Here is a 144,179-nt window from a genome sequence, read left to right on the forward strand (position 1 = left end):
CTCTGCATAGTAACTAACAGTTCTTGATAAAACTTTACGTAGTTTTCGTGTTAGATTTCTTAGTGTTTTCTTGATCGTTTAGAACAGAAAGCGCCCTAAAACCGTCTTTTGTTTGTTTCGCGGCCGTTAGCCACTAGTCACTTGAATCAGCAGTTGTCTTGTGACAGCCAGAGCGAGAGCACCAGCAGCAGCGAGTACTGTTTGTATAAAGCGTTTATTTTGCATTTTGTTTACGACCTTCCACTAAGGAAGGGATTCTATTTGTGTTTATCTGCTCTGCATAGTAACTAACAGTTCTTGATAAAACTTTACGTAGTTTTGGTGTTAGATTTCTTAGTGTTTTCTTGATCGTTTAGAACAGAAAGCGCCCTAAAACCGTCTTTTGTTTGTTTCGCGGCCGTTAGCCACTAGTCACTTGAATCAGCAGTTGTCTTGTGACAGCCAGAGCGAGAGCACCAGCAGCAGCGAGTACTGTTTGTATAAAGCGTTTTTGTACTTATTTGCTGCGCTTAGCTTTTAAATAGTTTTTCTGGGAAAACCTAGCGTAGTTTTCGCGTCTCGTATTTCAGTGAGTGTTTCTTGATTATCAGAGTAGCTCATCAGAAGATTATCTTGGGAATTTGTCACCGTATAGAGTAGGGTAAACATAGTCATGTGTAGGGACTGTGGTTGTTGTGAGCGGACGCAAGGAGAATTGGCCACTCTTCGGGGGCAGGTGGAGGCTTTGTCTCATCGAGCTCGAGGCGCAGGCGTCGGCTCGTAGTGGCGTTGGGGCAACTGTGGTGAGACCTATGCCTACTTCGGTGGCCTTGGAATCACATGGAACCCCTGATGTCGCTGCGTCTTCCGGCAGTGAGCATCTTAAGGCCGGTTCCCACTAGGGCTGCCGCGCGTCAAAACGGCGCGTCAGCGGCGTGGTTGCCATGGAAATGGCGTCAGCGGCAAGGCGCGGCGGGCTCTGCGTCGCGGTTTGACCATGTCGAACCGCTTCCGCTGCCGCGTGCCGCGCTCCAGGTGCGCGCCGCCAATCACAGAACGCGCTGAGCGTGACGTCAGGTACGGACTCCCGGGCCACACGAACTTTCGCCGAACCGCTGGCGCGGACGCGGCGGCAGCTATGAAATACTTATCATCCGATTCCAAGGAAACTATTCGGTAGAAAATTTTGATTCTTGGGCATGTTACAGCCTGATATCTTCTCTCGATAAAGGACCGAATTTCTTTTCGTTATTCGTCGTGGTTATTTGCTGTATCGCATTTACGTAAACCTTTACACGAAATTTTAATGAGTGTGCAGAGGTAAAAACGCATTGCGTGGACTTTGCGTACAGTTGATTTTAGGTAATACATTATTGCGTATGAAATTTAGTCAACATATCGAAATTGTTTTTAAAGCTGAGAGCAGATCGATAGCTATCACCGTTCTCGAGATATTGTCTGATATGTCGGCGGACGGGCTATGCCGTGACCGCGCGCGGGTTGCTCGGCGACGCGACCGGTACTTCGTCCTGCTCGTCGTAAATCATGTGGTTGTATCAACCGCAAATTTCGTAAACGGTTCAAGAAATCGAAATGTGTTTTTGCATACGATAACTTGTGAAAAGTCATGTATTTCGTAGCATGATAAATATCCTAAATCTGTTTATCTACCAAGATATGAAAGTAACTACAGTTTTTCAGAAGGGATAGATGAATTTTTTTAAACGGCATTAATAGCATGTCGAATGAGAAGTTAAACCGAAACTAATTTGCTGGTATGTCATAAGATGTAATTTACTAAATATGTAGAGCTATTGATTATTTCTTTTCTTTTTTCTTTATCCAGTGTACTTTACTGATTCAAGACGCGTTTCGCCTTTTACTTTAAGGCATCTTCGGTGGAATCTAGAATGATTCAGTTTTGTTTTGATATGTGATACTTGGAGATTATAAAACAGTTCACATCTTTTTTTACGTGAATGACTGATTACTTTCAGTGAATCGAATTTTTGGCGGACATATACGTTTCCCCTCACCTGGTCACATGCTGGAGGTTGAACTAAAACTTAGATTATGGAACATAAGCACATTATCATGTTCGCTCTTTTTTCTTCTGTCACTAGCAGTAGACGTTTTACTGAAAACTCTGATTTGACGTCGTAACTACAGTGTGTTCACCTCATGTCCCTTCCTGTCTGGTTTGTTTATGTACATGTTGCCAAACTGCAGAATTATATGCTGAAAACTAATGTTTGTTTATTTTCGTTCTCCTTATATCTGTATGTGTGTGTGGCTAGCCGGTGATAGTTATAGAAAGTTGAAAGTGAATCCAGTAGTTGTCAGACAGTGGTTGAAAGATTTGGTGTTCAGCTGATTTCAGTTTTGGTTTAAATGTTTTGTGGAGGAGTGCATGGAAGAGTAAATTCACTGCTTACATTAACAGATAAAATAGTAGAATAGTATTTCAACAGATGATTATTATCAGAATAGTATCAACCAACCCCTTTGTCCTCACTCTTTGATGCCCCATAATACGTCCTGTCAACTAACCCCTATTGTTGTCAAAGTTGTGCCATAATTTCCTCTTCCTCCTCTATTTAATTCCGTACCTCTTCTTTAGTCACACGATCCTCGTATCTAATGTTCAGCATTCTTATGAATCACCACGTTTTGAAAGCGTCTATTGTCTTTTTGACAGAACTGTTCATCATCCACGTTTCACTTACGTACAAGGCTGCACTCCACACAAATACCTTTGTAAAATAGTATCCAACCATTAGAATTTATATTCGGCATGAACAAATTTTCTTTTTCCGAACGCTTTTCTTGCTATTGACAGTCCTCAGTCAGGTTTGCGTCTGCATCAGGAAATGCCTTACAATTTAAAATCTGGTTTCGAAAACTGTTCGAAATATATATTATTCTTTCGTGATTCTTAAGCAAGGTGCTGGCGATGATTACATTATGCTCTGTGGGAAATTCTATCAGGTGGCTTCCACTTTCATCCCTTCCCCCTAGCCTTTGTGTTCTTACTGTTTCGTGTACCTGCTACCGTATCACATTTTAAATTTTTGTCTCGCTTAACTATCTGAATAATTTCTTTTGTCGTACATTGTTTCAATGTGTTAGGAGATAGTGAACAATCGTGAACGGTAGTCATGAAATCTGTTCATGGTGAAATGAGAAAACATGAATAATGAAATATGTGAAAGAGTACATTGTACAGAAAATGAAAAATTGGTATGTCTTCACCCAACTCCGTCTTTCCTTCATGTAGGTGTAAGATATAGTTAATCAAACGCACCGCGCGTTTCGGTGGGTCCCACCCCGTACCTCAGTGGCTGTCCGTCATTGGCTACCGCTAACGTCTGCCGCTTCCAGATGGGAACGCCAATTCCGCGAGCCGCCGCGTCAACGCGGAAAACGCTTGCCGCTGCCGTTGCCGCACGCCGCGCTGCCGCGCTCTAGTGGGAACCGGCCTTTACCGGTCAGCCATCACTCCAGGGTGAATGGCGGACAGTGGTGGGCTCGCGCGTGCCTGGCCGAAAGGCGAAGGTGGGATCTGGCCGCGTGGCGGCTGCCTTACCCCTTTCAAACAGGTACAGGGTGCTTCCTAGTGGTGATGACATCGTTTCCGAGCCACCACAGGATGCCTCGCCTGTTGGGCCAGTGGCCGATTCTCCGGCAAGGTCCCGACAGTCACAGAGGGCGGGCCTATTAGTTATAGGGAGCTCCAACGTTAGGCGGGTTATGGAGCCCCTCAGGAAAATAGCGGGTAGGTCGGGGAAGAATGCCAGTGTGCACTCGGTGTGCTTGCCGGGGGGTCTCGTCCGTAATGTGGAGGAGGCCCTTCCGGCAGCTATTGAACGCACTGGGTGTGACCAGCTGCAGATAGTAGCACATGTCGGAACGAATGACGCCTGCCGCTTGGGTTCTGAGGCCATCCTTGGTTCCTTCCGGCGTGCGGAGTGCAAGCTGAGCTTAATATCTGCAGCATAGTGCCCAGAGTCGATCGCGGTCCTCTGGTTTGGAGCCGTGTGGAGGGTCTAAACCAGAGGCTCAGACGACTCTGCGACTATAATGGTTGCAAATTCATCGACCTCCGTTATTGGGTGGAGAACTGTAGGGCCCCCCTAGACAGGTCAGGCGTGCACTACACACCGGAAGCAGCCACTAGGGTAGCAGAGTACGTGTGGCGTGGACACGGGGGTTTTTTAGGTTAGAGGGACCCCCCCTTGGGCGAAACGATAAAATACCTGACGGCTTACCAGAGAGGACATTATCATCGTTGATAAAGAACGTCCGTCCTCAGAGACCAAAAACAGGAAAAGTTAACGTAATATTGGTAAACTGCAGGAGTATCCAGGGCAAGGTTCCTGAATTAGTATCTCTTATTGAAGGAAATAGTGTGCATATAGTATTAGGAACGGAAAGTTGGTTAAAACCGGAAGTGAACAGTAACGAAATCCTAGACACAGAATGGAATATATACCGCAAGGATAGGATAAACGCCAATGGTGGAGGAGTATTTATAGCAGTAAAGAATTCAATAATATCCAGTGAAGTTATTAGCGAATGCGAATGTGAAATAATCTGGGTTAAGTTAAGTATCAAAGGTGGGTCAGATATGATAGTCGGATGCTTCTATAGACCACCTGCATCAGCAACCGTAGTAGTTGAGCGCCTCAGAGAGAACCTGCAGAACGTCGTGAAGAAGTTTCGTGATCATACTATTGTAATAGGGGGAGACTTCAATCTACCAGGTATAGAATGGGATAGTCACACAATCAGAACTGGAGCCAGGGACAGAGACTCTTGTGACATTATCCTGACTGCCTTGTCCGAGAATTACTTCGAGCAGATAGTTAGAGAACCAACTCGTGAAGCTAACGTTTTAGACCTCATAGCAACAAATAGACCGGAACTTTTCGACTCCGTGAATGTAGAAGAGGGTATCAGTGATCATAAGTCAGTGGTTGCATCAATGACTACAAGTGTAATAAGAAATGCCAAGAAAGGAAGGAAAATATATTTGCTTAACAAGAGTGATAGGGCACAAATCGCAGAATATCTGAGTGACCACCATCAAACGTTCATTTCTGAGGAAGAGGATGTGGAACAAAAATGGAAAAAATTCAGAAACATCGTCCAGTACGCCTTAGATAAGTTCGTACCGACTAAGGTCCAAAGCGAGGGGAAAGATCCACCGTGGTATAACAATCATGTACGAAAGGTACTACGGAAACAAAGAAAGCTTCATCATAGGTTTAAGAGTAGTCGGATCATAGCTGATAAGGAAAAGCTGAACGAAGCGAAAAAGAGCGTAAAGAGAGCAATGAGAGAAGCATTCAACGAATTCGAACATAAAACATTGGCAAACAATCTAAACAAGAACCCTAAAAAGTTTTGGTCATATGTAAAATCGGTAAGCGGATCTAAATCCCCTATTCAGTCACTCGTTGACCACGATGGCGCCGAAACAGAGGACGACCGAAGAAAGGCAGAAATACTGAATTCAGTGTTCCGAAACTGTTTCACAGCGGAAAATCGTAACACGGTCCCTGACTTCAGCCGTCGCACGGACGCCAAAATGGAAAATATTGAAATAAACGATATCGGAATTGAAAAACAACTGCTATCACTTAGTAGCGGAAAAGCATCCGGACCAGACGAGATACCCTTAAGATTCTACAGTGATTATGCTAAAGAACTTGCCCCCTTTCTATCAGCAATTTATCGTAGATCGCTGGAAGAACGTAAAGTACCTAGCGACTGGAAGAAAGCGCAGGTCGTTCCCATTTTCAAGAAGGGTCATAAATCAGATGCGAATAATTATAGGCCTATTTCGCTTACGTCAATCTGTTGTAGAATAATGGAACATGTTTTGTGTTCTCGTATTATGACGTTCTTAGATAATACAAATCTCCTTCATTATAACCAACATGGATTCCGCAAACAGAGATCATGTGAAACTCAGCTCGCCCTATTTGCCCAAGAAATTCACAGTGCCGTAGACACTGGCGAGCAGATTGATGCCGTATTCCTGGACTTCAGGAAGGCATTTGATACGGTTCCGCACTTACGTTTAGTGAAAAAAATACGAGCTTACGGAATATCGGACCAGGTTTGTGATTGGATTCAGGATTTCCTAGAAGAAAGAACACAACATGTCATTCTTAACGGATCAAAATCTGCAGATGTAGAGGTAATTTCGGGAGTACCGCAGGGAAGCGTGATAGGACCTTTATTGAAACTTCCTGGCAGATTAAAACTGTGTGTCCGACCGAGACTCGAACTCGGGACCTTTGCCTTTCGCGGGCAAGTGCTCTACCAACTGAGCTACCGAAGCACGACTCACGCCCGGTACTCACAGCTTTACTTCTGCCAGTACCTCGTCTCCTACCTTCCAAACTTTACAGAAGCTCTCCTGCGAAACTTGCAGAACTAGCACTCCTGAAAGAAAGGATATTGCGGAGACATGGCTTAGCCACAGCCTGGGGGATGTTTCCAGAATGAGATTTTCACTCTGCAGCGGAGTGTGCGCTGATATGAAACTTCCTGGCAGATTAAAACTGTGTGCCCGACCGAGACTCGAACTCGGGACCTTTGCCTTTCGCGGGCAAGTGCTCTACCAACTGAGCTACCGAAGCACGACTCACGCCCGGTACTCACAGCTTTACTTCTGCCAGTACCTCGTCTCCTACCTTCCAAACTTTACAGAAGCTCTCCTGCGAAACTTGCAGAACTAGCACTCCTGAAAGAAAGGATATTGCGGAGACATGGCTTAGCCACAGCCTGGGGGATGTTTCCAGAATGAGATTTTCACTCTGCAGCGGAGTGTGCGCTGATATGAAACTTCCTGGCAGATTAAAACTGTGTGCCCGACCGAGACTCGAACTCGGGACCTTTGCCTTTCGCGGGCAAGTGCTCTACCAACTGAGCTACCGAAGCACGACTCACGCCCGGTACTCACAGCTTTACTTCTGCCAGTACCTCGTCTCCTACCTTCCAAACTTTACAGAAGCTTGAAAGGTGGCTACACTGTGCCACTGCGCCAGAGATTGCGCCAAAGAGTACTATTAAGCCGCCTCCACAGTGCCTGTGAAGAACTCGTAGAAGTCAGTGTGTGGGCAGAGCTCGTAGTAGACAGTGGTTGTCGAGAGTTCATAGCAGACAGTGCCTGTTGAGAGCTCGTGGAGCTCAGTGTTTGTCGAGAGCTCGTAGCAGTGTGTGTGTGTGGGCAGAGCTCGTGGTTGTCGTGAAGTTGGAGTAAGATGTTGTAGTAAAGAGTGTTGTTCCATGTCTTATGCAGTTATTTGATGGGAGAGATAGCAGATGTTATTGTAATGAGTGCATTTCGTCAATATATATGAAGGTAAAACTTACAATGTTCTTTTATTAGTTGTGTATCTGAAATAATGTGTCACTACAGGTTCAGTCAACAAAGCATCTGGCTTGTGTTCTTGGATTAGAGTGTAATTGTGATTTTCTTGCGTAATTATAGTTTTTCTAAATTTCTTTTGTCACGTTAGTATAGTTGGTATTTAAAAATTCTTGTCTTGTTGGAAAAGAACCGTGCCAGATGTGGACGTTGAGTCACACTCCCACATACAGAACAGTTACTCTTGTGCTCATTGGTTTTGTAGGTTTTATAGTTGCTGGGGACTTAATTAATTAATTGTGTTAAGAAAATTTTCATTTCATTCTTTGTTGTTGTTCTAAGCAGTCAGATTGCGTAATAATAATAGTCAGGGCCAACCGATTACGAGACACAGCGTAATCGGACATACTAAAAATTCAAAAGTATTTTCAAATTTATTTAAATAAGCCCCCATGCACGTGGCGACCGCTGCTTCGGATCGTCCCTTGAAATTCTTCTGATTGTAAAAATAGTAGACTGTAGTATTGTTGTAGTAATTTGTAGTTAGTAATTGTAGTCTATTTTGCATGTGTAGATTTGGTAATTGTCATTCTTCTAGTGGTATTTTTTCTCAGAATTAAATTTGTTCTCTTGTCGACGGGTTTGACAATTTAGTGCAATTATTTCAATTGTTCGATTGATCGTGTTTGAGGGAGTCATTGCATGTGAATGGTATTGTTGAGATAAAGAGTCACCGTGTGTAATTTTCGTACAGTGACGAATTTTTTGTATGTTTTGTAAATGATTACGCGATCAATGATAAAGGCAAAAATGATGAATAGTGAGAATGACGAAATTGTTAACATGGCGAACTCGCCAACAGAGGAAAACAGTGCGATGAATAATGAAGTGGAAAACAATGTAATAAGTCGGGAAAATAGTCCGGAACCATTTCAAAATTTTTCTCAATCAGAAAATTCACAGAATACGAGATTAACGATAGAAGATTCTGAAATAGTATCGAACATAGATAGCTTTACAGCTATGACGAAGGAAACTGGTTTTGCGGGAAATGTTAGGGGCGAAAGGAGTTTCGAATCAGTTACTATGGGGCAGTTGATGAGTGCTATATTAAAAATGGAAACACGGTTTGGATCTGAATTAAAAACACAGATGGGAACAATGGAATCACGGTTAGACTCAGTGGGATCACAGTTACGATCTGAATTAAAAACAGATAGGGGAACAATGGAAACACGGTTAGACTCATTGGGATCACAGTTAGGATCTGAATTAAAAACAGAGATAGGGACAATTAAAACTGAGATGGGAACAATGGAAACACGGTTAGACTCACGAATAGGGACATGTTTCAAAAACATGAAAGATGAATTAAAGAAAGAAATCAGAGAAGAAGTACAACCAATTTTGAATGCTCACAATAGTAGATTAATTGCAGTAGAAATCAAAGGGAACAGGATAGAGAACAGGAAGAAAGAGATCGCGTGATAGTACAGAAATTTTCAGAGTTTAATTTACAACGTGCAAAAGATAAGGAAGAAATATTTGAGAGAATCGAAGAATCCGTACCAAATGACAGATTAAATAATCTAACACAACAATATGAACAGTTAACTACCAAATGTGTCAATACTGAAACCCGAGTCGCGACACTTACGGAAGACGTAAATAAACAGAAAGAACAAATAGGTGACTTATCGGAAAGAGTTGAGGAGATTTCAGATAAATTGACAAATCTTAGTTTAAATGGGGGCAAAGATTCGGATGATACAGCACCATTGCCATTTGCAGAAACCGAAGAGTATCAGAACATAAATAAACATGTTGAAAATCAAGGAAAATTTAATGAACGCGTGAAAAGGGAATTTGAGGCATTACGAAAGCAAATCAAACAGATCGAAGGCGAAATTGTAGGAAAAGACAGCAAAAGAAATTTGGAATCACAGATATCAGAGGGGTTTGAAGAAAATAATTTGTTTCATTTACGGGATGCGACAAGAGAGCGCCAGGCGCGCGAACTTGACAATAATCGACATTGGGACAGGAACAGTCGCGGTAGGTCTTTGTCGCCACAGGGCGAAAACTTTGACTATAAACACTTTTTGACTGTTCGGAAATTTAAGATCTTCCGCAATTCTAAGAATGAGATACATCCATGTTCATGGTTAGATCAATTTACGTACGCACTTCCGCCAGATGTGCCACAAAGTCACAAACTAGAAATTATGTGCGGCTATAAAGTCTGCATGGGGGCTTAATTAAATATTATTTGAAAATATTTTTTTTGTATTTAGTAACTGTATGTCCGATTACGCAAGTCTCGTAAACGGTTGGCCCTGACTAGTACTATTACGCTATCTGACTGCAACAAACAATGTAAGAAAATTTTCGTAAACACAGTTAATTAATTAAGTCCCCAGCAACTATAAAACCTACAACACCAATAAGCACAAGAGTAACTGTTCTGTATGTGGGAGTGTGACTCAACGTCCACATCTGGCACGGTTCTTTTCCAACAAGATAAGAATTTTTAAATACCAACTATGCTGACGTGACAAAAGAAAATTAGAAAAACTATAATTACGCAAGAAAACCAGAATTCACTCTAATACAAGAACACAAGCCAGATGCTTTGTTGACTGAACCTGTAGTGACGCATTATTTCAGACACACAATTAATAAAAGAACATTGTAGATTTTACCTTCATATATTGGCGAAATGCACTCATTACAATAACATCTGCTATCTCTCCCATCAAATAACTGCATAAAACATGGAACAACACTCTTTACTACCACATCTCACTCCGACTTCACGACAAGCAGTGCCCACTAGCACATCTCGGTACGAACTCTTAACACACACTGTCCTCTCCGATCTCCTAACAAGCACTGACTGCCACGAACTTTCAACAACCACTGACCTCTACAATCTCATAACAAGCACTGACTGCCATGAGCTCTTAACACGCACTGTGGAGGCGGCTTAATAGTACTCTTTGGCGCAATCTCTGGCGCAGTGGCACAGTGTAGCCACCTTTCAAGTCCTCAGGGGATTCACTACGCTAAGTGAATATGTGCCGTAGCGAGCATAGGGCCCCGAGCTGTAGTGGTGCTATTTCTCTTTTAGTTTTCTGCACCGCTGCCTTCTCTTTTACTATTCTTTGCATCTGTCAAACCAACTCTTCGACTATCAATCTATCTAGTGAGTAAGTAAACAATAACCGGATGTGACTGTTTTACCTAAATCAGTTCATCAGTTGCACCCAGTAAAGTTGCAGAGGTACACACAGCAACAATTCACATTAGTTCAGTAGAAGCAATTCATCAGTGGCACCCAGCAATGTTGAGTAGGTGCAAACAACAAGAAGTAACATCATTTCAGTAGAAGCAGTCAATCAGTTGCACCCAGCAATGTTGAGCAGGTGCAGACACCAACAAGTGACTTCATTTAAGTAGAAGCAGTCCATTAGTTGCACCCAGCAATGTTGAGTGCAGGTGCAGACACCAACAAGTGACACCATTTCAGTAGGAGTAGTCCATCAGTTGCACCCAGCAATGTTGAGCAGGTGCAGACAGCAACAAGTGACATTATTTCAGTAGAAGCAGTCCATCAGAGGCACCCAGCAATGTTGAGTAGGTGCAGACAGCAAAAAGTCACCTCTCTCAGCAGAAGCAGTTCGATAAAATTCACTAGCACTGATCACACTGTTCATCAGAGTTTATGAGCAGAAATTAAACATGTCCTAGTGGCACCAATCATGTAGAAAAGGTACAAGTAACAGTCCATAATTTTTTTTTACAATCACTGATCACACAGTTCATCAGCAGAAATTAAACACGACCAAATGTCACACATCATGTTGAAAAGTGCAGGTAACAGTTCAGAATATTTATCTTCACTAATCAGACAGTTCAGGCATGAACAATAGTTTGAATGCACATACAAATGCTTTTACAGTAACATACAAATCATAACAAACACACAATGATATCAAATAATTGACCTATTAACTATTACAATACACAAATACCAGTAAACCTATAATATTTATGGGTGTCAGTGCAAGCCACTACCAACAAATAAAATAATATTTAGGAGATAGGTGGTTAGGATTAGTAAAGGAAAACACACAAAACACACTCACTCATCTTTCATCCACATTAAGTACTACTGTGTAATTGAATAGTGTTAACTGTGTAAATGCAATTCTGTCAAAATCTGATGTGCATCATGTGTATCAAGTAGTAATGGCAGCAATGTATCAGAGTCAATAATAGTTAAGTCAACGTCATAGTCATCATGTCAAGACGAATGTTTGCCAAGCCAGATCAAAATGTACTGTTGTTGAACAACTGTCAGTGAGCCAAGATATGCAATTACTTCCTCTCTCCAAAAAAAAAAGTATATACTGCTTAGTGATTTAACAAAGTGTGTGTATAGACTATCTTCCTTCTATTAGTGTTCTAGTCTGGTATCTTCATCCTCCTTGTTCCATAAGACCAACAAAAAAAAATATGCTCCTCACTTACTTTACCTCTTATACACCAAAACTCCAATAATCATCAGCTTCACACAATCTCAATAATACCTCAATAATACCTCTTCAATACGTCTTATCATCAATATCATTTACCTTACCTCTTGTCCACAAAAACTCCAATAATCATCTACTTCACATACTCTCAATACCTCAATAATACGTCGCTACATATAAACCTCAGCACCAATATCATTTCACTTCCATAACAACTCAACTTCATATAATCTCTATACCTCAATAATACGTCGATAAATATAAACCTCAGCACCAATATCATTTCACTTCCAACACAACTCTTTCCTCTAGTCAGTCTCCTCGAACAAGAACAGATAAAATCCTAATGCAACTTCAATTCAGCATCCCATACAATCCGAAGACACAGTGTCCACACACAACCTCTGTGTAATCCATCTGACCCAAATTTTCTACTCATTATAAATTATAAACAAAGAAATGCATACATGACCTCTAACAGACTTAGTTCGAATAACTCTCAGTAATTAAGTACGATTACGGAGTGTGAATAATCATAATGTTTCACAGTGTGTACACCACTTCAAGAATTATGGCAGACAGAAGCAAACATGTGGAGTATTTCTTGTGTCAAGTGTCACTTCCTATTTCAATTGCTCACGAAAAATGCAGTGTAATACTGTCAATGGTCTAAACCTAGTTTCGGTCTGTCATGTCGTTAGCCTCCTTCCTATTAGCATAAATTTATACAGCTTCCATAAAACCTCAGCTCATGTGACTTCTATGACTTTCTTGTACTAATGTCGTTCGTCGAATTATAGCAGTTAATTTTCTTATCTTAAAAATATAAGGCACTGGGCGTAAGCAAAACATGCAATAGCGAGTAAATATACCAGTAGAGAACAGAATGTCAACAAGTGGATGCAGCACAATTCTTACAACGAGGCTCTGCCAAGCGAACAATCTATAATTAATACAGTAGTGTGACCTAAACTCTATGTTCGTACACTGTACATCAGCATTGCTATATTCTAAATTGAAGAGTAGTTATGACAACAAAACAGAAATGTATAAATATACAATACATACGCATAGCAGCAAACAGGTTATTAGCATCATATCAGCATAAGCAAATAAATGTTCATATGTCATCTTAACAAGCAAACATGGAGGCGCAAGCAGATAAATCACAAAGTATAACTTACATACCTAAACACATCAGCACAATAAATCAAGTGACAATTATAATTTAAATAAATAAGCACAGCAGGCACATAATTAAAAAATATGACATCAGTGAAAAAGCATAGCAGCCAAGCGATGCATAATATACACAAGTTACAACCCAGTTCATTAATAATCATTGTCAAAATCAGTTAACGTACGCAAGCACGTCGCTTCACAAGTAAATTCATAGAACATGTAATTAGCACAAAGTATGAATCACGTAATCGCGAGCAGGAAATTACGTCTAAAGTACGTACCTAAGTGGAAATATGTTACCTGAAAAATGAACTCAATTAATAGTTACCCTTTTTTAGTTTATTAGTTTCTTCTTCGAAATTACATTCTTTCTGAAATTTTCTCGATAGCAAGTCCTCTTAACGTCGGAGACACACAGAATTTACCTGAAGTTCTTAAATATTCTATAGAACCGTATCCTGAAAAATACTGAATGTTAATAACATAATTCATCAAGTCACTATAGCTTTATACTGAATTTAGTCGGAGAAATTAAACTGTGTATTTGTTTACGGCTGTCAGTGCATTCGCACTGAGCGCTCGATCAGCTGTAGGCGCGTGACATAGGAAGCAATTGTTCGCGGTCAACGACTGCCTTGTGCGGCGCGCAGACCTGACTGTTGCTTTGAGTATGTGCCGCCGCCAAAACACCGCGGTATCCTTGTACTCTCCGCATGTTTACATCTAGCTGTTAATTTCTCAAAAGTATGTCATTCCACAAAAATTTTTTAAAAGTATATCATTCCACAAAAATTTTGTAAACTACGAACCTCACGTTTTGTGGTAGGTACAGCATAATTACGAATAGCGTCTAATATTTTTTTGATCAGGAAGAATACCTTCTGTAGAAATAATATGACCGAGAAATTTCACCTGTGAACGACCAAATTCAGATTTTTCTAAGTTCACTGTAATGCCAACTCTTGCAAAAATACGTAACAATGAATCCAAAATTTTGTTGTGCTCACTCCAAGAACGTTTAGCAATAAGAATATCGTCAACATATGAAGTAATATTGTCACGAAGGTAAACAGGTAAAATTTCATTTAAGCTACGAATGAATGCTGCTGAAGATACAGTAAGTCCACATGGTAATTTCCGAAGTCACTTTTAGGTAAAACAGTCACATCCGGTTATTGTTTACTTACTCACTAGATAGATTGATAGTCGAAGAGTTGGTTTGACAGATGCAAAGAATAGTAAAAGAGTAGGCAGCGGTGCAGAAAACTAAAAGAGAAATAGCACCACTACAGCTCGGGGCCCTATGCTCGCTACGGCACATATTCACTTAGCGTAGTGAATCCCCTGAGGACTTGAAAGGTGGCTACACTGTGCCACTGCGCCAGAGATTGCGCCAAAGAGTACTATTAAGCCGCCTCCACAGTGCGTGTTAAGAGCTCATGGCAGTCAGTGCTTGTTATGAGATTGTAGAGGTCAGTGGTTGTTGAAAGTTCGTGGCAGTCAGTGCTTGTTAGGAGATCGGAGAGGACAGTGTGTGTTAAGAGTTCGTACCGAGATGTGCTAGTGGGCACTGCTTGTCGTGAAGTCGGAGTGAGATGTGGTAGTAAAGAGTGTTGTTCCATGTTTTATGCAGTTATTTGATGGGAGAGATAGCAGATGTTATTGTAATGAGTGCATTTCGCCAATATATGAAGGTAAAATCTACAATGTTCTTTTATTAATTGTGTGTCTGAAATAATGCGTCACTACAGGTTCAGTCAACAAAGCATCTGGCTTGTGTTCTTGTATTAGAGTGAATTCTGGTTTTCTTGCGTAATTATAGTTTTTCTAATTTTCTTTTGTCACGTCAGCATAGTTGGTATTTAAAAATTCTTATCTTGTTGGAAAAGAACCGTGCCAGATGTGGACGTTGAGTCACACTCCCACATACAGAACAGTTACTCTTGTGCTTATTGGTGTTGTAGGTTTTATAGTTGCTGGGGACTTAATTAATTAACTGTGTTTACGAAAATTTTCTTACATTGTTTGTTGCAGTCAGATAGCGTAATAGTACTAGTCAGGGCCAACCGTTTACGAGACTTGCGTAATCGGACATACAGTTACTAAATACAAAAAAAATATTTTCAAATAATATTTAATTAAGCCCCCATGCACGTGGCGACCCTGCCAGGATCGTCCCTTGGATTCTTCTGATTGTGAAAATTGTAGACTGTAGTATTGTTGTAGTAATTTGTAGTTCAGTAATTGTAGTCTGTATTGAATGTGTAGATTTGGTAATTGGCATTCTTCTAATGGTATTTTTCAAAATTTAAATTTTATTGCCTTGTATACGCGTTTGACAATCTTGTGCAATTATTTCAATTGTTCGATTGATCGTGTTTGAGGGAGACATTGCGTGTGAATAGTATTGTTGGAGATAAGGGGTCATTGTGTGTGATTTTCGTACAGTGACGAATCTTTCGTATATTTTGTAAATGATTACGCGATCAATGAAAAAGGCAAAAATGATGAATAGTGAGAATAACGAAATTGTTGACATGGGGAACTCGCCAACAGAGGAAAACAGTATGATGGATAATGAGGTGGAAAACAATGTGATAAGTCGGGAAAATAGTCCGGAACCATTTCAAAATTTTTCTCAATCAGAAAATTTACAGAATCTGAGATTAACGACAGAAGACTCTGAAATAGTATCGAACACAGGTAGCCTTACAGCTGTGACGAAGGAAGTTAGTTTTGCGGGAGATGTTAGGGGCGAAAGGAATTTCGAACAAGTTAATATGGAGCAGTTGATGAGTGTAATATTAAATTTTCAATCTGAATTAAAAACACAGATAGGAACAATGGAAACACAGATGGGAACTTTGCGATCTGAAATTAAAACTGATATGGGAACAATGGAAACTCGGTTAGGATCTGAATTTAAAACAGAGATTGGAACAATTAAAACAGAGATGGGAACTTTGGAAACACGGTTAGATTCAAGAATAGGGACATGTTTCAAAAATATGAAAGATGAATTAAAGAAAGAAATCAGGGAAGAAGTACAACCGATTCTGAATTCTCACAATAATAGATTAATTGCAGTAGAAATCAGACAAAGGGAACAGGATAGAGAACAGGAAGAAAGAGATCGCGTGATAGTACAGAATTTTTCAGAGTTAAATTTACAACGTGCAAAGGATAAGAAAGAAATATTTGAAAGAATCGAGGAATCCGTACCAAATGACAGAATAAATAATCTAACACAACAATATGAACAGCTAGCTACCAAATGTGACAATACTGAAACCCGAGTCGCGACACTTACGGAAGACGTAAATAAACAGAAAGAACAATTTGGTGACTTATCGGAAAGAGTGGAGGAAATTTCAGATAAACTGACAAATCTTAGTTTACATGGGGACAGAGATTCGGATGATACAGCTCCATTACCATTTTCAGAAACCGAAGAATACCAGAACATAAATAAGCATGTTGAAAATCAGGGAAAATTTAATGAACGCGTGAAAAGGGAATTTGAGGCATTACGAAAGCAAGTCAAGCTGATCGAAGGGGAAATTGTAGGAAAAGATAGCAGAAGAAATTTAGAATCACAGGTAGCAGAGGGGTTTGAAGAAAATAATTTGTTTCATTTACGGGATGCAACAAGAGAGCGCCAGGCGCGCGAACTTTACAATAATCGACATTCGGACCGGGACAGACGCGGTAGGTCTTTGTCGCCACGAGGCGAAAACTTTGATTATAAACACTTTTTGACTGTCCGGAAATTTAAGATCTTCCGCAATTCTAAGAATGACATACATCCATGTGCATGGCTAGATCAATTTATGTACGCACTTCCACCAAATTGGCCACTAAGTCACAAACTAGAATTCATGTGTGGATATTTAGAAAACGAACCGGCGACGCGGATGCGCGCACTCATTAGAGATTGCAATAATTTAAATGATTTTTATCATGCATTTCTATCGGCATATTGGTCCGAAAACACACAAGACAGAGTCAAACATAGTCTGATTATGCAGCGTAATTTTAAACAGTCTGAGTTCCGCACGCCGGCAGAGTACTTTGAAGACATGATTCGAAAGAATCAGTTTCTGTCCAACCCTTATAGCCCGACTGAATTAATTCGCATTTGTTTAACTAAGTTGCCACAATCCATAAGACAAATTGCTTTGGCCGGAAGATGTAAAGATGACATTGAGACTTTTAAGACTTTGTTGCAAGAACTGGAGTATGACAACGACGACGGGACCTCTTGTAACTTTTTCAGTAACAGTAATTACAATAGACTTTCAGAGAAAAGTGATAGTGGTCGGAACGGGCGTTATATGGGTAATTTTGAGAATGACAGACGTAACAGACACGACAATAGATACCAGCCCTATGACAATAACAGACGTTCTAACAGAAATTACACAGACAACTATAACAACGGTAATTCGTATCGGAATGATCAATCATACGGAAACAGTAATCGGTATCATCAGGACAGAAATCATTCATACAGTAATAGAAATTCTTACTACAGAAATAACCAGGGTAGTAGGTACAATAATAATTTCAGAAGTGACAGTCGAAATTATACAAGAAGTAGTTATGCAGACAGACAGGAAAATAGAAATTTTAATAACAGACACAACCCAGAATTTGCATCTAGCAGACAGGAGGGACCTAATTGGCATCCTCCACGTGACAGAACGTCTGAGAGACAAGTACAAATCGTTGAAATTGATCCGCGAAATGACGCGAATAATCAAAGACGTGACGCAAACAATCGACAATGACTTGTAGCTTCGGCTTCTGGCAGCAATATAGACGGCTCAGAAAGTAATGACACTACGACTTTACACTACGTACGCCTGGAAGACATGAGAGACATTTTATTAGACGAAAAGGAAAATAATGTAGACGCATTTTTACACCCTGTTATTGAAGTATGTGTGGGTAAGAATAAGTTCACGGCAGTATTAGATTCTGGGAGCCCATTGAATGTCATTAGTGAATCAGTTTTTCGTATATGTGTAAGAACTATCGCTTGTCCTGTGTTACCTATTTCTAAAACTACAATTCGAGGTGCGATTTCTGGAAAAAGTGTGGAGGTCAAACAACAGACCAATTTAAATTTCATTTGTCAAGGATACGAATTTTCTGCTAATTTTATCATTGTTCCATTACTCAGTACACAAATTATATTAGGTATGGAGTTTCTTAACGCACATAAGGCAATTTTGAACTTTAAAGAAGGAAGTGTAAATTTGACTGTTGCTGGAATGCCGAAATGTCTAAAATTCTTCGAGTGTTTAACAAGATCTGAGTCAGATACAAAATGTTTAAGGTTTCTTACTTCTGATGTTTTCGTTGAGCATTATGACGACAGTGTGTTTATTCATGATAATGACAATAGATACAGAGACGTGATGGATGATATAATTAATAGCGAAGAATTAATTAATGAAAAGGTTAAGAAAGCTGAAGTGCCAGATGACGTTGCAAGAGAAGAGCTGCACCACATTATGACTTCACATGCTACAGTGTTTAGTCATCACACAGGAACTATACAAGGCGTACAATATTTATTTAAAGTAAAAGAACACACACCATTTCGCGGAAAAACGTACGCTATTCCTTTGGCTTACAGAGACAAGGTTAAGAATGAACTTCAGTACATGTTAGATCAGGGCATTATTGAGCCTGCAGTCAGTCCTTATACTAGCCCATTACACGTTGTTCTTAAAAAGGATGGGTCAATTCGTTTGGTTCTGGATTCCAGACAGATAAATAATATCATCATTCCTGAAACTGACCGCCCACAAAATTTAGATGAACTTCTTCAACATTTCCATGGAATTAAAGTCTTATCCACAATTGATATGCGCGCAAGTTTTTGGCAAATAGAACTCCACCCTGATTGTAGAAAATATACTGCCTTTTTAGCCTTTGGTAACTGTTACCAATTTCGGAAATTACCGTTTGGACTTACAGTATCTTCAGCAGCATTCATTCGTAGCTTAAATGAAATTTTACCTGTTTGTCTTCGTGACAATATTACTTCTTATGTTGACGACATTCTTATCGCTAAACGTTCTTGGAGTGAACACAACAAAATTTTGGACTCATTATTAAGTATCTTTGCAAAAGTTGGCATTACAGTAAACTTGGAAAAATCTGAATTTGGTCGTTCTCAGGTGAAATTTCTCGGTCACATTATATCTACAGAAGGTATTCTTCCTGATCCAGAAAAATTAGACGCTATTCGTAATTATGCTGTTCCTGCCACAAAACGTGAGGTTCGTAGTTTCCAAAATTTTTGTGGAATGATATATTTTTAAAAAATTTTTTTGTAGAATGACATACTTTTGAGAAACCAACAGCTAGATGTAAACATGCGGAGAGTACAAGGATACCGCGCTGTGTTTTGGCGGCGGCACATACTCAAAGCAACAGTGAAGTCTGCGCGCCGCACAAGGCAGTCGTTGACCGCGAACAATTGCTTCCTACGTCACGCGCCTACAGCTGATCGAGCGCTCAGTGCGAATGCACTGACAGCCGTAAACAAATACACAGTCTAATTTCTCCGACTAAATTCAGTATAAAGCTATAAGGACTTGTTGAATTGTGTTATTAACATTCAGTATTTTGCAGGATACGGTGTATAAAATATTTAAGAACTTCAGGTAAATTCTGTGCGTGTCCGACGTTAAGACGACCTGCTATCGAGAAATTTTCAGGAAGAATGTAATTTCGAAGAAAAAACTGATAAACTAAAAAAGAAAAAAAAGGTAACTGTTAATTGAGTTCATTTTTCAGGTAACATATTTCCACTTAGGTACGTACTTTAGACGTAATTTGCTGCTCGCTATTACGTGATTCATACTTTGTGCTAATTTCATGTTCTATGAATTTACGTGTGAAGCGACGTGCTTGCGTACGTTAACTGAATTTGACAATGATTATTAATGAACTGGGTTGTGACTTGTATATATTATACATCGCTTGGCTACACTGCTTTTTCACTGATGTCATATTTTTTTTTTAATTATGTGCCTGCTGTGCTTATTTATTTGAATTATAATTGTAACCTGATTTATTGTGCTGATGTGTTTAGGTATGTAAGTTATACTTTGTGATTTATCTGCTTGCGCTTTCATGTTTACTTATTAAGATGACATATGAACATTTATTTGCTTAGGATGATATGATGCTAATGACTTGTTTATTACGTAAGATATATGTTTGCTGCTTTTTGTATGGATTGCATATTTACACGTATGATTCTTGAAGTGGTGTACACACTGTGAAATATTATGATCATTCACACTCCGTAATCGTACTTAATTACTGAGAGTTATTCGAACTAAGTCTGTTAGAGGTCAGGTATGCATTTCTTTTATTTAATGATGGACAAGGAACCAAAATGTATCTTATAATTTATAACGAGTAGAAAATTTGGGTTAGATGGATTACACAGAGGTTGTGTGTGGACACTGTGTCTTCGGATTGTATGGGATGCTGAATTGAAGTTGCATTAGGATTTTATCTGTACTTGTTCGAGGAGACTGACTAGAGGAAAGAGTTGTTATGGAAGTGAAATGATATTGGTGCTGAGGTTTATATTTATCGACGTATTATTGAGGTATAGAGATTATATGAAGTTGAGTTGTTATGAAGTGAAATGATATTGGTGCTGAGGTTTATATGTATTGACGTATTATTGAGGTATAGAGAGTATATGAAGTTGATGATTATTGGAGTTTTTGTGGACAAGAGGTAAGGTAAATGATATTGATGATAAGAGTTACATGTATCGACGTATTGAAGAAGTATTAGTGACGTATTGAGATTATGTGAAGCTGATGATTATTGGAGTTTTGGTGTATAAGAGGTAAAGTAAGTGAGGAGCATATTTTTTTTGTTGGTCTTATGGAACAAGGAGGATGAAGAGAGCAGACTAGAACACTAAAATAGAAGGAAGATAGTCTATACACACACTTTGTTAAATCACTAAGCAGTATATACTTTTTTTTGGAGAGAGGAAGTAATTGCATATCTTGGCTCACTGACAGTTGTTCAGCAACAGTACATTTTGATCTGGCTTGGCAAACATTGGTCTTGACATGATGACTATGACGTTGACCTAACTATTAGTGACTGTTATACATTGCTGCCACTACTACTTGATACACATGATGAGCATCAAATTTTGACAGAATTGCATTTACACAGTTAACACTATTCAGTTACACAGTAGTACTTAATGTGGATGAGAGATGAGTGAGTGTGTTCTGTGTGTTTTCCTTTCCTAATCCTACCCACCTATCTCCTAAATATTATTTTATTTGTTTGTAGTGGCTTGCACTGACACTTATAAATATTATAGGTTTTCTGATATTTGAGTATTTGTAATAGTTAATATGAAAATTATCTGACATCATTTGTGTGTTTGTTATGATTTATATGTTACTGTAAAAGCATTTGTATGTGCATTCAAACTATTGTTCATGCCTGAACTGTCTGATTAGTGAAGATAAATATTCTGAACTGTTACCTGCACTTTTCAACATGATGTGTGACATTTGGTCGTGTTTAATTTCTGCTGAAGAACTGTGTGATCAGTGATTCTAAAAAATTATGGACTGTTACTTGTACCTTTTCTACATGATTGGTGCCAATAGGACATGTTTAATTTCTGCTCATAAACTCTGATGAACAGTATGATCAGTGCTAGTGAGTTTTATGGAACTGCTTCCGCTGAGAGATGTGACTTTTTGCTGTTTGCACCTACTCGATATTGCTGGGTGCAACTGATGAACTGTTTTTACTGAAATAATGTCACTTGTTGCTGTTTGCACCTACTCAACATTGCTGGGCGCAACTGATGGGCTGTTTTTACTGAAATGATGTCACTTGTTGGTGTCTGCACCTGCTCAACATTGCTGGGTGCAACTGATGAACTGTTTTTACTGAAATGAAGTCACTTGTTGCTGTCTGCACCTACTCAACATTGCTGGGTGCCTCTGATGGACTGCTTCTACTGAAATGATGTCACTTGTTGGTGTCTGCACCTACTCAACATTGCTGGGTGCCTCTGATGGACTGCTTCTACTGAACTAATGTGACTTGTTGCTGTGTGTACCTCTTGAATTTTACTGAGTGCCACTGTTAGAACTGTTTCTACTGAAATGATGTCACTGGTTGCTGTCTGCACCTACTCAACATTGCTGGGTGCCACTGATGAACTGCTTCTACTGAATTAATGTGACTTGTTGCTGGGTGCACCTGCTCTCAACATTGCTGGGTGCAACTGGTGAACTGCTTCTACTGAAATGATGTCACTTGTTGGTGTCTGCACCTGCTCAACATTGCTGGGTGCAACTGATTGACTGCTTCTACTGAAATGATGTCACTTGTTGGTGTCTGCACCTGCTCAACATTGCTAGGTGCAACTGATGGACTGCTTCTACTGAAATAAAGTCACTTGTTGGTGTCTGCACCTGCTCAACATTGCTGGGTGCAACTGATGGACTGCTTCTACTGAAATGATGTCACTTGTTGGTGTCTGCACCTGCTCAACATTGCTGGGTGCAACTGGTGAACTGTTTCTACTGAAATGAAGTCACTTGTTGCTGTCTGCACCTACTCAACATTGCTGGGTGCCACTGATGAACTGCTTCTACTGAATTAATGTGACTTGTTGCTGGGTGTACCTGCTAAACTTTACTGGGTGCAACTGATGGACTGCTCCTACTGAAAAGATGTCACCTGTTAGTATTTTTTTTTTTTTTGTATAAACTAATCATTGAAAGCATTATATGTGAACATTTGTATAAACTGATTTTTTGTATATTGTGTAAACTATTATGTAAAGCCACATGCATGAAAAGAAGTTGTATTGCTTACTGTATTTCATATATTAGGCTAGTGAAAGGTCAGTGCAAAGCCAAAATTTTTAACTAATTATGTGATATTTAGGTATTAATATTATCTTTTATTTTTGTCTCTATTTTTGTCGACGAATTTGGTGGTATTTTCACCACCAATGCTGGCAAAAATACCATCAAATTCTGGCCTGTGGAGGAGGGGCATATGAAAGGTGGCTACACTGTGCCACTGCGCCAGAGATTGCGCCAAAGAGTACTATTAAGCCGCCTCCACAGTGCCTGTGAAGAACTCGTAGAAGTCAGTGTGTGGGCAGAGCTCGTAGTAGACAGTGGTTGTCGAGAGTTCATAGCAGACAGTGCCTGTTGAGAGCTCGTGGAGCTCAGTGTTTGTCGAGAGCTCGTAGCAGTGTGTGTGTGTGGGCAGAGCTCGTGGTTGTCGTGAAGTTGGAGTAAGATGTTGTAGTAAAGAGTGTTGTTCCATGTCTTATGCAGTTATTTGATGGGAGAGATAGCAGATGTTATTGTAATGAGTGCATTTCGTCAATATATATGAAGGTAAAACTTACAATGTTCTTTTATTAGTTGTGTATCTGAAATAATGTGTCACTACAGGTTCAGTCAACAAAGCATCTGGCTTGTGTTCTTGGATTAGAGTGTAATTGTGATTTTCTTGCGTAATTATAGTTTTTCTAAATTTCTTTTGTCACGTTAGTATAGTTGGTATTTAAAAATTCTTGTCTTGTTGGAAAAGAACCGTGCCAGATGTGGACGTTGAGTCACACTCCCACATACAGAACAGTTACTCTTGTGCTCATTGGTTTTGTAGGTTTTATAGTTGCTGGGGACTTAATTAATTAACTGTGTTTACGGAAATTTTCTTACATTGTTTGTTGCAGTCAGATAGCGTAATAATACTAGTCAGGGCCAACCGATTACGAAACACAGCGTAATCGGACCTACAGCTACTAAAAATATTTTCAATCAATAATATTTAATTAAGCCTCCATGCAAGCTCTCCTGCGAAACTTGCAGAACTAGCACTCCTGAAAGAAAGGATATTGCGGAGACATGGCTTAGCCACAGCCTGGGGGATGTTTCCAGAATGAGATTTTCACTCTGCAGCGGAGTGCGCGCTGATATGAAACTTCCTGGCAGATTAAAACTGTGTGCCCGACCGAGACTCGAACTCGGGACCTTTGCCTTTCGCGGGCAGAAGTAAAGCTGTGAGTACCGGGCGTGAGTCGTGCTTCGGTAGCTCAGTTGGTAGAGCACTTGCCCGCGAAAGGCAAAGGTCCCGAGTTCGAGTCTCGGTCGGGCACACAGTTTTAATCTCCCAGGAAGTTTCATATCAGCGCACACTCCGCTGCAGAGTGAAAATCTCATTCTGGAAACATCCCCCAGGCTGCGGCTAAGCCATGTCTCCGCAATATCCTTTCTTTCAGGAGTGCTAGTTCTGCAAGATTCGCAGGAGAGCTTCTGTAAAGTTTGGAAGGTAGGAGACGAGGTACTGGCAGAAGTAAAGCTGTGAGTACCGGGCGTGAGTCGTGCTTCGGTAGCTCAGTTGGAAGAGCACTTGCCCGCGAAAGGCAAAGGTCCCGAGTTCGAGTCTCGGTCGGGCACACAGTTTTAATCTGCCAGGAAGTTTCATATCAGCGCACACTCCGCTGCAGAGTGAAAATCTCATTCTGGAAACATCCCCCAGGCTGTGGCTAAGCCATGTCTCCGCAATATCCTTTCTTTCAGGAGTGCTAGTTCTGCAAGTTTCGCAGGAGAGCTTCTGTGAAGTTTGGAAGGTAGGAGACGAGGTACTGGCAGAAGTAAAGCTGTGAGTACCGGGCGTGAGTCGTGCTTCGGTAGCTCAGTTGGTAGAGCACTTGCCCGCGAAAGGCAAACGTCCCGAGTTCGATTCTCGGTCGGACACACAGTTTTAATCTGCCAGGAAGTTTCATACCAGCGCGCACTCCGCTGCAGAGTGAAAATCTCATTCAGGACCTTTATTGTTTACAATATACATAAATGACTTAGTTGACAACATCGGTAGCTCCGTGAGGCTATTTGCAGATGACACGGTTGTCTGCAAGAAAGTAGCAACATCAGAAGACTCGTACGTACTCCAGGAGGACCTGCAGAGGATTAATGCATGGTGCGACAGCTGGCAGCTTTCCCTAAACGTAGATAAATGTAATATAATGCGCATACATAGGGGCAGAAATCCATTCCAGTACGATTATGCCATAGGTGGTAAATCATTGGAAGCGGTAACGACCGTAAAATACTTAGGAGTTACTATCCGGAGCGATCTGAAGTGGAATGATCACATAAAACAAATAGTGGGAAAAGCAGGCGCCAGGTTGAGATTCATAGGAAGAATTCTAAGAAAATGTGACTCATCGACGAAAGAAGTAGCTTACAAAACGCTTGTTCGTCCGATTCTTGAGTATTGCTCATCAGTATGGGACCCTTACCAGGTTGGATTAATAGAAGAGATAGACATGATCCAGCGAAAAGCAGCGCGATTCGTCATGGGGACATTTAGTCAGCGCGAGAGCGTTACGGAGATGCTGAACAAGCTCCAGTGGCGGACACTTCAAGAAAGGCGTTACGCAATACGGAGAGGTTTATTATCGAAATTACGTTAGAGCACATTCCGGGAAGAGATGGGCAACATATTACTACCGCCCACATACATCTCGCGTAATGATCACAACGAAAAGATCCGAGAAATTAGAGCAAATACGGAGACTTAGAAGCAGTCGTTCTTCCCACGCACAATTCGTGAATGGAACAGGGAAGGGGGGATCAGATAGTGGTACAATAAGTACCCTCCGCCACACACCGTAAGGTGGCTCGCGGAGTATAGATGTAGATGTGGAAGAGAAATTACTGGACGATGACAGATTTTTTGCTCGCGCTCTATTTAGCGACGAAGCGTCATTCACCAACAGTGGTAACGTAAACCGGCATAATATGCACTATTGGGCAACGGAAAATCCACGATGGCTGCGACAAGTGGAACATCAGCGACCTTGGCAGGTTAATGTACGGCGCGGCATTATGGGAGGAAGGATAATTGACCACCATTTTATCGGTGGCAATCTAAATGGTGCTATGTATGCTGATTTTCTACGTAATGTTCTACCGATGTTACTGCAAGTTGTTTCACTGCATGACAGAATGGCGATGTACTTCTAACATGATGGATGTCCGGCACATAGCTCGCGAGAGGCTGAAGCGGTATTGAATAGCATATTTCATGACAGGTGGATTGGTCGTCGAATCACCACCCGCACGTTCACCGGATCTGACGTCCCCGGATTTCTTTCTGTGGGAAAGTTGAAGGATATTTGCTATCGTGATCCACCAACGACGCCTGACGACATGTGTCAACGCATTGTCAATGCATGTGCGAACATTACGGAAGGTGAACTACTCGCTGTTGAGAGGAATGTCGTTACACGTATTGCCAAATGCATTGATGTTGACGGACATCATTTTGAGCATTTATTGCATTAATGTGGTATTTACACTTAATCACGCTGTAACAGCAAGCATTCTCAGAAATGATAAGTTCGCAAAGGTACATGTATCACATTGGAACAACCGAAATAAAATGTTCAAACGTACCTTCGTTCTGTATTTTAATTTAAAAAACCTACCTGTTACCAACTGTTCATCTAAAATTGTGAGCCACATACAGTTCAAAACTCTTTTACCTTGCTGTTGTTGCTGTATCACTAACTTCGCGATTGCCGAATTAGGTTAACATTATCGCCTATTTCCAATTTGGTAAGGGCCTTTAATGTTACAGCACCTGTTAGGCCCGAGCGAGGTAGCGCTGTGGCTAGCACACTGGACTCGCGGGAGGACGACGGTTCAATCCGGTGTCCGGCCATACTGATTTAGATTTTCCGTGATTTCCCTAAATCGCTCAAGGCAAATTCCGGGATGGTTCCTTCGAAAGGGCACGTCCGACTTCCTTCCCCGTCCTTTCCTAATCCGATGAGACCGATGACCTCGCTGACTGGTCTCCTCGCTCAAAACAACCCAATCCAACCTGTTAGGATTTTCACGGAGCTACTCTCCCTGTCGGCAGAGGTAGACGGTGTTGTTTGGCTGTGGCACACAAAAGTAACAGGAGACGCTCTCGACACACCAGTGGAAGCCAGTTCGTTGTAGGTGCAAGTCCTGAGCATCGCCCGTAAGTGAAATGTCGCCATTATGCACAGATGTGCATGCTGGTTACATCCACCGCCGGCGGGGAAGAACTGAAATACGAACTAACCGCTACTTTAGCCTTTAGTAACACACCATACTGTACCAGTTCTATATTAATTAAACCAGTCATCAGAAAATTATAGTCTCTTTACGAGCCGGGAGTCATGTGGTTGGGCAAGCCTAAGGAGGTCCCTAATTGCCGGGGAAAATTCATCTGATATGATTTGTCGGCAGTTAATGAACTCGACTTGTGAACTACTGGGTCGATCAGCCTGTGACTGACATCAATCAACCCCTAATCTAAGGACGAAGCTAAATCTATTGATTAAAGTACTGATTAAATTTTACTAGGGCACTTCCCCTTTGTCACAGTGCTGGACTGGTTGCTGGGCTGTGGCTGGGTAGCACAACATATCAGTGATACAACATGACCTTAAAGTTTTTGATAGGCCTTTACCTTCACTGTCAGAAAGACTACTATGTCCTTCGCAAATAAGCTGGATTTTTCACCTTTGCAATGATACCCACATGCTCCTGATTGTAGTCACCTAGCAAAATTTCAAGATCTACTCTTCTTGATAGGTGTAATGGTATCGCTCGAATGAAGTGAGCATCAACTTTCGTTAGAATAGTGACTGTGAGTGGAGGTGAGAAAATAAGGACCTTGTTGCTAAACTGAACCGCGTCTCTTGTTTCCGACTGGAATTACTTGTCCGCACTGTTAAGACGAGAGGTATAGAAAAGCGTGGTGAACTTCAAAATCACGAAGGAGGCGGAACGGTCGAGGACATTCCGCGCTTCCCTGATAGCGTGCCGTTCATTTGGAGCTAACACTGGAAGATAAAACGGATACACAGTTAACTATATAAAAAATTAGTAACCACATCAAAAAATTGTACATGGATCGTTAAGACAATGTGGCTGCAGTCGTTCGTCTAGCTTACGATCACTGTTCAAACTTCTGGTAACTGACACGGTCTTTCTTTCTCTAGAAAATTCTTTTCCGTTAGCACAGGGGAGCGAGAATACTCGAAATGCCTCTCTTGTGGTTATGTGAATAATGGTTCTCTTGTGTTAAGGTTTTCAGCTCTTCCAAGTAAGTTCCGTATTCGATGATGAGACCCACTGACTGTTTACGATTTGCTTTCCACAATTACGTCTGCTTGCTAAAGAGTAACGGCCGTGATCGGATACAGCAAGTGGAGTTTTCAGAGCTGTCTTACAAGCAGCTTCCACCAAATGTTTATCTTCGACATTGCACATTCCGTATGCTGTACGTCCCAGTGATTTTTGGACAGCTGCCTTAGAGTTACCTCGTGTGTTTTCCTGTACATTTCCTCGTATTTGGAGAAGATGTCGGCTCTTAGACCGGGATATTTTCCTGCTATGTTCCTACTACACCTCCGTATGGGTGAAGATGTAAGTACAAGTGGTGTTATTCCCTTTACATGCTCTGTGCATTCCTATGTGTTCATCGTTTGGGTTGCGACCGTGGCTTTGGATACGGGTTTTCTCTGGAATGTGTCAAACAAGTCACAAAGATTGTAGACTTTGGATACGGGTTTTCTCTGGAATGTGGCAAACAAGTCACAAATATTGTAGACTACTGGTTTCGGTTCAGCATATGCGATCTTTTTCACTATGGCTTCAGCTCATGAATTTCAGTTCCTTAACAAAGATGAGGTACTCACTGTCCTACACAGGTTGACCAGAGTAGTTTAAGTGCGTAAGAGATATGGATTTAGTGATGCATGTGCCGATAAACCACGTCTATGATAGTAATGTGCTGAAACTTCTGATGTTTGAAACTACTCGTACGATTTTGAACGGAAGACAGATAATCTAAACTTTCAACCAAGTAATACAGTCGAGTTAAATGTTAACGTAAATGTCGCAATTTTTCCTAAGATTTTGTGTATGATGCTTCTTAGTGTTGTTTATTGCTGTGGTTCCCTTGTCTGGCCATTCACTTTGCTAATATTATGTCGGAAAATTTGTTGAAAGTTGCGCTACTGCAGTTCAAATCAGAAGAGCACGGTTGTGCCGTATTTTCACACTTAACAGCGTATCTGCTACTCCCACAAATACTTTTCCAGAGCGAGAGGAAGAAGCTTTACGTGGCTGCCCTGCTTTCTTGTGATTACCATAATTTGGTGATTTCAAAAATAGGCCCTGTGACACTAATTGTTTTTAATTTTATACGAGGGCTCATCTGGCAGACTTCCTTCGGGAGCCCTCTTAATCGTTGGCAGTAAATACCTTCCCACAGCGCACCCAAGACGCTACAAGCCCTTGTGCTCCATCGAGTTTGCGCGAGCTGTAATGGAAACAAAATTAGACTGGAGTCCGCATATACGAGCAAGAGTAACTGTAGAGCTGTAGATGAGACAGAAGTTGCCATTATCAGTTGTTTCGCAGCTGTCATTCATGCCAGCGGCGTGAATCTTGCTCTGAGCTTGACGTTTCTTAACTAGGTTTCAGTCACCCATCGCGATCCAGGCCTCACGCACTCAGCGTAAAAGTGACGAATCAAACGGCGGTCGTTGAGTACAACAGTCTATAGGTGAGGTTACTGAGGTTATAAGAAACTGCAGTGAATGGAGCGCAACACAAGTGATCAGCGTTACGCCCCCTTAAAAATGTTAGAAACTCATTGAATAAAATATGAGTCACAGTCTTAAAGAGCACGCTGGTGGGTCTGGAGCGCTGTAGGTAGTATAGAATTAATACCAGGTGGTCACGTGGCTCTCCATCGGTGACGTAAGCCATGTGACGTACGTGTACGGACAAGCAAATGATTACAATTACAGAAAAATTGGATGACTTATTCACGAGAATCAGCTTCATAAATTGAGGAAGTCAGTAACACGTTGGTCCACCTCTGGCCATTGACTGGCTCGGCTTGGCATTGACAGATAGAGTTGTTGGATGTCCTCCTGAGGCATACCGTGCCAATTCTGCCAATTTGGTGAGTTAGATCGTCAAAATTTCTAGATGGTTGGGGAACCCTGCCCTGACTTCTCCAAACGTTCCCAATTGGAGAGAGATCCGGCGACATTGATGGCCAAAGTGTGGATTAGTAAGCACGAAGACAAGCAACAGAAACTCTCACTTTGCGGGCTGTAATTATCTTGCTGAAATGTAAGACCAAGATGGCGTGCCATGAAGGGCAACCTAGCGGAGCGACATACATGGATGAGAACCAAAGGGGTAGTGCTATGGAAGGGAATGGCACCACAGACCATCACTCCCTGCTGTCGGGCCGCATGACAGGCTACACTCAGATTAGATCCGACCACTGTCTGGGGCATCTCCAGACACGTCTTCGACCCGGGATCTCATTGCCTGGAAGTACAGTTGTCTTCAGCGATTACTCTCACTTAAAGCTGAGACCCAATGACCAGCGAAAACGTGTCTGGAGACGCCACAGACATCAGTGGGACACCAACCTGACTTCGCCCGCCATATGGTTGTTATCGGTTGCACTCTTACAGCACAGCGATACGTTGACGATATTCTACGCTGCCCTTGATGGCAAGCCGTCCTGGGCTTACTTTTCAGCAAGACAATGTCCGCCCTCACACAGCGAGAGTTTCTCGTGTTTGCCTTCGTGCTCTCCAAACCATACTTTGACCAGCAAGGTCGCCGGATATCTCCCCAATTGAGAACGTTTGGAGAATTATGGGCAGGGTCCTCTAACCATCTTCAAGTTTTGATGATCTAACGTTCCATAACTGTCACGATGTCCCTCAGGAGGACATCCAATAACTCTGTCAACTGCTTGCATAAGGGAAAGAGGTGGACAGACGTCTTTTCGACTTCTTTTTCTGAAATTGTAATCATTTTCTTGTCTTTACATGTACATTAGGTGTACCGATTTCCGACCCATTCGGATGATTCCTTCGTGGTGCGTCGTTTTTAATTTTTTTTTTTTTTTTTTTGCTATTATTATTTTTTTTAAGAATGTAGATGCTGTTGTGGCAAGCGGGACGCCACACTAGAGCGCTGCCGTTTACTTGATCGGAGCTACACTGGGGAGAGCGGCTAGCTTCTGGCACGCAGTATGTAAGAGGCACTCAAAGTAGACGGAGGTGCATAACTTTAACGTGTCTCAAGAGGCAAGATACGTGAAGTGTAAATGAAGCCATTGTGTTACTGGAGAGTTTTGCAACAGGTAACATTATTTTATCATCATTTTGTTGGAACATCATTCTACAGTGCGTCGGTATCGTGCAGGTGAACCTTGTGACTAAGGTTTGGGTTCTGTTGATTGTTCAGCCTTTTGCTTAGAGACAATACGGTGGCAGCTTAAGTATATTTTTGCGAAAGGAAATTATGAAGTGTGGGTTGCTATTACAGGATGACCAAAATAGACCCATATCTTATAAACAACATATTGTTCCATGACTAAGGAATTTATTGCTAGCGCACTCGAGCAGATGTAATTTCGATGGATTGCTCACGCGCTGCCTGCGATATGTAAGCTATAAGAGCATCTCGGACCAGAGAGTAGAGTTGGGTGTAGTAAGAGCAGTGTCAGTAGGAGTAAGTAGTAGCTAGCAGTCTGGTGTATGGAATTGGTGGGACCGATCGTGGGGAGCGATGGCGGTGCCTGAGCGATGTAGTATTAAGGTAAAAGCACCGCGCTCATAGTTTGTTACAACTAAATTTGTACTATTGTTATATCAAGTCCCATGTAAATGTTTCAAAAAAATTTCTTATAGGAGCAGATATATATGCGTTATCCGGCGACTTCATTGAGGTAAGAATTTTCAATTTATTCAGTATCATGTTTAAGGGCGATGACGTAGCACTGCTGACGACCGAATTTACTGGTTTACATTCACAATCAGTTAATTATTGAAAGGCTACACGAGTCACATTTTTTATTGGGAGGTTAGTCACGTTATTTTTGCGAGGTTACGGAATAATAAACTGTTGGGAGGTTACACTGAATGTGAATGTTATACTTATTTTTTCTGTTGTGAGGTTACAATATAGACAGAGTACTAAATTATTATTATTATTATGAAAAACAAAGTACTGAACATTCAATAAGTCAATAGTTCACAAGAGGCGCGGAAAATGTTCACCATAAAGTTCCACAACTTATCAAGTCTCAACATGTTGCTGGAAACTTTTGGCATATCATTTGGTGTGGATTCCGCAATCGCATAGCGAAGGTTTGTTTGCAACTTTTCAGTTGCGGGTTATTAGTGTAGACTTTACCGTTTAAATTGGCCAAAAAATAAAAGTCGCAGAAAGACAGATAAGGTGATCTTGGAGGCCATAAACCTGCAGAAACTGTACGTTCTTCACCGAAAGTTTCAGTGACGTATTTTATTCGAAAACTGTAAACTATGCGTAATGGTGCCATCTTGCTGGAAATACTCTCGTTCTTCCTCCGTTAGCTGCGCTATGAATGGTTGCAACAGTTACGTTACACACACTGCAGAGTTCACTGTGTTAAACAAAATGCGCTCACGTGGAACTGCACACCAAACGCCTACTTTCACATCGTGCAGAGGCACCTCAAAGCGTACCCTGGGACTGTCTGTCGATTAATAGCGTGTGTTTTGAGAGTTCACGTGCCCGTTAAGGTGAAACCACGTTTCGTTTTGAGTTGAAGTAAAGGTTTGGATCCAGACAACCATCAGCGACATAGGTGACTATTCGTAGTAGTGTTGTCGTTGTGCGTAATCCGTAGGTTTTAATGTTAATGCGGTGTATGCTCGTATATGTAACAGCTTCAACATGTTCTAGCAGGACGTTCGCTGTATGTTTTGTTGAAACGATAAACGTCTACTTGATGTTCGTGGGCTTCTTGCCTTAGTCTCGTGAACACGTTCACTATGTTTGGCGGTAGCGACTGAACCTGTTGCTTTAACTTTAGTGATCAAATTTCTGCAAACACTTTTTGCAGGAGCAGCTGCCACTGGATATTTCATCGTGGATCTTTCACTTAAGGCTTTAAACGATTTACATTCAAAAAAAGTTTCAACCATAAACGTTCTTGATCAGCAAATCGCCGTGCGACATCATGTGACGTCAAGTGATCCTGCTCGAGAGCCGCCCGAGCATTAAGAAATAACAAGACTCAGATAGCTTCAAATATCACGTTCAGTATAACACGAGGCCTCTTTTATCTCAGACACTCCATATTTTCGGAACTAGTTGATCCTCACTTGTGTCAGGTTAATAACGCTGGTAGAAGGCCGCTTGCCGTGGCTATTAGTGTCAAATGTCTGCAGTTGAATTAGGCCTGAGCTGCTTGGCTTCTAGACGTTACTGTTACATCTGGTCTTTAATACAGAGCCGTTTCAGGTGTAAGAACTCGTACTGTCTTGTATTTCTGTGGACTGATGTACACGGACGTAGTATATCCACGGACACGCTATGTGAGGGACCAGCGGCCGGGGCACAAACAGACGTGAGTAAACGGGAAGCTATGTTTTATTTCTAATTATGTACAAATGTAAATTGTGCGAGCATACATCAGCTAGTTGCCGTTAATTCCTCTACAAATTGTGAAACAAACTTACTATGTGTTCACTAAATATTTTTAATGTTGCCGTTCTTCGTAATCTTAAAGATTTTATCTTTGGTTTTATTATGCTTATTTGTACCTTGTGAATCAGTGTGGAAGGGAGCAGTTAATAACTTGTTTACCTATGGCGCACGCAATTCAAATTTCAGAAGGGAAGACTAGTTTAAAAACTGATATAAAGAGTTCAGTTTTAGATATTAAACTGTGAAATTTATCGTCATTATTGGTATATTGGAATTTTGTTTTAAATACTTTTCTTAAGAAAGTAATTACATTTTGAAGTGTTTTATAATTGCTCTTTACAAACAAGGAGAATAAAGAAAAAAACTAGAAACTGCTCTCTTCCGGATAACTGTAATTAGAACTGTTTTGTATGGTCGTCTGTGACCAGTGTTCTGTGCAGTTTGTTCTAAATAAATTTGAAAAACGTTAGTGTTGTCCATATTCTGTCAATAGCTCCACCCTTCTTCCATACCAGTCGCAGCCACGTAACATAGCGTAAGAACAGGGGTCTCAGAAGATTCTTACCGACAAGACCGAGGACCTGTGTCACGGTTTGTCAATGACAGACGGTCAAAACCCCGACAGGAAATGCTACAGTCAGTGAATGTAGGACCAACTCAAGCAGTTTCCGAGTGGATGTTGGGACGGGAACAACGTACAATAAACTTTTGGAGTCGGGTACTTTGCAAAAGGCAATTTTCAAAAGCGGCAAGTAAATCCACACTTCTTCAGTGAATCAAACAACACGGAAACTGGACAGAAGTTGGCTGGAGGTGTATATTGTGTTCTGATAAGTCACGATTTTAAAAAAATGCAAGCCGTCGAGTACAACGATGGTCCAATGAGGCGTTTATCCGCAATGTGTGGAAGGTGTAGTTCAGGTGGTACTGCAATGTTTTAGGGTGTTTTTCGTACCAAGATCTACACCCACTCTTTCAAATTTCCATGAACATTTAGCAGTATTCAACAATATCGGTGCCAAAGTGTTGGGTTTCCTTCTGCGTCTTTGTAATGAGTACGGTGTGGACACTCGCATCTTCCAAGATTACAGCAGCCGTTTTCACAGGGCTGCGAGCATACGTTCTTTGTCTGACAAACCACCGGGCACCCTTTCGCATAGCGAGTAGCCCAGTGAATCACCTAAGCTTAAACTCACATAAAATGTCTGAGGTTCTGTGAAAGAGTGGGGAAACGTAGCAATCAACATCCCTGCAGTTTGGTAGCTCTGCAGGAAGTAATCAACAGTAAGTGACTTCAGCTTTTGTCGCATATCTGAGGCAACTTTCGAATTGTCTGCCTCGCAGAACTGAGACCATTATGAAGGCTAGAAGCGCAGTTGCGCGGTATTAGTGTGATGTTAGTGCTGAGACAGTGAAATACCCCCTGTGTATGTCAGAAAGAACTGTATCGAGTGACCTTACTGATAATCAGCTCGCCGTCCATAGACACGTGAATTTAATCACAGGTGTCGTGCAACGAGTAAATTAAGGAAATTAAATTATTGAACAGGGGTGGACCTCGCATACATGAAACATGTGTGCAGTAACTCACAAAATTATAAGATAGGGAGTTTCTTCAAAATACTGCATGAAATAATGGTCAATACAAAACTCTATTTATTAAAATTTGCTGTTGTTAACCACAAGTACAGAGGGCATGAAGTCATTACATTTATGACTATTAAAACAAGTTTACAACATAATTAAATGTGCAAATGTTGAGTTCGAGATAGCTAATGACTGTGCTTTCATCAGAAATGTAAAAACCCTAACATGAATCTGATAACTTAGCATAGATGCAATCACTTGTTGTGCTAACACTGCAGTAGTTCACCATACTTAGCGTTACCGGTACCTGCAAGTGTTGGCTATAGTGGCTCAGAATTCAGTCATCAGGCCCTGCACCAAGGACCGCTCTCTCTCTCATAGCCCAGAACTGAAATCCCTTTCTCTGCTGAAGCCTCCCTTGGAAAATCTCGGATGGTACTAAGTTGCTCAGAGTGCACCCAGCAGTAAGTAGGATGCTTACTTGTGCATGATTTTGTTTTCAGATGATTTTGTTTTAAAACTGCAACAAGCTCCCTTCCCTACTCAGCTAAAACATAATTAACGAATCCTTGAGACTTTTTAGTGCCGGGTTCCGAAACAACCAGCTCCTGGCTCCCACCTATCTCGCGTTTTAGCAAACCATGTCTTCCACCTGGTCATAAAGCAGTTTTAATTCTCTTACTCCATATTTTATTTATATTATCCAACGGCAGCAGTTCTCACTACTTCTTAACGGTGTCAACAATAAGGCAGTTAACTTGGCACCAGTCTGACGGGTGCGTGTCCCGTGTTCTTAGAAAAACTCCGAATGGCCTTCCTACTCACTCTACTCCAGAGATTTTTATCTTTCCAGAATGAGATTTTCACTCTTCAGCGGATTGTGCGTTGTTGTGAAACTTCCTGGGAGATTAAAACTGTGTGCCGGACCGAGACTCGAACTCGAGACCTTTGCCTTTCGCTGGCAAGTGTTCTACCGACTTTTTTAAAAATTTTGTTGGGTATTGTTCGTTTTCTTTGGTCTGGGCGGACGTCACATGACATCCGTTCAATTTGGTCGTTGATTCCTTTTTTTTATTGCAGAGGACAATCGGCCCTCTGAGCGACCGACTGAGCTACTGCTCAGTCTGATAATGAAAAATGCTAAAAGTAATAACCAAATTCAAAATAATTCCAATCCCAAAGAAAGCAGGTGTTGACATATGTGAAAATTACCGAATTATCAGTTTAATAAGTCACTGCTGCAAAATACTAACGCGAATTCTTTACAGACGAATGGAAAAACTGGTAGAAGTCGACCTCGGGGAAGATCAGTTTGGTTTCCGTAGAAATGTTGGAACACGTGAGGCAATACTGACCTTACGACATATCTTAGAAGAACGATTAAGGAATGGCAGACCTTCGGTTCTAGCATTTGTAGACTTAGAGAAAGCTTTTGACAATGTTGACTGGAATACTCTCTTTCAAATTCTAAAGGTGGCAGGAGTAAAATACAGGGAGCGAAAGGCTATTTACAATTTGTACAGAACCCAGATGGCAGTTATAAGAGTCGAGGGGCATGAAAGAGAAGCAGTGGTTGGGAAGGGAGTGAGACAGGGTTGTAGCCTCTCCCCGATGTTATTCAGTCTGTATATTACGCAAGCTGTAAAGGAAACAAAAGAAAAATTCGGAGTAGGTATTAAAATCCATGGAGAAGAAATAAAAACTTTGAGGTTCGCCGATGACATTGTAATTCTATCAGAGACAGCAAAGGACTTTGCCGGCCGGAGTGGCCAAGCGGTTAAAGGCGCTACAGTCTGGAACCGTGCGACTGCTGCGGTCGCAGGTTCGAATCCTGCCTCGGGCATGGATGTGTGTGATGTCCTTAGGTTAGTTAGGTTTAAGTAGTTCTAAGTTCTAGGGGACTGATGACCTTAGAAGTTAAGTCCCATAGTGCTCAGAGCCATTTGAACCATTTGAAGCAAAGGACTTGGAAGAGCAGTTGAACGGAATGGACAGTGTCTTGGAAGGAGGATATAAGATGAACATGGAATGTAGCCGAATTAAGTCGGGTGATGCTGAGGGAATTAGATTAGGAAATGAGACACGTAAAGTAGTAAAGGAGTTCTGCTATTTGGGAAGTAAAATAGCTGATGGTGGTCGAAGTAGAGAGGGTATAAAATGTAGACTGGCAATGGCGAGGAGAGCGTTTCTGAAGAAGAGAAATTTGTTAACATCGGGTATAGATTTACGTGTCAGGAAGTCGTTTCTGAAAGTACTTGTATGGAGTGTAGCCATGTATGGAAGTGAAACATGGACGATAAATAGTTTGGAAAAGAAGAGAATAGAAGCTTTCGAAGTGTGGTGCTACAGAAGAATGCTGAATATTAAATGGCTAGATCACAAAACTAATGCGGAGGTATTGAATAGAATTGGAGAGAAGAGGAGTTTGTGGCACAACTTGACAAGAAGAAGGGAACGGTTGGTAGGACATGTTCTGAGGCATCAAGGAATCACAAAATTAGCATTGGAGGGCAGCGTGGAGGGTAAAAATCGTAGAGGGAGACCAAGAGATGAATACACTAAGCAGATTCAGAAGGATGTAGGTTGCAGTAAGTACTGGGAGCTGAAGAAGCTTGCACAGGATAGAGTAGCATGGAGAGGTGCATCAAACCAGTCTCAGGACTGAAGACCACAACAACAACAACGATAGTAATAATCGATTGTGACTCAATGGCCGAGTGCAAGTCTTTCAATTGGACGCCACTTCCGCCACTTGCATGTAACTAACCTATCCCTGTTCTCTAACTGGGGAACGAACACCTAAAGCTTACCGAGGAATCGAAACCATGTGTCGTACCTGGTGACTCTTCACGTCATTGAGAGATGAAAATTAGGTTAAAGTCAGACTGAAAATTTGCATCCTCTGAACGGATTTCGATCCAGCGACCCCCCCCCCCCCCCCCCCCCCCCCGTTTCTCAGGCGCCCGTTTTACCATTAGACCACTATGCCCGACATTAAAGACACTAATGTCTGTTTATAATCGCTATCTATATCACATATTCTTTCTGTAATACCCTTTCAGTTGTCATACGTAAGTGTCTTAATGATTTAGAGCATAGCGCCAAACTCGATGCTATTAAAACATGAAATAATCAATAAGCTATCGTCTATGTACTCAAAGGACAATGCCGACACAGAAAAGCACATGCTGGGAGTATACTAGATTACATTAACTTTTTAATGCTTTGCCTAACCGTGAACGCTGGACAAGTTGAGAATCCTGAAACTGAGGTAAAAACTACCTGCTCTTAATGCTTACTCTTAAGTTTCATAAAGGTTAATAAAAAGTCATCAAAGATCAAGAATAAGTGAGTTATGAGTTTGGAAGGTACCAATGGAAGGAAGATTGCACGAAGAATTAAACACCGAGGTATCTTTATCTGTGCAACTCGTAGATAGAAGATTAAATTATAAAATACAAAGTGAAATTAAATCAGCAACCCTGGCGCCTACCCGAAACATACAAGAAGCTAGCTGCTCAGATTATGCATCGCATTGCGAAAACTTACATCTCCTTAAGATCAGGGAAGTGTCCCAAACAGCCGCAGCTGGTGGTCAGTTCCAACGGCCCATCCCCACATATACAAAATATTTATTTCCTCCCGCACAACTCCAACCTTCCAAAAATTCAATTATTAGAGGAGACGAGAAATGTAACACGATTTACGAAAATTTGGGGAAAGGACAGCACACTTCCCACTTTCTGCGTGCAAGAAGCACCTTTTATCGTCTCGAGCTTGGCACTTGGCTGAAGCAGTGTTACCTTTGTCGTAATAGGCCAGTGTCCTGCAACTTGCGTGCCGCAGCACACTGGTGTGCCGCCAAAAGGTGAAATATGTGACGCGAACCTTTACATATCTTTGTAAGAAATTAAGGGATTTTCGAATTGTTTTGTTTTTAGGAATAATTTATTTCCTTCGAGAAGAAGGTGCTTGTTTATTCTTCAGTTATTTAATACGACCTCATCACTGTTATATTTTCGTAAAAATTAAACCTAATTTATTTACTCACCATTGTCGTAATGCTTTTCTGAAGTTAATTGTATTGTCGCCTGTACCACTACCCCGTCCCTGAGAGTGAGGGTACTTTGTACTTTTGTGTTCAGCTGGCTGTACGTGCTTTTCCCCAAAATTCCGAGATTAGCAAAAATGTCGCTCTCTTATTATTTTTATTGCTTGTTTTGTTATTTGTTCCAGTTTGTAGCAGCTTTTTAAACTTTCTTGCTGTTTTCGTTCGACAGAAAAAGACCCACACATTGTCAGACAACACTTCAGTATTTCAGTTCGACAATATTGATGTTTTTCCATTTTGGACTTTCGATTATTTGGGATTGGCAACATTTTTGGGGTCTGCTTGGTTATATTATGGAAAATTCGAAGATTTTTCACTACCATATCTTCCAAATTACACTCTGTATTCGGTACTTCTATAACACTTTTGCAATGATGTAGAGAGGCATATATAGAAAATATGTACACCACATATCTCTCTCGTGATTGTGATTTCCTTAGTGCGTGGAGGAAAAGAAAGAACTTGTTTTTCATTGTAAGAGCTTAGTAAGCCTTATTTCAGAGTATTCCTGGCGCTAGCACTAATCGTACATATCAACAATCATCAGTAAGAGTTCTGGAGATAAATGACAGGATTCCTTCCTGTATTGCACCAGCTATGAAGCAAGAGCAACTTAGGCTGTGAACTTGCGTTTGGTGGAATTAGAATCTGGAGCAGGTGAAGTCATTATTAATTCAGTAAAAGCTTTGTTGTGGTGTCATAAAAGTAATCCAGAAAATATGATTGGAGTCGGCGTTGACAATGCATCCGTAAACGCACGAAGAAACAATGGTGAATATGAGAGGTTGAACCGAAACATCTGATTATGACACGCTGTGTTTGTATTCATTGCAGGTAGCCATCTCTCATGCAACAGAGGAGACATTGCCAAGAAATATCGACTTTTTGGTTCCAGAAACCTACAACTGGTTTTCGCATTCTTCTAAGCGCCAAGCATTGCACAGGGACATTTGTAAAACATTAAGTGAATGGAGGAACCCTTGAAGATTCCAGTTGCATGTGAGTCGCGATAGACTTCTGAAATGAGAACGTTGACCCTAGAAAAGTACTTCATAATTTGACAAATCTCTTCCAAACAGTAATAGGAGAATTATAATACCTACAGCGAAAGTAGATATCCTGACAAGTGCTACTAATCGCATGTAGATCCTAAACCGTACAATGGGTATCAATTTCCAAATTAAACTCAGTCTGAACTGAAAAATCTCCTTCGTAAAAGGTGCATAGATTTAACAATAAAAATCACTAAAGAACTAAGAAATAGCCTTTCTAATAACATTCACATCCCGAAAAAAAATTAACATACTCTCTGTAAACGAGGTTCTCAAGTCTCTTAAAGAACCGATTACTGAATTAACTGAAATATTTGGTCATTCTAAGCCCTTCGTAACTGAACCCATCATTAGTCAGTGACTGAATATCAGTTTCATAAAATGGCGCAACACTAGTAATACAGTGGATTTTTGGGCAGAAGTAGATGCTTAGAAAGATTCCATAACCATGAATCTCTTTCAAGAGTTATGGTGTTTCGTAATTAAATTGTTAAGTCTCCCCCATTTAAATGCAGGAGTGGAGAGGGTTTTCAGTCATATGAGTATTGTAAAATCAAAATTGCCTAATAGGATGAATACCGATATTCTGAAATCGATTCATAGATTAAGAAGTGGGCTAACGCGCCTAGCAAAGTGTTGTCATTCATATGAACAACCTGACTCCGTATTCACGTCGATAGATATAGTGTCATGTTATACCAGACAGTCTGCTCCTGACGATGGAGCAGCTGGACCTAGTCAGTCATCTTCAAGAATGGAGGAATATGGAAGTGAGGATGAGGATTTAATGTAAATGTAAGTTTTAAAAATACTTTACATTAGGTAACGTCTAATTATCATCATCAATCTTATTTAAATATAATAACAAATTTTAAGCGAAATTTGATATTTTGTTTATTTCTATACTTGTTTTAAATTTAGGGTATTTTCTTCAAAAACGGCGACTTTTTAAACGACTTTTTGGAACTTTCAGTATCACCGAATTAACAACACTGGCTCTGCAGTAATATGAACATTGTTATTACTATACCAGTATTTCTATTACAGGGTTATTAAACTTTTTTTATTATGTGGATAAGTGGAGTATGGAGAGGTCTGGCTTTGAGGGCAAGCAGTGAAACCATCGAGCCCGAAAAAAAAGAAAAAGAAAATAGTTCAAGGGTAATACGGAGATAATCATTTACTTGCGGGTTTTTGGTATGATGACAATACATGCCCAATCCCTATGTGTAGTGTGTGTCATGAAAAACTCTGATGTGGTACTATGATTCCCAGTAAATTGAATCAACATTTGTCAACAAAACATTCGTCTCTGTTCAGTAAAGATGTGACTTATTTTCGTTGGTTATTGGAAGAAAATATAAAAACGCAATGAAGCTCATGACTACGGCTGTACGTGTATTGTAAAAAGTACTGGAAGGTAGCCAAACTTAGCGTAAAGGCCAAAAAAGAGACACACTATAGCAGCAGTGATGTTAATGCCAGGATGTAAAGAAATGGCTGACACAATCAGTTGTCGAGTTGGTGGCATGTACAGTGACATCCAAGACATTTTGAAATGGAAAGTACAGAGCAGTCGTAAATTCTCACCGATATTGGTAGTAACGAACAACTTCTTTCCTACAGGGTATGTTGATTGGGAGGTAACTGTCAGTAATTTATTTATTTATTTTTTTTCAAAGAATTGCCGGAACGAGCTACCGGCAAAGAAATGCTTTGTGCGACTAATAAATATTTGGTCCGTTATGAATTAACATGATGGGATTGCGTTACTGTTCGTACAGACCACAACTAGAATACACAGTAGGAATCACGAGGTGTATTTGCAACAGACAGCCGCTTCTGATGTCAGAGTGAACCCAATCAGCACTCAGTAGCTCGCAAATCCAATAACTCATTGTTTTTAATTGTCTTTACGAGCGAAAACAAGGTTGTTTATGGCACTGTGTATTTTTGGTAGTGATTGATGACTGAGTAGAGAGTTACGCCGTAATTATCACTGTACTGATGGATTTTTTTAGAGTAAGTCTGTAAGCGAAAAATAATGGCTTGCAGCACGAACGCCAGCTGTATTAACCACAGCAGACTTATAAGTAAGTTCGGAATTAAGTTTTATATATTTCCTGAAAACAATGAAACGAAACAAAAATAGATAAATGCTTGTAAATGAGCAAATTCGTTTTCAGTTGAAAATGCTCGTCTTTTCAATATGTTCTGCTGATTCGGATTATCAAAGGGATTTGAAAAATGAACTGTTGAACATTCCATCGAAACGCAAGTTGAAGACTGATGCTGTTCTAACTCTAAATCTACCAACCTTCGTTGCTGATCTAAAATGTATTAATGAGCCTAATAATGAGAAAAATATTTAGGCCCAAAAACGAAGCTTCTGTAATGGAGTATAAGATATTTTACACGTAAATATACTACCAATTAATGAAGATATTAGTACTAGACAAAACGTTAACCGTGCAAACAAACACTGCTGTGAATTCGAGCGACATCCTATCATGTAGTACATGCAAGAATAAATAATTTGATACTTTAAGTGCTAATACACTGGCGGAAACTAGAGATACGACTGTAGATTTGTCATCTTCTGAGAATCAAGACATTATCTACAGGAAAGTGAATGCAACAACAAGGAAAGTTGAAGTGATTGTTTCAGAGGTGGGAGAATTTTTAGTAAATTGTACCGATTACCAAGAAGAAAATGTTCCAGATTTTGAGGAAAATGTTGCGCTCTAAGATATGATTGTGGATATGTCACTCATGAACGCAGACATCCCCCATTTAGCACATTTATATGCTAAACTAACTGATCACGCAAATGTTTCAGGAAAGAACTGACTGCAAACAATTTCAAGAGGATCTTAAATGAAGCCAACTGAAAGTTTCATGGAATTCGCTTTGGATATGTAACGAGATTTCAGCAATTCCATGGCAATTTCACTGATCATAACCTAAAAGTTGTTGTAAGGTTAAAGGACATTATGAATGGGAACTATCCAGAAATGGAGGACTTCGCTGTAATAAGAGACGCTCTTTCATCGGAATGAAAGCTATCAACAAGGGAAAAAAAATTGCAAAGGTAGTAAGCGAACTGAGAGTGGAAGAAGACAAAAACTGAAAACGTTAAAAGAGTTGTAATATAACTTTCCAGGATAGAAAAACCTGTTACTACAGGCAAAAGACTTTAAAATGAGATTATAGGGAGTTTTTTCGTACTACAGGACTGTGTGGTCTAAGCCCATGTGAGCCTCTTTCCACAGAAAAAAAACCATGCCATCCAAGGTGGTGAAAGAGATTGACGTTCTTTGGAGGCTTTACACTAGCATTTCATCGACAGTAGGAAAATAGTTTCATATGAATTTTCACAATAATAACAGCAATACACTAAAACATGGAAATTCTCGATTGCATTCATACCTGCGTATGCGTTAAACATGTGTGCACCAAGTGTTTACAAGCTTCAGTTCAGAGCGGTGTGGGGAAAGGGTTCACAGTGACATCACAACTCACAGCCTGCCTGCGCATGACACCCCAACCATGTTTTCTAGTGTACATGGTACACACAGAGCTGCCTCCATGACAGGCTGAGTGAAGGAACTCATGGGTAAATTACTCGAAGTAAATCCTAACTTACAAACCGACCATTGTCTCATTCACCGCGAAGCCATTGCTGCTAAGTCTTTGCCGTCTCCTCTGAAAATTGCGTTGAATGTTTAAAATCTGCGAACTTCATGAAATCGCAACTCCTAAACAAGCAGCTTTGTAACGTTTCGTGTCAATAAACGATATCACAGCACACGATACTTCTGCTACATACAAAATACGATGGTTATCTCGAGGTAAAGTGTTAACGCGAATGTTTGAATTTTTCATCTTTCTTTTCATACATATCTCTTTTTGGTACGGGCGTGTTTATATTATATCTCTGCGCCGCACAGTGTTCCGATACTTATTAGATGACATATACTTTACGGCTAAACCAAAATAAGATCTATCACAACAGTCCCCTACAGTATACTGGTGTTGTCCATGATTACTGGACGACAGTACACAGTAGTGGCGCATTTTACAAACATACATAACATAAATAACCAAATTTCGTGTGGAACTACCACTTAAACTCCTTTTTGGCCTGGCTGGGGATTAAATCCCTTTATTTGTAGAAAAGTTTATATTTTATTTATCCCCTGCACGTTTCAGCTTTATTTATTTCACAAATAATTTACGTGAAATGTACAAAACATTAAAGGTTCAGTTTCTGAGAGACCATGACACGACAAAGGGAATGTTTGAGTTAGGGTCTTGTGCTCCCCTACTGAGTTGTGACCGAGACCACATCTCCACACGTTAAGTGGTGTTCGTTGCATGCGTGCGTTGCGGTGACATCGGTGCAACTCCAGATAACAGTTCTGCCTCAGATCTATAGCTTTGTAGACGACGACGAATTGCATGTCGTTACAGTGTCCAGAGGATAGTAAAGTAGGATAAGTGCACATTGATGTGTGTTTGGCTAAAAAGTTCTATGTCGCGATGGAGAAGTCATAGAGTTCCGACCATGGTTATATAGACCACGACGTCCATCACATATTTCAATGTCCAAAGGGCCATTCCATATCATCGGCATCACATCGAGAATCCTCCATATTCCAGATAAGTCCGTAGATGACTTGCGTTCATTCTTCTTTCGTAGTAAAGTTCGGCGTCCAACGCCACTACGAAGGGCACTTAGAAAGTTTTCGTCATTGTTGCAAATGTAAGATTGATCACTGCTTCACACGACTGCATATTCTCCATTCAACACACGCTAGACGTATTATATGTGGACAGTTTTCCTTGATCTCTTTTCATTTCATATATCTTAAACAGCCTTCTCATTTACAGTTTTCCTTACATGTCGTTGTACATGTGCGTAAAATTTTACTTGACTTACGTAAAGAAATTAAGATATGACGTAAATTTGCTCCTTATAATTACGCGTATATGTCATTTTAATATTAGCTGACATTCGAGGTCTAACACGTTTTTCTTATATACAAGTTTATACATGTTTTTGTCGCTTCATTCATAAGCGTCGATGTGATAAGGAATACCACTCAATCAATGATAACAAGATTGCAGCATTGCACTGATACCAATGGTCCTCACTTCTAACACCTTCTGTAAATGGACGTTCATGCTACCTTTGTGACCTTGGTTGACCTTCAGAGACCTTACTGTTACACATCATTGGATTCGTCTCGATAGGCGCTATCAGAAAATAAGCACCAAGCTACAGCATCCCATGAAAAAATAAAAATAAAACGAAGTTGAACTTCATATCTCTGAAGCGCCCACACATAGCAACAAAAACTGAACGTCATTATGGCCCCTGTTCTCCTACGCAACTTTTGTCCCACAAACTTTTCAGCTCCTGTCATACCTTCGGAGATATTCTTGGTGGCAATAGTTAGTGACTCACCCTGTACATTGTTGTCTGACATACAAGCAATACTTCCACTCATTATCACCGACGGGAAGAAACAGATAGAGAGTGAAAAATTTGATATCGGCTAAAGGAAACATTAGAATACAGATACATATTCCTCTTTCTTTTCGTAACTACCTCTTTTTGGCACGGGCATGTTTATATTGGATCTTTGCCCCGTACAGTGTTCCGATACTTATTAGATGAAATATACTTTATAGCTAAAACAAAATAAGATCTATCACATAGTATAAACTTCATAGTAGTTATACTAGCAATGATTCTGGGTGGCACAACTCCCCTGCTAAGCGGCGTTAGACTTAAGAGTGATTTGCTTCAACTTGGCTCTGCTATCCGCTGTTTCAGTCTGTGACAGTCCTCGGTGAACGCTGTCAATCTTTGGGATATTGTTCAAGTCACACGTCATTCATGCGAATTTCCGCAGTTTTTCGTTTTGCGGTAGGTTCGTGGTGATAACACCAAGTCTCGTCACCCGTGATGATTATTTACAGAAAAAAACTGCCCGCATTTTGGATTGTAATCAAGTCGCAGCAAGTGTCCACGGGTCGTTGTTTTCCTTTGGGAGTAAAGGCGTGTGGCACAAACTTTGGACACGCTTTCCTCTTCTCCAAAACGTTCTGGAGAATATCTGGAACACTTGACTTACTGTTAGGCATGTTGCTCCATTACGATTTGGGACACAACAGTGCTGATAGGTACACTACTACCGCAAATACACTATTTAACACTGCCTCGTTCACAGCTGGTCGAATGCACACCTGTTGTTTACACCCGTGAGTTCCAAAACGCCACAGTAGTTACTGCGATGACGGCGTATGCACGCCATGGATAAAAACACTTTCGGAACTCTTTGGACAGACGGTGTACACTCGCGACATATGCTGCACCTAGCGGCAACAATCTAGGGTTACACAAGGCACATCATAAAATGAGACAACATATGCCATGAATTTTTACCACTCGGCGTGAATTATACATGTAATGTGGTACACATCAGTGAATAACACATGCGTGTAGGAGGCAACGACATTAATACAGTGATGGAAAAAAATCGGAACACCAAGAAATAATCAGTGTAGAGTAATGAAATTTTTGAAAATACATTTGTCAGGGGAACAAATTTGATTAACATTGCTAGATCACAGGTTAATGTAAGCAAATGTGAAATGCTGGTACATTAATAACCGGTGTAACCGCCAGAATATTGAAAGCAAGCATGCAAACGTGGATGCACTGTGTCGTACAGGTGTCGGATGTCAGTTTGTGGGATGGAGTCCAATGCCTGTTGCACTTAGTCAATACAGGCGTGGTTAATGCCGGGTGTGGATAACAGTGGAGGTGTCGTCCGCCGCCATCGCATACATGCTCGATTAGACACAGGTCCCGTAATCGAGCAGGTCAAGGCAAGGCGTCGACGCTCTGTAGAGCATGTCGCATTACAACAGCGGAATATGGTCAAACGTTATCCTGTTGGGAAACAGTCCCTGGAATGTTGTTCATGAATGGCAGCACAACAGGTTGAACCACTGGAGTGACGTCCAGATTTGCAGTCAGGGCCCATGTGATAACCTCAAGAGTGCTGCTACTGTCACACGACACCGCACCGCAGACCATTAACTCCAGGTGTAGGTACAGTGTGTCTAGGCTGCAGACATGTTGGTTGCAAGCGCTTGTCTGGCCTCCTAACCAACACAGGGCCATCACTGGTACTAAGGCAGAACCAGCTTTCATCAGAAAACACAACAGATCTCCCGCCCACGCTCTAACGAGCTGTCGCTTGACGCAACTGAAGTAGCAGATGGGTGTGATTTGGGGGCAGTAGAACGCACACTACAAGGCCTTTGGCTCGAAGTTGTCCTTGAAGTAATCGATTTGTAACAGTTCGTTGTGTCACTGTGGTGCCAACTGCTGCTCGAATTGCTGCTGCAGGCGCAATACGATGCACTACAGCCATTCTCCAAAAACGACTGTGTTTCACCTTGTTAATGTCAAGTGGCTGTCCGCAGCCCGATCTTTTTGCGATCATACCTTGCCCTGACGACCGCAGCTAGCAATCATGTACAATGGCTAAATTCCAGCCAAGTCTTTCTGCAGCTTCTCTGTAGCCCCATTACAACCCTCGTTGAAGCTCAGTGAGCTGTTGATAATGGCTACTTCATCGTCTTGCATGCTTTCTTGACTAACATCGACTCACTACGTCCAAGCTTTAAGGTAACCAACGCTATCGACCGTTACAGTACGTATTTAAATTAAACCTGGTTTTCATCATCTTAAGCTACCGACGTGTACCTGGAATAGACGTTCTTTCAAATGTAGAAATGCGCCTACCAACGTCCGTTTTCCTCGCACAACTACTTCTTAGTGCTGTGAATTTTTTCCGTGGTTGAACATTATGAAGGAAACTTCCATGTCTGGGCACATGGCCTACCAACATGACACTACTGAGTCATAGGTTGCCTATGCCCAGGAGCTCAGGGGCAACACAAAGCAAGCAAAACAAAATCTCTCAGTATGGAATTAAGAATAACTAGCCACGTTATGGAGAACAGCTCCGGACACACTCGCCTCACCGACAGAGGGCAACGGCATTACTCCCTAGGAGCTAGTGCGGATGTATTTGCTTCCGCTACGTCACGTGACTGCAAATATACTATGTGATCAGAAGTATCCGGACACCCCCAAAAACATACGATTTTCATATTAAATGCATTATGCTACCACCTGCTGCCAAGTACTCCATATCAGATACTTCAGCAGACATTAGACATCGTGAGAGAGCAGAATGGGGCGCTCCGCGGAACTCACGGACTTCGAAAGTGGTCAGGTGATTGGGTGTCACTTGTGTCATACGTCCGTACTCGAGATTTCCACACTCCTAAACATCCCTAGGTCCACTGTTTCCGATGTGATAGTGAAGGGGAAACGTGAAGGGACACACACGTTCAGCACAAAAGCGTACAGGCCGATCTCGTCTGTTGACTGACAGAGATCGCCGACAGTTGAAGAGGGTCGTAATGTGTAACAGACAGACATCTATCAAGACCATCACATAGGAATTCCAAACTGCATCAGGATCCACTGCAAGTTCTATGACAGTTAGGCGGATGGTGAGAAAACTTCGATTTCATGGTCGAGCGGCTGCTCATAAGCCACACGTGACGCCGGTAAATGCCAAAAGACGCCTCGCTTGGCGTAAGGACCGTAAACATTGGACGACTGAACAATGGAAAAACGTATGGAGTGACGAATCACGGTACACAATGTGGCGTTCCAATACCAGGGTGTGAGTACGGCGAATGCTCGGTGAACGTCATCTGCCAGCGTGTAGTGCCATCAGTAAAATTCGGAGGCGGTGGTGTTATGGTGTGGTCGTGTTTATCATGGAGGGGCTTGCGCCCCTTGTTGTTTTGCGTGGCACTATCACAGCATAGGCATACATTGATGTTTTAAGCACCTTCTTGCTTCCCACTGTTGAAGAGCAATTCGGGGATGGCGACTGCATCTTCCAGCACGGCCTGTAGCGGAATGGTTACACAACAATAACATCCCTGTAATGGACTGGAGCGCCCAGAGTCCTGAGCTGAATCCTATAGAACACCTTTGGCATATTTTGGAACCGCAACTTCGTGCCAGGCCTCACCGACCGACATCGATGCCTCTCCTCAGTGCAGCATTCCGTGAAGAATGGGCTGCCATTGCCCAAGAAACCTTCCAGCAGCTCATTGAACGTACGCCTGCGAGAGTGGAAGCTGCGGTCAAGGCTAAGGACGGGCCAACACCATGCTGAATTCCAGCATTACCGATGGAGGGCGCCACGAACTTGTAAGCCATTTTCAGCCAGGTGTCCCGATACTTTTGATCACATGGTGTAGCTCGAGAGCAATTCATCACCACCCACCGGTACTTAAGCCGTCACCGGGTCGTAGCCGGCATTTGTACCCAGCCAGCCAACCTCGTGGTTGACCGTTGGCTTCAAAAGCTACGTGGATTCGACAGCAGGCTTCGTTCAAGATCTACAGAGACTTGGCCTCTCGACGCTCGGGTCTCACAGAGCTGTGTGCTTCTGCTCGTTATTGTGATTGTATTCATATGTGGTCCTTAAGACATTGACTCTATCATATCGTTTTTGACTTAGCCGCTCTAGGTGAACAGTTAAAATTTGTCGGAAGTCTATATTAAGACAGGTACTTCGATTGATAAAGTAATTTTGTTTTCTTCTAAACTGATGCTCCAGGACGGGGCCTGTTGCTCATTGTCTACTTGGATGTTAGTTTTCCCGCACCGAACCAGACGGTGAACACTTCAGAAACCTACTTGCATGTTGCAGATGCAGCTTTTATTCCTGCATTACCCTCGAAACGACTATAAGAATTCGTACTGGGACATTACTAAAACTCTTTGTCATGGCGTCCTCAAAACCCCATGGTCTCACATCACGCTTTTCACCGTCAACATGTTTGGGACGGCAAGTCCATGACGCTTGAAGGCATCAGTAAAGTGCAGCAAAGGCACTGGGATGTGAATGTCTCCGATAGGGACACAAGCGGCTATCCCGAATCACCTTTCTGAAACATATAATCAAGTCACTATGCTTAAACAGTCCATTGTTCATTGTTGACGTGCAAACAATAACAGCTGGTAATGCACATCGGAGACTCTTAAGCAGATCAATCCCTAACCAGGACTTTTCTACAGCCCATTGCCTGCCATAATAGACGCTGTTCACTAATGAACATAGCTTAAGAATGAAAACTTAAAATGTATTTTACCCATCAAATGATGGATGGGGCATTGTTTTCCATTGAAGTAGTGATTTACCCCTAAAACACCGATATCTCGTGTTAAAATATATCACCAGATTATGAAATTTGTTTCGAGTGCCTGGAAGAGACGAGAAGACATCTATAAGCAAAAACACGAAGCTATGATATAAGTGACAGAACACGACGAGTTAACTGCTTATACGCGTAGGCTCGCTGTTGGCATCGTAACTCATACAAGGCAACAGAGAGCTGCTAATCACCTCATCAACTGCTAGTTTCCCTTTTAACGTTTTGTTTCTTTAAATTTGTTTTAGGTCTTACCCTGATGCGAGTCCTACTGGATGCATCTGTACCCACTGGAATCTGCAAGATTCTAGGTCTTCCGCCTAATTGCAAGTATAATTTGTATGACGTAGAATAACGTTATTTTTTAGGAGGATGGCTCTCTATTGCACGAACTGGATTGCTTCCTACCGTAAGGTTGCGTGAAATTAGATACAAGCCTTCATCAGTATTTTGAAACAGAGTGCTTAGCGCTGTAACGAAACCACGCCTAGAAAGAGTACTTCCCTGGCGTAACGCGTTCAGCTTCATGGAGTACAATGCTTTTTTTTCTTTTCTGGACCACAGCTCTCTAAGGTTAATCACACAGTTCGCGCAAATAGTCAGGATGACACAGCACTCAGGCCGAAGTCCAAGCTCTGACGTCACACACTCGAACCAAGGGCAGCGATTACAAGCTTTTAGGTGCAGTTACGTCAGTTCGGGACACCACCGCTTATAGCGCTGTTTACACTCAGCAGTCTCTCATGACCTGGCTGTTGACGAGTCCCTGGACATTAACAAAAGACACACGAGTGCATATTTTTATGACAGCAATCGACATTTTTATTTAAGAGAGACTACTTGATGTTCAACAGTTTACTGTTTGGATTCGTATAGAACAGTTGGACATATTTGGCAACTGTCCTTTGCATTATGGATTTCTGAGTGGATGTGAATACGTAATACGTTAGTGCAAATAACTCGTTTCCAGAAAGTTAGTGCAGGTGCAGTAACACGCATTATTAATGTTCTGTTGTTGTCAGATGGCTTGATTTGATTGTTGCAGTGTTGCTATCGCAGGCTCTCACAACGAGACTCAGTATTGCTAAGTAAGTTCTGAAGTTGATCGTTATTCATACTATAAATGGAACTGGACTAAAAAAAAAAGGTGGCTTTTTTGGAATCTCTCAATCAAAGGTTTGCGATTGACAGTGAAAACGTCTGCCATTAATAATCAGAAACGTGTATACTCTGAACAATGGGAAGTGTTCAAATGGCCCTGAGCACTACGGGACTTAACATCTATGGTCATCAGTCCCCTAGAACTTATAACTACTTAAACCTAACTAACCTAAGGACATCACACACATCCATGCCCGAGGCAGGATTCGAACCTGCGACCGTAGCAGTCGCGCGGCTCCGGACTGAGCGCCTGGAACCGCTAGACCACCGCGGCTGGCAATGGGAAGTGTGATGTACCATTTTTTTTACGTGACAGGTATTTTTTAAATGCATGCTTTATCAGCTGCACAGTATTTCAGGCTAATCCCCCTACAACTAAATTATGTGCGGTAAGAGCAACCTCTAAACAGACTATAAAAATGAACTCAAAGACAATTACGTAAGCTCAGTTGCCCCTTTTCCCCTCTTTGATTGATGTCTGCAATTGCCTACTACAGGTGACAATTATATAAACTGTTTCGCATGTTGCAGGTGTATATGAAATATATTAATTTACATTCAGGAAAATACTACAAATTACTAAGTGACTCACGTATTTTCTGTTGGCTCTCGTCTCAAAATCTTCGGCCAACGTTTGTTTAAAGATTTTCCTGGCGTTTCGCCACCACGATCGCTGGCGTTGTTAAAGATTCCATCCTACATTGCTGATGGCGGACTGGAGGGTAATCACAATGCGAGCCTCCCGTGCTGGCGAAACATCAGAAAAAGATTCGAAGACGAAATCCAACAGGTAGTAGGTTAACAACAGGCCACGAAAGCCCCAAAAATTGTGTATATCAAATGACTGACAGCATTGTATACCGCCATATGCAATTTAGGTCTTCTCTGTGTGTGGAACTGAGATCTAAGAGGCATTGAAACTGAACAGCAAAGGGTAAGTTTGCAGGCCTTATCGTGAAGGAGTGATACTGAGAGGTGGCATGACCCACTCTCATATTTCTATCTTACTCTGAGTAATTCGATTTTCCTCTCTAATTGCACGCGGTGAAAAGTTGCTATTCCTTCACACGAGGACTTCCCATGCAGCGTCTCTCGTCACCCGGGTGGTCCAGTGACAGGCGAGTTAAGCCGACGGGTGTGAGGGAGTCGAGTGGATGCTTTCCAGACGCCGACATTGTCATAAGAGCGGGGGCGACTCGCCCAGATGGGCCGGAGGGGGCGGCTGGGCTAGAGATTCCGTTACTTCCCAGAAACTTAGTGAAAACCGTTTCTGGCGGGCTACCAGCGAGTCGTGGGAATGACTTGTGTTCCCAGGCAATCTTGGTGGGCAAATTCCCGCGTTTTCTGCAAAATCGTAACTGTGATTGGCTTGCTCAGGGCATAGCTCCGTGACGTAGCAAAATTGGCGCAGAAATTGGCGCCAAGAATCTCCATTGGTGGAATGGTAGTGCTTCGACAATAGAGTGGAATTTTCCGCCGGTTTTCGAGTTGCTGATTGAAACGTTTAACAACGGCCACTGTCGTGGGGGCGGGAATGTTCTGTGTACGGTTTGTACGGGTGCTCTTGAGAGGGTCGGCTCTCGCCTTTCGGTCGGAGTAGGTTACAAGACTGCACACTCGCTGCTCTGGACAGCCTGCCTTCCGTTGGCTGTCTAATATACTTTTATTTGATTGTAACTGTTTAACGAAGTTTGCTGAAGTTTTGACTTCAACGTAACTTTCCGAGTACAGTTGGTAATTGAGCGTTCTGCGTACAAGCGGCCTATGTTGTCTGTCTTGGGCAGTTTTGGCTAAAGTTGACTGTATCGGAGTTACTGTGTGACTTCGCTTGTTAAAATCAATCACTGTACCGTCAGTGATTGTGCGGCGAGCCTTCTTCGTCTCCCTCAGAGGCGCATTTGTATTGATAGGAAGTCTTTCGTCTGGAACAACCAGACCAGGATAATTTGTTTCGGGCTATACTCGCGACATTATCATCACCACGACGGGACGTCGAAGCAACCAGCCATCGCTTCCGTCACGCCAGATCGTGTCCTTGCAGTTAAGAAGGCAGCTTGGTAACGTATGTCCACAGCACCGGAAGATTAGAGGATTTGCTCTGTGATAATCAGAGCTCAGCAGAGCGCGCCTGCTCCCGTCTTTTCTTATGTGGTTCTGTCTTGGATGTTCATTGCCTGAGTTCTCACTACTGTAGCAGCAATTAATGTTGGGTTGGCTGGGTGTTTCTCTTAAGATTTGAGTTGCAAGGAATTGGCTCCACATAACACTTGGTCATAAATGTCACAATCTAGTTTACAGACAACTTCACCTTCACAGCCTTTATTTGAGTATCCAATTTGATGTATTGTAAATGTTTCGTGTGTTTTGTTTATTATTTTGAGTTTAGTCATAATAAATCAAATTGTTATTTTGGACAGAACATTCATTCTGTTAATCGGTAGAGCAACCCTTTCATTTCTCACTACGTTAATGAAACTTTCCTTAATTTCTATCCAATTAAATTATTGCATGTGCCAAACTCTTTTCTACTCCACTTGCATGGTCGATTACAGTCAGTTCGCGTTTCTTCTTAATCCATGAGCAACAGCAAAAGTATTAGTTAGAAAAGGGGGTGGGGGCTTAGAGCATCATTTCCATATGAAGATTCGAGAAGAATTTAGTGTTAAATACACTGCTAGCCCCGGCACCTCGCAATACCAGTAAGTAGAACAAAGCAAGGAGTATAACGACACGTAAAATTTTACTATATCGGATCATCGATGGACTGCAGCGAAAACGAATGGCGACAGCATATGCAAGTCTACTGAGACCTGTAGAGTCATTTTGCACGCAATTGCTTGGACTGCAGTCAATACGATGGGCGAAGGTACGAGGATGAAATGACAGAAACCAAGCTTAAAACACTGGATTCGTGCTCGGACTGGATTAAAATACCAGTTCATACATCCAAATCACTTTCCTCATGTTTCCCACACATCGATTTGCGCGATTTCTGGGATGATTTCATTGAAAAAGACACAGCCGAGCTGCTTCCCTATCTTCGTCCTATTCGATTGCATGCTGCAGCTCTAACGATCTCCCCCCGATAGTATGTCTCTCTACAGTATATTTTGTTGAAGACACACTCTGACCTGAAGTTGTCAACATTCGGTTACGTATGTTGCGTGTAACACAACTCATACAAACAATGAGTTTAAGAGCGTTAGCGAAATGTTTAAAAATCATATCCCGGTTGTATGATATATTTACAACCTTCTTCAAGCTGAAAACATTTGTAACAATATTATTTAATTATCCTAATAGCGTGATAGGTAGAAAAAATTATTCTGAGATTTCAGAACTTTATTAAAATAAATTTGTTGTGGGCGTGAATTCAGATACAAGTGCGCTATTGGAGAGCAGCACCTGAAGTAAAGATAGCAGACAACGAGAGTAAAATAGCTAACTGACCAACCAACGATTTATCTGTACTGCATCCCATCTCTCTTAAGATATTTTTGTACGTATCGTAGTGAAAACTACGTCATCTCTGGTATCGGTAGGAAGTATGACTTCTAGCGCTGTGGCACTGATGTGTCCAGCAAGAACGGTTATCTGTAGCAAGGAAAATTAAGTATCTGCGAAAATCGAGTTCACTGCTAACACTGTCTTCACATTACGTACGTAATGTTGTAAGACCATTTCCAATTTCGTCCGTATCCCAAAGCTTTAGGGTGAAAATTGTACCAATGTTAGTACTCTTAACTACTTTGACTCATGGAACTATCGTTGTAAATGAATGTTCGGTTTTTCATTGTCATAAATGACTCGCTCTTTACAACATCCACTAAGCTCATTGCTACCTTTCAGAATGGCAACCACTACACGTCTCAGTGCATGCAACGCAACTACGCCTAAGATTTTGTTACTCTCTCAAATATACTTGTTGTCTTTTTGTGCAATGAGAAAGGTTACTAGGAACCTATCAGTTTTTTTGTTTTAGTTTCTACCAGGGAATCTCGTCTTTATTAGTGCCCTTATCATTCTTCCGTTTCCCTTAAACAAAGTAAATCAGGGCTTTCGGCAGTATCTGCTTGAACTTTCGTGACTTCTGCCTCTTATAGTAATGTACTACCGACTGCTCTCCCATTCTTGACAGCCTCATTTCTAACGACAATAATAATTTCAATTCATGGTAGTTCAAAATAATGTGTTCATTGGCTCTTTTTCATGCCTCCCTACATGCTCATTCAATATTACCCCAAAGTGACGCCGGATTTTTTTTTTCCCACCTGATATGACGATTCACGCGTAAGACTGTTGTACGACAAACCATTACTTCTCGAATGGCGTATGCTTCTGCGCGGAAGATAAAACGTTTCTTTGGGGAGAGTGAATCGTTGATAATATGTTTCGGCAGAAAATAGGACAACTTATGTCGTTTCTTTGCTGGTAGAGGTTTACAGGCTTCAGCTGCAGCTTTCTAAGTGTCGGATTTGGGAGTTGATTGTTGGAAGAGGTTCTATTCCAAGAAACGGAATAGCACAGTTTATAAAAGCTGGAGAAGACTAGATTGTATGGCTCTGATGTACCTTTCACAACTTTGCTCTCTCACTCCTGCAGTTTTTTCTTTGCTGAGATTGACAGGGACGTTGCAAGGAGCTACATGAAGCTCAGTTGAACTGCGACTCTTGTTAGTTAGTTTCATGTTCAGTAAATCATTTGAACTATTTTTATCGAAGTGATGAGGAGAAAGTCAGTTTATAGGATATGTGTACATGACTAGCTTTAGCAAATGGCTACATCTGCATGTTGACCATTTAAAACTTCCTAAATAGATTACTGGACCACAGTTTACATTAACGGACATATTCTTTTCAGTCCTACTCACGCAACTGCAGTTGAATGTAGTTTTTTTACGCGTTACCAGTTTTTAAATAAAAGTTCCTCTACGGACTGGCAGTGCTTTCCAGTGTAAGTGTTTTAGGTTAAATGGTTCAAATGGCTCTGAGCACTATGGGACTTAACTTCTGAGCTCATCAGTCCCCTAGAACTTAGAACTACTTCAACCTAACTAACCTAAGGACATCACACACATCCATGTCCACAGCAGGATTCGAACCTGAGACCGTAGCGGTTGCGCGATTCCAGACTGCAGCGCTTAGAACCGCTCGGCCACTCCGGCCGGTATTTTAGGTTAAATTGAAAACTTGCTCTGCTACCCGTGAGACATTTTAAGTTATTGAACAAACGAAAAATTTTTCACATACTGAACTACAGTTTGAGCCACTGACAGCTTTAATAATGAGTAATAAAGAGCATTTTCTCTTCTGTTGTTTTAGGTACGGACATTGCTGTTATCAAATTATTACGGGTTATTTACAACGGGTTTCGTTAGCGAGGATGTACAGGGTGTAAAGTAAGTAAGTATACAAAATTTTAGTGTGTTTAGAGAAGAGTACCACATTTTTACGCAACAAAAATGTCCCGGGTGCACCGTTTCCCCGCTAGGTATCCATGAATGTTTTGACGCTTGTGATGTTCAGAGATGTTGTTCAAACTACCGTGTGATAAATACTGTTTTAGAGCTGTAGCTGAAAATGTACGCTTTTACTTTAATGCTCAACTGACATTACATGAGAATGATTGTCTAACTCGCCGTCAGTGATTTTTTTTAGTTTGGTACAGTGGAGGATCTGACTGTGAATTAGTGATCTTAATCTGTATTTCGGCTGAAAACAGGCAGAAACGTGACAGTAATCCCTTACTCACTGATTCCTATGGTTCTCTTATGATGGTGTCGTGCCCCGTAAGCGCAATGGCCAGACTGTGGTAGGAACACTTTCTGCCGTGGGAACATGTAAAACAATTTCATCAACCTAACGCAACGGAAACAAGCGATACAGTATCTCCTTATGGAGAAAAATACAATTTTTAGCCGTACCTCATATATCACTTGGAGGGAACGGGGGGAAGGGGTTCGAAGTAAAAGATTGAATTCAAACCTTTGGATTAATTTACAATTTTACATGAAGAACATTTGAATTGCGTAACAAACAATGTTCTTACATGCTGCTGTACCTTACGAAAGGAAGACTTGACAATAACTCAGTAGACAAAATTATCAGCATGGTGGGGGGGGGGGGGGGGGAGTATCTCTAGTGCGATATCCAAAGTGCTACAACAGAGATAAGCGTTGCCGAGTGCAAAGATCAAGAGATAAAATTTCTATTACTCATCACTGAGATTTGCGAGTTGATAAACTTACAGTTTCATTTATCGATTTTCGTGGGACAAGAGCAGAGCGAAAAAAGATGGATATGAGTTGCAGTTAGCGAAGCCAGAATGGTTCAAATGGCTCTGAGCACTATGGGACTTAACATCTGATGTCATCAGTCCCCTAGACTTTGAACTAGTTAAACCTAACTAACCTAAGGACATCACACACATGCATGCCCGAGGCAGGATTCGAATCTGCGATCGGAGCAGCCGCGTGGTTCCGGACTGAAGCGCCTAGAACCACTCTGCCACAGCGGCAGGCAGCAAAGCCAGAGAACGAACGTACTGGTCAGCTTAAAACTGAGTGGTGTGAAGAATTTAGCTCACAGCACACGTGCCAAAAATTTCAACAATTTTGAAAGATTTTCATACAAGTAACTGTGACTACGAACAAGCTCTGATCGTGACGTAACTAGCAGCAGCCCAGCAAGCAATTGCGTTGCGTCTCGCCATTGTTGCCTTGTGGTACAGCTCTACAGCGCGTCCCCATCCGCCAACAACATCTCCAACACGTCCAGGCTGCAGCTCTTCTCGTCTTCAACTGTCCACCATTCGCTCAACACCCCTAGAGGACGCACTTTTTGGCGCACATTCCTACCAATCATGGGCCCGGTTACCGAATGCAACACAGTGGCCCAACTGGATCTGCAACACAGTGGCCCAACTGGATCGCATTAAAAAGCGAGCGCTACAGATCCCTTGTTCGTCCGTTTTTAACTGATAGATTTTCTAGAAAGAACTAGAAGCTTCTAGTGCGAACTTCCAGAACCAATGGGAAAACTCGCTCATGAATTCGCTCCATCTACCCGCTCCAAGCCACGAGCGCCAAGAAAGAGAGAGCTGGGGTTCTCTGCCTCCATTTCTCTCCTTGTTCTTCGATTACCCCTTGCTATTGTCCTGAGCATTCCAACCCCTCCATTTCTCAGCTCGGAGAGAGCAGAAAATTCGCCATAGCCCACAGCAAAAGTAACTGAATGGATTGCATGCAAGACAGGGAGTGTTCAGGAAACAGAGGCTGCTGATCATCAAGGGAGTCCGCTCCTGGTAGCTGAGTGGTCAGCGTGATAGAATGTCATGCCTAAAGGCCCGGGTTCGATTCCCGGCTGGGTCGGAGATTTGCTCCGCTCAGGAACTGGTTGTTGTGTTGTCCTTATCATCATCATTTCATCCCCATCGAAACGCAAGTCGCTGAAGTGGCGTCAACTCGAAAGACTTGCACAAGGCGAACGGTGTACCCGACGGGAGGTCCCAGCCACACGGCATTTTCATTATCATCAAGGGAAAGGTGGGATTAAATAGAACACAAATCTCTGAGGTCACTTCCTACAGGCATTTGTACGAGTGGAGTATAAAAATGATCTCAAAGACCGTACCTGTTAGATAGTATAAATTCTAATGAAAGATATACTCAAATAAACGTACGCCATTCACAGGTGTTTCGCAAACAATGACTGCAGTTTCAGTCAAAATGGAAACCTGCCCTTCTGATGTGTTTTATCGGCGTCTAGTCACCAAATGCTTCATCTCCCCTCGCAAAAAGAAATCCATGGAAGTTGTGGTGAAGATGGACGGAGAGAACATACCTTTTCAAACATCGCGGAAACACTGATGATTGACGTGGCCAGAAACACGAGAAGATTTTGTAACGCTAATACTCGCGAGAACCGTCACTCGCATATTGTGATTGTGTTGTTATTGAACTTAAACTGGCTGCAGGCTACAGTTACAGAAGTTTTGGCAACCTCGTCGCGTCATAACATCATTTCGGCTACTTCATTTTCTATATTCGTGATTGCAGTGGATTCGTGTTCGATAAACATCAGCACCCACAGACCTTCCATCAACAAAGAATTCAGCAACTCACTGCGTATCTGCATCCGCGTATCCTTTCTGCGGCACCCGGTAGACGTGACTACAGGTCGCATGAAGACTTTATAATTATCGAGAGACTGCCACACAGCTGAGTCAGTGTGTGTCATGTTATCAAGAGGTCGTCACAGACAGTAACAGCTGCTGTGACTTCTGTGAGAGAAGATGCCGAAACGCTAGTCCCACCTTGCTTAAAACAGCAACCCGCTCGAAGACCGTAGAAAACGGCATTTTCACTGGACTCTTTCTACAGATTTTCGTAAGATTAGCTGTGTGTTTTGAACGATAGCAGACACTGTATTGTCTGACCCCGGATTTTATATGATGCTAAATCGAGGTAAGACCGACAGCAAAGAGAGTGCCCTTTACTGTAGGTCCTCTCTACTGCCGACAGAAGCTCACAACAGCTTTGCTGTGAATGAAAATTACACACAAATCACGGCCCTTTAAAAATTGAAGGTATAGATAAGCAACTGCTAGCCAGGCTGGGATAGCCTAACGCGCAGCGAGCTAGTGTGTTAGACGGAGAGATGAACCACACCCTCATCGAATCCACGCAGCAGACAAATGTGTGTTGGACTGGTATACCGACCAGACGGAGAATGATTTGTAGGCGGTTTTTCGCACTCGCTTAGGTATATGTTAACCTCAGAAAATATGATACACAAACCTTTAAAATATGGTCACACACAGAACAAAGTTCACAGATCAATGTGCACGACTTTCTTGCACTATGTTATCTGACGACACGAAAGCAGTGGGCCCGTAAAACGGGATATACGCTAGGAAAAGGAGAGACAGATGTGCAGCTATTAAGGAGACGGAAGGAAATAGCTAATCACAATTTATCTTGGTCACACCTCGTAGCAGGTTCCTTCTGTTTCTGGACCTTCGTTAATGAAAAAAAGTCTTATATTAAGTTTAGTTTACATTTGAATAACATTTATGATAATCTTTGGAGCTACATTACAGGTTGCGTACTAATGTCGCTTTTCCAGGCTTTGAGCACCCTTTTGCACGATCGACTTTCTTGTCTCAACTGACTGCTCGAGAGAAGTGCGTCTACTGCGGCGCCCCTGGCGTTCATTCGCGTACTAAGTCTTGTCGCTTTTGCGCCAAAATTGTGTTGTGAGAGCTATCTGCTGTGCATTTTCGTATCTGAATGGTGCAAGTGAGATTATGAAGGACTGTCTTTTTTAAGGGAAAAATCGAAATGTAATGATAAAATGTAGTAACATGCAATGACAATAGAGTCTATTAATGACCAAAGCACAATTGGTAGTCGAAGTTCTTGTGAATGGTAGTGTGGTAAATTCTCTACACTCCTGAGAACCGAAATAATATGAAAAGAGTCATCCAGACATTTCAGAATATGTGCACGTATTTGGTCGAGAAAATATGTACTTGGAAACACATTCCACAACATCTATATAACGCAGTAAATACTGCATTTTTGTTTTATCCTTTGTATCTTGATTTCTTGTTAAGTGCCAAATAACAACTAAAATTATTTTTCTTGTCTAATACATTTAATTTTGTCACTGTTGCAATAATTTTCATTAAAACACATTTATCTGTCTACATTTTTATGTCTGGATAATATAGTTTTATTCTCTGTAAAACGTAAATACTTTTTGCTTTCAGTTATTTCGTTTCTCTTGTAGGGAAGACTAGTAGGAAAAAATACCAGAACCTTATGTAACTTTTCAGTGTGTCACGAAAGCAAAGCAAACACGGAAGCACGAAACCAGTTTCTGTGATAGGAGTGAGCTCGACCAGAATAGGTTATACCTTCCGATGTTATCAGAGTCCCTTGTCTCTGCGCATGCGCAGTGTGCAGCATACTAGGAAATTCAGAGCCCCATACTCGACACAATTTATAGATGACTGACACCATAGACACACTCGCGTCGTGGTTGTTTGCTGATTTACTCGCAGGTACGAAAGACACACGCACATCGAGTAGTCGATTTTGACCAGAAAGTCGCTCGTGTAAAACGAGCTTTAGTTTTATCAAAGAGCTTGCCTGCAAAACAACGTGTGCCACTCATTTGCGTCAGTCGCGTGGGCGTACAACGAGCAGAAGCCGCCCACGCCCTACGTCAGGAGCTTACAGGTCGATACCTCCCACGCATATACAGTGGGTGGTTCACAGAGGAGTCCGCATGCAAGGGACAAAATATTTCAGATTTACAGGTAATGTGGGAGAGAGGTCTCGAAACAAAAAGACAACCTGTATATCACAAATTTGTTAGACATTTAAAATACCAGAAGAATGGTTTAAGGGCAAGGAAAATACACAATTCCACTTTTGGTACGTGAATGATATTAAACACCGAAGTACCTTCAAAAATTTTCATTCTTGCGATGCAGTTTATTGTTTTGGATGGGTACTATTGAAATCGGGCAAGACGGTTACCGTGAAAATGAATTCGGTATCGTCAACACCATACCCTCGCTCATCATCTCCCTACGTCTAGTGATTAATACGTTCTCTTCGTATCCCTCTACCTCCACCTCCCTTTCCCTCCCCCATCCTCCACCAGACATCGCACTTCGCCAACGAAAGAAAATTGAAATTGCACTAGCATGGAAGCGCTACATGAAACTTACTCTTTGTGCTTTAAACTGAACTACCTGCTATTCGAAACAGTTCGACGTAAAGATATAAAGGGGATTACATTATTCCTTATTATAAAGGAAACGTAGGGATGATGTAGTGCTTTGTCAAAACCTAAATTACCGAGTGAGGTGGCGCAGTGGCTAGCACACTGGACTCGCATTCGGGAGGACGACGGTTCAATCCCGCGTCCGGCCATCCCGATTTAGGTTTTCCGTCATTTTCCTAAATCGCTCCAGGCAAATGCCGGGATGGTTCCTTTGGAAGGGCACGGCTGACTTCCTTCCCCGTCCTTCCCTAATCGGATGAGACTGATGATCTCGCTGTATGGTCTTCTCCCCCAAACTATCCACTCAAAATCTAAATTCTGTTTCACGTGTTTCAGAACTCTGTAGTATATAAGTTAGCATTCATCGCACAGATTTAACAACATCCTCCGACTGGCACATCTGAATTCTCGTTTAATGCTCGCTATTAAACCAAAGGAATACAATCCGACAATTCTGATCAGAGTAGAGGCATGCTGCATGACTTTAAAAAAACTTTTCGTAAGTAACAGAAACAGCACATTTAAGGAACTAGTAAACTAAGGCAACTTTCGCTGATTGTATCTTTTATAAAGTAAATAAGAAGTGTTTTCAACAGTACTGCACGACCATTAACGCCACAGATTCGTTCAGCTTGAAACAGACGCTGTGCAAAGAATTCTCACAGCATGTTAGTTGTGCCATATATGATGAACAGAGATAAATAAAAAAGGTTGTAAGTCCTGGATTAATGCAGCCACTTTTCCAGATTTTCCTGAAGTGACGACTAGTCTAACAATATACTCTGTACTTCATGGAAGCGATCCCATGTAGAAATTAATTTGTTTCAGGAGAAACGTTACTCAGCTTTCGTACGCTTTCTTTGCTTCACCGGCTCGTCAGTGTGCACGCACTCCAGTAACTTCGCATCATACATTAAATAGACTATCTGATAAAACGTATCCAGACACCACTAAATAATGCGGAAATGACCACTAGGTGGCACAACAGGTGGACCCGACAGTATGAGAGAGGCGGGGGGTATTGTGTTGCAGCGAAGAAGCAGTAACGGCAGGATGGGTAGGTCAGGAGAGCTCAATGTGCTCGAACGTGGACTACCCGCTGGTTGTCAAGTAAGTTACACATCTGTCAGGGACACTTCAAACCTTTTAAAGCTCCCCGAGTCGTCTGTTGGCGAAGGAACAATCACAGGTGAAACAACACCAGGTAGGCCTCATGTACTGATGGATAGGGGGGCAAAGGATTGCGAAGGGTAGTAAAAAAATGCATGAAATCAGCTGAAGTAATCACTCGTGAGTTCCAAAGCACTACTAGCAGTCCACCTTGCAGACGACTGTGTGCAGAGAGTTAAAATTGGGCCAACAACAACACAATTATCCACAAGGTACGCTCCTAGTTACAAACACAATATTGACAAATGAAAATAGCTTCCACTGATAACCACTAGTTGTTGTTGTGGTCTTCAGTCCTGAGACTGGTTAGATGCAGCTCTCCATGCTACTCTATCCTGTGCAAGCTTCATCATCTCCCAGTACCTACTCCATCCTACGTCCTTCTGAATCTGCTTAGTCTATTCATCTCTTGGTCTCCCTCTACGATTTTTACCCTCCACACCGCCCTCCAGTACTAAATTGGTGATCCCTTGATGCCTCAGAACATGTCCTACCAACCGATCCCATTTTCTAGTCAAGCTGTGCCACAAACTCCTCGTCTCTCCAATTCTATTCAATACCTCCTCATTAGTTATATGATCTACCCATCTAGTCTTCAGCAATCTTATGTAGCACCACATTTCAAAAGCTTCTATTCTCGTCTTGTCCAAACTATTTATCGTCCATGTTTTACTTCCATACATGGCTACACTCCATACAAATACTTTCAGAAACGACTTCCTGACACTTAAATCTATACTCGATGTTAACAAATTTCTCTTCTTCAGAAACGCTTTCTTTGCCATTGCCAGTCTACATTTTATATCCTCTCTACTTCGACCATCATCAGTTACTTTGCCCCCCAAATAGCAAAACTCCTTTACTACTTTAAGTGTCTCATTTCCTAATCTAATTCCCTCAGCATCACCGACTTAATTCGACTACATTTCCATTATCCTCGTTTTGCTTTTGTTGATGTTCATCTTATATCCTCCTTTCAAGACACTGTCCATTCCGTTCAACTGCTCTTCCAAGTCCTTTGCTGTCTCTGACAGAATTACAATGTCATCGGCGAACCTCAAAGTTTTTTTTTTTTTTCTCCCTGGATTTTAATACCTACTCCGAATTTTTCTTTTGTTTCCTTTACTGCTTGCTTAATATACAGATTGAATAACATCGGGGAGAGGCTACAACCCTGTGTCACTCCCTTCCCAACCACTGCTTCCCTTTCATGCCCCTCGACTCTTATAACTGCCATCTGGTTTCTGTACAAATTGTAAATAGCCTTTCGCTCCCTGTATTTTACCCCTGCCACCTTTAGAATTTGATAGAGAGTATCCAGTCAACATTGTCAAAAGCTTTCTCTAAGTCTAAAAATGCTAGGAACGTAGGTTTGCCTTTTCTTAATCTTTCTTCTAAGATAAGTCGTAAGGTCAGTATTGCCTGACGTGTTCCAACATTTCTACGGAATCCAAACTGATCTTCCCTGAGATCCGCTTCTACCAGTTTTTCCATTCGCCTGTAAAGAATTCGCGTTAGTATTTTGCAGACGTGAATTATTAAACTGATAGTTCGGTAATTTTCACATCTGTCAACACCTGCTTTGTTTGGGATTGGAATTATTATATTCTTCTTGAAGTCTCAGGGTATTTCGCCTGTCTCGTACATGTTGCTCACCAGATGGTAGAGTTTTGTCAGGACTAGTTCTCCCAAGGCCGTCAGTAGTTCTAATGGAGTGTTGTCTACTTCCGGGGCTTTGTTTCGACTCAGGATTTTCAGTCCTCTGTAAAACTCTTCACGCAGTATCGTATCTCCCTTTTCATCTCCATCTACATCCTCTTCCATTTCCATAATGTTGTCCTCAAGTACATCGTCCTTGTATAGACCTTCTATATACTCCTTCCACCTTTCTGCTTTCCCTTCTTTGCTTAGAACTGGGTTTCCATCTGAGCTCTTGATATTCATACAGTTGCTCTCTTTTCTCCAAAGGTCTCATTAATTTTCCTGTAGGCAGTATCTATCTTACCCCTAGTGAGATAAGCCTCTACATCCTTACATTTGTCCTCTAGCCATGCCTACTTAGACATTTTGCACTTCCTGTTGATCTCATTTTTGAGACGTTTGTATTCCTTTTTGCCTGCTTTATTTACTGCATTTTTATATTTTCTCCTTTCATCAATTAAATTCAATATTTCTTCTGTTACCCAAGGATTTCTACTAGCCCTCGTCTTTTTACCTACTTGATCCTCTGCTGCCTTCACTACTTCATCCCTCAGATCTACCCATTCTTCTTCTACTGTATTTCTTTCCCCCATTCCTGTCAATTGTTCCCTTATGCTCTCCCTGGAACTCTGTACAACCTCTGGTTTAGTCAGTTTATCCAGGTCCACCTCCTTAATTTCCCACCTTTTTGCAATTTCTTCAGTTTTAATCTACAGTTCATAACCAATATATTGTGGTCAGAGTCCACATCTGCCCCTGGAAATGTCTTACAATTTAAAACCTGGTTCCTAAATCTCTGTCTTACCATTATATAATCTGTCTGATACCTTTTAGTATCTCCAGGATTCTTCTATGTATACAACCTTCTTTTATGATTCATGAACCAAGTGTAGCTGTGATTAAATTATACTATGTGCAAAATTCTACCAGATGGCTTCCTCTTTCATTTATTACCCCCAATCCATATTCACCTACTATGTTTCCTTCTCTCCATTTTCCTACTGTCGAATTCCAGTCACCCATGACTATTAAATTTTCGTCTCCCTTCACTACCGGAATAATTTCTTTTATCTAATCAAACATTTCATCAATTTCTTCGTCATCTGCAGAGATAGTTGGCATAGAAACTTGTACTACTGTAGTAGGCGTGGGCTCCGTGCCTATCTTGGCCACAATAATGCGTTCACTATGTTGTTTGTAGTAGCTTACCTGCACTCTTATTTTTTTTATTCATTATTAAACCCACTCTTGCATTACCCCTATTTGATTTTGTATTTATAACCCTGTATTCACCTGACCAGAAGTCTTGTTCCTCCTGCCACAGAACTTCATTAATTCCCATTATATCTAACTTTAACCTATCCATTTCCCGATTTAAATTTTCTAACCTACCTGCCCGTTTAAGGGATCTGACATTCCACGCTCCGATCCGTAGAACGCCAGTTTTCTTTCTCCTGCTAACGACGTCCTGTTGAGTAGTCCCCTCTCGGAGATCCGAATGGGGGACTATTTTACCTCCGGAATATTTTACCCAAGAGGACGCCATCATCATTTAACCATACAGTAAAGCTGCATGCCCTCGGAAAAAATTGCGGCTGTAGTTTTTCCTTACTTTCAGCCGTTCGCAGTACCAGCACAGCAAGGCCGTTTTGGTTAGTGCTACAAGGCCAGATCAGTCAATCATCCAGACTGTTGCCCCTGCAACTAATGAAAAGGCTGCTGCCCCTCTTCAGGAACCACACGTTTGTCTGGCCTCTCAACAGATACCCCTCCGTTGTGGTTGCACCTACGGTACTGCTATCTGTATCGTTGAGGCACGCAAGCGTCCCCACCAACGGCAAGGTCCATTGTTCATGGTTGACCATAGGACAATTAAAAACCGATTGTTTTTCCATCCGATGCGGAACGAGCTTATTGTGGTGGATGGGCCTACCTAATTAACAGTGCACAACTACTGAATGCCAAACTTTTGCAGTCATGTACGTTAAACAATACGGATGGTGTAATGTGCAACTCAAACGATAGCCATATTGCGATTCATTTACCATTTGTTGCGGACCCCATGTACGTTAAGACGCTTACAGTGCCATCTGTAGGGAGAATTCTCAGTAATTCTTTTCTATGAGGTTTCCCCCTGAGTCAATAATATGCTGTTCAACTTTGATACCGTTCTGAGCAGTTGCTCTCATTCTTCAGCGGTTTGAAATTGGAGCTTTAATTATGGACTCCTTACATATTGCACACAAAAATGCGGTTTTCATTCGAAACAAAAATTCTTGGTTACTCATAATCAAGATTACATGGTTAAACAATTACAAATTAAATGTTTTTCTATCTTTTTGTTATGTACGCTTCACATAAATGTTCACAGAACACTTACATCTGTTTAAAAACTTTGACTCTGCAAGGATTCGGAGCCAGGACACCTCCCCTCCCTCACACTACATGAGCTCTCTGCTACATTTTTTTTAACATGGCAGGTTGTTTTATTTGTCACCACAAAGTACAAAATAATCCCACGTATTACAAAACTTTCAGTAGTGCAATACATACATACGAATTGTATCGTGGCCAAAATATAACTAATTACAGTATTAATATTCAATCGTTCATTTATTACTAATTTTCTCTATGAATAATCATAATCGTCTCAAGGCACGTAGTCTTATGGCACGTAAAGGCTTCGGGCTCCCCCTTGCTTTGATCGTCGTCCAGGTGAAGATTCAATACGACGAGGGAGGAATTCCTGTGCCGCGTGAAGAACAATCGGGAGCTGCGTGTCCACATTGATATCGGAGCAGCTGACTAACTTAAAACTTTTATCCATTATGGTGGTTTATCTACATTTCGTAAACCAAGTGGAACGTGTTGCCTGTGGCTAAGTGTGTACAGTGTGGTACAATTAACGTCACAGGAAAACATTCATTATGTTTTCCAGCATCCTATGTACAGCAATATCCAACCAACGGATACTAAAGCTCTACACGACTCCCACACTGCTGCAGACAATCGATAAACATGTACTAGCTGATAATGAATTGCTAGTCCGTTCGAAACCGTTAATGGGAGGATAAAAGAATTGAAAAATAAAACATAAGGTGACTAGTTGCAGTAATTTCAACAAACCTTCATGAATAGCTTTCTTCCGAATCGGGCCGACCCACGTCAGCACATAATGGAACCTCACGTACAAGGGGACTACACAGAAATCGGATTTTTGTAATACACACATCAAAAAAATGATTGCATCACCCCGGTTCCCAGAACTCTTGAAGATAGACGTTGACTGTGGTTATTGTATCACAGGCACAGTTCCTTTTATTCTTCAGAGATGTCACTAAACCCGCGCAAAGATGTAAACAACCATGCATGAGCAGCGCCTATTAGACGGAGAGGGTCCGACAGCCGATCAGTTCCAGTCATTTCACCAGGAAGGAGGTACACGGCTCGTGTTGTCTGTAGTTCAACCATGCCTAGACGGTCAATACCGCGGTTAGATCGCATCCGCATTGTTACTTTGTGCCAGCAAGGGCGCTCAACAAGGGAAGTGTCCAGACGTCTCGGAGTGAACCAAAGCGATGTTGTTCCGACATGGAGGACATACAGAGAGACAGGAAATGTCGATGACATGCCTCGCTCAGGCCGCCCAAGGCTACTACTGCAATGGATGAGCGCTACCTACGGATTATGGCTCGGAGGAACCCCGACAGCAACGCCACAATGTTGAATAGTGTTTTTCGTGCAGCCACAGGACGACGTGTTACGACTCAAACTGGCGCAATAGGCTGCATGATGAGGAACTTCACTCCTGACGTCCATGGCAAGTTCTATCTTTGCAACCACGACACCACGCAGCGCGGTACAGATGGGCCCAACAACATGCCGAATGGACCGCTCAGGATTGGCATCATGCTCTCTTCACCGATGATTGTCGCATATGCCTTCAACCAGAAAATCATAGATGTGTTTTGAGGTAACCCGATCAGGCTGAACGCATTAGACACTATCCAGTGAGTGCAGCAAGGTGAAGGTTCCTTGATGTTTTGAGTGGCATTATGTGGGACCGACGTACGCCCCTGATGGTCATGGAAGGCGCCGTAATGGCTGTACGATACGTGAATGCCATCCTCCGACCGATAGTGCAACCATATGGGCAGCATATTCGCGAGGCTTTCGTCTTCATGGACAAAAATTCACACCCCCTTCGTGTACATTTTGTGAATGACTTCCTTCAGGATAACGACATCGCTACACTAGAGTGGCCAACGTGTTCTCCAGACATGAACCCTATCGAACGTGCTTGGGATAGCTTGAGAAGGGCTGTTTATGGACGATGTAACCCACCAACCACTGTGAGGAATCTACGCCGAATCGCCGTTGAAGAGTGGGACAATGTGGACCAACAGTGCCTTGATGAACTTGTGGATAGTATGCCACGACGAATACAGGCATGCATCAATGCAAGAGGACGTGCTACTGCGTATCAGAGGTACCGGTGTGTACAGCAGTCTGGACCACCACCTCTGAAGGTCTCGCTGTATGGTGGTACTACATGAAATGTGTGGTTTTCATGAGCGATAGAAAGGGCGGAAATAATGTTTATGTTGATCTCTATTCCAATTTTCTGTACAGGTTCCGTAACTCTCGGAAACGAAGTGATGCAAAACTTTTTTAATGTGTGTGTTTTATTTTTATGGTATGTGAAGTTCAGAAAAGTATAGCGCTTGCAAAGCAGTTCGATGCAACATTCAAATACTCAATAAAAATGGACTTTGAAGTTTCCCGACCATTTCAATATCAACAACTAAGAGAATCTCCTTTAGACAAGTAGCATGTTAAACTTGTTAATATAACTACCCTGCAGAATCGCTTTGTTTAGAACAATGTTTGTCAATCCCCAAAGCAATAGCGAAGTCGATAATGACTGAAGTATGTGGTTATATAAGGTAAGAGCCCCCTTCAACAGCGTTTAGGATCATTTTTATGCAAGTTGGCGCTCCTCTGCACAGTGCACAGCCAGTGAAGCGGCTAACGCAGAGGCATTTCGGAAATGTTAGAATTATCAGCAGTCATTTCCCTACAGCCTGGCTGTACAGATCACCTGATCTTAATCCGTGTGTCTTCTGGCTGTGTGGTTACCTGAAAGATGTAGTATTCAGTGCCCCAATAATGAACATAGCTGAAGTGATGGCACTCATTGCGCAACGCATTCTGAAAGTAACACCATCCCCCCCCCCCCCTCCACCCCCCACCTGAAGCACTTTGATATGTTGTTGAACATGCTGTTTCTCGATGTCAACTTGTAGCAAGAAATGATGGACAGCATACTGAAAATGTCTTGTGCCAGTCGCCCAATATTTAGAAACCGATGTCATTTTGCTTTTTGTTAGGTTTTTGGCCCCAGGAAAATTAAAAACTGATATCATTTTCTCTGCTATACGGCTTTTATCTCCAAGACAATTAAAACCAATGTCATTTTGCTTTTTATGCCGCTTTTGACCCTAGGACAGTTAAAAACCGATTGTTTTTCTATCCGATGTGGTACAAGGTTATTATGGTGGATGGGCCTACTTAACTAACAGCGCCACAACTATTGAATGCCAAACTAGTGCAGTTATGTACATTAAACAATAAGGATGGTGTAATGTGTAGTTCAAACGATAGGCATATTGCTATTCATCTGCCATTTGTTGCCGACCCCATGTACGTTAAGACGCTTACAGTGCCATCTGTTGACAAAATTTTCAGTGATTTTTTTTCTATGAGGTGTCCTGCTGCGTCAAGAATATGCTGTTAAAATTTGATACCGTTCCGAGCAGCGGCTCTCATTCTTCAGCGGTTTGAAGTTAGAGCTTTAAATATGGACACCCTATACAATGTAAACAAAAATGCGGTTTTCATTCGTAACAAAAATCTTGGTTACTGGTCTTCTATAAAAGACTGTTAATAAAGATTACATGGTTAAATAATTACAAATTAAATGATTTTCTATCTTTTTGTATAGTTAATATCTATTAGAATTAGGCCTTCTTTGCTCGTCTTTATTGTTAAAGTGCACGAAAGAGTGACGGTACAGATAATAGGACCCGCAGGACTCATCTTCGTGAAAAAATACGGCCGCACGGTAAACGATGCCGTCAAACCGCACCACACAGTCACCTTCGTGGAATGAAGTGGTGCCGGTTGATGCGCGTGCGGATTTTCCTTTGTCTATATTCTGCATTCTTGCGTAGTGAGATGTTCTTGGATATGGAAATGGGCTTAGTATGTACAAAGAATGTTCCATGGCAGTTCACTGTCCACTTCCAAGTCAGGAAGAGATTCTAGAGCGAACGTTTGTCTTAGTAGCAGGTAAGAAGGAAACAACTACTGAGTATGGGTGATTCTGTATGGATAACAATGCAGGACGTTTCGCAGGATTTTATGCACAGTCCTCACAGGCATGTCCAACGTTCAAGCAAATTCCTCGTGCACTGCATGTCTGCACACCTCTGCTCGAACCCCCCTGCATTGATGTGGCCACATCTTCGACAGACCTCGAATCAACTGCTTTCCTCCCCTTATTGCACTTCAAAAGAACCTGTCTTTCCGAATTTTGTAAACTTTTCTCCAGATCCTTGACAGACATCGGACCAATGCCTGATTCCATATCCTTAAGCGTCCCGATCTTTTACATGGTTTCTGAAGCACAGTCACCGTTCTTGAAAAAATGCTTTATCAGCAACGTACGATTCTTCATGCAAACAGTCGTGCTAGTGGTCAGCAACGCAAACTGAGGAACAATGGTGCACTGTGCGTTTGTTGATGTGCACAGTCTGATACTTATAGCGCCTTCTATTGGTCAAATTTCCGTTAATTTTTTTTTGTTCTTTTTTTTTCTTCCATGATATATGTTCAAAGTTGACGTCGTTATGTTCAGTTATTCTGTTTGCTATAGCGTTTTGAAACTGTAACTCTAAATATGGATAGCCTGTTTGATTACAAATAAGAAGACATACATTTTCCATAAAAATTGCAATTATCATGTATTTGATGAATTTTATGTTTAATGACGTAGCATTCAACCGGACGAAAAAAACGAAAAAAATAATGATAGAAACGAGACCTGATACAGCAGTTATCAGTCACGTGAACTTTTTGTATTCTACATTTCATGAAAATGCTCGCAGAACAAGCACTTTGTTTAAAAACTTGGTTCAGCCTGGAATCGAACTCTACGCACAGCGCGACCGAGTGCTTTACCACAGAGCCACACAGTCAGGTGAGAAATATGACCCTTATTTTAGGATATTCATCGTGGTTGGAACCCTTCAAAGTCGATTTTCATGAGAATTTTTGAGAGTTGCATCGAACTGATATGGGAGAGATATGTTTGCGTTTCAACTCCACATACCATACATATAAAAAAATTACCAACATACCACTGCCACGTGGTCCCCATGTCAGAGGTACGTTAGCTGTTGTACGACGTGCTCGAAGCGCGCCCTCTCGCCAAGCAATCGCACCCACAGCAGTGCTGTCGCGGGCGGTAGGACGCTTCAGGAAGAAAGGCGTGCTGTGGATCCAGTATTACAATCAGAATTGAAAAGAATTCTGGAAGACCTGAGAAACAGAGGGAACAGATAACATTCAATTGGAATTTCTACAATCATTGTGGGAAACGGCAACCAAACGCTCTTCGGGTTGTTTTGTAGAATCTATGAGACCCGCGATGTACTATGAGACTTCGAAAAAATATCATCCACACAATTCCGAAGACAGCGTAATCAGCTTAACAGTTCATGAATCCAAGCTGCTGACAAGAATAATACACAGAAGAATGGAAAAGAAAATTGAGAATCTCTTAGGTGACAACCATTTTCACTTTCGAAAAGGTATAAGCACCAGAGAGGCAGTTCTGATGTTTCAATTGATAATGGAAGCAAGAATGAAGATAGATCAAGACCCGTTCATGGGATTTGTCGACCCAGGAAAAAGTTTGGCAGTGTAAAATAGTGCAAGACGTTGGAAAAGTTTGAGAAAAACCGGAGTAACCTACAAGGAAAGCCAGGTGATATACATCGAACAGCTAAAGAAACTTGTGCATCTGCCTAATATCGGGGTAGGGCCCGCAGAAGTGCAGCTACACGACGTGGCTTGGTCTCGACTAGTGTCTGAATTAGTGCTGGAGGGAATTCACACCATGAAATCTGCAGGACTGTCCGTAAATCGGTAACAGTACGAGGGGGTGAAGATCTCTTCTGAACAGCACGTTGCAACGCATCCTAGATATGCTCAATAATGTTCATTTCTGGGGAGTTTGGTGGCCATTGGAAGTGTTTAAGCTCAGAAGAGTGTTCTTGGAGCCACTCTGTAGCAATTCTGGACGTGTAGGTGTCGCATTGTCCTGCTGTAATTGCCTAAGTCCGTCGGAATGCACAATGGACATGAATGGTTGCAGGTGATCAGACAGGATGCTTGCGTACGTATCACCTGTCACAGTCGTATCTAGGCGTATCAGGGGTACCATATCACTCCAATTGCACACGCCCCACACCACTACAGAGCCTCCACCAGCTTGAACATCCCCTGCTGACATGCAGGGACCATGGATACATGAGGTTGTCTCCATACCTGTACACGTCCATCCGCTGATACAATTTGAAACGAGACTCTTCCTACTAGGCAACATGTTTCCAGTCATCAACAGTCCAAATCGGTGTTGACAGGCGCAGTCTTCAGGTAAAGCTTTGTGTTGTACAGTCATCATGGGTACACGAATGGGGCTTCGGATACGAAAGCCCATATCGATGATGTTTCGTTGAATGGTTGGCACACTGACACTCGTTGATGCCTAACATTGAAATCTACAATAATTTGTAGAAGGGTTGCACTACTGGGGTGATGAAACACGCCAAACACACCATGACAATCTGATGTTAGGGTTTGGGAGTGGCTAATACTAGTAGAACTTCGTCTGCTGTCAGGTGTAGGAGGTGTACTTCGTGGTTAAGGTCTGATCCCCTTATCGCACTTAGGAAAACGCAAAATGCGGAAGGATATGAACACATTTTCAATCACTGTGTAATGCATACAGAAGAGGAACAGTTCGGACACGACGACTGTATCAGCATAACAATGCACCCTGTCAAAAAGCAGCATATGGTTTGTGGATAATAACATTCATGAGACAGATTGGCCTGCCCAGAGTCGCGATCTGAACCCAATGGAACACGTTCAGGATGGATTAGAACGTCGACTGTCCTCCAGACCCCAGCATTCAACATCACTACGTTCTCTGGTTCGGCTGTTGAGGAAGTAGCCATTCCTCCACAGACATTGAAAGTGTCTCCATCAAAATTCAGGCCATCATAAAGGTGAAAGGTGGGCACACCCCATATACACTGAAGAGCCAAAGAAACTGGTACATCTCCCTAATATTGTGTAGGGCCCCTGCGAGCACGCAAAAGTGCCACAACCGACGTGGCATGGACTCGGCTATTGTCTAAAGTAGTGCTGGACGGAATTGACACCATGAATCCTGCTGGGCTTTCCAAAAATTCGTATGAGTACGAGGGATCGAGATTTCTTCTGAACAGCACGTTGCAAAGCATGCCAGATATGCTCAATATTGTTCATGTCTGGGAAGTTTGGTAGCCAGCGGAAGTGTTTAAACTCCCAAGAGTGTTCCTGGAGCCATATGAATGGATGCAGGTGATGAGACAGGATGCTTATGTATGTGTCACCTGTCAGAGTGTCCGCCCCTGGTAGCTGAGTAGTCAGTGTGACAGACTGTCAATCCTAAAGGCCCGCGTTCAATTCCTGACTGGGTCGGAGATTTTGTCCGCTCAGGGACTGGATGATGTGTTCTCCAATCATCATCATTTCATGCTCATCGACGCCCAAATCACCGAATTTGCGTCAAATCGAGAGACTTGCTCCAAGCGAACGGTCTACCCGACAGGAGGCCCTAGTCACACAACATTTACATTTACCTGTGAGAGTCGTGTCTAGACGTATCAGGGGTCCCATATCACTCCAACTGCATACGCCCTACACCATTACAGAGCCTCTACCAGCTTTAACAGTCCCCTGCTGACGTGCAGGGTTCATGGAGTCATGAGGTTGTCTCCATACACATACACGTCATCCGCTGATACAATTTGAAACGAAATTCGTATGACCAGGCAACATGTTTCCAGTTGTAGTGGGCACTTCTGGCACCGAATGTAACAGCAACACAAAATGTAGTGGGAAGAGGTAGAAGGCACCGTTTTAAGACTCGCCCAAGCTTTCCAAGTGATTGATTGTTTCCAGCTGCTGTGCCGCATTCCCCTCGGTCTGCATCACTGGGTCCCTCAATGCTGAGGACACCACCTGAGTGACCCGGCAAGCACTTTGCTAATGTGTCGGCCTTGTACAGCTATGCTGATATGGTGATATCAGGGCTACTCTGGCAGTTGACTCATCAGCCTTCATCCTGTGCTGCCTCAGCACCGCCCACTGACAACTGCAAGGTGGCCTGCACCGTGTGTCCCCGCCAGCGTGGCTTGGGTCGCGGCGACAACAAGCACCCGCAATCCGGTAGCTGAATATGCGGCCCTCGCCCTGGATGTCTCCGGTACATATGGGGAGCCAAGACGACTGCCCGCCATAGTGAGCCATGGAGTGGCCCGTTGTTGGCTGGCTACGGACCCTGCGTCGGCCTCAGAGGGTCGAACCAGCTACCCACGGTGGACTGGAACGCTGGCGCCTCATCTGCTGCTGTGTGTAGCCTGTGGTGGGACACGCCCCACTATCCGGGAGAGCTGTCACATTTGAATGCCCCGTGTTGGCCTCAGAGGGTCGAACCAGTGACCCACCATGTACTGGAATGCTGACACCCCATCCGCTGTTCTGTGTAGCCAGTGGTGTGACACACCTTGCCGTCCAGAAGAGCTGTCAAACTTGAATGCTTTGTTAGTGAACTGGCACCTATTTATATGTGGCTGTGCACTTCTGTTTTGCTTAATGTGCTGCTCCATGTCACATACTCACAACACTTAGGTTAGCCAGTGGGCCCCTTCTGCCTGCGACTTGCGCCATGCAAACCGCTGCGTGTTCTTTTTCCAGCGGTTCTAAGCCCCTGTGGCCTCTATTTTACTTTGCAACTGCTGGTGAGCGTAACTCACTGTAAACAGGCCTGCGCCTGGCTGTAACTTGCGCGCTCAGAAATATTGCACCAAAACTGACTTTTCTGATCCCAAATGGTAGTACCGCTACACAGTAATCAACAGTCCAGAGTCGGTGTTGGCGGGTCCAGACGTCGTAAAGCTTTGTGTCTTGCACTCTTGATGAGTGGGCCTTTCGCTCTGAAACCCCATATCGATGATGTTTCGTTGAATGGTTCGCACTCATACTTGTTGTTGGCCCAGCACTGAAATCTGCAGCGATTTACGGAAGGGTTGCACTTCTGTCACGCTGAATGATTCTCTTCAGTTGTCGTTGGTCCCGTTCTTGCAGAATCTTTTTCCGTTCGCAGCAATGTCAATGATTTGATGTTTTACCAGATATCATGGTACTCTCGTGAAATGGTCGTACGGGAAAATCCCCACTTCATCACTACCACGGAGATGCTGTATCCCATCGCTCGTGCGCTGACTATAACACCACGTTCAAATTCACTTAAATCTTGATAACCTGCCATTGTAGAAGCAGTAACCAATCTAACAACTGCGCCAGACTCTTGTTGTCTTATATATGCGTTACCGACCGCAGCTCCGTGTTCTGGCTGTTAACGTATCTCTGTATTTGAATACTTACGCTTGTACCAGTTTCTTTGGCGCTTCAGTGCAATATATGCACAACAACCAAGAGGGAACATTACGATTGGAAGACCAAGAACGAAGTGCTAGGATTAAAAATAATGGTGCAAGACAGGGATGAAATCTTTCACCCCAGCTGTTCAAACTGTGCATCGAAGAAAGGTTCAAGAGTGGGATTGAAATTCTGGATAAAAGGCTATCAATGATAAAAATCGCTAATGACATCAAGATTTTTGGTGAAAGTGAAGAATAATTCAGGACGTGTTGACTGGAATGAACAGTATTATGAGAACAGAATGTGGGTAGAGGGTAACCCGGAGAAAGGCGGAAGTATGACGAGGAACAGCGAAAATAAGATATCAAACTTAATATCCAAATTAGAGACAGCGAAGAAGACGAAAAGAAGAAATTGCTCTACCTTATGAAGCAAAATAACACATGACAAACAAAGCAAGGTGTACATAAAAGGAAGACTAGAACAGGCAAAGTGGGCATTCCTGGCCAAGGGATATCTACTAATATAAGACATAAGTCTTAATTTGAGGAAGAAACATTTGAGATTGTAGGCCTGGAGCACGGCGTATATGGCAGTGAATCAGACACTGTGGTAAAACAGGACTGACCAAGGTATAATCAAGCAATAATCTTCTCATTTCTCCAGGCCTTTTTCGGGTATATCTCCTCCTCTTCTTATTTGAACTCAAGCCTTCTAAACCCCATTATTCGCTATTGCTAGCTGAAATTTATTGCAGAATCTAGTTAGTCTTTCTTCTCTATCATTCCTTCTACCGAGGCCATATTCTTCCATAATTCTGTCATGTGTTTCTTTCCCCCACTATAGTCTTCCGGTCATCCATGATTATTATTCTTTTCTGTTTGCTTACTGAATTACGCGTTGTTAGAGTTGATTTTCCTTCGATTTTGATGAGAATAATCCTCTCAATAAACTATTCTCACTAACTATAACTCTCTGTCCTATCTCCTTAAACGTGACGAATCCTAAGTAGTGGATCAGGTAGGGTTGTGGTCAAGACAACGATCTTATCTCCCTCTGCCCCTCAGGCAATTCGGGGAATTGCGTGAAGTACTTTCAAGGTCAGGATGTAACTTGATACCAGTCACGTGTTATTCCCATATTTGTAAGGAACTTGTGTGTGCAGCATTCAAGGTCAGGATTTAACCTCATAACCATCCCAGACTCTCAGGCAATTGTGAGAGTAAAAAATTGTAGGAAAATGACAGTCACCCATCCACTGTTAGAGTTCTGGTCAACATAATGATATGAGATGATGATAGGAAACTGCTCCCTTTCCCCTTTTCTCTCTAAGCCCACAGGATGGCTTAAAATGGCCAGTACTCTCTGCCTCCCCTTTTCTCTCTAGTTCAGCTGCATGAGCCTTACTATTATTGTTCAGTTCACTGTAGTAAAAGGATCAAGTTTCTTTTGGATAAACTAATTTTTTGTTTATTAAAAACAGTTTTTTTGAAAGATTTCTAATACAGTTTTGTTAATACATTTTTATAAACAATAATTTTCAAAATTTTACACTTCACTATTTTTTGTACTTCAGTGATATCTGGGAATCTTCTATAAAACTTATATACATGTTTTAAACGATTACCAGCAGTTACAGAGATGCTTCTCATAGAGAGAGATAGATAGCATTTACATTAATACTAATAAAGAATTTTTTTCTGATTTGTTTTAGATACTGTTCATTTTCCATTTTTACAACAAAATTTCTTTACACAGTTATTATTCATTTATACAATTTGTTTGAGGTTTTTACACAGAAAACAAGATATTAGTAATACTAACTGGCACGACTAGTATCAGGTGAAGCAAAACACACACAGACAGACAGACATGTATATAGTACATAAAAATATAAACATAAATGTATAGTGTGTCATCAGTTAATTCAGACACTCATGTGCATATATACCTTACTACTATTTCACATATACTTTGAACGACACACACTATTTAGCAATATCAGTATCCACCCACTCTCAATAACTTAAATGAATAGTGTGAGAATGGGTAGGTTCCAATCCTGGCTTAACAGATGACCTCTTTGTCATTATGGTGCAACAGACTGACTTTCTGCTGTGATACAGTGTGTACCACATGGACTCTTGATCGAAACCTTACCTAGTGCACCATCTGCCAAAATCGAGACAGAACACCACCAACACCATCAAGCTAGCACCCCTTGTAGTCACGGATCATTAGAACCACTGTGGCCGCAGGACACACAGCCCTAGGCCGCCTTTGGGTGACACTTTGTCTCTGTGGTATACATACATGTTCTATATGAGTCTCAGAAACTCAACGATGCATGACCCATCCATCCCGTGTTTCATCAGACTGATAACTTTTTTTAGTGTTACTCCATAATGCTTATGAGCCACATATCCAGACAAGTCGAAAGCTTCAGGGTCTCAGCTTATTATTTCATATGGATCACAGCACTTCACCCAACAGATGAACTGTCTGTATCCATATACAGTGATTTTGGATCAATGACGTTAGGTTCCGCAAACCCGTAGTGGAAATGTTATATATGGAGTTTTGAAAGACCCGGTACACATACACCAACACAGGCAGGATTTGTGAGCTCTGCTTAAAACCTTAGCCATCTCTCGAGTGACTAATCCTTGATTGAAGATGGTGGGCCACTTAAAATTTGGCCTGGAAATATCATCCCCTACGCCATAACGCCCATTCAAACGATAAACCAAGTGAATTTCATTCTATTGCACAACCATATTATTATTATATACATACATTCAGAGAGAAGAAAGAATAAATTAAAAAGTCTACTGATGATCACAAAATTCGCCAGTTAAAAGTTCCGTTTCATCAGTTCCAAGCAATCTGCCACCCTCTGAAGTATCAATTAGCTCCATTAGATCTTATAATGTAGTAACCTGCATTAGGGGTGACAGTACACTCCCATCTGTAACAAAGAAAATTAGATTGCAGTTATATACAATAAACACATATACACATATATATGCATTGAAAACTCAGCTGCAATACATACCTGCAGTATCTTCAAATTGAGGGTGCTTCCTAGCACCTTCTGGAGGTTATGTAGTCTTTCTGAGATTGGCACTTCATCTCTTCTTTTACAATGCAACTGATGTTACCACAGCTCAGACTAGATCAGAAGTGGCTTCTGGTGGCAAAATATCTCTTACATATAACCATAAAACTGCTTATATCTGGATTACATGCTAGACTTGAACCAACAGGAAACAAGAATTGTTAATCACTACTGTGTGTGCACTGGCAAGTTTGTTCCTCCAAAATTACAACCAACAAGTGCTTTAGCCATGAGGTGACGCACAGGTGATGGAAACCTGTTACTAGACCACACTTCCACTGCCACCAGCTCTGGTCAAAGAATATATTATTATATTTTGTAACATTGGTTCTGGTGGCACATCATGCCCGTTAAGTCATAGGTGGCATTAGGCTCCACTCAGCGTCCCACAACGTCCACACACTATCATGCAGTTGATATCATCTGCAGAGAGTGGCACATGTCAGCATGCATAAGAGGAGAGTAGTGCATCAGACACATTTGTATCTCTGGTAACATAAAGAGGCTGGGATATACACATCTGGTGGTGTTTGTCAAACATGACTGCAGTGATGGAGAAGAAGCATGTCCATTCACATTACATCATTGAATTTTTTTACATAGAGAGCAGGTCAGATAGATCCTTGACAACAGGTAGCAATGGATCATTGCATTTCCAGTGATGTGTAGAAGAGACATCTAAAATTGTATCTGCCATCCTCAATGAATTCCATAGGCAATGTTGATAATTAGTTATCTATGCACATATTGAGACCTGTAAGAGGTAGAGGAGGTGGAGCTAAATAAACACAAAGATTTTTAAAATAAAATTTCACAGTAATATAACCTTTTTAAAAAAAATTCATTTACTGTCAAGCTAACTTGAAAGTGTTTGTACATTATCAGAAGTACAAATAAAACCATTTTTGTCTTCCACACCGTATATCTGTTTGAGACAGGGAACAGATGGACATTTGTATGATTCAAGGTTGAGAATAGACACATTCTTGTGGATTTCTTACAACCATTACAGTTTCTCATGGGCCTTGATTTAAACAATGCAATCTGTGTGGTCAAAATTTCTGAACTACATCACCATACCTTCATAAGACATTCTAATATTATCCCAGAATTTTGCTTGATGGAAATGCATTAACAATTATACTGTGGTTTTTCGAGTCTTGGCACACTTTACTGATCTAAAATGTTTGGGCGAAGCAACGTTTGTAGACAACGTTTTTATTACACATCCAGCTTTTCTGAATGTAACAAAGGCAATTTCGTTAAACACAAATTGACCACACTCATCATAGAAGATCTGTGTGTCCACTATGATGTTCACAATCTGAGGTGTCATCGTGAAATGCTTTGTATGTGAAGCAGAACTTGTTGATTCATACAACTCGCTGCATGATCGCAGTTGTAGGAAATAGTTCATCAAACAATCTTGTAGCAATAATGTATATGTTGAAGTGCTTGAGGGGAAATTGTCTGGTAATTTATATTCAGTGCAGATATCAGCTGGCCCTGATTTTACAATTTCATTTCGTTTAGAGCAGTCTATCATGACAATTGGCAACAACTATTTAAATTGGCGTAGGTTGAGAGTGCATCCAAATTCAAAAATACTAACAAGAGTGAACCTTCCATACATGCTGTACAGTAGGTTGATACTGTTATTATACCAGTCAGTCCATAAATTATCCTGTGTTTAAAATTCAGGATTCAAGTAAACTATTGCCTTTGTTAGTTGACAAGACTACAATGAATTTATTTTTTATATTTCCCCTCCTGCACCAGAATAATGAATCAAAGTAATTCTAGTTGACCTCCTGAAATGGATGTTCCAACAGTTCTCATGAAAGGGAACTTAATGTCAGTTGACTATCTAAATTGAAAACATGTAAAAATTTCAGGCACATCTAATCTGTTACGGAAATATAAGGCATTTCCCACAGCAGTTCCCTCAATACAATTTTATTCTCTTCTTGCTCTCCTTGACTGTACAAGTTATTATACATCACAGTTCAAGCCAGAATTAGTTTGTGTTTAGCATTCACGATGCTAATTTATTACCTCTAAACTACCTCATAAACATTTTGAGTATAACAGTCACTAGTTAATCTGTTTACAAACCATCCTACATTTTTTGAATAATCTAGGTCTGAAGTTCATGTGGAAATGTACGTTTCGAGGGTCAATGTGATCCCAATATTTATTGTGAGGTGTGTCCTGACACCAAGCAGTTTGCATCTTATTACTTGAAACCGAAATGTGAACTCATTATATTTACGGTGCAATGCTGCTTTCGAGGTTCCATCCTTCATCTCAAAAGTTACTTCCAAATATAGAAAACCGTTGCTCTAAATTGCTCAATCATTTTGATATTCATTGAAAATCTGTATCTCATCATTATTATTAATCATTGTCGAAGCGAAAGGTTTGTGGGAGAAATATTCCTGGCAACTGATTCACTCATCACATTGAACTGGAGCTGTTACATTCAAATAACATCATTGCATACTTTCAATCCTATCAGTTCAAGGAGCTTGTAATTCTTTCTTATTATACCTCATATCCATTCTACTCCCCCTATGAACCATGGACCTTGCCATAGGTGGGGAGCCTTGCGTGTCTCAGACACAGATAGCTGTACCGTAGGTGCAGCCACAATGGAGGGATATCTGTTGAGAGGCCAGACAAACTTGTGGTTCCTGAAGAGGGGCAGCAGCCTTTTCAGTAGTTGCAGGGGCAACTGTCTGGATTACTGACTGATCTGGCCTTGTGACACTAACCAAATCAGCCTTTCTGTGCTGGTACTGCGAACAGTTCAAAGCAAGGGGAAACTACAGCCGTAATTTTTCCCAAGGGCATGCAGCTTTACTGTATGGTTAAATTATGATGGCGTCCTCTTGGGTAAAATAGTCCCCCATTCAGATCTCTGGGTTGGGACTACTCAGGAGGACATCGTTATCAGGAGAAAGAAAATTGGCGTTCTACGGATCGGAGCGTGGAATGTCAGATCCCTTAATCGGACAGGTGGGTCAGAAAATTTAAAAAAGGGAAATGGATAGGTTAAAGCTAGATATAGTGAGAATTAGTAAAGTTCAGTGGGAGGAGGAACAAGACTCCTGGTCAGGTGAATACAGGGTTATAAATACAAAATCAAATAAAGGTAATGCAGGAGTAGGTTTAATAATGAATAAAGAAAATAGGAGTGCCGGTAAGGTACTAAAAACAGCATAGTGAACGCATTATTGTGGCCAAGATAGACACTAAGCCCACGCCTACTACAGTAGTACAAGTTTCTATGCCAACTAGCTCTGCAGATGACGAAGACATTGATGAAATGTATGATGAGATAAAAGAAATTATTCAGGTAGTGAAGGGAGTCGAAAATTTAATAGTCATGGATGACTGGAATTCGATAGTAGAAAAAGGGAGAGAGAGAAACGTAGTAGGTGAATATGGATTTGGGGGGGGGGGGGGGGGGAAGAAATGAAAGAGGAAGCCACCTGGTAGAATTTTGCACAGAGCATAACTTAATCATAGCTAACACTCGGTTCAGGAATCATAAAAGAAGGTTATATACATGGAAGATGCCTGGAGGTACTCAGAGGTTTCAGATAGATTACATAATGGTTAAGACAGAGATTTAGGAACCAGGTTTTAAATTGTAAGACATCTCCAGGGAGAGATGTGGACTCTGACCACAATCAATTGGTTATTAACTGTAGATTAAAACTGAAGAAACTGCAAAAAGGTGGAAATTTAAGGAGATGAGATCTGGATAAACTGACTAAACCAGAGGTTGTACAGAGTTTCGGGGAGAGCATTAGGGAACGATTGACAGGAATGGGGGAAGGAAATACAGTAGAAGAAGAATAGGTAGCTTTGAGGGACGAAATAGTGAAGGCAGCAGAGGATCAAGTAGGTAAAAAGACGAGGGCCAGTAGAAATCCTTAGGTAACAGAAGAAATATTGAATTTAGTTGATGAAAGAAGAAAATACAAAAATGCAGCAAATGAAGCAGGCAAAAAGGAATACAAACGTCTCAAAAATGAGATCGACAAATGGCTAACCAGGGATGGCTAGAGGACAAATGTAAGGATGTAAAGGTATATCTCACTAGGAGTAAGAAAGATACTGCCTATAGGAAAATTAAAGAGGCCTTTGGAGAAAAGAGAACCACTTGTATGAATATCAAGAGCTCAAGTGGAAACCCAGTTCTAAGCAAAGAAGGGAAAGTGGAAAGGTGGAAAGAGTATATAGAGGGTCTGTACAAGGGTGATATACTTGGGGACAATATTATGGTAATGGAAGAGGATGTAGATGAAGATGAAATGGGAGATATGATACTGCGTGAAGAGTTTGAAAGAGTATTGAAAGACCTAAGCTGAAACAAGGCCCCAGGAGTAGACAACATTCCATTACAACTACTGACAGCCTTGGGAGAGCCAGTCATGACAAAACTCTACCATCTGGTGAGCAAGATGTATGAGACAGGCGAAATACTCTCAGGCTTCAAGAAGAATATAATAATTCCAATCCCAAAGAAAGCAGGTGTTGACAGAATTGAAAATTACTGAACTATCTGTTTAATAAGCCACGGCTGCAAACAACTAACACGAATTCTTTACAGACAAATGGAAAAACTGGTAGAAGCCGACCTCGGCGAAGATCAGTTTGGATTCTGTAGAAATGTTGGAACACATGAGGCAATACTGACCCTACGACTTATCTTAGAAAATATATTAAGGGAAGACAAACCTACGTTTCTAGCATTTTTAGACGTAGGGAAAGCTTTTGCCAATGCTGACTGGAATACTCTCTTTCAAATTCTGAAGGTGGCAGGGATAAAATACAGGGAGCGAAAGGCTATTTGCAATTTGTACAGAAACCAGATGGCAGTTGTAAGAGTCGAGGGGCATGAAAGGGAAGCAGTGATTGGGAAGGGAGTGACACAGGGTTGTAGCCTATCCCCAATGTTATTCAATCTGTATACTGAGCAATCAGTAAAGGACACAAAAGAAAAATTCGGAGTAGGAATTAAAATCCATGCAGAGAAAATAAAAACTTTGAGGTTTGCCGATGACATTGTGATTCTGAGAGACAGTAAAGGAATTGGATGAGCAGTTGAATGGAATGGACAGTGTCTTGAAAGGAGGTTATAAGATGAACATCAACAAAAGCAAAACGAGGATAATGGAATGAAGTCGAATTAAATCAGGTGATGCTGAGGGTATTAGATTAGGAAATGAGACGCTTAAATTAGTAAATGAGTTTTGCTATTAGGGAAGCAAAAAACTGATGATGGTCGAAGTAGAGAGGATATAAAATGTAGACTGGCAATAGCAAGGAAAGCGTTTCTGTAGAAGAGAAATTTGTTAACATCGAGTATAGATTTAAGTGTCAGGAACTCGTTTCTGAAAGTATTTGTATGGAGTGTAGCCATGTATAGAAGTGAAACATGGACGATAAATAGTTTGGACAAGAAGAGAATAGAAGCTTTCGAAATGTGGTGCTATAGAAGAATGCTGAAGATTAGATGGGTAGATCACGTAACTAATGAGGAGGTACTGATTAGAATTAGAGAGAAGAGAAATATGTGGCACACCTTGACTAAAAGAAGGGATCGGTTGGTAGGACATGTTTTGAGGCAACAAGGGATCACCAATTTAGTACTGGAGGGCAGCGTGGGGGGTAAAAATCGTAGTGGGAGACCAAGAGATGAATACACTAAGCAGATTCAGAAGGATATAGGTTGCAGTAGGTACTGGGAGATGAAGAAGCTTGCACAGGATAGAGTAGCATGGAGAGATGCATCAAACCAGTCTCTGGACTGAAGACCACAACAACAACATCCATTCTACTACTTCATGTGAAAACATTTCAGAATTTCATGGTCAACAGATTGCAACTTTAGATGGTCTAACATGTGGACAGTCATTGGAAAGCACGTTGGGTTGCCTGCTACCTCAAACAGTTTATATCTTGGTCCCACTGTAGAGAAGAATCTGTAGATTCCATTAATTAAGTTTTGATTGAGATATGAATTTGTTGCTATTTTACACTGACCACGAATCGTTGGTTATATATCCACTGGTTGGTACAATTCATAAATTTTATCAGTAATATTCCACAAAACGTAACTCTTCAAGAAACCCAGAAGTGGTTCTATTGAATAGTGGTCCTGTTGAACCTTCCTAGCTGAAGTCTGTTGTCTGTTTTGTCGCTATAACTTTGTTTTAAATGCATTTGCATATAACTTAAACCCTATTACAGATTGTTTAGTAAAACGCATTTAAGACATCAGTATCATATGAGCCAGGGGATATTTTCACTGTTTCATCAGTTCCTATATGAGTATGGTGATTTTAGGATTGCTGTTGTATGCTTCTGAGGCAATCAATACGATATTCCATCCTCCCCCCTTGCTTTGATCTATTCGTGAAAATTAATTTGCCCTTAATACTGGCCAGTTGTTCTCTTAAGGTTATGGTGCACAACATTGCATCCAAATGTCAACTGATGCAGTGATGTACGTGTTGATCGTTTTCGTGCAATCATCAGGAGGAACATTAGGCAGAAATGTTTGCAGAGATATGAATCGAAGACTTAGTAGTGTCAAAAATTGTAGAACACGCAATTGTTGGTGAAGTAACTGCAAAATTTTTCAGACGGGTGTAAATCGCCAAATAAATCATAGAAGCAGACGTTATTTCATTTTTTTAATGGATGCAGCTCAACAGGTTCCAGGTCCTCCTATAACCTATAAATTCACATTTCTGCATTCTTTAAATTTCCACATCGTCTTTGGCAATATATTCCACATAAATACACCATGAAACCTTGGAATTTGGAATTTTTTGACTAATTTAAGTATATATCTGTATTAGCAAACAGTCTGTCAGGCACTACAGCTATAAGGTTCTTTTTTTATAAACATCCCAAGCCCCCTCTTGAGCTATCGTGCAACAGCCTCCATGATCCTTTTATGTATTTTAATCTTTTGTAGTTACTCCTCTGCGTTTTATTCCATTCTTCATTGTTCAAGCTATGGCTGCCACCAATAGCCAACACCAATATCCAATAGCCCCGCAAGCACTGAAATGGAATAACTCAACCAGATGTCTCAGCTATTGGTAGAACCCTCAGTAGTTTAACGCATATTCTTTTTACCCCCTTCTACTTCAAATCACTTTTAGCTGCTTACAACACTGTTCGTATGCAATTTTTTAAACATCCATAGGTATTTTATTCTGATTCTTTATTGTACAACAAACTGTGTTCATAACTTGTCAAAAATTTATCACATTGCCTAATTTAAGTTTGGTACACATTGCTTTATTATCTGTGAACACTCCATATCGTGCCCTATACCTATATCCCTTGTTTGACTTTCCTTTCATAGATATCCCCTATTCACGAAATCACACAAATGACACATATGCCATGCTTTGAAAACAGTGAAATCTTAAACACAATTTGATCATCTATCGTGATTGTTTGCTAAATATTACTGTCTGGTTGGCTTTATCAGCTAAAAGTTGTAGCATGATGTTCTGACAATACTTTACTTGCAGTGTACACTAGATTGTGTTCCTTCCATACCTCATCTAGTGGATTAATTCTCTTATTGCTACAAGCTACATGCTGTCTCAGCTTCATTTCAAGTCAGCAGTAATTATACCCATGGATGTGCAGTTCAGCTGGGAGCTTATTGGGAATACCATCCCCACCCCTGATGTGCTTCCTAGCACTCATAATGCTGCATTGTTTGAGGTTTGCACACCCTGTAACATATACCAAATCATTAACATTCATATAACTGTTGTGTATGACAGAAAGCTGAGCCACTTAACTAAAGCTTTGTTCTCTCAGCATCTTATGGAAGAAACAGGTTCTGTTCAGAGTTTCTCTGTAAGTCTTCTATGTATAAACCCTCAACACTGTCCTTTAAGATATAAGTTTTTATGTTCGTTCATTGCAGTCTGCAAACTGTAAATATCTCTGTTCACCATTTTGGCAGATAAGGCCTCTCAGACGCAGTTTTGCATTTTGAAATATGTTTACAATCACCTACATTGAATTTCTGCTTGTGTGGGTCGACCATTTTAATATAACTGTATACTGTATTTAGACGTTCACTGTCACAAACATCCTGTTGTATTATGTTTATTTTGGTTATAATTCCCCAAAATTTTCTTTGTCATTCTGTTCAAAGGTTCCACGATACTTATTTTTATGTAGGAGAATACTGAGAAGTGGTTTATTTTGTACCACTTCATTGCTGTCTTGAAATACCTATTGTAAAATTCGTCCCCATGGTCGATTTGAAGGTTGTCAGGACAAGGATTTGTCCCCAGCTGTAGCAATGGTTCAGACACCTGAGCAACTTCCTTCCCAGTCTTTGCTGCTACTCTGAGGACCCAGGTGAATATGGAATACGCATCTGAATATGGAATACGCATCTGTAACCATTAGAATACACTATTTAAGACAAAAAACCTGATGCATCTATAAGGAATTATCCAAATAGGACAGAAATCAGTAGATGCGTCTACATGCACAGACAAACAAAAGCTTACAATTTAAGAAAAATTGCGTGATTTAGTCAAGAGGAAAAGCCTCACACATTGAGCAAGTCCATAACACTTTGGTCTACCACTGCCCTTTATGCAACCAGTGATTCGGCTTGGCATTGATTGACAGAGTTTTTGGGTGTCCTCCTGAGGGATATCATAATGAATTCTGTTCAACTAGTGCATTAGATCGTCAATTATCGTGCTGCTTGGAGGACCCTCCCCTTAATGCTCTAAATGTTCTCAATTGCAGAGAGGTTCAGCTATCTTGGTGTCCAAGGCAGGGTTTGGTAAACACAATGACACGTCATGTGGAGGAGGCCATTATCTTGCTGAAATGTAAGCCCAGCATAGCTTTCGATGAAGGATAACAAAATGGGGTACATAATAATCGATACACCACTGTGTTGTAAAAATGCCACAGAAGACAACCAAAAAGGTCATACTATGAAAATAAATGGCACTCCAGACCATCACTTCTGATTGTCAGGCTGTATCCTGGGTGACAGTCAGTTTGGTATTCCACTGCTGTATGGGTCATCTCCAGACGCGGCTTTGTTGGTCATCAGGCCTCAACTCGAAGTGGGACTCATCACTGAAGACAATTCTACTCCAGTCAATGAGATCTCCAGCTGAAGACATGTTTGGAGATGCCCTGCAAAGTGATGATTATGACGACAAGTTTTTGTTATAATCATGAACTTCTGAAAAACATTTACACACTCAAACACAGCACTTAAACTTATTTAAACAGAGAAAACTGAAATTTTGTTGAGGCAAGTAATGATTTAAAGGCATTAAATTAGATCATTCTAATTTCCAAGACTGTATCACATATTTTGGAATACTGACTGAGTTCTCACACACTCTGAAAATGGTTAACAAATACAAGAACTGACTTGCCTTGAGTATGAAGTCGTTGAGATGCTGCTGTTGACGTGATATGGCTGATGAGGATTATCTTCACATCAGAGTATGGGTGACAATGATTACAAGAAGCTCTTGTGCTTGTTGATGCCTGTTGATGCCATTGTGCTGGAGGTGGTCACACCCTGTATTGACACCACTTTTAGTTCAGAAAATGCTGTGTCCTGCAATTTAAATAATAGAGGCGACTCTTTCACGTTATCTGGTGCTGCCACTTCAAGTATTAGATTGGGTTTCACTAATTCTGAATTCTCAGCATTACTAATGTGAGGACAAAACTCAACTCACATCTGCAACCTCTGCCTACATACCTGTGCCTATCTTTTCCATCATTTGCACATGGCCCTTCATAACTGCATTTACATTACTTTACTGATTGAAAACTACTAAACCTGAGACAGTGTCAGTCAGTTTCTGTTACAAAATAACAATTAATGATCGACTTAAAACCATTAACAGTCATTGCATTACTTTCTTCATTCAGTTACATTGCTTGACATCACTTTCTAGGTGTCATGGCTCCCCCAATATGAACCAGTATGAGCCGACATAGAGAACTATGAACTATGAAAAATTCTGAACATAATCTTTGCTAATGTTACATATATATATTGGTATACTATATTTTAAACAGGAACTCCTGGAAGTTTCACCTGTATTGCCCATCATTCAATTTCCATGTTTTATCAATAACAAGGAACCCAACTGCAGGTGATTCCAGTAGTCCCTGTATATGGTTATAAATTCATGGAATATCATGACACCTCCTACATGCACTTCATGAATAAGTTTTAAATTCACATTGCCCTGTCTGAATGTAATAATAAGATCTGCATGATCTCTAACCAACTGCCGGCCGGGGTGGCCGAGCGGTTCTAGGTGCTCCAGTCTGGAACTGTGTAACCATTATGGTCGCAGGTTCGAATCCTGCCTCAGGCATGGATGTGTGTGATGTCCTTAGGTTGGTTAGGTTTAAGTAGTTCTAAACTCTAGGGGACTGATGACCTCAGCAGTTAAGTCCCATAGTGCTCAGAGCCATTAGAACCATTTTTTTTCTTACCAACTGCTTCAAAATCTAGGAATGTATTTGGCGATAATAAAATATGTGAAGTTCATATTGAGGCCAAAGCAAAAATATTTCTTTATTAGCTCCTGATTTTTCACTGCAACGTTGTCAAATATGAAAACAACTGTTAGTCTCTACTTTTTCATGTGCTTTTGCTGTCTGGTAGGTTACACAATCAATGTCATGCAAAACCTTGTGTAATAGCTGGTATTACTCTTCCTAAAGTCAGATGTTCCAACAATTAAAGTTCATATATTATTTGGAAGTAGTGTTCCGTTATTCTTCTTCTGGTTATCAGTATCACTGCAGGACCAGTTGGCTACCACAATACCCTTTGTGGTGGGGGTGTTCCATTCACTTGGTCATGATGATGACTTTGTGTTTACATTAGTATAAAGAGGATTTTATAGAGATATAAAAACACACACATGTAACCCTTACAGTTTTTGTTTTTTTATTTATAAACACTCACATAACTGGTTATATGTAGTCCTGCACCTATATCTGGCACAGTTGGTTCATACATATTTACGTGTACTGATGCAGAACATGAATAGTAGAGTCAAGTGATGGTTTCTTCCAACGGATGAAGAGTCTGGAGCACTAGCCCCAACAGATTGCTCCATATTTTCTCATAGAAACGGTACACATACAGTTGCCATCATAGCCAAATGTATGGAGCATGCAGGATCATGTACCTTGTATACATTACATTTTTAAAAGTGTGATCTTGTAGATGGGTGCACTCTTTCTCATTAAATAGTTTAATTGTTTGTGGGATGTCTCCAGCAGTGGTCTCATTATCACTTAGTATCACTGAGGGAGAGGGAGAATTTCTGTGGGTAGAGCTCACAATCTGTTATCATTCACAAACTGATGTTTAAACTGTAGATCACATTAAATAGCATTATTTTCATGTCACACTGCTGATGTGTTGACTTAACCTCATCCGTACAGCAAAAGAAAAAAAAATGAGTTGCATGTATCTTAACTTTTTTATAACTACGTTTCTAGTGATCATCGTTACTGGTACTTACATGGCGGTTTTCTGTCAGCAGGGAGTGCTGATACGCACTTCCACATGTTTAACTTCTGAGAGCTCATAGTCGATGGGTTAGCAATTTATCAATAGCTATAAATATGTATAATATAAGCAGCAGTGCGTGCAACTTTAACACATATAAAACTATATTAAATTTGATTTTGTTTGGATATAATTGAAAGAAATGCACTGTTCGACACTCAGTTTATCACTACTGCACATGCAAAATGAACAAAGTTATGAGCCTTGATACTAAACCCAATAAAAGCACAGTGATAGTACATGTTAACATAAGCAAGGAAAGCGTTCCTGAAGAAGAGAAATTTGTTAACATCGAGTATAAATTTAAGTGTCAGGAAGTCATTTCTGAAAGTATTTGTATGGAGTGTAGCCATGTATGGAAGTGAAACATGGACGATAAATAGTTTGGACAAGAAGAGAATAGAAGCTTTCGAAATGTGGTACTACAGAAGAATGCTGAAGATTAGATGGGTAGATCACATAACTAATGAGGAAGTATTGAATAGGACAGGGGAGAAGAGAAGTTTGTGGCACAACTTGACTAGAAAATGGGATCAGTTGGTAGGACATGTTCTGAGGCATCAAGGGATCATCAATTTAGCATTGGAGGACAGCGTGGAGGGTAAAAATCGTAGAGGGAGACCAAGAGATGAATACACTAAGCAGATTCAGAAGGATGTAGGTTGCGGTAGGTACTGGGAGATGAAGAAGCTTGCGCAGGATAGAGTAGCATGGAGACCTGCATCAAACCAGTCTCAGGACTGAAGACCACAACAACAAAACAACGTAAGTGGATGACGTATACTTCAAGCTCTGAGCACTAAAGCATCTGCCCATACTTTGAATATATCCATTACGTCAGTCTTAAAGGAGAAAGCAACAACAATCACCATCCCAGAAAACTGTAGAGGCCGACTAATACCTCAATTTCACCACTGGCGCTATATTACAACAATCCAAACATATTATGTAGTCAAGGGAGAAGAGACTGCTTGCTCCTGACCAGCACGTTCAACAGAGAGTTCATTGATTAGACGTGTATGTCAGCTGTTCTTTCCCATCGCAAGTTACATTTATACAGGGTGAATCAAAAAGGACTTTGCAGCTTTGTTATGATACAGACATTTATTGAGATAACTTACAGAATCAGTAGATGTGTCATGTTGTAGCAAACAACTTCAGGTTCCACATAAAAATGTCAATTGTTATTTTGGTTCGATGTGGCTACAGTCTGTGATATGATAGTGTTGTGTACATAGTTCTGCATAGTCAGCGCGTACATAACTTTCTCACTATAGCACGCCCTGCTAAGCACAACAGTGCAGGCGCAGCGCTCGTCCATCTCCGCACTACGAGATGGCGCTGCCTAAGAGACGGGCCAAATTCTGCTTCCGGCGATCCACGTATTAATATGTAACGCAGCCAATGAGATTGCTGCTAAAGTAGCACCTTTTCTCATCGCAGATCACACTCGCGCAGTGATACCTGAACGTTCGAGGTATTATAACGAGTGTACAGACCTCCGATTAGTCTGCATTTGTCTGCACCAGTCTGCATTAGTCTGCATTAGTCTGTACCAGTCTATAGTCAAGTTTCAGTCTGCGCCTAATAAGTTTACCAAGATAAGACGACGTATTGCTGACACTCGCCTACTTCGTTAGAGCGACAAGTCAAATAATCTGATGGTGTGTGTACCGACGGCCTTATAGTACGCACACCACAGATGGACATCCCTCCAACTAGCTGGAGCGAATCGAGTGTAACTTGTGCAACGGTAATGTAGATTCGATTTTTCAGGTCGGCTAACCTGTTTAGTAGGGGTGGAACCTACAAACGGTTTTTAACAAAACGTCAGAGAAAGAAAAACAATGGTGTCAAATCTGGGTAGCGGGATGGTCATGCGATTGGCCGTTCACAGGCATCCGCCGACTTGAGAAGCGACTATCTGTGGAACCTCGAACTTTCGTAAGGAAATGAGGTGGTGCACGATCTTGCTGGTAGTAAGTCACTCCATCGCGGTCATCTTCATCAATCCGTGGAACTAAAAAGTTTTCAAGCATATCAAGATACACAATACCTGTGACCGTTTTCTCCGTGAAGAAGAAAGGGCTGTGCACTTTCGGTTTGCTAAGGGCACAAAACACATTATATTTGGGGTTGCAGCTGTGGATGTTCACCATGTTACTGATATGAAATGCTGACTCATCGCTGAAGATTGTTGCGTTCAGGAATGTCCCGTCGTTCTCTATGTGACGCAACATTTCCTCACAGAATTCCACGTGAGCAACCTTATCTGCATCACTAAAGTGCTGTGTCATTGTGAATCTGTAGGGTTTCAAGTGTAAGCGTCTACGCAGTACTCGTGTATCAGTTTTTTTTTTAGAAGGGGGGGGAGGGGGGGATGTCAGTCTCCCGAGACGCATGTTGCGTTGATTTTTGTGGACTGCTAGCAAAGTTCTCCCTAAGCTGTTCGACATAATCATCAACAAGCTGGCAACCTGATGATTTATCATGTCGCAGTCACCAACCGGTCTTAACAAAGTTCTTGTGCAAAGAGTAAATTGTAGGCCTGCTTAAAGGTTCTGTAGCATATTCCGTGTGAAATTTACACCGAACAATTGTCGCAGAATTCGTTTAATAAAACCAGGAGATACAGCGAGCAAGTTGCGCACCAGTGCAAGTAGCCATTTTAACTGTGCACTACGCTGACGCCCCTGATGGCGAAATGGGGTACTAATGCACAACATAAATCAAACTTGAGGTCGTTTGCTACAAAATTATACATCTACTGATTCCATATGTTGTCTCAGTAAGTTTCTATATCATTACAAAGTTGTAAAGTCGTTTTTGTCTCACCCTATTCGCTGTCGACCTTCAGTAATACCAAAGTATAAGTCGAACAACCCTGTGCCCAGTCATCCAGCATATAAAGACTTACTTGCCTTATCACAGAAGAATCAGAGGGTTGGATCCCCTCAGTCGACGACGTCAGGTTGCAACGCCTGGGCTACTCTCAGGTTGTAATCTCCGTCTTCGGCGGTTGTGTCTGTCTGTCTGTCTGTCTGTCTGTCTGCCTGACCGTCGCTTCCTGCTGTCGCTGTTCGTCCGTCTGTCCGGCTGCCTGCTCGCTGTCCGCCGCCGCCGCTGCTGCCTGCTGTCTGTCCGTCCGTCCGTCCGTCCGTCTGCCTGTTCGCCGCCGTCTGCTGTCCGTCCGTTCGTCGCCGCCGCCGCCAGCCGGTGCCCGCCGCCGCCGCCGCCAGCCGGTGCCCGCCGCCGCCGCCGCCATCCGGCGCCCGCCGCCGCCGCCAGCCGGTGCCCGCCGCCGCCGCCGCCATCCGGTGCCCGCCGCCGCCGTCGCCGCAGTTGCCGCCTGGTCGCCGCCGTCGCCGCCGTCCTGACCCTGGTCTACGGCCGTCTTCGTCTTCATCCGTCTTCGTCTTTGTCTGTCCCCAGTTTCTGTCCTTTCCTCTTCGTTCTGTTCGCTATTGTTTCTCTCTACCGTCATGTCCGCCCCCACCACCGCTGCCACCGCTACCACCACCGCCATAGTTTATACTTCCCCTTCCGCCGCCTCCACCACTATAACTTGGTGTGCCCAGTCCCACCCCCCTTCTTCCATCCCACATCTCCTCACTCTCCCTTCACCCTCTATCTTTGTCGCCCCCTCTCCCGCTTCTTCCTCTCGCTCCTCTCGTTCTGATCCTTTCCCCCCACTCCCCCTGCCTGTCACTGCAGCTCCGGCTCGGGTGGTGGCCCGTCGGGCCACTGTCCACGACCAGCTCTCCCCGTCACCTTCGCCATCACCGCCGCCACTGCCACCGTCATCGTCATCGTCGCCGTCGCCTTCGCCTTCGCCGTCACCGTCACCATCTCCGGCGCCGACTCCGGCCCCGGGACCTGCCCCTCCCCGCCACATTCCTGTTGTTCCCATCCCCCACACCTCCTCCACCGCCGTCAAGCGCCCCAGTGGCACCCCTGCTTCCTCTGCTTCCAAAAAGGCTCCGCCTCGTCCTCCTTCCCCCACCCATGATGCCATGGATGTCTCCCCGCCTGTCCCTGCCCCCTCATCCTCCTCCTCTACCCCCTCCTCCTACCGCTACCTCCTCTCCCGTCCTGATCCCTCTCTCCTTGAAGCCCGGAACCTCACCCTCTTCCTTCGCCAGCATTGTCCTGGTGCCCCCATCTCCCTCCTCACTCCTCGCCGTGATTCGGTCCTCATCTCCTCCCCCAGCCCCACCCTCCACACATACCTCCTTTCCCACATCCCTGTCACCCGCTTTGGCCCTCATGCCTCTCTCACTCCTGCTCCTTCACCACCTCCCTCCCGCCAACCCCAACCTCCGCGTCGCCCGCCAACTCTCACCGCTGTGATCACTCGGCTTAGTCCAGTGATCACGGAGGAGGAGGTGTTGGCGGAGCTCAAGGCGCATCCCCATTTGGAGGTGCGTGCGGTTCGCCGCATACATAACGCTGCCGGCCCCACCCGCCTTATGCAGGTTTTTTCTGAGAACGCCCCCTCCATTGACCATCTCCTGAAGGAGGGTGCCCTCCTTTTTAACCAGCAGAACAAGGTCGACCCCTCCCGTTCCCCTCCTCAATCCCTGCGCTGCCAGAGGTGTCTGCGCTATAACGCGCACCCCACAGCTGAGTGCCGCGAGGCCCCCACCTGCCCGCATTGTCGGCAAGCGCACTTCCTCAGGCAGTGCCCTAACCTCCAATCCCCTCCTTCCTGCAATACCTGCAATCTCCCCCATCCCACCTACTCCCAAAAATGTAAAGCCCGACCCCCTCCAACCACTCCTGAACTCACCGTCCCTGTTCGTCCCCTGGACGCCCCCACCCCTCCTGGCAATTCCCTTCGTCCCCCCCCCCACCGCTGAGGACGTCATCAGGTTCCTTACCATCGTCCTCCAGAATGTTCATCCCTTTCAGCGCCCTCACACCCTCCAGCTGATCTCCCTTGCTGCCCGTTCCATCTTCCAACTCAAGATGTACGCCACCTACTCCAACAACCAGGCCCATTTCACCTTCTCCCGCCTTGACACCCTCGTCTAACTCCCTATCATGGTGCGCCAGCAACGTATCCTTTTCAACAACATCCACTCCCTACCCGCCAACAGGAACCTCTTCCTGCACACCCTTGCCACCCACCGCGTGGATGCCTTCCTCCTTAATGAAACCTTCCTCCAACCCCACCATACCGTTCACACTTCGCCCTACCTCCTCCACCGCTCCGATAATCCCCTCCCAATTGCGCGTGGCGGAGTTGCCATTGGTCACCACCGCCAGATCCCCGTTCGACTCCAACCTCTCCTTCCCGACCCCACCGAACACCTGATCCTTAGTCTCTTCTTCCCCGCCCTTACCGTTACCTGCGCCACCATCTATGTCCGCCCCAACGCTCCTATTCCCTTCGACTTCCTCTGCCACATCGATCGTACCTTTTCCTCCTACGTGATCGCCGCCAACCTCAACATCCATAGTCGTTCCGCTGCCCAGTTACGGCGGTGGCATCGGTTCCTCTCCACCCTTCAAGGCGACCCCAGCATACCCATCCCGAATCCAACTCCTCTCCTGATGTTATCCTCTCCTCCCCCAACCTCCTTGGCCGCATAACAGTGGATGTCCTGGAACCTATTGGTAGCGACCATCTCCCTGTCCTCCTCACCATTTCAGACGGTCGTCGCCCTCGCCCCGATCCTCGTACTGATCCTCCCCCTAAGTATGTCCACGACTATTCCCGAGCCGACTGGAATGCCTACCGGGATACCCTTTCCACCCAGGTCGATAGCCACCCTCTCACCTACCACCACCCTGACGATGTCACCCATGCCGCCTCCTTTCTCCAGCAGACCTTGTCTGAGGCCGTGGAGGCCCACGTTCCTACTGTCGCCATCCACCCCCACCGTCCTACCTTACCCCCACAGGCCGTTCTCCTCCTCCATGAATCCCGTCGTCTCTACCGTGCCTTCCTCCGCACGCGTGACCTGGACACACTACGACGCCACCGGCAACTCCAGCGACACGTTCGTAATTTGCTCGCGGCTAAGAAACGCCGGGACTGGCGACAGACATGCGCCCGTTTAAATGAAACCCTACCAATCAACTCGTCCAAGTTCTGGTCGGCCTTCCGTCGCCTTACCGGAACTAAACCCTCCCCCTACTATCCTCTTCTCCACGATGATCACCCCTTCCCTGACACCCTTAGTAAGGCCAATCACTTTGCCTCCTACCTCTCCGATGTTTTCTCCATCCCCGATGATCCCCAGTTCGATTACTCCCTCTTCCCGGATATCCGCGATCGAACTGACACCTCTGTCCCTCCCCTCGCTCGTGGTTTCCAGCACTTGGACAACATTACACACACGGACCTCAACGCCCCTATCACTACCCAGGATCTCATTGATGCACTCCGCACCAAACGCAACACCGCTCCTGGTCACGATCGTGCCACCTACCGTCACCTTCGTGAAGCTCCTGTCTCTTTCCTCTCCACCCTGGCCAGGCTCTACAATGTAGTCCTGTCCACCGGTTACTACCCCGGCCTGTGGAAAACCTCCCGTATCCTCATGTTCCTTAAACCTGGCAAACCGCCGTCCGCCGTCTCCTCCTACCGTCCCATCAGCCTTACCTCGGTCTTCAGCAAGGTCCTGGAATCTATCCTCACCCGCCGCATCCACCAGCATCTCCGCCAGCACCGCCTCCTTCCCGTCACCCAGTGTGGCTTTCGGCCATCCTTCTCTTCCGACGATCTTCTCCTTCACCTCACTGATCTCCTTTCCGAACAGCTTAATTCCCGTCGCTCCGCAATCTACCTCTCCCTTGACCTCGAACGCGCTTATGACCGCGTCTGGCATTCCGGTCTCCTCTTCAAGCTCCAAACCTTTGCCCTTCCCATTAACTACGTCTGTCTGATCGGTTCCTTTCTCTCCCGCCGTCCTTCCTATGTCACCATCCATAACACCAATTCCTACACCTTTTTCCTCTCCGCCGGTGTGCCCCAAGGCTCCGTCCTCTCCCCCCTTCTGTACCTTTTGTACACGGCGGACATGCCGCCGCCGTCGCCCCCCGTCCACCTCCTCCAGTTTGCCGATGACACCGCGTTCCTCGCCCTTGCCCCCACCCTGCAACGCTCCCAACGCCTTCTCCAATCCCTTCTTGACCGGTTCACCGCTTGGTGCAACCAGTGGTTGCTCAAGGTCAATCCCTCCAAAACCCAGGCGATCATTGTAGGCAAAACCACCCCTTCCTTCCGCCTCCTTGATTTCTATCTCCCTGTCTATGGCCGTCCTATCGCCCTCACTCCCACCCTTAAGTACCTTGGCGTCACCCTCGACCGTCGCCTCTCCTGGACTCCCCATCTCCAGACGATCCAAGCCAAGGCACGTTCCCGACTCCGTCTCCTCAAGCTCCTTTCCGGCCGCACGTGGGGTCTGGACCCCTCCACAATCCTCCACACCTATAAATCCCTCATCCGCCCTATCCTTTGATACGCCCATCCAGCCTGGATCTCCGCCCCCCCTACCTTCTATAAATCCCTCCAAATCCTTGAACGCCATGCTCTCCGCCTTGCCTATCGCATCCGTCTCCCCTCCCCCACGCGGATCCTGTATGATCTCATCCCCTTCCCCCACCTCCTCCTTTTCCTTGAAAGGATACGGATCCTGTACACCTCCCGTAAACTTGATCCTCCTCACCCGCTCGTGTCCCCGATCCTCTCCCACCCCTGCCCGCTGCCGCGCCTGTATTCCCATGTCCCACCCGGTCTCCATCTCTCCACCCTCCTTACCCTCTCCCAAGGTGGCTTCCGCCAGCTCCCCCTCCCTGATGATGTCCTCGTCCCCTCCATCTACCCCTCTTATCAACTTTGATCCTCCCCCCCACCTCCTGTGTCCTCTCCTTTAGGCACCCTCCCTCCCGCCCTTCCCATCCCTCCTCTTTCCTTTCCCCCCTCCCTCCTCCCCTCTCCACCGGGCTTCCCCTCCCCCTTCCTCCCTCCCCCTCTCTCCTTTGCCCATGGCATCTCTGCTCCCCCCTCTCCCATTCCCCTTCCCATTTCTCCTCCTCCACCTCCTCTCTTGGCAGGTCCCCGGACTCGTACATGCTCAGTGAACATTCGCGCGCCGGAGATCATCGCCGTCAGTGTTTCGTGTGTGAGCCTTCGTTTGTGTGTAGTGTTGTTCGCCGTCACGCCCCCACCGTTCACGTGCCGTCGCCATCATCCATGTTCTGTGCATCGTGTCGCCCAGTGTTAGTGATGTTTCTCGTCCAGCGTGAACGGCTACATGTTTTTTCGATTTTTAGTGTCTACATTTTTTTGCCCACCGTTTTTACTGTCTACTCTGTGCCACCTTTATGTACTACTTGTTGTAACACTCAAGGCTGAAGAGCGGCGTATTGTGCTGCTGCCAGCCCGCCTTTGTATAAGGTGTTAAAATCACAATAAAGAAAAAAAAAATTATCACAGAAGGGAGAATACACAGGTTTGAAACACAATCCATCTAAAATTAAGGCAGTTTCAGTCGCTCTGTTCAGGGGATCCTTTCCATTTCTAATATAAAACAGTAACAGAAATGGTTTATTGTTCGTCTGCAAAGCAGTTTGAGTTACTCCGAACTATCACTTGATCTGGACTGTACGTGGAATGGCAGTCTTTAAGAAGTTGTCGACTTCTCACCGTGCACTACCGAAATATTTCCTCTTGAGCTTAGAAAAAAAGAATCACTAGCTGCTCCTAGTTATTGACTATAGTGATTTTCTTTAAGGACATTTATAAGAGTGTCCACACTGGATGGAAATGGAGCTGAATACTTGTGCACGATGCATATGTAACGCTTCTTTCTTCTGACCATAATATTCTTGTCTGTGAAGAATAATCATGGCGACACTCTGTTATCATAGACACTAACACGCTATCGGTTTTGTTCTGCTGTCTACTTAATCATTGCATTCCCTCCTAGTTACATTGAACACAACTGATATTACAGAAACACTCGATCTGAAACAAGTAAAATCCTTTGCATATCTCTAAATAAGACGACCACCTTCTCAAAATCCAATGGAAGAGAGAGCACGGAAGCTGTAACGTGGTCAGGTTAAACAAATGAAAGTAAATAAAAATTCACTTGGCAGCTTAGCCGGCCAAGTCCTCTAAATCAGTTCCATTGAAACACACATTGCAGTTTACGAATCCTGACACGTAGCGACTCTTGAAAAATAATTATTCATTTTTGCAGCTGCTGCAGATACTGATAAACTGAGATGGGGAATGCTGATAAATGGAACCACCTCGGTCGCCAAAATTCTTCTGTATTGCCCTTAAAATAGATAGTCATTTTCACTTCGGAAGGCCAAGCTGAAGTTTCTCCGTGAAGCAGAATGGATATGCAAGTCTCTTAACAGCACTTGAGTTATTTATATGTAATGGCAACTCAATCACAGTACAGTCTAATAATGTATATAGTCGAGACACTCACTGCTGTGAAAAATCAATACCGTCTGACAGGTAGCATGACAGTAGCGCCCTTAGTGCCGAGAAAGCCGCCGTGAGATTAATGTTCGTTTTTAATCATTTTTCTACTTAACTAACGAAATAATAATTATATTTTTGCGTTGATCGAAATGCATGAATAATTGTGAGATAAACTTAAAAACAGTCTATTCTCACTGATTCAGTTACATAATTCATGAAGAAATACTTTCGACATGCCTATAAGCAAGAGATTGCAAACATATATTTCATGAAAGAGAAGTATATACATATTTTTATGTCGGTTCTTATTACAAGAGGCAGTTTCTTTGGCACGTAACAAATATGTGTTTTGTCTAACGTTTCGCACATTCTTACATTCCACACGACTTTCGAACACTTTTGTAAACGTAATTACTTTTATCTACGATAATGATAGAAGCAGAAGAAATAAATTAATATTTGTACCACCGCCGGGACTCGAACCCGCGTCTCTCTTGCTTATTTTTTTCTGTTTTTTTCTTTTCTTTTTTTGTTTTTTTTTCTTTTTTTCTGTTTTTCTTTTCTTTTTTGTTTTTTTTTTCTTTTTTTAAAAAAAAGCCCCTTAGGAAAATGGAATTACTAAGTGCCACCGCCACTTTTCATCCTATAACAAAAAAATCTGGTCCACTTCAGGCGTTGGCTCCTGACTAAACCTACCCCAGAGAGCTGCCTATATACCAGGGGAAATATGGGAATTCAAGGTTAGGGCTATCCTTCCAAACAAAACAAGGTCTTCCTTTTTCTGAATTTTATTTTTATTTTTATTTATTTATTTTTTTGTTTATTTTTGTTGTGTAATTGATCATAGGCCTTCTGCTTCAAACAAACCGATGTTCATCATTGTCTGGCACCCCACACGTGGAACATAGAGGTGATTGGGGGAGGTGGATACGATGAAGGCGAAATTGGTTGATTTGCTTACCATTGACAGTTAGGTACCAGACAGATTGAACATTCGTGTCAAGGTAACAGGCGAACACCGTGCGCCATACATGACGCCAGTCAACCTGGGGGAACTTTTCTTCAATCGGGTTAGGTGGACGACCTAATTGGAGGACATTGTATATTGCCTTTGTCTTAAGTAAAAGTTGTCTAGATAACTGAGTTCAAGAAAGAAGTATCGTATATAATGGAACTGCGGCGGAACATCCGAGATCATCACTGGGGCTGACGGTGAGACCGGCAAATATGCCGACAGGAGGAGACCAGTGAGGCTCGTTGGGCAACGTGTCCATACCGTCATCTGGGAGCTGGCAAATAGGGCGCGAGCTCTATCCGGCACGTGAAACAGACCTATCCCACCTCGTTCACGGGGAAGAGTAAGGGTTGCATAGTTAACTCGGGACCTTTGCCTTTCGCGGGCAAGTGCTCTACCAACTTTTTTTTTTTTTTTTTTTTTTGTTGACGCTACCCCCACCCCTTTTTTCACGCTATCCCTTTTTTTGGAACTACAAAAAAAAACTAAGTGCCACCGCCACTTTTCATCCTATAACAAAATAAATAAATAAATAAATAAATCTGGTCCACTTCAGGCGTTGGCTCCTGACTAAACCTACTCCAGAGAGCTTCCTATATACCAGGGAAAATATGGGAAATCAAGGTTAGGGCTATCCTTACAAACAAAACAAAATCTTCCTTTTTCTGAATTTTATTTTTATTGTATTTATTTTTTTGTTCTTTCCTCTTTTTTTGTGTGTGTGTGTGTGTGTGTAATTGATCAGAGGCCTTCTGCGCCCCGCTGGTAATATGTTAAGTCACGTCTTCTCGAAATTGATGTGTTCCGTTAAATTGTTCAGAAATGTTCATTGGTTCAAACAGGAAACCTTCTTCTCTCTTGGCTTAACACATTCCAGCTGCGAGGCGGGTCGTGGAAAGCACTCCCAAGGAAGTTTGAGAAAAATTGTCTGTATTTTTGGTGACGGAGAACGACATAATGACGGTCATTGATGTATGTCCAAAAATCGAGTACAGAGTCTACAGTTTGTCCAAATAGGTAGTGAATGGCATGTCCGCGAATCCAATTCACAGCATTGGTCTTTGTCCGAGGAAAATAGTCACGTTCCGGAAATAATCATGAACGGGGAGTAATCCGATCCGGAATGTCCGCGATAGAAAAGCCGCAATACGACGAATCCATTGCCAAACCTCCGCCGCCGGTCCGCAAACAAACCGATGTTCGTCATTGTCTGGCACTCCACACGTGGAACATAGAGGTGATTGGGCGAGGTGGATACGATGAAGGCGAGATTGGTTGATTTGCTTACCATTGACAGTTAGGTACCAGACAGATTGAACATTCGTGTCAAGGTAACAGGCGAACTCCGCGCACCATACATGACGCTAGTCAACCTGGGGGAACTTCTGTTCAATCGGGTTAGGTGGACGACCTAATTGGAGGAAATTGTATACTGCCATGCTTATTAGGCAGAAATGCTAACCATTACACCACCACAGCACTATGGACAACATTGCTGCACCAACTACCTAGGTCGACTGTCCTCCACAACACAAACTTCAGTTCATATCATCAGTTTATTTTCCCCCTTACATTGGCACTATATAGCTGAAGATATGAACTGAAGTTTATGGTGGGGAGGGCAGTCGACTTAGGTAGTTCGTTCAGGAATGTTGACCATGGTGCTGTGGTGTAATGCTTAGCATTTCTCCCTCGTAAGCAAGAAAACCTGCGTTCCGGTCGCGGCACAAATTTTAATTCATTTCTTCTGCTTCCATCATGATCATAGATAAAGGCGAGACTTAAATATCTCTGGGAAAATTTAATTATAAGATCTCTAATTACTTTTGCTTCAAAAGCGTATCTGTTGAAGTTTCTTGCCGCTTGTGGCTCAGATGTAATAACAATCATTGTGAAACGTTTCTTCTGTATTGCGAATCAGTTTTATTGCTTTCGGCGTTTTATTATCAATTCTGTGTGGTTTTCCCTTCAGCTACAGTTGTGGTGGCTTATTAGGTACGTTATATAATGTAAGTATTGTATTCCATAGAAGTTTCCTACATTCGACATTCACTGTTTTGACTGGCAGCCTAGTGAAGAAAATTTCACGTTACTAACATATTCTGCTGTTTACTTACACATTTGCTATTCTTTAAAAAACGATATTCGTCATTAAATATCTGTAAATTATAAGAGAATCGTAAATAAACTGCCTGGCAGTGTACCATCTCGTACCTCCCAGGGTTTTAGGAAGCTAAAGAAAGGCAAATTCGTCGTAATTTTTTTGTTATCACCGTATTTTATGGCAATACATACGCTCGCTATTGTAAAAAGAATGTCACGAATCAGTATAAACGGTACTGTTCCCACTCATCCAATATCGTATTCAGAAGTGTAACTTTCTGTTCGCTTGGAGCACTGCTGTCACAGTGTATAAAAAAAGTGAGCTGGAGTGTCGTGACTTTGTGTTAGGTTGTGATCCCAGTTCAAAGGCATCTGTCTCCATGTGGCACTCAATGTCTTCACTTAAATTTTCTGTATACAGGAACGTACCATCCAGCCGATGCATAACATCAAAAAACTTTACACGGGAAAAACGTGAAGTCTGGGAGAGGTGTTTACCATTCTGATTTTGGACCACATTCGCAATTTAAATTTTGAAGTTGAGCGGTTACCAGTTGGTGCAGGTTTCCAGCACATTCCAAGTGTTATGATGTTGATCACTCTGTTTATTTTTAACAGTTTATTCAGAACATACAGGACTACTATAAGTGATTCATTCGTTTTCAAAGCTCTTTTTTCCAAAATGTTACACGCACAAATATGGTTGATGCATGAATAGAACCGTAAATTCTCGAAGTTTGCATTTTGTACTCTACACATGTATGAGTGCCCTTCTGGTCACACTACACGTCCAAGGAATAGTCAAATACGTTCCATACCTTAAGTAGCAATATCTACATCTACATCCATACTCCGCAAGCCACCTGACGGTGTGTGATGGAGGGTGCTTTGAGTACGTCTATCGGTTCTCCCTTCTATTCCAGTCTCGTATTGTTCGTGGAAAGAAAGATTGTCGGTATGCGTCTGTGTGGGCTTTAATCTCTCTGATTTTATCCTCATGGTCTCTTCGCGAGATATACGTAGGAGAGATCAATACATTACTTGACTCCTCGGTGAAGCTATGTTCTCGAAACTTCAACAAAAGCCCGTACCGAGCTACTGAGCGTCTCTCCTTCAGAGTCTTCCACTGGAGTTTATCTATCATCTCCGTAACGCTTTCGCGATTACTAGATGATCCTGTAACGAAGCGCGCTGCTTTCCGTTGGATCTTCTCTATCTCCTCTATCAACCCTATCTGGATCCCACACTGGTGAGCAATATTCAAGCAGTGGGCGAACAAGAGTACTGTAACCTACTTCCTTTGTTTTCGGATTGCATTTCTTTAGGATTCTTCCAATGAATCTCAGTCTGGCATCTGCTTTACCAACGATCAACTTTATATGATCATTCCATTTTAAATCGCTCCTAATGCCTACTCCCAGATAATTTATGGAATTAACTCTTCCAGTTGCTGCCCTACTACATCGTAGCTAAATGATAAAGGCTCTTTCTTTCTATGTATTCGCAGCACATTACACTTGTCTACATTGAGATTCAATTGCCATTCCCTGCACCATGCGTCAATTCGTCCCAGATCCTCCTGCATTTCAGTACAATTTTCCATTGTTACAACCTCTCGATGTACTACAGCATCATCCGCAAAAAGCCTCAGTGAACTTCCGATGTTATGCAAAAGGTCATTTATATATATTGTGAGTAGCAACGGTCCTACGACACTCCCCTGCGGCACACCTGAAATCACTCTTCGGCAGACTTCTCTCCACTGAGAATGATATGCTGCTGTCTGTTATGTAGTAACTCTTCAATCCAATCACACAATTGGTCTGATAGTCCATATGCTCGTACTTTGTTCATTAGACGACTGTGGGGGACTGTATCGAACGCCTTGCGGAAGTCAAGAAACACGGCATCTACCTGGGAACCTGTGTCTATGGCCCTCTGAGTCTCGTGGACGAACAGCGCGAGCTGGGTTTCGCACGATCGTCTTTTTCGAAACCCATGCTGATTCCTACAGAGTAGATTTCTAGTCTCCAGAAAAGTCATTATACTTGAACACAATACGTGTTCCAAAATTCTACAACTGATCGACGTTAGAGATATAGTTCTGCACATCTGTTCGACGTCCCTTCTTGAAAACTGGGATGACCTGTGCCCTTTTCCAATCCTTTGGAACGCTACGCTCTTCTAGATACCTACTGTACACCGCTGCAAGAAGGGCGGTAAGTTCCTTCGCGTGCTCTGTGTAAAATCGAACTGGTATCCCATCAGGTCCAGCGGCCTTTCCTCTTTTGAGCGATTTCAGTTGTTTTTCTATCCCCCTATTTCGATATCTACCATTTTGTCATCTGTGCGACAATCTAGAGAAGGAACTACAGTGCAGTCTTCCTCTGTGAAACAGCTTTGGAAAAAGCAATATAGTGTCAGTGATCGTCTCGGCGGCATTGACGCGTTCTCTGAGCTGTTCTTGTCTGTGGAAGTACGCAAACACTGTCCTTAATGGAGCCCCAAACCCAAAGGAAAAAGTCACTAGGCGTTGGTCAGGCAGCCGGGGCGAGGGACTGTGGTGGGGGTGAGGGAGGGGGGTGAGGGAACACAGCCGCATCATCTTCATCACTACGTCCAATCCAGCAATGCGGATGTTCGACTTTCAGATAGCGGTCAGATCTGGAAACAACCACAGCTGGAACTTGTCAAGCCTTTTGAGGTACCGGTCAAAGTATTATCACATAAGAAGAAGGGCCCATACGGCTTTGTGAAACTGCACAGGAAACATTAATCTTTGGCGAAAAACGTTCATGCGCCACGACTTCACGGGGATGTTCAGTGCCCCACAGACTTTCATTGTGGCGATCAACCTCTCGAGATAAATGGAAGGTTGTTCGTCGCTGAATATCGGCTTCGAAACGAAATGTTCATTTTCAAGTAATACCTGCATTGTGATGCAAAACTGAAGGCGCCGGCCATAATCCTCCTGTTTGAATAGTTGTACAAGCTGCAGACAGTACGGTATGAAATGTAACCACCGTCACAGAATCGTCCATACAGTTTGCGGCGGTATTCCGAGTTCTTGGCTTACACGGACCGTTGATTTTTTTGGACTGTGTACGAAGCTTTCCCTCCCACTCTCCATCTGGCACATTTGATCGACCGGTGCTTTTGTGCACAGAGACATCCAGTTCTCTAAATTGTAGAAACCTGCGCGCAATGCTCTGTCTACATGGCGATTCTTTCCCTTAATTCCTTCAGAATGCTAGCTGCACGGTTGGATCAGAAACATCTCGCATATTTCAACACACAAAAACTCTTTTCTTCCATTGCCGTCATTTTGTCGAGGCATTGCACCCTAATATTAAGTGAGGTGCACAATGCAAACTCGTTTACCGTTCTATTCGTATATTAAGTCATATTTGTACATGTCATACTTTGGAAAAATACAGGAACAAGAATAAATCATTGATAATAGCCGTGTGTTCTACCTCCTAAGGCTCGGACGCGCCATTTTCAAGGTAAAGCACTTGTACAGTAGATCTGCCAGACCCTGTGTATGTTCGTATTAATCTGAATGTATATACTCTGATTCCTCGCATCATAAATGGAGCAAAGTGGAACCAAGAAGTGTGGTTCGCTAAGTTACTTCTAAGGGCGCTGGGCGGTGAGAAATTCAGTTTTGCATAGTGTGTGCGTGTGTGTGTGTGTGTGTGTGTGTGTGTGTGTGTGTGTGTGTGTGTGTGTCACGTACGGTTAACACTGTATGTGAAGATCAAATGTGCTGAATTAGCTTAAATGATGTCGAAATGGACTTTTCCACTGTAAATGATGTTTCACGGGCTCATTACATTTTATATAATATTGTATGGAAAAACAAGACCAAAGGATCTTGTGTTTTGTTATGAATCTATCCTAGTGGTCCAAAAATGCCGTTATCAAGATGAGCTACAATACGAAGATAAGGCCGAACAATGACGCCCACTTAAAGTGATAAGGGAACAAAAGAATACACTACTGTCTCTGAATCACTAGCAGCTTCTCTTTCCCAGCAAATTAAATGCTTTTACTTTAAGTCAAACAGATGACCAGTGAAAATTGGAAATATGGGGATTCATTCTTTAGCTGATCAGCGTAGTTTCTTCTGGTTCATAGTGATTAACTTGTACTGCCCATTTGCTTTGCTAACAGTGTTCAACGATTCCCCGTATCCATTGTTTGGCGGTAAACAACTATGCTCTTCCTTATCACGCATGTGTTGCATTCGAAACCAGACAGTCTTTCCTCTGCTGTGAAGTTGTATTGGGTTGGTACATAAGTTCGTATAGTTTTTCCGTAAGTTAAATAACGCAAAAAATACACATAAGAGAGACTTTAGTCATCGATAATATGTTCTTCTTCACTATTTACAACAGTCTGCCCACACTGGGGTAGCTTTTCGATTCCGCGGCTGTAGAAATCGCGTGGTTTTGAGGGGTGCATTTTCATACGGAAAGAGTTGTTCGATAGAGAGTGGAAAAGCTGAAAATCTGAGGGCTTAGGATAAGGTGAATAAGGTTGGATGCAGAACGACCTCCCAACCCATCTCCTGTACAGTGTTTTTTGTCAGTCTTGCAGAATTCAGGTGGGCATTATCGTGGAGTAGCTTCACTCAATCTTCTTGGTCGTTCTTCTTGTACTGCGTTTGCAGGACGTCTCAGTTGCTGACAGTAAATGTCAGCAGTGATGGTTACACTTCGGGGAAGCAATTCACACGGTCGCTGCGCCACCAGATGCGTAACAGTATCTTTTGTGGAGGCGTGCACGTCTTTGTACGGGAGTTGCTGCTTTGTTTTGGCTCAACTTTCTCCACTGCATGCAAATGTTGCACAGTGGTGGAATGATTACAGTTCATCATATCTGCCAGTTCTCGAGTAGAATGATGTGAATCATTGTGGATTAACGCCTTTAAACGATCTTCATCAAACCCCGAAAGTCTTTCTGAACGTGAAGAATCATTTAAATGAAAACGAGCCTCCTTAAAAAGAGAATAGCATTTGTTTTTTGCTCTGTCCAGTGATATTACCCCCATACATGGCGCAAATGTTTCTGGCTGCCTGCGCTGTTGTCACCCCTCTGTTGAACTTAAACAGAAGCATATGCTGGAAATGTTCCGATTTTTCCACTTGGCGCTCCACTTTCTGTTGTCCATAGCTCCACCCATTATCTCCAAATGACAAAAAGACGGTATGTACACTAACAGTAACAGTGAACTACAAATAAAAAATACCAATCCATAAATAAACCCATACTTACCGGAACACCAACATGAAAAACAAAAACGTTACGAACTTACGCACCAACCTAATACGCCGTCTACTACATGGGTTTTTGCAGTAAGATGATATCACCTTGACGTACGTTCAGTGTTCTCGATAAACATCGACCCTTTGTTCTACTTGTGCCTTCTATGTTCAGTTGGTAAAGTAATACTAATTGTCCGCTCTTACTAACTCTTCAGATGTCTGTCCTCCGTCGACTCTGACCGAGATGTGGTTTAAGGCAGTTCGGTCTCATCTTATAGTTGTTGCTCGCTTGTACCAACCAAGAAAAACTTGCTGGGTAATATGGGAGTAATACATCCGACCAAATCCTCAAAATACCGTTGTATCAACTTTCCACCTACGAAATAAGCTTGCACACTACAAACCTAACATCACATATAGAGATCAGGCTCTCCAATACTGCAACACTCCAAAATACCTATACGTGACCCTTGACAGCTCTTCGACATACGAAATACATCTCCATAATATGGCAACTAAAATTGAAACTCGGAACAATATACTCCAGAAGTTAAAAGGAACCGCCTAGGGTGCCACTGCAACGATTTTCATACCCAGTCGTAGAATACTATTGTTGCCCCTAAAGTAATAGCCACACAGTGCAGTCAAGCAATACGCTTCATCAAAGGGTGTATTCATCCCATGCACTGGCTACCGACGGTTAGTAACATTCCACTACCATACCATCCATAAGAGGAACGTGTGGCAAAATGGCCAGGTGGGAATAGGATTCGCGCTCTGCTGGTTCCGTACAAACATAATTAGGTATATAGCTAGTTCACCCATTCCGGTAATCGAGAATCTCGACGGTTTTTGCCTGTTAACGACACTGATACTGGCAAGATGCCGGGCCTGGAAATTCCAAGACTGTCGAGAATGTTTTAATTTTAAGTTTGAAGTAGTTAGCGAGTATCAAAGTACGTGACATAAGTGTTCGTATGTTTTGGTGACATTGACTTAGAAGCTTGACATTTTTCCACCACCAAGGGACTATAGGTCTCCGCAAGTGACATAAATTTAAACTTGACAGGTCAATCAGTTCCTGAGAAAAAAGGTTTGTAACAGTCGGACAGACAGACAGACAGAGAGATGGGCCGACAGCAAAGTGATCCTATAAGGGCCCTACCGCACTGGGACGCCACGGCAGCTCTGCTGGCAGAGACACACGGCAGAAGCACTACCATCCGGGCTATGGAAGGCTTCCTCAGAACCTACTTCCAGATCGAAAGAGCACAGCTACATCTCCTGCTGCAGAACGTGAAGCTAACGGGTTCGATACATCAGACACACTAGAATTATTTTAAGAAATGCGCGAGGACAAATGAGACAGGTTTCCTACTTTGTGTTTAAAACATTTGTAAAGTCAATTTCACCCTATAATAACGTACTTTTCGAATAAAAATTGAAAAATCACTTCTATGTATACTTTATAGATACAGATAAAACGGTAAATATCACTGCTGACAACAAATTATTACCTACCGTTTAGACATATCAGGAAAATCTTTTCCTCTGGTGAGATTACTTTCCTTAAAACAGTGTTCTCTATCGTCATTTAATTTCGGGAGATCTCCACTAACTCGTCAAAACGGCGTACTGGTATTCTCACGAAATTGGAAAATTTAGCAATTTAATTTCTTAAATACTTATACTGTACTGCATGTGAAATAATCCGTTCATGTCAGAACCAGCAATGAAGGTTGGTACTCAGAACGTCTTTTCCTGCATTCTCTTTTATTTCGAACTTGCACAGGAAGCTACTACCTCGTCTACCGAGCACAGATTGAAAGAATTCGACTGGCTTCTCTGCTGGCGTCTTGCACAGCCAAACTTGAGTGCTGGCAACAGAGCGGCCAGCAGACCTACCGTGGCGTCTTAGTGCGGTAGGACCTAAGGGTTCTGTTTTTACCTACTGAGGTGCAGAACCCTAAAAACAGCGCAGAATTACCAGTTTATTCAAAACTTTCATTTTCTGTACCCCAACAACTGAGATCTAGAAAACCCTCGTGGAGCAGAGTAATCAGTCTTCAGGACAGTAATTTCAACATGCAAGAAGCCTAGAATAGCCCATGGCAGCAGCCATCTTCCATGAAGCATCACCAACTAATCAAAACTCCCTGGTAGCGACCAGCAGGTTTTCATCTACCCCAGCGACACTTGTGCATACTGAATTCGACCAGAACTGATCAGGGCAGATGTGGATCTTTGCTGCACCATTGGGGATGGAAGACCTCCTGTGAATATGACTGCAGTGAAGAGCAGCAAACAGTACATCACATAACAATTGAATGTTCCCTCAAAGCAACAAAGGGACAATGGAAGGCCTTCATATTTTGTCTTCAGAAGTTTCTCATTGGATTTCCAAGCTGAACTTACAGCTATGAAATCATTACGAACTCCATACTGCGCGTATCTGTAAAAAAATGTATAAACGCTCTAAGACAAAGAATGGGACAGAAATTGGTAGATATTATGTATGTGTACAGACAAACAAATGATTACTATTTCGGAAAAATTGGATGATTTACTTAAGAGAAAGAGTTTCACAAATTGAGAGATGCCAGCAGTTATACGGCTTGGTATTGAATGACAAGGTTGTTGGATGTCCTCCTGAGGGACATCGTGCCAAATTCTGTACAATTGGCGCGTTAGATCGTCAAAATCCCTAGATGGTTGGAGGACTCTCCCCATAACGTTTTCAATTGAGGAGGGATCCGACGACGTTGCTGGCAAAGATAGTGTTTGGCAAGCACGAAACAATCAGTAGAAAGACTCACCATCTGGGGGTGACCATTATGTTGCTATAATGTAACCCCAGGATGGCGTCTCCAGACACGTCTTTGGCTTGGAATCTCAGTGACTGGAGTAGAATTATCTTCTGTGATGAGCCCCAATCGAACTGAATCCCGATGACCAGTGAAGTCGGTGGGATACCAACCTGTCTCCAGCCACACGTCCCGACAACCAGGAGTGATGGTCTGGGGCGCCCCTTTGGTTATCATCTGCGGCAACCTCAACAGGACAGCAGTACGTCAACGATATTCTACGCCCCGTTTTGTTGCCCTCCATGCCAAACCATCCCGGGCTTCCATTTCAGTCAGATAACGCCCGCACACGCACAGCGAGTTTTCACTGCCTGTCTTCGTGCTTGCTAAATCGTACTTTGGCCAGCAAGATAGCCGGATGTCTCCTCAACTGAGAACGATTGAAGCTTTATGGACGGAGCCCTCCAACCATCTAGGGATTTTGATGGTCTACTCGCCAACTTGATTGAATCTGGCGTGATACGTCTCAGGAGGACATTCAACATCTCTGTCAATCAATGCCAAGCCAAGTAATTGCTTGCTAAGGGCCAGAAGTGGACCAACGCGTTATTGACTTGCTCAATTTTTGAAGCTTTTTTCCTTGAATAAATCACCCAACTTTTCTGAAATTGCATTCATTTTTTTGTGTGTACGTGTATATCACACCTACAGATTTCCTTCCCATTCGGATAATTCCATTGAGGTGCGTTGTCGTTACTTTTTGTCTTAGACTGTATTTGTTGCAAATAACTACCTGTATTTCTCTGTAATCATACAATAAATAAATAAATGAATACCAAACAATCGGGAGCTCAATTGGATGTGAGGAACATGCACTCTGTATGGAGGGACCTCTCAGCTGGAGAAACAACAGAATACATACCAGTGGAACCGAAAAATGGGAAGTATGGTCTGACATCACTCGGCGAAGACGTCATTAGTGACGGATACAAGTTCGGATCAGGGAAAGAAATCGCCCATGTCCTTTCCGAGGGAATCACTCCGGCATTCACTTTAAAAGATTTAGGGAAATCGTGGAGAGCCTAAATATGAACGACCAGACGAGGAACTAAACCCAGTGGGAGACCAGCGTCTTACCACTGCGCCAAGTCTCTTGGTTTGAACCGGAAGATAAATTATGTATAGAATACGAAGGAAAGAAACACGGTCGAGTAAATAAAACATTAACACGATGTTTTGAAGGCTGTTAAATTGCTCTGAGGAGCCAAGACTTCATGACTACTGCCCACCGCAACATTGAATGCCGCATGTTAGCGCTGCGAAGGAGTCTCGTGGCGTGGCGCCTGGGAACGAGTATCTCGGAAAACGCGAAGCTGGTTGACTTCGCGTGTACTGCCGTGAGCGTCTATGGCTGAAAGACGGCCAAACAACGAGTGCTCGACAAGACAGAACGTGGAAGTCAGAGGCGGTAGCGATCTGTGGCAGATCTGACGGCAGAGTACAGGCCTGTTCCAGGCACAAGTGTTTAAGAGCACACAAAATAACGGATATTTTCAACCATTCTCTGACGTCTAGAAACTTCCCAAAAGCCTGGAAGCACGGGCTAATACATCCACACCCAAGAACGAATCTGCCAAAGAACCTACATATACACTCCTGGAAATGGAAAAAAGAACACATTGACACCGGTGTGTCAGACCCACCATACTTGCTCCGGACACTGCGAGAGGGCTGTACAAGCAATGATCACACGCACGGCACAGCGGACACACCAGGAACCGCGGTGTTGGCCGTCGAATGGCGCTAGCTGCGCAGCATTTGTGCACCGCCGCCGTCAGTGTCAGCCAGTTTTCCGTGGCATACGGAGCTCTATCGCAGTCTTTAACACTGGTAGCATGCCGCGACAGCGTGGACGTGAACCGTATGTGCAGTTGACGGACTTTGAGCGAGGGCGTATAGTGGGCATGCGGGAGGCCGGGTGGACGTACCGCCGAATTGCTCAACACGTGGGGCGTGAGGTCTCCACAGTACATCGATGTTGTCGCCAGTGGTCGGCGGAAGGTGCACGTGCCCGTCGACCTGGGACCGGACCGCAGCGACGCACGGATGCACGCCAAGACCGTAGGATCCCACGCAGTGCCGTAGGGGACCGCACCGCCACTTCCCAGCAAATTAGGGACACTGTTGCTCCTGGGGTATCGGCGAGGACCATTCGCAACCGTCTCCATGAAGCTGGGCTACGGTCCCGCACACCGTTAGGCCGTCTTCCGCTCACGCCCCAACATCGGGCAGCCCGCCTCCAGTGGTGTCGCGACAGGCGTGAATGGAGGGACGAATGGAGACGTGTCGTCTTCAGCGATGAGAGTCGCTTCTGCCTTGGTGCCAGTGATGGTCGTATGCGTGTTTGGCGCCGTGCAGGTGAGCGCCACAATCAGGACTGCATACGACCGAGGCACACAGGGCCAACACCCGGCATCATGGTGTGGGGAGCGATCTCCTACACTGGCCGTACACCACTGGTGATCGTCGAGGGGACACTGAATAGTGCACGGTACATCCAAACCGTCATCGAACCCATCGTTCTACCATTCCTAGACCGGCAAGGGAACTTGCTGTTCCAACAGGACAATGCACGTCCGCATGTATCCCGTGCCACCCAACGTGCTCTAGAAGGTGTAAGTCAACTATCCTGGCCAGCAAGATCTCCGGATCTGTCCCCCATTGAGCATGTTTGGGACTGGATGAAGCGTCGTCTCACGCGGTCTGCACGTCCAGCACGAACGCTGGTCCAACTGAGGCGCCAGGTGGAAATGGCATGGCAAGCCGTTCCACAGGACTACATCCAGCATCTCTACGATCGTCTCCATGGGAGAATAGCAGCCTGCATTGCTGCGAAAGGTGGATATACACTGTACTAGTGCCGACATTGTGCATGCTCTGTTGCCTGTGTCTATGTGCCTGTGGTTCTGTCAGTGTGATCATGTGATGTATCTGACCCCAGGAATGTGTCAATAAAGTTTCCCCTTCCTGGGACAATGAATTCACGGTGTTCTTATTTCAATTTCCAGGAGTGTATACGAGGGTTGGAACTTTAATAGTGGCAACTGTTTATTTACAGCTCGTACAAAATAGATACGTGTTTAAAAGTATTACTGACCTTCAAAGTAGTCACCAACATTGTTTATAACCCGCTGCCAGCGATGTGGAAGTCGTAGGATACTATCAGCAGTGACAGTTGTGTTGACAGTTGAAGCGGCGCGGTCTATTGCCCGACAAATTTGTAGCAGTTCTGAAGAGAATGCCGTGAAGTGTTTCCTTCAGTTTAGAAATCTAGTTGAACTCACGAGGGCTTAAGTTAGGGGCGTGCAGTAGGTGGTACAGCACTTAGCAGTCCCATCAGTCAAATAAATCAGAAACAGCTTGCACTGTTCGTGCTTGAGGATTGTCCTGCAAAATGATGGTCAGGTCCTGCAGAAAGTCTCACCGCTTCTGCCTCTATACTGTTCGTTTTTGGAACACAACCTACGACCAGCCTAGAGACAGAAGTGATGACACTTTCATGACATAAATACAGAGAAGTATTCCCTTGCAAGCTTGAAAAGAATCTCATAGAGACGCCAATATTCCAGATACTTGACTATGGCGATGCTGTTCTCCATGGTCTTTCGTACGAAAGCTCACGCTGGCTAGAACCGGACATGAATGCTTCTGTACGACACATTTGTGACCTACGCTATTTCACCCACATCAGTCCTCCCTACGAACAATTATAATGGCGATGTGTCCAGAAGCGCAGAAATTATCAAGCGCAGGAACTATCATGTATCATATTCTATGTTTGCTCTATCATCTTCTCGATCACTACACTTTCTTTTATTTACCTTCAAATATTACACTACTATTTCAACAGCACAGCAGAAATACTCGTTCTCAACAAAGTAAAATCCTCTCTGTACCATCATACAACACTGTCATGTTCTCTAAGTCATCTTCTGTATCAAGGGCTCAACTTTGTAACCATCTTCCTCAAAATAGCATAGAAATTAAATGGCTTCTAAACTTCAAAAGCCAGTTAATGACTCACCTTCTATCACAATAGCCATCTCTCCCATATACTGTTCTGCAGCTTACTCTCGTCCTGAAGCCGGATTCAAATGTACTAAACTAATCTATATCATTCGTAATGCCTTTACTATTATTAACATTATTATTGTTAGTGTCAATATTGTTAGTATTATCAGCGTCAATTATTATTACTAGTGTCAATTATTACCATTACCAGTGTCTATTATTATTATTACTATTCCTGTGAATCTTTTGTAATATTTTTGATGTGTGTTGTTCAAGGTCAGAATGAGAGAGGGCTTTAAGGCTTAATCTGGTCATGGTAAATAAGCAGTAGATAAATAAACATTCAGCGTACGTTGTTGAACAACAGGCTGTACAAATGGGTATGGGATTATCGAGACTGGACTGTGGATCAACGAAGACCTGTCACTTGTTCGACTGAATCGCGTTTCTCTTTACACACGTCGATGGTCGTGTCCGGATATACTATCAACCAGGGCAACAGCTGCCCTATACATGCACTGTGTCAAAGACGCAGGCCTATTGGGTCAGTATTATGCTATAAGGCACATTCACTTGATCTTTCACAATGACAGCTTTTGACTGTGTGAATATTATTGTGGAGCAGCTGCATCCCTTCATACTTTGTGTCGTCAAAGAGGATAACGGCCCGTGTCACAAGATTAGGAGTTTCCTACTGTGATTTGAGGAATCTGGACACCAAATTCGCCTGATCAGAACCCGATGGAACATATCTGGGATGCTATTGGGCGCCAGCCGTAATTTACTGGAATCACTAGCCCTGTGTGTGGACATCGGGTGCCGCATATCTCCAGAAAGCCATCAAGGACCTGTCGAATTCATGCCACGCATAATCAGTGCCGTATTGTTTTCCAGAGATGGACCAATAAGCTACTAAGCAGGAAGTTTGTCATAGTGTTTAGGCTCATCGGTGTAAATCAGTACCTTATCAAGAGTAATGAACATTTATTGTCTGACTATTATCAAAAGTATGTATAGAAAAAGGTAAATACGTCAGTAATAGGTTAATAATATAAGAGGTAACGCAGGCCGATGATACTAATGGCATACTGGTTTTGAAAATATACAAACATCAAAAAAACTGTGCAGAAAATTGGAATAGAGATCAACATAAACATCATTTCTAACCTTTTCATTACTCATGAAAACCACAAATCGCATGTTGTACCACCATACAGCGAGACCTTCAGAGGTGGTGGTCCAGATTGCTGTACACACTGGTACCTCTAATGGCCAGTAACACATCCTTCTGCATTGATGCATGCCTGTATTCGTCGTGGCATGCTATCCACAAGTTCATCATGGCACTTGTGCTCCAGATTTGTCCCACTCCTCAACGGCGATTCGGCGTAGATCCCTCAGAGTTGTCGGTGGGCCACGTCGTCCATAAACAGCCCTTTTCAGTCTATCCCAAGCATGTTCGATTACGTGCATGTCTGGAGAACATACTTACCACTCTAGTCGAGCGATGTCGTTATCCTGAAGGAAGTTCAAATGGTTCAAATGGCTCTGAGCACTATGGGACTTAACTTCTGAGGTCATCAGCCCCTAGAACTTAGAACTACTTAAACCTAACTCACCTAAGGACATCACACACATCCATGCCCGAGGCAGGATTCGAACCAAGCGGTCGCGCGGTTCCAGACTGTAGTGCGTAGAACCACTCGGCCACTCCGGCCGGCCGAGAAGGAAGTCATTCACAAGATGTGCACGATGGGGGCACGAATTGTCGTCCAAGAAGACGAATGCCTAACTAATATGATGCCGATATGGTTGCACTATCGGTCGGAGGATGGCATTCGCGTATCGTACAGCCGTTACAGCGCCTTCCATGACCACCAGCGGAGTACGTCGGTCCCACATAATGCTACCCCAGAACAGCAGGCAACCTCCACCCTGCTGCACTCATTGGACAGTGTGTCTAGGGCGTTCAGCCTGGCCGGGTTACCTCCAAACACATCTCCGACGATTGTCTGGCTGAAGGCATGTGCTCCCCTTATCGGTGAGGAGAACGTGATGCCAATCCTGAGCGGTCCAGTCGGCATTTTGTTGGGCCCATATGTATCGCGCTGCATGGTGTCGTGGTTGCAAAGCTGGACCTCGGGAGTGAAGTTGCACATCATACAGCCTATTGCGTACAGTTTGAGTCGTAACACGACGTCCTGTGGTTGCACGAAAAGCATTATTCAACATGGTGGCGTCTCTGTAAGGGTTCCTCCGAGTCATAATCCATAGGTAGCGGTCATCCACTGCAATAGTAGCCCTTGGGTGGAGTGAGCGAGGCACGTCATCGACAGTTCCTGTCTCTGTATCTCCTCCATGCCCGAACAACATCACTTTGGTTCACTCCGATACGTCTGGACACTTCCCTTGTTGAGAGGCCTTCCTGGCACAAAGTAAAAATGCGGACGCGATCGAACCGCGGTATTGACCGTCTAGGCATGGTTGAACTACAGACAACACGAGCCGTGTACCTCCATCCTGATGGAATGACTGGAACTGATCGGCTGTCGGACCCGCCGGCCGATGTGACCGAGCGGTTCTAGTCGCTTCAGTCCGGAACCGCGCTGCTGCTACGGTCGCAGGTTCGAATCCTGCCTCGGGCATGGATGTGTGCGATGTCCTTAGGTTAGTTAGGTTTAGATAGTTCTAAGTGTGGGGGACTGATGACCTCAGATGTTAAGTACCACAGTGCCTAGAGCCACTTTCTGTCAGACCCCCTCCGTCTAATAGGCGTGGTTGTTTACATCTTTGGGCGGGTTTAGTGACGTCTCTGAACAGTCAAAGGGACTGTGCCTGTGATACAATATCCACAGTCAACGTCTGTCTTCAGGAGTTCTGGGAACCGCAATGATGCAAAACGTTTTTTGATGTGTGCGTAAGAGGAGATCAAAAAGTTTCAAAGGCATATATTCGAGAGAAGGTATGACTATCATGCAGAATCACCGTGAGCTTTGAGGCAATTATCCCACGTACTCATCAGCTTCAAGACGTCCATTTGGTAAAACACTGTAACCTGCTGCATGAAGAAGTCCATAACTGCCTGCAGCACACCCTTATCCGACAGGAATCATCGATCCTACAAAGCCTTTTTTAAGAGTTGGAAGGCGTGATAACCACGTGGGAAGAGATCAGAACTGTAAGGTTGGGTGCTCGAGTGTCAGCCACCTGAGTTGGCGTCACTTCTGCGATATAGTGGCGAGCGTTGTCATGAAGCAGCAGCACACTACTTGGCGCACCATTCCATACCTCTGGTTTTTCAACAGACATTCTGACCCACTTACATTCTTCATTGTCCGATGGGTGTCTGCCGGTGTTTGTCCTTCGGCAGCCAAGAAAAGAATGTCCTGTTTGGACACGTTTGATAATAAGGTCACTTTACATCTACATCTGGATGTTACTCTGCAGTTCACAATTAAGTGCTTGGCAGAGGGTGCACGAACCACCTTATAGCTATTTCTCGACCGTTTCAACTGCGAACAGCGCGTGGGAAAAACAAACACTTAAATCTTTCTGTGCGAGCTGTGATTTCTCTTATTTTATTATGATGACTATTTCTCCCTATGCAGGTGGGGGCCAACAAAATATTTTCATGAGAAAATCCTGCCGCAACGAAAAACGCCTTTCTTTTAATGACTACCACCCCAATTCACGTATGACATCCGTGGCACGCTTTTTCCTATTTCGCCATAATACGAAACGAGCTGCTCTTCTTTGGACTTTTTCGACGTCCTCCGTCAATCATAACTGATGCGGATCCCACACCGCACAGCAATATTCCAGAAGAGGGCAGATAAAATCATCGTAAACAACCTCTTCAGTAGACCTGTGGCATTTTCTATGTGTTTTCTCAATAAATCACAGTCTTTGGTTTGCTTTCCTCAGAACATTATCTATGTGATTGTTCCAATTTAAATCATTCGTAACGGCAATCCCTAAGTATTTGGTTGAGCTGACTGAGTGATTTATCTTGTAACCGAAATTTAGCGGATTCCTTTTAGAAGTCTTGTGGATGACTCCACAGCTTTCATTAATTAGAGTCAGTTGCCACTTTTAGCGCCATACAGATGCCTTGTCTAAATAATTTTGCGATTGGTTTTGATGATCTGATGACTTTACAATGAGGTAAATGACTGTATCATGTCCACACAATCTAACTGGGCTGCTCAGATTGTCTCCTGAAACGATTATGTTGATCAGGAACAGCAAAGGACCTGTAACACTTCCTTGGGGAACGCCGGGTATTACTTATGTTTTACTAGATGACCATAGTTCACTTTTCAGTGTTTACCACATGCACATGGGAAAGACGCGAATGCCACTCGTCGTCGCTTATATACCCGCATCGAAGGCGCGCTACGCAGCAGATACGCTGCAGCAACGCCCACAAACAAAAACTTTTTGATCGCCCCTTGTAGTTCTGAGGAGAGACAGTCTAATGTGTCGGATAAGCACCATTCTCGTAAAACTGATACAAGATTGAAGACACCTGAAAAGCATTTTGATACAATACATGAGGAAGAGAAATATTGCTAGTGAGCGACACTCCACGCAACAGTGACCAGCCTGGGAATCCTAACTTAGTCCCGTTACGTGGCCCTGGCCACTAAAAGGCCGCGAGGTAGCGGTACTCGCCTGTTCCGGTTACTGGTAGTCGAACGAAACTCTGTGATTTCGCAGCATTCAGATCCTGATTCTTTGAACTGTGTGATCCCCACGTTAAATTCTAAGCCAATTCGCAGTGCCTTATGGTAAACACTAGACATTAGTGTCGGTAGTCCGTTTGTTGGATGGGGACAATTAAGTTCGATATCCTCTTCCGTGATTTCCGACAGGAACACGTTTATGCCCCATCAACTGATTCTATCCCTCCCGTTCTTTCATTTCAGTCGTATCCATCACACCACACAGCATCACAATAGTCTATTGCAGTCATCATTATCATTCCTATCACCGTCAGTAGGCGACCGCACGCGAACGACAATATCTTCGCATAAAAGAATTGTTAAATGGTTGACTTTGCAATTTGTGATTGCCACATTCTACCACATCAGTCGTAAGTAAACAACGCAGTCCAGTTGTCAGTTTGCCGTTGTCCCTCAAAGCTCAAAATGGTTCAAATGTCTCTGAGCACTATGGGACAGAACTTCTAAGGTCATCAGTCCCCTAGAACTTAGAACTACTTAAACCTAACTAACCTAAGGACATCACACACATCCATACCCGAGGCAGGATTCGAACCTGCGACCGTAGTGGTAGCGCGGTTCCCGACTGTAGCGCCTAGAACCGCTCGGTCACGCCGGCCGGCCCTCAAGGCTCCCGTCAGATTTCCTTCTGTACGCTTTTTCACTGGAGCTCGTTTCTGTACCCCTAAAAATGCTCCGTCATAGTGAATGCTTCTTCCCCATGGTGGGCTACCAACAACTCGTTTCCCACCAGTCAGTATGACGAAGCATTTTGAGTTCGCCTCTTATCTCTTGTTGTGATCTCTGGCATGGAGACAACCACTAGTTAGTCCAGATTACATGCTTGCATGCAACGCTCACGCCTATGCCGGAGCTGATGTTGGCTGCCTTGGTCTCTAAACTGCTCTTTCGAAACGCTGAAACTTGTGCTTTTGTCTCTTGAAACAATTTTCCCGTTGTCCATGAAGGATCTTCGTTCTACTTTATTACGTCTGTGAGTAGTACATGTGGCATCCACACGATAGTCTTACACATGTGACACATCACACACAAAAAAGTTGAGAGCAAAGACAAAACGAGTCACAAAGACTCCGGTCAACACAACGATCCTTGATATACTCTCTATTTTCAGCGCACAGTGTGAAATTAATTGCCTTGTCTTAGTAGCCTTTTATAATCGATTTCCTACTTTCTTCACTCATATATCCATTGTGCGGTTTAGGTCTTTCTGATCAGGGCGAATCACGTAGAACTTGAGCCGCAAATATTGCGGAAATTGAAAGTGCTATTGATGTTCGGTTTTCACAGAACGGATTGGTAGTCAGGAGCTCTTACTTTTAGCCAGTCAACAGATTGTAATAATAGTTAGAAAGTGTATTTTGTGGGAATATACACTTTTTAATGGAACTATGCATATTGCCGGCCACTGTGGCCGAGCGTTTCCAGGCTCTTCAGTCCGGAACCACGCTCGCTGCTGCTACGGTCGCAGGTTCGAATCCTGCCTCGGGCATGGATGTGAGTGATGTCCTTAGGTTACTTAGCTTTAAGTAGTTCTAAGGCTAGGGGACTGATTACCTCAGATGTTAAGTCCCATAGTGCTTAGAGCCATTTGAACTATGCATATTCACATGAACAAACTAAAATATTGGGAAGTCAGGGTGCCAATTGTGTTTGTTTCAGCATTCTAGTGCGAGTCGTTTACGAGATATCGTATTTCGTTAAGTTCCCACATCGACACTTGTACAACACCTGTGGCCGCACATACTAAAGAACAACACAAGTGTAAACACTAGTTATATGGATACTGGCCTGTTACCAGACAATTACCCGTCACATGTTGTTTTCAAAATGACCACCGGCAGCGACAATACACACTTCCAGTCTGGTGTGGAGCAACTGCTGCACACGTACTAGGATTTCGCCGGAGTTGTCCAGGCAGGCTGCAACATTACGTCGTTGCATATCAGCGGGTGTAGTTAGTATGTCCTTCTAGACAGTGTCTTTCAGCTTTCCCCACACCAAAATGTCTACAGGCGTCAAATCTGGGGAACAGGCAGAACAAAGATACTGGTTCGCTCCGTCCAGTCCAACGATTTGGAAACAGTTCGTGAAAACTTGCTGTAGATGTTCGTGACCAGTCATCATGTTGCTACTACACGTTCCTCCTAGTCTGCAGACGTACATCTTATTGCATTCATCTAAGATGGTCTCTTTGGAGGCTGCGGTACCGTTCCGTCTATGAAAACCACGTCTATGAGCTGATGGTTCACTATCCCCCACCACATGTGTACACGCCATGGACGCTGATGTTCCACCTGACGAAGCCAATGGCGATTGTCAGCAGACTAATACTGCGTGTTCTGACGGTTCACCTGGCCATGAGCAGCGCCTATTCGACGGAGGGTGTCCGACAGCCGATCAGTTCCAGTCATTCCACCAGGAAGGAGGTACATGGTTCCGGTTGTCTGTAGTTCAACCATACCTAGAAGGTCAATATCGCGGTTCGATCGCGTCCACATTGTTAATTTGTGCCAGCAAGAGTTCTCAACGGGGGAAGTGTCCAGGCGTCTCGGACTGAACCAAAACGATGTTGTTCGGACACGGAGAAGATACAGAGAGACTGGAACTGTCGATGACATGCCTCGCTCAAGCCGTCCAAGGGCTACTACTGCAGTGAAGGAGTGCTACCTACGGATTGTGGTTCGGAGGAACCCTGACAGCAAAGCCACCATGTAGAATAATGATTTTGGAGCAGCTACAAGACGTCGTGTTACCCTCAAACTGCGCGCAAATGGGGTGCATGAGTCACATCGACGTCCATGGCGAGCTCCACCTTTGCAACCACGACACCATGAGGCGTGGTACATACGGGCCCAACAACATGCCGAATGGACCGCTCAGGTTTGGCATCACGTTCTCTTCTCCGATAAGTGTCGCATATGCTTTCAACCAGACAATCGTCGGAGATGTGTTGGACGCAACCTGGTCAGGCTGAACGCCTTAGACACACTGTTCAGCGAGTGCAGCAAGATGGAGGTTGCCTGCTGTTTTGGGGTGGCATTATGTGGGGCCGACGTACGCCGCTTGTGGTCATGGAAGGCGCCGCAACGGCTGTACGAAACGTGAATGCCATCCTCCTACAGATAGTGCAACCATATCGGCAGCATATTGGCGAGGCATTCGTCTTCACGGACAACAATTCGCGTCCCCATCGTGCACATCTTGTGAATGACTTCCTTCAGAATAACATTATTTATAAAACAATATTGCGGAAATGGAAAGTACTGTTGATGTGTGGTCTCCATAGATCGGATTGGTAGTCAGGGTTGCAAAGATGGACCTCGCCATGGACGGCGGGTGTGAAGTTGCGTATCATGCAGCTTACTGCGCACAGTTTGAGTCACAACACAATGTTCTGTGACTGCACGAAAAGCATTATTCAACGTGGTGGCGTTGTTGTCAGGGTTCTTCTGAGCCATAATCCGTAGGTAGCGGTCATCCACTGCAATAGCAGCTCTTGGGCGGCCTGAGTGAGGCATGTCATCGAAGTTCCTGTCTCTCTGTATCTCCTCCATGTCTGGACAACATCGCTTTGGCTCGCTTCGAGATGGACACTTCCCTTGTTGAGCGCCCTTCCTGGCACAAAGTAAGAATGCGGACGCGATCGAGCCGCGGTATTGACCGTCTAGGTACGGTTGAACTACAGACAACACGAGCCGTATGCCTCCTTCCTGGTGGAATGCCTGGAACTGATCGGCTGTCGGACTCTCTGCGTCTAACAGGCGCTGCTCATGCATGTTTGTTTACATCTTTGGGCGGATATAGTGACATCTCTGAACAGTCAAAGGGACTGTGTCTGTCATACGATATCCACAGTCAACGTCTATCTTCAGTAGTTCTGGGAACTGGGGTGGTGCAAAACTTCTCTTGATTTGTGAATTTCATTAAAGCAGAGAGAAATTTCTAGATTTCTGAAACGAAAATCTGTGTACATCACCAAACCTGATTTATGTCAGTGAGGCCCGTGCATTTAAGGCGAAGTACATACTATCAATTACTAGGTGAAGCAAGGAAAAAAGTGGATCACATGGTAGCGCGGAATGGATGACGTAATTACGAACATATGGAAACGATATGGAGGTAAGCAACACATGTAGCCTAGCGACTGAATTACAGCCGGACCAAGAAAGTTCTTCACTGAATTATAAAAGATAACAAAAGTCCATGTGAGCAGGTGGCATTAGAAAACTTAGATTATGGTAACATTAATGCACATGGAAGCAAGAAAGGAAGATTAGCATTTTAAGTCCCGCCGACGACTAGGTCTTTAGAGACTGAGCACAATTTATGGCAGGGGAAGGATGAGAAACGAAATCGGCCGTAACCTTTTTAAAGGAACCATCTCAGTACTTGCCTCAAGCGATATGTGGTCAAGGGAAATCTCCATCTGCATCGCCGGATGGGGATTTGAACCAGCATCATCCCGAAAATGAGTCCAGCGTTTTGCATTGCGCTGCCTCCCTAGACTGAATGCAAATGATTGATGACTCTGACGCGTGGAGGAACTAACAATGGATGCAAAATGGTTGCTGCTGTTGATTTAGACGTTAAACGGAAATTGGACCAGCATAGAATACTTTTGAGATCATATCTGTTTCTCAAGTGCAGTTCTACACAGCTGTTAGCTGCGCAAAATAAAGATATTGTTGTCGATGACATTCGGGCTACAGCTGTGGGAATGATTGTTTCAATGTGTAAACAGTATAACACATGAATGCTGCTCCACTCCAGCCGTCAGGATCGCCAGACACTCCCCATGCCGTGACGTCTTTTAAGTGTCGAGGCCTCCGATGACGGTCATGGCTTGCACGTTGCAATTCAACTCCATAACCATCTATGGATCATCCCATCACTACGAGGTCAACAGACGTCACTGAGAAGTTATTATTCCATCTCTACATCAATACGTCCCTTTGTCCCTCTTCTTTATTTCCACCTGTTCTTTATTCCTTTCCTTCCTAGCTATCAAATCAGAACAGTCTCATATCCAGGGAATTACATTTAGGTGGGGTAGATACAGGAATGCTGCATGGCCGTTGCATGTGGAGGTGGTTTGCCATTGCCTTTCTTCGACCTGTTATGAAGTGACAAATGTGTGATGAGCGCTTGTTATGTTGGGTTTGTGTTGTTATGGATGAAGGAAAAGGAGAGTGTGAAACCCGGGTTATCACAAGGCATGCTCTTCTATAGTGGCGCCCAGGGGTTCATAGAACTTAACGTCCCCTTCTGACGGACCGGTGGCTATGTTACATCCAGTTTCCCCTTTAAGAGGAGTAGCCCTATAAATTACCTACATTTATCGTTAATTAACTCTGTTTACGAGTTTGCTAAGAACCCTAATTAACCTCAAAAAACTCTTTTTTTGTACCTGCTTCAATTCTTATAGGGAATTAGCAACTTTTTAGACAGATTAAAAGATAATCTGCGGGCTTAATTTAAAATTATTTGTTCACTGCCCTGTAATACATTTCACCAGCCAAAATGCAGCCCCACTGTGAATGCCGGATGATATGCCAGATGTTCGTAAGCGGCTGAAAATCGCCCTGATTACTGTATTGGAAGAGCTCCCGAGAGTCGTGTACCTGTGATATCGGTACCAGAGGTCCTCAAGTACTATCATCTCCTGTGGATCTTGTCTCCTCTGCAGACAGGATAGCATCTGTCATTACTCGTCCACTTGACTGCGAATAGAGTGCGGGGTGGACAGGGACGAGGGACGATTCTTGATGTTGTACCGATCACCCTAACCAGCAAGTTTGCTGTCTTTCAGTGAAACTGAAACTGAGCCATTGGGATTCACTTCACCCGTTTTGGGAAAATCTATTTTGTCCGGTGTCAAGAGGAGCAAACGCAAAAGGCTAGTGGTCTATCAAACGTTGGCAGTTAAAACATATGGCGAATGGTGGTGTACCCCTTAGGGAACTGGCAGCAAGGAATGGGAAAGGACATCAGGTGTACGCAGTGTGTATGCCGGGGAGTCTCATTTGACATTTTGAAGAGGCTATTCCAGGAGTCATTTATGGAACAGGGTGCAACCAACTACAGATAATGGCGCACATTGGAACAAATTATGCCTGTCGTCTGGCCTCCGAGGATATAGTTGGGTCAATCTGGCGACTGGCAGAGAAGGTTGAGAAGATCATCCTTGCTCATCTAGTTTCAACAAAGCTCACAATTTGCAGCATTGTTCCCAGAGCTAATCGTGATCCTTTGGTTCTGAGTCGAGTGGATGGACTGAACCAGAGACTTTGAAAGTTCTGTGACAAACAAGGCTGCGATTTCTTGGACTTGCCCCATGGGATTGAGAACTGTATGTTCCCCCCAAATGGGTCAGGTGTGCATTATAAGTCAGAGGCTGCTACTCAGCTAGCTGACTGTGTGTGGGGTGCACACAGGTTTTTTTTAGATAAGGTGACTCTTCATCCAATACAAATAACGATAGCTACAAGACTGTAGAAAACACACAACTATCAGTGTAAGATCGAAAGAAATGTCTCCCACAGTTGAGAGTTAAAGTCCTAATGGTAAACAGCCGAGGCATTCACAACAAAGAGCGTCAGAAAAGCAGTGAAGCTGATGTAATACTAGGTTCAGAAAGCTGGTTGAAACTTGAAATTGATAGCAATGAGATTTTTGGGGAAATTTTGAGTGTATATGTCAAGGAAAGGCAAATGGGAAATGGAGGTTGAGTATTTGTTGCAGTAGACAAGAAACTAAATCCACCAAGATAGAAATTGAAGCTGAATGTGAGACTGTTTGACTCAGTATCAGGGATGGGCATAGAATGATAACTGGATCCTTCTATCGCCCACCTGACTCGTCCCCTGATGTAACCAAACACTTTAGAGGAAACCTCAGTTCACTTGTATGTAAGTTCCCTAATCATAATGTAGTCATCGGTGGAGACTTAAATCATCTGACAATTAAATGGGAAAATTACAGTTTAATTAGTGGTGAGTGTGACGAGATGTCCTGTAAAATATTACATAATGCTTTCTCTGAAAACTATCTAGAATGAACCCCACTCATGATAAAATATTTTAGATCGAATGGTAAAAACAGACCTGATTCTTTGAGGATGTCCACATCGAAACTGGTATGGCTCTGAGCACTATGGGACTCAACTGCTGAGGTCGTAAGTCCCCTAGAACTGAGAACTACTTAAACCTAACTAACCTAAGGACAACACACACATCCATGCCCGAGGCAGGATTCGAACCTGCGACCGTAGCGGTCGCGCGGTTCCAGACTGCAGCGCCAGAACCGCTCGGCCACCAGCGGCCGGCCGAAACTGGTATCAGTGACCATGGCGCGACTGTGGCAACAATGATTACCAAACTACAAAGGACAACTAAAACAGCAGATAGATACATAGGTTCAGTAAAGAAGGTTAAAAAAAACAGTAATGTCATATCTCAGAGAGGAACTTGAAACTTTCAGCACAGGTCAGAGGCTTGTAGAGGAACTATCACTCAATTTTAAAACAATAGTTGAAATTGCACTGGGTAGATATGTGTCCAGTCGAACAAACAGTTCATAACAGAGGGGAACCTGCGTAGTTTATAGTCGCTGTACAGAAAGTTCTAAAGAACCAGAGGTTACTGCATAATAGGCGTAAAATAAAGCGTATGGCTATAGATAGAGAGATGTTGAATGAAAAACGTCTGGCTGTCAAGAGAACAATGCATGATGCCTTCAGTGACTGCCATACCAGAAAATTGTCAAATGATATTTCACAAAACCCAAAGAAATTCTGGTCTTTTGCAAAGGCTAGTGTCCAGTCCCTAGCGGAAGAGACAGGAACTGAAATTTGAGGGTAGCCAAGCAAAATCTGAAATGCTTAAATCCGTTTCAAATGTTCCTTTTCAAAGGAAAACCCAGGAGAATTGCCCCAATTTAATTCTAGTACCACTGAAAAGATGAAAATAAGTATTATTATCAGTGGTGTTGAGAAACAGCTGAAATCGTTAAAATCGAACAAATCTCCAGGGCCTGATGAAATCCCTAACAGATTCTGTACTTAATTTGCGGCAGAGTGAGCTCCTCGTCTAACTATAATCTGCCGTAGATCTCCGGAACAAAAAAATAGTGCTCAGTTCTTGGAAAAGAGTACTGAAGCACAAGAAGCGTAGTAGAAGTGATCCACGAAACTACCGTCGAATACCCTTGACATAGATTTGTTGTAGAATCTTAGAACATATTCTGAGCTCATACATAGTGAGACATCTTGAACACATCGATCATGTGAAACACAACTCGCACTTTTCTCACATGACATACTGAAAGCTTTGGCTCAAGGAGGTCTGGTAGATGTATTTCTTGATTTCCGAACAGCATTTGACTCAGTACCACATCTACGCTTACTGTCAAAAGTACGACTGTATGGGGCATCAAAGGACGCAGAGATTCATCGTGAGATGTATAAGTTACTTCAAGTGGGGCCCCAGGAAAGTGATTTTGGACCCTTGCTGATCATGTTGTGTTTAATTGCCTTTCAGCAACGTTAATAGTAATCTCAGGTTTTTTACAGATGATACAAGTACTATCTGGGGGAATCTTTTGCATAAGTATTCAGTCAGACCGAGGAAGTCTATTAACGGAGCTTCGTGAACCCACTTTAAGCGATGACTCTAGAAATATACTACAGTCCCCTACGAATCGCTCACATAGGGATCTTGAGGAAAAGATTACAATAATTACTGCACGCACAGAAGCATTCAAACAATCGTTCTTCCCGCTTTCCATACATGAATGAAATGGGAAGAAACCCTAATAACCGGTACAATGGAATATACCCTCTGCCACACACCTCACAGTGGTTTGCAGAGTAAACATGTAGATGCAAATGTAATGAGTTGTTATTGTCAATCATTCACAAATCAAGCATGGAACATGGTTGTATTTTAACTTGCAGTGTGTCAATTCAAAGGCAGTGTAGCGCACTGGAGATTTGTCACAAACACGTCACGCTTATTATTAAATGTCAATTAAAAACGCATCAACGATATAAGCCTCCAAGATATACTACGAGAACCAACACAGGAGGCTACAATCACATGACCATGGGTTAGCGTAATGGTTAAGGGCGTGGTTAATGGAATCGAAGGATGTAGATTCGCATTCTGCTGTGTGCATATCTTTTTCGTCAGCTGCGCGTTGTTAATATATTCTGAGATTTTCTTATGAATTTAATGCAAGTATGTTCTGCAATATTCGATGTTATTTAAGATTTCCGTTTAATTAGAGAACGAGGGATGAAAAAAAATATTTTGCGATTTCCGAGTGTGTGATTAGGCAGGAACCTGGGGGAGACTTGCATAGTGGCGGACACCTTAGGTTGTATTAAAACAAAAACTTTTTTAAACACATATAGGAAATGGAAGTACAACGATTGCAAAGTTAAAGTGTTTGCTTATCACAAAAGGCAGTAATTTTTCAAAATACAATACTTTAGCACGTCAGATAAACAAATAAAAAAAGTTCACAAATGACTATGGTGGAAAACCATTGCCCAGTATCAGACACCTTACAAACTCATTAATTACAACTGCAGTTATTCATTTTTTGGCTAATAAGTGATACTTTTGATTAATTTATAAGTCGCTCTAAACAAACGGTATGGAAAAAAGATACCAGGGTAATGTTTAAGCATGGCAGTTGTCACACTTATAGTAAAGGAGATTTTCTTGGTCCGCACAAGCCACATGAACCCATCCCTTGCTTGACGTGCACTGAACGCAATCTTCATTTGTTGATTCCATGCAAATAATACACTCTTCATTAGTGGCAATTTTAGAACATCCATTCCGTGGAATATTTGTCAGGAAGTGATCTTTTCGATTTACTTTCACTTTTCTTTGTTTCTTGTTCTGATTACTGTTCTGAGCCTGGTTCTGTATTTTCTTTTCATTTCTTCAGGTTGCTTATGCAAGCTTCTCTCCAGATTCCTTTAACTTTTTCTCCAACATTTCTTTATAGGGGCTGTCAGTTAATATTTCGCTTTTTTCACTTCTTCTCTTCCTACTGACAATTTTATTTCTCGCTTTCTCTGACACTGGAGAAATTCTGTCTGTTACAGTTTGCAGTAAGGAAGAAATGCAGTTTACATGTCCACTGAAGTATCCAGAAGTGGACGGAGGAGAAGCGGGAACAGAATCTGCCGTAGAAAGACTGTTGATGCAATGCAGGGCAAGGCGGCATCTGCTGGCCACGACGGCACTGGTTCAATCGTTGACACAGAAGGAAATGCAATTGCAGCCCCTGGTTCTTCTGAAGAAGCGTTTAGCCCAACAGCACCAAAAACAGTTGGTCTTGAAATAATTGTCGGACTATCCACAGAGAAGTGAGTTGCAGCCAGGAAGTCTTAATCTGTAAAGATGTCTTTCTTTAATGGGTGGAGCCCAGTGCAGAATAACCTACAAGTTCCAAGGTCCATCCTGCAAATAGCTTTGAAAGCAGTCCCAACCAAACCAGCAGTGTCCCTTTAAGTTATTTTAAGAGCATGATATTTGTTCATCCATCTAACACAGGCTTCATTGTAAGCCGCTTTGAAGCGTCACATTACTGCACGCTCAAATGGTTGAAGTTTGTGTGTAGCGTGAGTAGGTATGGTTAACATATGCACATTATTGTTTCTTGCTTACAAAATTACTTGAAGTTACTTGTGTGAGCTGTGGCCATCTAAAATTATAACAGCAGGACTTCCCTAAGTAGGGTTCACACGAGCAACTAACATCTTTAACCAAAGCAAAAATGAATTTGCAGTGATCTACCCACTTTCTTCACAAGCGAAGATACTCCCCTGTGGTGCATCCTTTTTTAGCTCCTCAGCCATTTTATTTCTCCCAAATCCAAATAAAAAGGGTAGAAAAACATCACCTGTAGCGTTGATTGTTAGCAACACAGTTACATTTCTTCCTTTTTCTCTTGACGTGACTTTGATAACTTGGTTTTTGCATTTTTGGGACAAAACCATTGTAAAATTTTCATGAACCACTGACACACCAGTTTCGTCACAGTTGAAGATTTTTGAGGGATCGAACTTGTATTTTGTTAACATTTCTTCATACTTGTTATATACCAACTCAACGTTTTCTTTGTTGAAGCCGACAGCCCTTTGGATACTCGTTGACTGATATTTTCGCAAAGAGAGTTCAGGATGTCGGCCTATAAACTGATAGTAAAATTTATCACCTGTTGTCTGTTTTTCTTTATTGAATTAGTGCGGAATTTTAAGGTGCTCAGACATTTCAAATACAAATTTTAAAAATTATTTTTTACTCATTGGCATCTTTCTATTATCTAGGTCTACCAAATGCTCAACTAAGTTTGATTCTAATTTTTCTGAAAAGGTATGTTTGAAACGATCAGTCTCGGGCTCCATTTCAACATCCCTGTCATGTTTTAAAAGATTTAAAAATGAAACGAAGCCTGCCTTATTCCCATTTTGTCGTTTAGGACTTGCTCAATAGCAGTCTTCACGTTATCCTCGGACCAAAGTCCCCTTTTTTTCTCTTTATCCATGGTGTGAAATGTGCCTGGAGAGGGAAACATGATATTAGCGCGCTTTACAGTCGTTCTAATAATTGTTTAGGTGTCCAGTACTGAGCAAGTAATGACTGTCCGATATAATGGGCAAATGGGCCAGGGGAGGAAGATAAATTTATCATCATGAACTAACGTTTTAAACCGAAATTCAACTACCTCTTTTTATTCACAATGAAAGTGGTGTTACCATGAAAAATAGTTGAATACATTCTACTCATCTAGTGTCGTTTAATAGAGGTGAAACCTTATAAGTCGGCCGATGTGGCCGAGCGGTTCTAGGCGCTTCAGTCTGGAACCGCGCGACCGCTACGGTCGCAGGTTCGAATCCTTCCTCGGGCATGGATATGTGTGATGTCCTTAGGTTATTTAAGTTTAAGTAGTTCTAAAGTCTAGGGGACTGATGACCTCGGATGTTAAGTCCCATAGTGCTGAGAACCAAGCCTTACAACGGGAAGCCGCCGCTCGAGCATAAACACATCTCCCAATCATGGCTCAGACGACAGTGACACGAAACTGGTGAGATCCGTATCGCCACCTTAGGTGAGAAAGAGCTAAGAGTGCATCGCCTGCCATCTATAGGAGTTTTTGAGAAACACGCTCTGTCCGATATTGGGCAGTGTCCGGTACTGTGCAGGTCTCCCCTAAGAGGACAGATTAAATTGCTGCGAGTGAAACGATTAGCAATAACTTACATATTCTTCAAATGGTTCAAATGGCTCTCAGCACTATGGGACTTAACTTCTGAGGTCATCAGTCCCCTAGAACTTAGAACTACTTAAACCTAACTTACCTAAGGGCATCACACACATCCATGCCCGTGACAGGATTCGAACCTGCGACCGTAGCGGTCGCGCGGTTCCAGACTGTAGCGCCTAGAACCGCTCGGCCACCTCTGTCGGCTACATATTCTTCCTTGTCACAAAATCGATAGCAATTACTGTGGTTGTTGATAATGCGTGTGACGTCAAAACGACGTCATGTTTGCAGCAAGTCTTTTGAGTTGAGTTATTCCGCGTGTTATTTAGCATGTACACAGTGAGAAGAACTTTGACATTGTAGTTCTCTCACAGACAGCAAAAGGCTTGGAAGAGCAATTTAACGGAAAGGATACTGCCTTGAAAACAGGTAACGAGATTAGCATCAACAAAATCAAAACAGTGTTAGTTGGATGTAGTTGAATTAAATTAGGCTATACTGACGTGATTAGATAGGAAACAAGACAGTAAAAATACTTGTTGAGATTCGCTATTTGGGCAGCAAAGTAACTGACGATATTAGAAGTAGAGAAGGTATTTGTATGGAGTGAAGCCCTGTACAGAAGTGAAGTGTGGATGATCAGCAGTTCCGACAAGAAGAGATTAGAACCTTTTGAAATGTGGTGCTACAGAAGAAAGGTAAAGATTAAATGGATACATCAAATAATAATCGTGTAGAGAAAAAATGAAATTTATGGAACAACTTGACTAAAAGAAAGGACCAGTTGACAGAACATTTCCTGTGACATCAAAGAACCATAAAATTTGTGACCGAGAGTAAAAACTGTAGAAGAAACCGGGGCTTGAATGCAATAAGGAGCTTCAAACGGATGTAGCCTGCAGTATTCATGCAGAGATGAAGAGATTTGCACAGAATAGACCAGTATGGAGAGTTTCATCAGGCCACAACAGCAATAATGGCTGAAGAGCAAACCTCATCGCAGATGTCCTTCCTCCTATAGGGGAATGAATTGGCAATGACGAAACAAAATGTGAGCCAATGACCTCGAGTGTGTTCCATCAGACTTTCTTCTGGAAGTGGATCGGGAGAGCTCACAGCCTCCAGCCCTCTCCGCCCCCCACTTCTCCGTCTCCTACCCCCCCCCCCCCACCCCCTCCACCCCTCCCTCCTTTGAAGGAGTCATGGCCGATCCGTCGCAGCGCAAGAAGCGGCGGAAAGTTTTGCCAAGGCGTGATCTGCATAGCACAAACCAGCCCCACTTTTACGTAATCTCTAACCAGCGCCGACTGCCTGCGAGATCTCGAATGCCAACAGATCCTTTACATAAGATTATATCCTTAGAACCGTAGACCGTTAGCGACACAGAATGGAATTGAGGAAGCGCAGAACCTTAATTGTGTTCGTGGCTTTCATAATCAGGACGACCGCCGGTCTCGACGTTAAAAACAAAATTGCTATACAATTCTAATCCTCTTTTCAAGTTTATGTTTCTGGAATAAAAAGGAAGTCGAAATGTCGAGAAGGATAGAAGTGAAATACAGAGACAAATAATTGACCGTATCTGCACAATAGGGGATAGCAGTAAAGTAGAAAAAGTAAAAAACAAAATGATCACTACAAGGAGCTTGAGAGGTAGCATCACTTCATAGGTTTTTGAGTGAAGAAACTAAGATGCAATAGAAAGGAAAATAATAAAAAGGATGAAAAGTAGAAATCAAAAATGGAACATGTTATAATGCAAAGATTCTCTGTTTAATTTCTTAAGCTTGACAATTAAAAACAGGCAAACTTACATTTCGTATTTCGGACTCGTTATGTTGGGCGAGATGCTGTTTCTTGGGAGATGTTTAACTATTACATTAGTTGCGCTAAGAATACTGCAAATACGTTAGTTTTATAAGCTAGTAAGTAAGCTGCACTGCGAAGACAGCGCTCCAGTGAGGTGGTCGAGATGAGCTATCTTTAGCTGCATTGTTGTTAATACCGAAATTTAAAATCTGACTGTTTTGATTATTGTTGATGTATAGAAAATAAGAGTTACCGTAAGAAGCAATGTCGTGTTAATAGTGAAATTTATTTTCTATGTGTTTTGATTTTTGTTGTTTCACAGATACAAGGAAATGATAAATATAATACAAGATTCATCTGAAACATTCCTGTTTTCTCTAACCACTTTTTTTTTTTTTTTTTTTTTTTTTGAGAAAACACAGTCTCGTCCTCCATTGTTAGCAGAAAGTTGACACCTCGAATAAATTATCGGCAACTTGCCTGGAGAAAATCACATCGAGTCCACATATGTGAAAAACTTCGGTACACTTGTCGCTAACTGGCCGCTTTTTTTATAGCCAAAGATGAACAACAGCAGATTTACGATGTAGGGTTATTTGGCAAATTACGTTCGATTACACATCTCTGCAGTATTCCCACAGTAGGCAGACTCAGACAGTGGCAGCGATAATGTTTGTGTGGGAGGTAGTTACACTTTCGGCTGTTGTGACGTCAAGGGACGCAACAGATACGTCATTTGTGGATGGCCATTAGCCCACTACAAGAAATGTGTGTTGCTGTTTACGACCATTCTGGATTCTTCATTGGTGCTGATTTGAGCTCACGTCACTTGCAAGTGAAATGTTGGTTCTCTGGTGCGTTTTCAGCCATTGACTTAACGCCAATCTTAATATCTACGAGTTACGTTACGTGACCAGACTAACTGGGGTCAGGCCAAGACACAGAAATGGTGACAAGGCACTCTAACACTTGCATCCTCAAATGGAACTATATGGTTCTCCAGATCATTTCAAGTCTGAAATATCTACGATGGAATAAGAAGACTGAAGCGACGAATGAGTTTAAGGGGAATACCAAGTGTACTGAGGAGTGAATGGGAATTTGGATTGAGAAGGGAGACGTGCTAGGGGGGAAATTAAAAATGGCAGTGCTTTTTCTGGGACTTGAAGCCACAGCGCCAAGGTGGCGTAGTCGTTGGCACGTCTGTCTAGCGAGCAGGATACCCGGGTTTCGAATCCAGACCTTGGTGCAAAGTTTCATGCGTCGCTTTAGTCTGCATATGTACATCACTTGCATATTATTATTGCATCAGAGACGCAAAGTTCATTGGATTATGACAACAGCAGCTGATGCTGCAATTACAACACCAGCACTTAGAGACAGATCAGTTTACCGCATGAGTAAAACAGGAACAGATTACAATTGATTATTACAGACAAACTATAAAAGATAGAAGCACATGGCGCATGCCACTAGATACAGAAAGGTTCAAAGTTTTGAAACAGATGCGCTTGTTTGTAGCAACATGGCGACTACACCGCAAGAGAAATCATTTTGTGTGTTGGAATTTGCGCGAAGTCAGTCCTCCTTTCAAGAGCAACATGCATTCCGCCGACGATTCAGCAAGAAACCACCTCTGCACAAGCAGATTTATGACTGACATAATTCTTGGAAGCAGGTTGCTTATGGAAAGGGAAGAGCACAGGTCGGCCACGCGCGTCTGATGAAAATTTCGAAAGTATCCGCGATGCGTTCACACGAAGCCCTCTGAAGTCCACAAAACAGGCAGGCCAGGAAAATCAACTTCCTCAGACAACGCTGTGACGTGTTCTGAAAAAGACACCGGCATATAAAGCTTTACAGTTTGAAGATATTGCAACAACTGCGTCCCGGCGATCATTGGAGATGGTACCGGTACGAATTTTGCATTTCATTTCTCCAGGATACGGCAGCGGACTTTTTCCGAACGACTCATCTTTTTAGATGAATCGACGTTTCATCTACCAGGTAAAGAAAACTGCCATAAAGTAAGAATTTGAGGGTAACAGAATTCTGGCGGCGTCGTCGAACATAAAAGAGACTCACCAAAACTGAACGTGTTTTGTGCCATTTCATTTCTCGAAGTTTATGGACCTTCTTTTTTTGCAGAAGAAACTGCCATGGAATGTCATACCTACATATGCTGTAAAATTGATTATATCCCCAACTTCACATAGATTCCTGTAATTTAATTTTTATGCGTGACAGTTCTAGTAGCGTAATGGGGCTCCTACTCTAATTTTTATATCAAATGAATATTCAAATTTATCACCTTCCCATCATACCACCCATCGCCACCCCCCCAGATGAGGTCATGTGTTTTCCTCAGCATGCATGTGGGTCCCCTGCCTCCTCTCTCCTCCTCCCCCTCCCCCTCACGGCTGCCCCACCTAATCTCTGGTGGGAATTCCGAATTTTGGCGAGAATTTCTAGCTGTGATGGGAATTTCTTTGCCCCAGGGCTGTGCTGACAATCCACCCCACCCCCCACCTGGGAATTGGTGGGAAATTAAAAATGGCAGTGCCTTTTCTGGGACTTGAAGCCTGGTCCTTCTGGATGGAAAGCCCAAGAGCAATCCCCAACACATGGCAACTGTGCAGATGCAGGAGAGGAAAGTTACGTTAGTGTACTTTATTTATTTTAGTTGGGAAACTGAAATAAAGTTCCGTCCTAATTACGTAATTAATCGTAAAGATTGGTCTTAATAGCACAACTATATGCATAGCACTAACACAAAGAATGCCTAAAATCGCAACACAGCTGAAAAATTGATGGTGTCATACAACTGGTGTTATTCTGTGGGGAAAAAATTTCGCTATACCACTCGCAACTAGTGGCAGATGTACTCAGACTCAACCCCTCGCCTACAAGCTGGCTGGAAAAAGGCTGGAGTGGAAGGCATTATTTTTATTTTTGGTGGGAATTGTGTTCAACTGACGAGATGCTGGTGTTAAACAGAGAGGAGTTTCATGAGTGTAAGCATACAGCTGAGGACTGTATCCATCGTTGCTTAAAATCAGTGTTCGCTACAGACGCCTGCTTGACAATCACCCTGCAGCCCAGGTAATCGGCGCCAATACAAGCTAACTCAATTAATGGAAAATGCTTCACTGTTCTAATTACACATCGAAATTGTCGTGAACAAAACCAGCACGTGTAATCAATGGGTCATAATGCAACACATGTACTGGGGAAAATCATTGTCGTGAAAGATGGTAGAGGGGCGGCAATTGTACCTGTGTCCTCCTCAATGGGCGCTACTGAACTAACCAACTTGGAGGCAGTCTACCGCATTTCTCTCTTCTGATACATCGAAAGCAGCGGATTCTTGCACTCTAGTTTTGTAAGAAATTTGATCATCGCAGCCTGTTCACGCAATTTACTCACAAGTCGGGAAAGACACCATCATTTCGAGGGTCCAAAAAACGAGCTATAATTCAAGAGGCGTCAACTTTATAAGTAGAGGTTATGAAGTATGAAATAACATAGGACTTGCGGTAACTATTTTTAAACATGCTATTGTGATGATAATAATAAAAACAGTCACGATTCCACGAAAACAGATACAGCTGGTTTTTATTAGTTATATGAGCAAAATCGGTGTAGTTTTGATAGAATATAAGCGTTCAAACTTTAACCAGTTTTACCAGTCCTTGTAATAGTACCTCCTATAAGATCTCTCTTCCGATATATCTAAAACCAAATACCACCTGCGTGTTGACATTGAGCATATTACATATGCATGTATTGCTCCATTCAAGCTGGAGGCCAGTGGTTGAAGTCGCTTGCACAGATCTGCATAAAGTTTTGTCGACCGTACTGAAGGAAGACCATACAGATTTGTACACTGCCATACACTTTGTTTTTCTACCATGGCTTTGACGTCTGTGACAGGCTCTAAACCAACGTTAACACGTTTTGATCCACCGGCTCTCACAGAAAGCTGAACATTGCTTGGTATAAATTACGCAGCTCTTACAACACTCATGTGGGCAGAGAGCTGATGTTTCTCATTGACAAAAATACGGAATACATCGCAACTTATGGAAGCTGGAAGAGTTTGTGGGGTTGTAGAGCCTTTCCAACAGCTAGGTGACGACCTATACAGGTAATCTCATCTTCCACAGCGACAGAGTAGAGGATGTGTCAGTGTTCCATTTGAAAGAGCATGGTTTCTTCATTTTACAGTCATGTACATGATCACTGTTCTGGTGCCGACCATCGCTGATGCTGTTCACAACACGCGCGAGGTAGTGGAAATGGAAAGACGTACTGTTATAGGTGAAAAAAAAAAAAGGATGTGTGGAGGGCATCACAGCATTTGGAAATAGGACAAGTCTGCAGAATTGAGGAGCACTTCCAAACAGCTGTCTCAAGGTGATGACCTCCACATTTAATCCCATGCTCCACAGTGACAAGAAGCAGATATACAGTGTTTTGCCAAGTATCTCTCCATCTCAACCAAAAGATGTCAGTCAACCATTATGTGGTAATCAGCAGCGTACCAGTAGACGGATGGGATGGGAAAGACACTGTTGATATGGGATGTTGTACTGTAATATGCAATGCAGTCGACAACATGATCAAATTTTAGCAATTTTACCGGCTGTTCCGTAATTTCATCGCTAAAACTAACACAGCAAAATGCTCCCCAATTTCTGTATCATCGCTAAATCACCCCCTTCACTATGTTGCTGGTACTATATACAAGATTGCTAATGCAGATAGATGACTGTGCAGTACATACATTCGGCCATACACACCAAAGTATACCAGACAGCATCCTATACCGACGCAATTAGGTTATCTACATATTTCCAGCACATCGATCATAGTGCAGAATTTACGACTAAAGCTGGCCATCTTTCCCTCTGTGGATGGGCGTCACAGAGCATTCTTGAATTTGCTGGATAAAGTTAGAGATTGACAGATCCTTCCCACATTGTGCTTGACCAATCCTTCCTGCAACAACAGTCTTATCCACGGTACCCAGCCAAATGCAATAGATCTCTCCAGATGCATGCAAGTCGGGTGTGGTAGTAAATATGACACTCTTATAACAGAAGGTTAAGAAGAAACATGTGGTTTATACATGATGGAGCTCCAGACGGATGGAATGTGAAATAACAAATTTGCTTGCATGCCAATCCTCCGCAGCAAGCATAGAAATACTTGTTTTGTTAATAAAAAAAACTCCAGTCACAACATGATACCTTTATGCACAGCCAAGAAAAACACACACAGAAATTCTACCCAAGATTAGTGAACCTTACTGACACAAAGTTAAACAGTAAAGAAAGACAGCTCTTGAAGGAAGGATTAAAATGCAACATAAATTCAGAAATAGATAAAGATTACTTTGGAAGTTTAATTATAGAAGCAGAAAGTGTTTTGACAAGGGAAGATAGGAACGAAAACAGCAGTGTCGACATTGGACTAACTAGAGAACTAGTAAAAAAAGAAATCCAGAATATAATAACCAGTATAAAAACACAACAACATAAAAACAAGAAAAACCCAGAATCTACAACACTCAGAAAAGTTAGGAGAAAAATTCAAAATGAAAATGTTATCATTTCAAAAGCAGACAAGGGGAACACACTAGAACTGATAGACAAAGAACAATACAATGAAAAAACACAAGAATTCATCTCACAAAACAACATTAGAAAATTAAAATCAGACCCAACAAACATATTCCAGACAAAGGTAAAAAACACTCTGAAAAATATCGTACTGGATAACACAGAGAAAAGAGAGTTGACACAGAGCAATCCCACTGCTCCTGTCCTTCAAAGCCAACCAAAAATCCACAAGTCGAATCTAATTGTGAGGCCAATACTGGATTTCAGAAAATTCCCCACTTAAAAGCTTGCAGGATACATGTTAAAATTACTGTCTGAAAATTTCAAAGTACAAGAAGACAACCATTAAAATCACTACACAGCTAATACAACAAATAAAAGATATAAAAATCCCAGACACAGAGCCACTCCTCTCATTTGATGAAGAAAGCATGTACTCCAACATACCAGTACCAGAAACAATAGAAATCATGGTAAGAACCTGAAAACTTATAGCCAACTCCCTGATGAACAGATTAAGAAAATACACACATTAATAAAGCTCATAACAGAACAAAATTACTTCCAATTCAATAACAAATTTTATTTACAAGAAGATAGATTGCCAATGGGGTCCCCAGTTTCAGGAGCCTTAGCAAATATTTTTGTAAGCCACATTGAACAGATCATTTTCCCAAAAATAGTAGCAGAAGAACAACATATTATAAAAGTTCAGGTAAATGGATGAAATCCTTTGATGATCCACAAACAAAAATTAAAAAACTACATAACGATATCAACAAGATACATAAGAATATGAAATTCACAGTTGAAAGAGAACAGAACAACCAAATTAACTTTCTGGGTATAACAATCAAAAAACAAAACAGTAATAATATGTTTGAAAATGTACCATAAACCCACAGCAATGGGCATTATCATTCCCCAATCCTCAAACCATCCACACTCACAAAAGCAAGCAGCACTTCGACACATGCTCCATAGACTCGACACACTGCCACTCACCAAAGAAAGCTACAAAAAAGAACTGGACATAATAATGCAGATAGCACAAAATAATGGTTACAATAACAACATAGACACAAAGCTAAACAACAAAATTAAAAGCAAAATAAAAGCAGAAAGCACAAAACCACAGACAACAACTCAACAGAACCAAACACAAACATGCAGTCCCATAACAACTACTCAGGATAATCAGAAAAGGATGAAAGAAAATACAAGATGCTACACAATCAGTGTAACACTTGCGAAGACAGATACTTAGGACAAACAGGTAGAATATTTCAGGTCAGATACAAAGAACACATGAGAGCCTGGAAATATAGGACAAACCACTCGACATTTGCAGAATACCTAAGAGAACATAGCCACAAACCAACCACTAGGGAAGATGACATGAAAATATTAGAATCAACAATAAAAAACATCTCCTAACCCTGCAAGGATATTACCACATACAGAAAACCAAAGCAGAAAGGAAAACCCTGTTGAATGATCAAGTACACATGCCAAGCAATTCATTATTTACGCTAATAGATAAAATAATAGAATAATACTTCCAAAGATGATTAATATAATAATACTATCCAATATAATAATAATACCACCCGACACTTTACACTTATTTATCCATGAACCCCTCCATAGAATATTGAAACGAAAAGTCAAATCAGCTATCACCAAAGCTTTCAACCACTCGGTAACAGCTAGTACAACACCATACAATTCAAACCACCAGCCTCCCCCCCCCCCCCCCACCGCCACCACTACCACCACAAAAAAACACTCTTCACCTCTCTCTCTCTCTCTCTCTCTCTCTCTCTCATACACACACAAGGTATAAAGATCGTGAATAGAAGTTAGTCTTGAACATATGCTTCGTTAAGCTGGCAACAAGTAGGTAAACATCAAACAAGCCAAAGAGGAAGAAACACGTAATGGAGTTGCAATATTTGCGTCGTGAAAAGCAGAGTGCGACGAAATAGTTATATCGAGTGGCAAAAGAACAATAGTACGCCACAAAAAGCAAGAGAAACGTGGTGAACAGAGTGAAGAAAGTCAGAAAGCAAAGTTGTGCTTATATGTCAGTAATAAAGTGGCAGTGCGACCTCCAGACCAGATGAGAGGAAACGAAGATCAGCAAATCGTAAGTTATCAAATTTTACATAAAAAATCGCTACCTGAACTGTTTAATAAAGTAAAATTAACAAAACTGTATCGTTATAGATCCCACTGATGATGCCTCAGAACAAAAAAAGGCGAAACGCGTCTGGGATAAATAAATTAAGTAGCAGCAGGAAAAGACGGTTTTATTTACAAAGTGACGTACGTAAACCTTTCATGTAAATCAACTGTGCTATCAATTCTGAAGCATTATTCCTCTGTCTGGAGTCAGTTCCAGGAAAGTACTAGCACGAGAGGAATGATCATAGAGCATAAACACACACTCCTGTAGTTACATGGTTTTGCACCTAAAAATGCTGTATGATTTCCAAAGTATTAGTTGCGCAGAATGCAACGCTTTTAATACTCTAATGCAGGATATATTTGTCTCTAACATCAGACATACAACCATCCCAAAATACATAGAGGTACCAAAATACATAGAGGTACCACCCACGTCCTGCTGCACAAAAATGCATACGAAGAAGTAGCAACTTCTTAGAAGGAAGTAAGCACCACTATCATTAGCCAAAGGAGATATAATAGTCTTATAATGTGTAGTGGCCTCAATTACCTGGGCTGCAGGGTGATTGTCAACCAGACATCTGTAGCGAACTCTGACATCAAACAGTGATAGACACAGTCCTCAGCTGTTTGTTTAAAGGTAATACTTTTGTTAAAAGCCGGTCGGTGGGCTGAGCGGTTCTAG

Source organism: Schistocerca americana, chromosome 5 (genome assembly GCF_021461395.2).
Source record: "Schistocerca americana isolate TAMUIC-IGC-003095 chromosome 5, iqSchAmer2.1, whole genome shotgun sequence".
Lineage (NCBI taxonomy): Eukaryota > Metazoa > Arthropoda > Insecta > Orthoptera > Acrididae > Schistocerca > Schistocerca americana.